We start from the raw sequence: 121,896 nt of genomic DNA, 5'->3' as shown, positions 1-121,896 counted from the left end.
AAGTGAAGTAAGTTAGAAAGAGAAAGACAAATGTTATATGATATCACTTTTTTGTGGAATCTAAAATATGACACCAAATGTGTTTATTTATAAAACAGAAACAGACTACCAGACATAGACAAAAAAATTTATGGTTACCAAAGGGGAAAGGGAATGGGAGAGGGATAAACTGGGAGTTTGGGACTAGCAGATACAAGCTAATATACATAAAATAGGTAAGCAATAAAGTCTTACTGTATAGCACAGGTAACTATACTCAATATCCTGTAATAAGCCATAGTGGAAAAGGATATAAAAAAGAATATATATATATGTGTGTATGTGTGTGTGTGTGTTTGTGTAACTGAATCACTTTGCTGTACACCAGAAAATAACATGACACTGTGAATAAACTACATTTCACAATATATAAATAAGGGAGTTCCTAAGATGGGTAAGTTCATTTTCTAAAACAAATTTAACAATAAAAATGATAATAGCTACCATATATTGAGACTTACTACCCATCATGTAGTGCTTCCCTGGTGGCAGTAAAGAATCCATCTGCCAGTGCAGGAGCCACAGGAGACACGAGTTCAATCTCTGAGTAGGGAAGATGCTCTGGAGAAGGAAATGGCAGCCCAGTCCAGCATTCTTGCCTGGGAAATCCCATGGACAGGGAGCCTGGTGGGCTACAACCCATGAGGTAGCAAAAGAGTTGGACATGACTTGGTGACTAAACAACAACCCATCCTATACCATGACTTGCATGCATTATCTTATTTATTTCTCATAATAACAAAATGAGTTGTTTAACAATAATAGTTGTTTCTATTAGTATCTCCATTTTACAGAGGAAGAAAAGAGCTAGTCTTTTGAACTAGGCACTGATCAGAAGACATTCTTTTTCCATGCAAAGACAGAATTTGGGGAAAAAGTAAGCCCTCACATGGTCTACAACTGTGCTGTCCAAAATGGCAGCCCAAGCCACCTGCGGTTATCAAACATTTGAAATGTGACCAGTCTTAATAAAGATGTGCTGTAAGTATAATATACACACCACATTTTGAAGATTTAGAACTGAAAAAAAGGATGTAACATATCTCATTAAATGGTTTCTGGTTTTGATGTGGATCATTTTTAAAGTCTTTTCTGAATTTGTCACAATATTGTTTCTGTATTATGTTTTGGTGTTTTGGTCCAGAGTCGTGTGGGGAGTCATGTGTGATCTTAGCTTCCTAACCAAGAAGCTAAAGAAACCCCCAGCCCCTGCGTTGAAAGGCAAAATCCTAACCACTGAACTACTAGGGAAGTCCCTCAGTAAGTGTTTTATACTGATTAGATATTGAATTTGCAAAAATTTTGATAGATTTGATTAAATAATGTATATTATAAAATAATTTCATCTTGTTTTACTTTTTTGTTTCTTAAGTTTTTAATGTAGCTACTAGAAAATGTTAAATTACATATATGTCATGCATAATATTTCTACTGAACAGCACTGGTTGAGAGTACTGGTAAAGGAAGGAATTACCAATCAAAAATAAATAAATAACCTCAACAACAATCTTTTATGGCAGTGAGCAGGAATTGAATGCCAGATACAAGGAAGTAAAAGGTGTTACTTTATACTTAAAATATATATATATATATTCTCTTGGGAAGATTATAAAAGGAAACAAAAACAAAAGTGCCTCCTCTGGGCCTGGAATCAGTGACAACAGAGTAGCAAGAAGTACACCCAGCACCCACCCTGGTTGCTAACATCACTGCCCTTGGAGAAATGGCAGGAGCGGAGACTATTCAGGATGAGCTGCGATAGCTTGTAATACCAGAAACTAAGATAGTGCTCAAAAAATACATGGCAGGGACATATAAAAGGGGTACAGGAGCCAACTGAGAGGAGCACTCAAGTTACCAAAACTGGAACAATCTGAGCAATGAAATGAATAACAAAGTGCTGGATTATAACCCAAAGGATAAAAAGCCATGAGTCCACATTAACATAAATAAATGATTGAATAAACAAATATATGGGGGTGGGGGAGAGATAGATTAGGAGTCTGGGATTGACATGTACACGCTGTTATATTTAAAACAGATAACCATGGGAGTTACCTGGCGGTCCAGTGGTTAGTTAGGATTCCTCGCTTTCACTGCCTTGGCCCAAGTTCAATCCCTGGTTGGAAAACTCAGATTCCACCAGCAGTGCAGCGCAGCTTAGAAAAAAAAAAAATGAACAAGGTCCTACTGTCTAGCACAGGGAACTCTCAGTACACTAGAATAACCTAAATGGGGAAAGAATTTGAAAAAGAATGATGCATGTACAACTGAATCACTCTGCTGCACACATGAAACTAACCCAACATTGTCAATCAACAATACTCCCATGTAAAGTAAAAAATTTTAATAAATATGAGTCTCAAATTTTAGATATATATATATACATATAATAAACAAATCAGGGAGAACAGACACATTTCCAAACAAAAGAATTCTGTCCTTCAAAGAGAGGAAGCATAAAGTACCTACCCCTCAAGTACAGGCTGCACATACTGAGAGAAAGGATGGAATGGGAGGGGGAAAAAGAGGAATTTGACACAAGGAAAAACCTGACAAACACCACCTCAAGCATGTGATGAAGTGTAATACCACCAGTGATAACCATTAATGATGAGCTATGCTGACAGCACATTCTCTTGAAATTATGTGATGACGACGGCAATTTACCTCTGCAGTCTTTCTTCAAAACCCATAACTCCAGTTTGATTACAATAAAAGCATCCAACAAACCCAAATTGAGAGCCTTTCTACAAATTCTACCAGTACTCAACAAAACTTTCAAGGTCAGCAAAAACAAGTAAAGTCTGAGAAACTGTCAAGTCTAGAGGACTCCCATGAGATACAGTGATTAAATATAATGTGGCATTCTGGATGGAATCCTAGGACAGAATAAGAATATTAGGTAAAAGCTAAATAAATCTGAATATAAAGTATGAACTCCCATTAACAACAACCTATCAATGGCTAATTAGATGTTATCAATGTATCATACCAACCTAAGATATCAGCTATATGTCAAACAAGACAAATGGTATGCAAAACTCTCTGGACTATCTCCACAACTTTTCTTTAAACTTAAAACTTCTAAAATAAAAAGGGTAGGGTTTTGCATTTTTTTTAAAGGACCTCTTGTGGTTTGAAAACTTTCAAGTTTTTGTTGGAATCTTTCTGGTTCAAGTCCTTTATAACCTTGCTATTCAAAGTGTAGCCACCTGCGAACTTCCTAACACTACAGAATTCTGACAGGCCAGAATCCGCCTCAGAGAGTTTAAAATCTACGTAATTTCAGAAAGTAGGTCTGATTTGTCCTAGTTTTAACGTGATAACCTTCCTAGCCATTACCCATGCAGAGGTTAAGAATTCCTTCAGTAACTTCCACCCTCCCCTCTGGAAAAAGGTGACCCCTCTCATTTGTTCCCACGTGGACCTCACCAAGCGCCTGACCTGGCTGACTCAACTGTTGGCTTGTGAGTTTCTTCCCCGCTTTTATATCTCATTAATCTCCAGTTCCCAGGATTACTGCCGGTGGTCACACCAAGGCAAGATAGTGGATTTTCCTAGCGCTTCTCCCTGAGTCAGCAAATGCCCTGTGGAGACGTAAGTCAGATGACTGCATAGGGTGAACCACAGGAAACTGCTGATAACTGGGTATTTTGACTGCAAAGTAGGCAATTACATAGGAATCAATGTATCTATTGCCTGTTTTCCACCTTCAAAGCTATCCTAGGGACAATATGCTGTCACGGGCAGAAAGAACTGGGGTTGCTAATATCCATGGCAATTTTCCCTTTTGGCTCAGCTGGTAAAGAATCCGCCTGCAATGAGGGAGACCTGGGCTCGATCCCTGGGTTGGGAAGAACCCCTGGAGAAGGAAAAGGCTACCTACTCCAGTATTCTGGCCTGGAGAATTTCATGGACTGGATAGTCCAAGGGGTCGCAAAGAGTCGACTGAGCGGTTTTCACTTTCATGGCAAATTACCACCATAACGGAACGTCATATACATGCCATCCACTCCAAGTTCTCCCCTTAATGATGCACGATTTAAGCCCTTGTCTTCCGCCTTAAGGTTCCCAGTCCCCGCTGCTCTCTGAGCTTTACCAGGGAGCGCAAGGAAGAGTAACACTAGTCTTTAGAACACCAGCGACCCAGCGGGCCTACAGCTGGCGGGCCCGACAACTCGGCGTCCGCAGCGCCTCAGCAAGCCAGGCCTCCGGAACCCGACCGTCCCCGCCCCACCGCCAGCCAAGTGGCCCGACCTCAACATGGCGGCGGGGGCGGAGCCTGCGCGGCCGCCCCGGGGCGGGATCTATGACCGACGTGGCCGGGGGGCGGGGTCAGACTGGGGGTGGTGCCAGCGGCCCAGCTCACCCTGGCCACCTCGGCCCTGGGGCGGGGGGCTTCAGCGGTCAGGCTGGAGCTCTCTTTTCCGCGGGGCAGGTTTGCGCCGTAGCTCCCTGGAGACGTCATGAAGTCCCCGGTTTCGGACTTGGCCCCGAGCGATGGCGAGGAGGGCTCGGACCGCACACCGCTCCTGCAGCGCGCCCCGCGGGCGGAAACCGGTGAGTGGCGGCGCGATCCAGGGGGGTTTCGGGCAGGTGGCCGTCCCAAGGTGGAGGGTGTCCAGAGCCGCTCAAGCCCTCGGGGGCTGATATCAGGGAGCCCGGTGAGGGCCCCCCTCAAGCCTCCGATTTCTCGGATGCCCAGAAGCCCAGTGCCGGGCCCCGGAGTCAAGCGGCGCCGGGAGGCCGGGGCCGGGCGGAAGCTCGGGCGGGACCTCGGCAGGTGCAGCCCCGGGGGTCTCCGCAGGTGCAGCCCTGGAGGCCTCGGCAGGTGCAGCCGGCGGGCTCGGGCGAGGACCTGCTGGGCGCCGCGGACTCAGGGCGCCGGCCGATCTTCCGTAGTATTGAGCTGGGGACCCTGTGGAAGAACGAACTGGGGGAGAGAACCTTGAAATGAATGGGCAGAGGGCGAAGCGGAGGATCCCGAGGGAAAAAGCACCCTGGGGAAACCTGCAATTGAAGGCTGGAGGGCGGGACGGAGACGCGGACTCTTCCTCCTTGTCACTGCCAGCTTGCCACAGCTGCTGGTCCTCCAGCATGTGATCTGGTAGCTAGCTCCTTGGGCGTGGAGACAAAAAAAAAAAAAAAACAACAAAAACAAAAAAAAACACCGGACTGGGATTAACTTTGTTGCGTATGCGGAGGGAAATTATTGGATAACTCAGCGAATATTTTGAAATTGTGTGGTAAAAGTTACTGCATACATTTTTTCCCCGTATAGTTAGTTGTCTACAATGAAGTCGTAGCAGTCTAATAAGTTAGGGAACGGGTAGGCTATCCATAGATAGGCTCAAGATAGGCTATCCACAGAGCACGCTAAGGTAATTTGTCCAAAGCATTGCAGCAAATAGAAAAGGATGTATAATACTTCACAACTTATCTTCCCTGAATTTGGGAAAATTAAAATATTTTGTTATCATGCTTCTTTAAAAGAAATCAAAACTAAAGAATAAATCACTTTGCATGCATTCATTCTGTAGTTTCAAAGATGTGTGCTTGAGAAACAGAGCTGAATTAGAAATTTAACTTTTCTTGACCAAGAGCAGTATAACCTTTTAACTTTGTTTTCAACATTACCAGATGGTGGCAGTAGAGGTAGCAATATTATAGCTCCATCTGGCAACTAGGTGCTTATTTTTGTGGACGCTCAGGGTAAGCACTGTACCATACTGGCGTTTTATCTGGAAGTCGGACTTAGTTCCATAAACTGATCTTTTTTCATGGCATATGAATTAGATTTCTGTAATCCTCTTCTCTGAAATAATCTAGTGTGGAAATACAGAAATAAATGCCGTCATAAAGATATTCCCTAGAAACTACTATATTCTATTGCAATTGGGAAATATATATATATATATAATCAAATTTTAACTCAGATGTTAAACAGAGTAGTTGTCAGGAAATGCAGATTAAAACTGCAATGAGCCATCTTACTAAAATAGCTAATGTTAAAATAGCCAAAGATACCAAATACTGGCAAACGTATGGAATAACTAGGACTCATATTTTGCTGGTAAGAGTGTAAAATGGTACAAGTACTTTGGAAAACTGGCAGTCTATTAATATTTTAAAGTTAAACATGCAGGACCATAGTACCACACAATGTTTATAGAAGCTTTAATTCATAATATCCATAGTTAAACCTGGAAACAACCTATCCATCAATCCATCAACAAATGACTGGATAAACAAATTGGGGTATATTCACATATACTCAGTGATAAAAACTAACTACTGACACACGTGATATGGCTAAATCCCAGGCACAAAGGAAACCACCATGTTAATGTATCTTTCCATCAGTATGAAGTTCTAAACAAGTGAAACTAATCTGTAATAACAGGAAGCAGATCATTGATTGCATGGAAACTACAGGCAGGAAGGAATTGCCTGCAGAGACACTAGGGTACTTTTTGGGGTGATGGAAAAATTCTACATCTTGACTAGGGATCACAGATGTATACATCTGTCATAATTCACCAAATAGTACACTTGAAATGGGAGCATTTTATTGTGTGTAAAATATACCTCAATAAAGTAGATTAAAAAAGAAAATTTTCATTCCTTTTGGAAAATGGAATGAGATGGAAATGAAATTTGAAAACAATCCCTCCTTGATTCATGGGTTGAGTGTTCTTGTATAGATCTTAGCCCTGTTCCTCATGTCTTGAGGTGGCTGTCTTTATTATAACCACTTCCCCTCTTATTTTTACTCTATACATTACCTACAGGAGAGGAAAAGAAGATAAAAATAGCACAACACATTGTTATTTTTTGCTATTTAAAATTTAAGGGTTTTATAGAAAAGTTACAGGGTGTTGCATTAGTCAACAATATTTTAAATTAAGCTCTGTGCCTGGCATGCTATGACAAGGACAAGAGAGGAGCAATGAGAAAGACAAAGATGGGTATAACAGCTTTATAAGAGGCACCAGGGGTTACCTCGTCTTCTCGCTCAGTAGTGCCCCGGTCCTAGCTTCTGTACATCTAATAGGAGAAACAAGATGACTATTAGTTGTATTTTTATTTAAATTATGTTCTGTATGTTTACTTTGCACATTTCAGACATTGTAGGTGTTTAAAAAAAAACAAACAAACTTTTCATCCAGAATTAGCTTTTTTAGTGGTGCCTGAAGGAATAAATCTTCAGCTGACCTTAAAATCTCTCTTTCTGTATGTTTATATATGTCTTGGGCTTCCCTGGTAGCTCAGTGGGTAAAGAATCTGCCTGCAATGCAGGAGACCGCAGTTCGATTCCTGGGTCAGGAAGATCCCTTGGAGAAGGGATAGGCTACCCACTCCAGTGTTCTTGGGTTTCTCTGGTAGCTCAGCTGGTAAAGACTCTGCCTGCAATGCAGGAGACCCTGGTTCGATTCCTGGGTCGGGAAGATCCCTTAGAAAAGGGATAGGCTACCCATTCCAGTATTCTTGGGCTTCCCTGGTGGCTCAGATGGTAAAGAATTCACCCACAATGCGGGATCCCTGGGTTGAGAAGATTCCCTGGAGGAGGGCATGGCAACTCACTCCAGTATTCTTGCCTGGAAAAGCCCTGTGGACAGAGGAGTTTGGCGGGCTACAGTCCATGGGGTCACAAAGAGTCCGACGCGACTGAGTGCAGTATATATGTTTTACTTATCATTTATGTTTGTTTTGGAACAAGCCTATATGAAATTAGCAGTATCTTCTCTACGCTTATGTGTATAGTTTGTTTATCAGAAGAGATAACAAAAGCTGATAAAATGTTAGTTATAACGTTATACATCAGTTAAAACACCTTAGAGACTAAACTACCATCTGGTGGGCATCATTTTATATATAAACAACCAAGAGCCAAAGAGATTAAGTTCCCAAAGATTGCTGTAGCCGTGTTAAAGTCTAACCAGAGTTCTTCTAGATTTTAGTCCCATCCTCCTTCCTTGTCACAACACTGCCACCTTTGCGTTACATTTGAGAAATTCCTACTTGCAAAATGCTTAATCATTTTTGTTGTCTTCACAAATTTGAAAGTTCACCAATCACTCCATCATGGATAAGAGGACATGGTTTTGTTTTATAGGTAGTGCTTCTTTATTAAGAGAGCTCAAATTAAGGTATATTTCTATAGTATTGTAAATCAGATCAACTGTTAATATATCCCCCAAAATGTTTTTAAGTGATGGGGGGAAGGAAGGCTCGATGCTGATAAACCACAGGAATGTATAGATTTTTCTGCTTAATTTAGATAGGAGGGAGGAAGGGAATTAGGCACACACATAAAATTTCCATTCCTCACACTTCTCACCAGTTGAAGGTTTATTTTTGTATGAATGAAATGTGTCTTGTATTTGATTAAATGGACTTTCAGAATACTGTTTGCACCAAAAATATATTCATTCATGTTAGGAAAAGTCAGTTTTAGATCTCCTTAGACATTTCTTTGTGTTTAAAAGCAGAACATGGATCTGGAGGCAGGGTGCCTAATTGCCAATGCTAGTTTCACTACCTAACCTAACCTCTCTGTGCCTGTAAATCAGAGAAAAATAATATACCTAACCCATAGGGCTATTGTGAGGATTAAATAAGCTAATAGAAAGTGCTTGGAATAGAGTTTAGCATACAGTAAATGTTAATTACTATTATTATCATCAATTAAAATTGTTTGGATTTTGCACTCCTCAGAGCAGCTGGCACCAAAAAAAAAAAAGAGCCCCATTCTTCATGTCACACTCTATTGGAACTTGATTTTCTAGCTTATAATGGCACATCCTCTGCTTTATTTCATTTTTTTGTTGTTTTGTTTTGTTTTTTGCCTCTACTATTCTTTTGGGACAAGAGGCAGATGGTTACATTCAAGGTTCAGTTATATAAGCTTTGTATGCTAAACTACTGCTAAGTCGCTTCAGTCGTGTCCGACTCTGTGTGACCCCATAGACGGCAGCCCACCAGGCTCCCCCGTCCCTGGGATTCTCTAGGCAAGAACACTGGAGTGGGTTGCCATTTCCTTCTCCAATGCATGAAAGTGAAAAGTGAAAAGTGAAAGTGAAGTCGCTCAGTCATATCTGACTCTTAGCGACCCCATGGACTGCAGCCCACCAGGCCCCTCTGTCCATGGGATTTTCCAGGCAAGAGTACTGGAGTGGGGTACCATTGCCTTCTCTGAAGCTTTGTATAGTACACATAAATAGAACTTGTATGTAATTACAGTCTTAAATATAAGGTATGGAGTGCTCATAGTTACCAACCATATTACAGGATGAAGGGAAGTGGTCTTGGGTCATGTTATGATAATCAGTGTTAACATATTAAAGTAACTGAGTCCATTTTAGCAGTTTTTTATTTTTCTCTTTCAGAATATAGATTTAAACAAGGCCTACATTTAATGTTGTGTGTTGGTCACTCAGTCATGTCCAACTCTTTGTGACCCTATGGGCTGCAGCCCGCCAGGCTCCTCTGTCCATGAAATTCTCCATGCAAATACATTTAATATTGTTGCATATATTTTAAAAATTAATATAGTCAATGCCTAACAGGAAAAAAATTAACTGAGTCCATTTTAATAGAATTTGTTTTCATGTAAATGGATATTAATTTGGGAACTAGAAATGAATAAGGATTTATCAGGAGTGGGTTACCCATAAGACAGGCGTGGTGTGTGTGTGTGTGTGTGTGTGTGTGTGTGTTAGTTGCTCAGTCATGTCCAACTGTCTTGGCAAGTCCAACCCATGGACTTGCCAGGCTTCTCTGTCCATGGCATTCTCCAGGCAAGAATACTGGAGTGGGTTGCCATTCCCTTTTCCAGGGGATCTTCCTGACACAGAGATTGAACCTGGTTCTTCTGCATCACAGGCAGATTCTTTACCATCTGAACCACCAGGGAAGCCCAAGACAGGCTAAGATTAGTTAAATATTTACCTTTTTTAAAAGCAAAACTTATTTTAGCCATTTAGATAAGAACTCTTTTTTAATGCAGTTTCCTGGCCAAGGGGCTCACCCATCCAAGCCCCCTCCTCTAGAAAAAGTCATCATCTTTGCATAGGTCAGTGCCCTTGACCATGAATTTTCCACCTCAGTCTCAGCCCCTCACCACCACTCAGTATGTCCCTGCTCCTCAGCCAGGCCTGCTCATCCCCAGTGTCAAACCCTCCCACTGTGAATGGAGGCCGGGTATTCTCAGGTTTTCACCAGCCTGCACTCACCTCAGGCACCTCCTTACTCCAACAGAAGCCTGGCCTTCTGGGCGCTCCACTCCCACTCCTTACTGCTGTTATCTTACAGCAATTGGTGGGGTCACTTCCTTCATACTCCGCACTGATGCTCCCAGACAATCACCCCTCCACTCTCAGGGCCATTCGGCTAGACCACTTTCCCCTACATGGTCTCCTCCTCTGCCCACTGCCCAGCCCTTTGCTTCATTGATCACAGGCTTTACCACCCGACACACGTCCATCTTCTCCGTTCTAATTCCCCACTGTTATCTCAAGTGACTTCTCACACACGTCGCCTCAAGTTCTCAGACTCAAACGTGTCTGATGACTTCCTTCCCCCCTCAGTCACCCCTTGGACTTCGTCAGCTCCCATAACTGCCTTAACCACAACTAGAATTCCTCCCTTCCTGCCTGTGTAACTGCTCCACTTTGACCTCTCTCTCATTCCATCTGAACTTTCCACCCACTGACTCCTCATTTATTTTTATGGAAGATTTCACAAGGATCCAGAAGTAGAGAGAAGGTGTGTCTGTTTTATCTGTTGTCAAGATAGATACCAACTTCATAGGTAGAACTGTGAACTTCCATCCAGAAACACCCCTTGGGACTTCCCTTGTAGACCACTAAGACTCTGCCCCCCAAGGCAGGGGACATGGGTTAGATTCCTGCCCCAGGAAGATTCCTGCCCCAGGAAGATTCCACATGCCTCGGGGCAACTAAGCCAGTGCAGCACAACTCCTGAGCCTGTTCTCTAGAGCCCGTGCTCCCCAACAAAAGGAGCTACCTCAGTGAGAAGCCGATGCACCACATGAAGGGTAGCCCCCACTCCCCACAGCTAGAGAAAGCCTACGTGCGGCAGTAAAAGACCCAGCACAGCCAAAAATAAGTAAATCAATAATTTTTTAAAAGATACACCTCTCGACTTTTTCATGTTCGCTCAGTCATGCCCGACTCTTTGTGACCCCATGGACTGTAGCCCGCCAGGCTCTTCTGTTCATGGAATTTTCCAGGCAAGAATACTGGAGTGAGTTACCATTTCCTCCTCCAGGGGATCTTCCCAACCCAGGGATCAAACCTGCGTCTCCTGCGTCTCCTGAATTGGCAGGTGAGTTCTTTACCAGCCGAGCCACTGGGGAAGCCACACTCTCTACTTTTAAGCCCCCTAAATATTTGTATGCCAACTCTTGCAGACACTGCTCTAGGCATTGAAGGTGGGCAGCAGTGAACAACACAGCTGAAAAGCTCCTGCTTTCACTGAGCATTAGCCCTCTCCATTTTACTTGCTTCTTGAGTCAGACTCGCACTCCAGCACTTTATTTTCTTGCTCGTACTCAAAACTCCTTTGCCCTCTTGCTTTGTCACTGCATCCATCTCAGTGTGAGCTATCTGCTTACAGGCAAGTTGTGCTTCAAGGTGAAACACAAGGGCAGATTGCTTGCCCCAGTTTTGGGTGGATGTTCACTCACTCAGCAATTCTATCTGTTTCACTGGGAACTTCACACCCCCACTCTCTTCAATAGCTTCTTTTTTCAACTCTTAATTTCTCAGAAATGAGAAATAACCTGGATCCCTAACATACATGCATGCTCAGTTGCTTCAGTCATGTCCAATTCTTTGCCACCCTATGGACTGTAGCTCTCCAGGCTCCTCTGTCCATGGGATTCTCTAGTCAAGAATACTGGAGTGGGTTGCTATGCCCTCTTCCAGGGAATCTTCCTGACCCAGGGATTGAACCCACATCTCCTATGTCTCCTGCACTTCAGGCTGATTCTTTACCCACTGAGCCACCTGGGAAGCCCAAATTTCCTCAATTCCTAATATCCAGAGAAAGCATTATAATAACAACAGTTCACAGTAATTGAAGCATATTATGTGTATGCTAAATATTTTATATGTGCCACCCCAGTTAACCCTTAAAACCATTATCTAAAACACTTAGACTGATACTGAGCACATTGAGCTCAATAATTATTGCCTATTGTTTTTGTTATTAAATTAAGAAACCAGTGTTCCACTCAGTTACTGCAGCATCATAGTCCAGCCCCATCAGGTCATCTGCTGTTTCCTGCTCCTTTTTTTAAAATTAATTTATTTTTAATTTTATTTTTTTAATTGGAGGATGATTGTTTTACAATGTTGTATTGGTTTCTGCCTTTACGACAACGCTGAATCAGTCATATATATATATATATATATATATATATATATATATATACACCCCTCTCCCTCTTTAGCCTCCCTCCCCCTTCCCATCCCACTTCTCGGGGTCATTACAGGATGCCATGCTGGGCTTCCTCTATTATATAGCAGTTTCCCACTAGCCATCTGTTTTCCACATGGTAGTGTATATCTGTCAATGCTATTTTCTCAAGTCATCCTATTCATCCTGCCCTTTCCTTTCCTATTGTGTCCACAAGTTCATTCTCTACATCAGTATCTCCATTTCTTCCCTGTTAATAGGGTCATCAGTACTATTTTTCTGGATTCCATATATATGAGTTAAAATATGATATAGTTTTTTCCTCTCTCTGACCTTGTTGTTGTTCAGTCGCTAAGTCATGTGTGACTCTTCGTGACTCCATGACTACAGCACACCAGGCTCCTCCATCCTTCACTATCTCCCAGTTTGTTCAAATTCATGTCTGCTGAGTCAGTGATGCTCTCTAACCCTTCCTAACCTTTGCGATCCAACCCTTGCTATCTAACTGATGCTTCAGCCCTTCCAATGAATATTCAGGGTTGATTTCCTGTAGGGTTGACTGGTTTTATATCCGTGTAGTCCATGGAACTCTCAGCAATCTAGAGGGGTGGTATAGGGTGGGAGGTGGAAGGGAGGTTCAAGAGGAAGGGGACATATGGATGCCTATGGTAGATTCATGTTGATATATAGCAGAAACCAACACAATATTGTAAAGCAATTGTTCTCCAATTAAAAATAAGTAAGTTTCTTTTAAAAGAGTCTTCTCTAGCACCACAATTCAAAAGAATCCGTTCTTTGGCGCTCAGCCTTTTTTATGGTCCAGCTCTCCTATCTGTACATGACTACTGGAAAAAACCATAGCTTTGACTGTACGGACCTTTGTTGGCAAAGTGACACCTTTGCTTTTTAATATGCTGTCTAGGATTGTCATAGCTTTCCTTCCAAGGATCAAGCGTCTTCTAATTGCATGGCTGCAGTCACCATCTGCGGTGATTTTGGAGCCCAAGACTTACTTCACTCTGTATAACGGGTTCTAGGTTCAGCCACCTCCCTACAACTGACTCAAATTCATTCCCTTTTATGACTAATATTCCATTGTATATATGGACCACATCTTCTATATTCATTCATCTATCAGTGGACATCTAACTGTGATCAGAAACCTTTCAACAAACAAAAGCCCAGGGCCAGATGGCTTCCTGCCCCTTTTGTGCTCACTCTTCTTGTTTCCACACTGTGCTTGCCCTGCCTTTGTTTGTATTACTCTCCCTCCTCTAGCCTGCCCATGGCTTCCTGCTTATGGATGAAGATTCAGTGTTGGGTGTTCTTTCTCCCAGAGGCCTTCCTTGACCATCCCCTACCCCACACACAGCATGTTTACATCCCTCTTTTGTCCCGTGTTACACACTTATGTGTATTGTAGCACTGTATCTCATCGGTATGACTTTCTCCAGGGTAAATGGGAGAGGATTCTCTTTTACTGCCTGCCCTTCGGTACTTCATCTAATCTACACACAACCCAGTGAGGTGGATGGAGGTCACCTCATTTGGCAGCTGAGAAACCTCTTATTGGAAACTCTTAGCGGCCTTCCCCCAAGACACACTGCCAGTGAAAATCAGAGCTGAGATTCCATCAGCAGGTCTGCTGTTGCTAAGTCACTTCAGTCATGTCCGACTCTGTGCGACCCCATAGACAGCAGCCCACCAGGCTCCCCCATCCCTGGGATTCTCCAGGCAAAAACATGAGTGGGATGCCATTTCCTTCTCCAATGCATGAAAGTGAAAAGTGGAAGTAAAGTCGCTCAGTCGTGTCCGACCCTCAGCGACCCCATGGACTGCAGCTTACCAGGCTCCTCCATCCATGGGATTTTCCAGGCAAGAGTACTGGAGTGGGGTGCCATTGCCTTCTCCAATCAGCAGGTCTGCTTTGATCTAAATCAGCCTGTGTTCTTTCAACTACACCTACTTCACATTCCTAAGTTGAAACCATGTTTTAGAAGCTGCTGTTTGTTTTGGTGGGTGCTCTGCTCGTTATGCAAGCATGGTTTTACTTTGAATTTGATTTCTGTGTGGCGGGTGCCCAGTGAATGTACTCTCTCATTGTCATGCAAGCGCACTTTTCTTGGGCCAGTTTCAACCACTGGCCACATTCACAGGTACATTTTGCTCTGCCACCATACATTCCTTTATTCTTGTCATACTTTCTTGAAATAAAATCTTTCCAACTGATTTCTAGTCAACAGCCATTTTTTAAAACTAAGAACGATTTTTTGTAATATTTCTTAAAACCTCATAGTCAAATACTTTGTGGCTTCTGTGTTGGCGTTTTCTTTTCTGATTATTGAATGTGCCTCCCGAAGTTAAAATTGCCTGATCCGTAACTACTAGATCAGATTTTCAAGTAATTGCACGGGTAATTTGAAATCGTTTTACTCGCTTTTTCTCCACTTCCCAAACTTTTGGCACCAAGGATGGGGGAAGGGATAGTCAGGGAGTTTGGGATGGACATGTACACACTGCTATATTTAAAATGGATAACCAACAAGGACCTAATATATAGCACAGGGAACTCTGCTCAATGTCATGTGGCAGCTTGGATGGCAGGGGAGTTTGGGGGAGAATGGATACATGTATATGTATGGTAGAATCCCTTTGCTGTCCACCTGAAACTTTTAACAACATTGTTAATCGGGCTATACCCTAATACAAAATAAAAGGCTTAATTTAAAAAAAAAAAAAAAAACATGCCTTGTAGTTTGCAAACTGTCCTTAACTAAACAGCTACCAATTTGCTTGGGGTGGAGAGCAAGAGTATCTAGATTCAGGTGACAGAGGCAGTGTGAATAAAACTTTATAAATATAGTTTCCACAGGTCTGGATTGAACTGTGGCAGGTGGTGCCACAGTTCGAACACCAGCTCTACTCTTGAGAAAGAAATCAAGAATGCCAAATGAAAAATTTTCTGTTAAAAGATGTCAGTCTTTCACAAAGCTAAAATTAGTAGCAGGTGTTAAGTGTATGAGTGCTTACAGAGGAGTGAGTTGGATTACAGTATGTTAACATACACCTAAATGCAGTTGTGCTGTCTTCATTAAGGCTTTAATCTGAATCTGTACGAAGACAATTGTACTCTGACAAATATATCCTTGTGCAAAGCTAGGTCAATGAAAATACCAGGATTCCTGAGTAGGGAACAACAGGCATATGTGTGTGTGTACTGTATTTGTATGTGTGCATACAATGCTAATATATCACTGCCAAATAAAAGCACACATATATGCTTTTATGTATATATAAATGTATGTATGTATTTAACTTGTCGTTAGCAATTGAAATAGATTTTCATATCTTTAAAAACACTCAGTGTTGGCCGAACTTATGGTGTAAAACCCTGGATTCACCACTATGTCATTGTCACTTGGGGTCAGTCACCCTTAATTCAGCTTCCTGAATTCTTATCTCCCCTCCAGTTCTGCCACTCAATAAAAGAAGAAAACCAGAGACAGTAGGTGCATACACCTATAATTAGAGGGAAAAAAATAGGTCAAACTCCTCCTGTCATATGATCTTCCTTTAACAGGTTTCTGCCACCCACTCCCTTTCCTTTTGTGTGTGCATGTGTGTGTGTGTGGTACATTCTCTTACTGTGCTTTTCACCGCGGGCCCTTTAAGCAAGACCAACTGAGCAACTGTCACAGGGGCTGCAACTGTCATAGATTCTGCAAGTTTGCTTCTGGATTCTTAAATACATATATTTCAGGAAAGGCTTAAGTATTAATCATGGCTTCTGATTCAAACCCAGCCTCTGAGGATGGTTTTCAAGGTAAGAAATTGATTGTGGTGTGTGGGGGGCAGAGAGAAGGGAAGGGGGTTCATGCCCTGGCCTTAGCAGAAAGTTTTTATGCTGAGATGTGTTTATGATGAGAGATGACTACTAACCCATAGTTAGTAATGTACACGGTATGCTGAATACTCAAGGACTTATTGGCCATGTTTGAGATCGATTTTCAGCAACAGCAATGCCATTAAACCCCTTTACCTGTGTTTCTCGTATCTTGTCAGCTGACAGGGATTGGGGCTTCAGTTTTGACTCCAGAATGCAGATTTTTCTGAGCAAAGTTAATAAAACTGTTGCCTCCATATTTTAAGAAACCATCTTATAGTTCAGGCTCTCATATGTTAAATGTTTATCAAAGGTACAGATACCAGAACAAATTCTCCTTGATACATGCTTTTAGGTATACTTCATCTGATAATATTCTCAGAAAAATATTCATAATTTACTAACTTGTGTACATCTAAGAAGTGACCTTTTTAATGATTTAGACAATATGATCTAAGTTATTCTTTTCATGGAAGTTTTACCCCAAGTCTTTATTTCAGCTCCAGTGTGCTGCTCTGCTCGTTACAACCTAGCATTTTTGTCCTTTTTTGGTTTCTTCGTTCTCTACTCATTACGGGTGAATCTGAGTGTTGCCCTAGTGGACATGGTGGACTCAAACACAACTGCCAAAGATAACAGAACGTCCTACGAGTGTGCAGAGCATTCGGCTCCCATAAAAGTTCTTCGCAACCAAACGGTGAGTGCTGTTTTTTCAAGCAGACGATCTTAATCGTAAAACACTTCCAGGTAAACATATTGAAAAACATTGAATTTGTTCGTCCTACAGAAACACAAACTCTTTCTTCATGTAAACCCTGAACCATTTTCTTTTGTGTTTTCCCAGTGACTGGTTAGCTGCTGCTGCTGCACCCTGATCTGTTTGAAAAGTAACTTTTGAGTTCCCTCCATAAACATGCCATCCTTGAAGAGAATTTAGAAAAACCTGTCTGGCATACTGGGAAATTAGATTGTTTTAGATGTTGCTAAATAGTTTTTATGGGAACAATATTTAATAGCTGTACTCTTTAAAAGGTTCCTGTTGCAGGAGAACTTTTTAAATCTTATTTATTTATTTTTGGCTACACTGGGTCTTTGTTGCCGCGTGGGCTTTTCTCTCCTTGCAGCAAGTGGGGGCTCCTCTCTAGTTGCGGTGAGCAGGCTTCTCATTGCGGTGGCTTCTCTTGTTGCGGAGCACGGGCTTCAGTAGCTGTGGCACGTGGGCTCAGTAGTTGCAGTTCCCCAGACTCTGGAGTACAGGCTCAATAGTTGTGGTGCTTGGGCTTGGTTGGTTCCACGTTATGGGGGAATCTTCTTCATAGGTCAGGGATCGAGCATGTGTCTCCTGCATTGTCTGGCTGTTTCTTTACCACTGGTCCACCAGGGAAGCCCTCTGTTAGGAGAATTTAAACAATCTCAACTACAAGGGTGAAAAATAAGAATTCATCCATTTATTTTCAAATATCTATAATTTGTCTCACCTAAGCTACTTACATCATTTTGCCCCCCTCGTATTCTAGTGGTATTGATGAGTGCTTGTTCATCATTTGTTCAGAATTGAGTTTTACACATATTAAACGTTTTATTTTGCATGGAGACAATACAGGGGGGACAGGCTGGTGTCCTTTTATAAGCATATTTTTATCCATCTTCAGTGCTCATCAAGGAGCCAGATCCCATGTTAGGTGAGTCTTCTCTGCCATTTACAGATGAGAAGACTTCCCTCTTCTCAAACAGGGAAGAGGGTTTCTGCCCCCAAACAAGCACATGTACAAAAATAATGACATCAAAAATCTTTACGTTGGACTTTGATAATGCTACTGAATACATGTTAAGGGTACATATCACCCACTTTCCCTGACTCAACCTGTAACTGCTAGATACTTCATGAAGCCCTAGAATTTCAGAGAAGCTACAGAATAGTACTGTAAACAAAGATAATTGTGGGTTTGCTTTGTATTTCTTCCTTCCACAAATTCTTCTGATAATTCAACTACTTGAAAAGTTTTAGTCACTAATCGTGTCCGACTCTTTGCAATCCCATGGACTCTAGCCCACCAGGCTCCTCTGTCTATGGAATTCTCCAGGCCAGAATACGATGGTGGGTAGCCATTCCTTTCTCCAGGGGATCTTCCCGACCCAGAGATCAAACCAAGGTCTCCTGCATTGCAGGCAGATTCTTTAGCATCTAAGCCACCTATCTGCCTTATATGCACAATAAAAAGAAATCCTGAATGGTTCTTAACACATGGGTTAGGTTACATGGCTACGTGTACTAAAGATTCAGATACCCAGCTGTCAAATCTTCATATTCAGACTTCCCTGGTGGTGCAGTGGATAGGAATCTGCCTGCCAATTCAGGACACAGGTTCGGTCCTTTGTCCTGGAAGAGTCTACATGCCATGGAGCAAATAAGCCTGTGGGCCACAACTCCTGAGCCTGTGCTCTGCAATAAGAGAAGTCACTGTAATGAGAAGCCCATGCACCTCAGCTAGAGAGTAGCCCCTACTCGATGCAACTAGAGAAAGCCCATGCATAGCAACAAAGACCCAGCACAACCAAAAATATAAGTTAATAAAATTTTAAAATCTTCATATTCACCTTACTGTGTGTTGCTACTAGTTAAAAGGCATTTCCTACTCACATGAAGCTTCTGGCTTGGTTTAAATTCTTGCTCTATTGTACTGCTCTATATCCTTATTTAAGTGCTTGCTCTGAAATGAGGAGACATTATATTTTTGCATACTAGTAGCTAACATTAAGTGATTACTTAGTATGTGTCAGGCCTTATTTTATGTGCCTTTTCCATTTAATCTTCCCAGGTTACAAATCCAGTAAGTAATAGAGCTGGCCTTGAACCCAGTCCTAGCTCAAAAGCCTGGCTTAGCCTCTGAAGTATCCTGATCAGTAACTTTCTGGATCAACCCTCTGCCTTTTTTGAGCCTTCTTTGTCACAAAACATCTACAATTCATCCCATAGTCTAGTTTTATAAAATAGCAAGCATGCCTGCACATTATGACTTTGAATGATTTTCCATTCACTCCTAGAAACTGCATGTCTGTATCACATTGACTCACCCACCCAAGAGGAAGTCTGCATGTTCTTCAGCCTCCATCAGTGGTTCTGGGGAGTTTCCTGGTAGTCCAATGGTTAAGACTTGGTGCTTTCACTAGTATGGCCTGGGTTCAGTCCCTGGTCGGGGAACTAAGATCTCACAGGCCTCACTGCCAAAAAACAAATAAACAGGGAAAAAAAGAACAGTGGTTCAAAATTGCATTTATATGTACCCACATGCCAGTAAAAGGAGCCATTTTATCAAGATGTTAAAAGGCTGAGTTTTTTTTAATTTTTTATTTGGTGGAAATTTTCTTTACAATGTTCTGTTGGTTTCTGCTGTACAACAATGGAAATCAGTCATAATTATATATATATATCCATAGCCTCCCTCACCTGCCCCCATCCCACCCGCTCTAGGTCATCACAGAGCGCCAGGGTGGGCTCCCTGTGTTCTGTAGTGACTTCCCACTAACTGTTTATTTTACACGAGTGTGTATATATGTCAGTGCTACCTTCTCCATTCATTCCCACCCTCACTTTCCCCTGCTGTGTCCAGAAATCCATCCACTAATTTCATCAGTACCATTTTTCTAGATTCCAAATATATATGTTAATATAAAATACTTGTTTATCTCTTTCTGACTTACTTCACACTCTATAACAGGCTCTAGGTAGAAACCTCAGGCAATGTTAGTGGGAATGTAAACTGATGCAGCCATTATGGAGAAGAGTGAGGAGTATTCCTTAAAAGAAAAAAAGAGGACTAAAACTACCATATGACCCAGTAATCCCACTACTGGGCATATACCCTGAGAAAACCACAATTCTAAAAGACATATGCACCCAGTGTCCATCGTAGCACTGTTTACAACAGCCAGACGTGGAGGAAACATCCAGGTGCATTGACAGATGAATGGATAAAGCTGTCGTATGTAAACACAATGGAATGTTACTTAGCCATAAAAGACTTTTTTTTTTTTTCCTATTCTTTATAGGGTAAAAAGTACCAGTGGGATGCAGAAACTCAAGGGTGGATTCTCGGGTCTTTTTTTTATGGCTACATCATCACACAAATTCCTGGAGGCTATGTTGCCAGCAGAAGTGGGGGGAAGCTGCTGCTAGGATTCGGAATCCTTGGTACTGCTGTCTTCACCCTGTTCACTCCCCTCGCTGCAGATTTCGGATTCGGAGCCCTCGTTGCACTCAGGGCACTAGAAGGGCTAGGAGAGGTATGCTTTTTTCTCTTTTATTTTTCTTCTTACCCCTTCTCACTTTCTTATCTTCTTAAAGATATCATTCTTTGGTATGAACATGAGCCCCAAAAAATGACACTGGAAGATAATAGGGATTTATTTTTTAACTAAAAACTGATTAAACCATAAAATAACATGAGTAGATTTTTGTTTGTGGCCGATGAGCTCTCCAGTGGAAGCACTCCAAAATTAAAAGCTTTACTCAAAGATCAGAGAAAACATTTTCTAGGGGACACTTCATAGCTCCCCCTGTTCCCTCCTACTGAGGAGATAAGGAAGTGCAAAAGTGTTAGTCTCATTCAGGCCTTAAATAAAGTAGATGAGTAAAGTTAACATTGAGAGGAATCCCTTTGTATCTGTGTAGGAAAAACACTGACTGGAGTAGTAAAATCCAGTCATATAATAATGGCTAGACAACTTTGGAAATTGCCAAGTGCTATTTAAATTTAAGCTTTGGTCACTCATCTGAACGATCCTTATCAAATAGAGGTGTACCAAATAAGCTCTTCTTGATTATAAAATAAAACTAGCCCCCTAATACCAGGTTCTTCTTCTTACCTGAGTAAAATACATGTTTTACAGATAAAGACATGGAAGTTCTAAAAGGTTAACTGATCTTTCTGAGGCTACAACAGCTAGTGAATGGCCAAGGACAGCAGTGAATCCACCACTTTGAATCTACCAGAATGTATTCCTTCCTGTTCCCGGTAGCATCTCCTCCTCTCCCAAGTCTCCATGGACCTCCCTGCTTTCACTGTTCTGTTACTTCTCCATTATCTGTAACTGGTATTTTTTTAAGTCAAAGTGTAACAGATGTACAATATTATGTAAATCTCAGATGTACAACATAGTGATTCAAAATTTTTATGGATGATACTCCATTTGTAATGTTTATAAAATATTATATTCCCTATGATACGTAATTTCCTGACAGCTTATTTATGTTATACCCAGTGGTTTGTATTAATACCTCTTAATCCCCTCCTCCTATCTTGCCCCTCCACTAATTAGCATTTACTAGGCTGATTATGACCAGAAAACTTAAAAAAAAATACCATAAACACTCTAATTGTTTTTTGGTAGGACCATTTTTCCTGTTGATAAGGGTGAATTTGAATTTTCTTCTAGTATCCCACCGTATTAGATCAGTATGTTTAAGTTATGTATTGGTTACATTTCCATTTCATTCAGGCCTTAAATAAAGTAGATGAGTAAAGTTAACATTGAGAGGAATCCCTTTATATCATCACTCAATACATTCTTTTATATTTTTTATAACCCTTACCTTGCAGTCCTCAAACCAGTTGACAGAATCCACAAATCTTTGTTCAGATTTTTAAAGTACTTCACTATGAGGTATTTTCACTCAACACTGTAAAGGCATGTCACTCCATGAAACCTAATTCTGGTTGGAGTCTTATCCAGAAATTTTTCTTGCAACAAGATACTCAACTGAATTTAAGACATTAACAAAATGACTTTGTATTTCATCAGAAATGCCTTTTTCCCTTCTCAGGGTGTCACATTTCCAGCCATGCATGCCATGTGGTCTTCATGGGCTCCCCCTCTTGAAAGAAGCAAGCTTCTGAGTATTTCATATGCAGGTGAGATAACCATCTTTATAAAGATCGTTGCTACAGTTTGTTATCTACACATCAACCTTGGGGGAAAGGTATACACCAGAGTCATGCAATGTCAAGTGTTTCCTTTGGGGAAAAATAAAGTTTTGAGGATACAACTTTGTTATTAATGGTTTTCCTTGGCTCACTAGCATATAGCAATGTGGCATAATTGACTGTTGTCCTTTTCTCCATCTGCCATCCTTTATTTCAAACCATGTTGCCTTTTCAGATGTTGGTATAGAGAATGCTTTAACAGAACAAAATCCCCCAAAAGCTGGAAAATTGAATACTTGTGTCCTTAAATTGTGATTTCTGGTTTGATCATTTCATAAACATGTCATGACTTTCAATCCCTCCTTTCAGACACCTTTTTTTCCCCCTATGCATTATTTTCTATCATTTTGATCTATAGGTAAGATAGCATGAGCTTTATATGTGAATTATAACTCCTCCAGCTCACATACTGAATGAAAACTTTTTGACCTGACCGCTTTTAAATACAATGGTTGAGAAAGACCTCTCTTGCAGTGGCTTTTAAGCTAAAATCCGAAGAATGAGATGAACCAGTCATGCAAAGAGCAAAAAAGGAAAGCATTCCAGCCAATCAGAACAACATGTACAAGGACTGACAGGCAGGAAGTAACATAGTTTCAAAGCAATGAGAAGCACTGCTGCTGCTAAATAGCTTCAGTCAGTCCAGTCAGTCTGTGTGACCCCATAGATGGCAGCCCACCAGGCTCCCCCGCCCCTGGGATTCTCCAGGCAAGAACACTGGAGTGGGTTGCCATTTCCTTCTCCAATGCATGAAAGTGAAAAGTGAAAGGGAAGTCGCTCAGTCGTGTCCGACTCCTAGCGACCCCATGGACTGCAGCCTACCAGGCTCCTCAGTCCATCGGATTTTCTAGCAAGAGTACTGGAGTGGGTTGGGCTTAGAGAAATAGACAAGAGCCAGATTACATCAAGGCCTACAGGTCACAGGGTTTTTCTTCTCCAAAATGGGGAAATATTTTACATGAGAGATACGATCTCATGTACATCTTAAGAAGGTTCCTTTTTTTTTCTTTTCTTTTAAGAAGATTCTTATAGCTGTGTGGAGATCGATGTAAGAAATCTGATAAGAAGTTCAAGAAGAGGCACTATCTGTGGTTCTCCTTTGCCTATTAAATAAAATCTGGGCTCAGATGAGGGGTCAAGAGTCTTTGTGGTCATTATCCCTTCATTTTAGCCAGCCTAGCCCCTGGCACATAGTGCCTGGCAGGGAGCAGATATTCAACAACTGTTCAGCCCGTTTCTCTAGCCTTCCTTTTCCTTTCCTTCACCCAGATGAAGTTCCCAATCCCACTTGCCGCTTTTCTTCTTTCATTCCTTACTCACCCTGTTCACCTCTGCCTCTATACCTTCTTTCTTACAGGACCAGATCTTGCTCATCTTTTCAAAGTCCCACCACTGCCTTTTAACATCTTTTCCTGACCTCTAGTGGTCAGAGGTTATCTGTCCTACCTTTGAACTTCCATGTTGCTCTGTGACACTCAGCACTTTCTAACATATAATAATTGTTTATATTTACTCACTCTATAAGACTAAAACTTGAGACCAGAAACAATGTCTGATTATTTTAGCTTACACTGTACCTACTAAGATGGCTTCTGTTTGGTGGTTAAAATAAGTTTTCGTACTTATTTATCTGATACAAATGTGTGTAATGTGTTTAGAGCAAATTAGATTACTGAAAGCTTTGTTCATTTTCCATCAGATGTGCTGCAGTACGTTATGTTTAGAGATCATCTTTAGCCTTTCCCCCAAACACGTGGCTTTCTAACACATTTACTAGTAATGTGGCATTTACTAGCTCATATTATAATAGGTCTTCCGTTGATTGATGCCTTCTAATTCAGCAATAGCTATATAATCGTAACTAATGTAACTATATATTAATGTATCCATTTTACATATTATGAGTTTTCTGGTAAATGATCCCTTAAGAGAATGGATTATTTATATTTACATGTGACTAACTCAACTCCTCTGGCTTCCCTGGTGGCTCAGTGGTAGGGAACCTGCCTGCCAGTGTAGGAATGGCGTTCTATCCCTGGGTCAGTAAGATCCTCTGGAGAAGGAAATGGTAACCCACTTTATTCTTGCCTGGGAAATCCAACGGACAGAGAAGCCTACATGGCGGGCTACAGTCCATGGGGTCACAAAAGAGTCGATATAACTTAGTGACTAAACAACGACAAACTCAACTCCTATGAGATTTTTTTAAATTCATGTATTTATTGCTGCACTGGGTCTTCACTGCTGCACGTGGGCTTTCTCTGGTTACCATGAGTGGGGGCTGCTTTGGAGTTGCAGTGCACAGGCCTCTCCCTGCGCTGGCTTCTCTTGTTGCAGAGCACAGAGGCCCACGGTCCTCAGTACTTGCCGCTTGTGTACTCAGTAGTTGTGCCTGGGCTTAGTTGCTCTGCATCATGTGGAATCTTCTAGGGCCAAAGATCAAACCAGTGACCCCTTCATCTGCAGGCGAATTCTTAACCACTAGACCACCAGGGAAGCCCCACCTTTGGCAGCTGATTGCTCTTTTCCTCATAATCTATTATCCATCTTCTTAAGCAGTAAACCTGTCCCCTGTTCGTTCATTTTTCTCCAAAGTTTACAAAGTTTTGTTGTTGTTCCAGGAGCACAACTTGGGACAGTAGTTTCTCTGCCTCTTTCTGGAGTAATTTGCTACTATATGAATTGGACTTATGTCTTCTATTTCTTCGGTAAGTTTATTTAAAATGTAACCTAAATTATGATGTGAGAGGTCTGAAATGTAATAGAGGTTTAATAACTGGTTAAAATATGTATATGCCAACTCACTGAAGTAACCATTTCCTAAACCGCAAAGCCCTGAAACACTTACTGATAACCTGTTTTTCAAGTTCATGTGGTTAAAATGATCTGGCTAAGCTGTGACTTGCTGTTAATGTTGGAATATTTGTTCAATAGAAAGTGCTGTTGAATCCAGGACTTAAATGCTACACTTACTACAAAAATTGCTATGTCATTTATTATAAAAGTGTGAATTTTGAAAATATTTCTTCTCAAGCAAAGTAGGATACTTTCACTTGGTAGTTTTCATCTTTTTTGTTTGTTTGTTTAGCCCCAGGGCCTTTCATTCCTCAATCTCAATAGGAGGATGATACACGTTTTTAATAAAGTAGATTCCACCTAAACATTTACTCAGGAAATATGTCTGCAATCAAAACAAATAAACAAAAGCAGATACCTGTGGAAATAATAAGATTGTAGACATTTAGTTTTTTAAAGGTTTTGTCTGGTAGATCCTGTTAGGCAGTCATGTGGTCAAAAGTTGTTCGCTTTAGGTGCAAAATTACCATTATAAAATAAATAAGACTAGGTTTGTAAAGTATTGCACAGTGATATTGTAGTGCATATTTGAAAGTTGCCAAAAGAATAGATCTTAAAAGTTCTCATAACAAAAAAAAAGATTTGTGTGGTGACAATGCTAGACATACTGTGGTGAAGTTTATAATTACATAATTTTTTTCAAGACATAAGTAAATTGCTGCATTGGTACATTCTGACTTCATTTAACTATTTTCTATTTTAAGGCCTTGTTGGAATCATCTGGTTTATTTTATGGATCTGCTTAGTTAGTGATACACCAGAAACTCACAAGACAATCACCCCCTATGAAAAGGAGTATATTCTTTCATCATTAAAAAATCAGGTATGAACTTTGGCATATTTCAAAAATAATTTCAGAAACTTTTTTTTCAGGTTTAAGATACCAACTTTTTATTGAATATTTCTGTTGTGCACACTCTAGGCAAATTAATATACAAAGTACTGTTTTGCCCAAGATATTTTAGTTCTTTCTAGTTCAAATCTATGAAAAATTACTTTTCATTTTACATCTTCTAGAGTAATGATTTTCAAGTGACTCTCTTTGTCTTTCTTCTTAGAAGAAAATAAGATGTGTTATCTACAAAAGGAATCTTACAGCTACATTCTAAATGTTTGTTGTTAGAAAACGAATGTGTTTTTATCTGTATTTTAAATGAGTGTGATTTAACAAGGACAGCACATTTGCTATACTATATAATTTGCTCCTCTAGAATAGACCTTTAGAAAAAATTTATATGCACTAAAGTAAGATTTGCTTCACTTAATTGAGCACAATAGCAAATCAGAAATCCAATCTGTCATAATTTAATACAGTAAATTCTCAAGCCCTGGGGATAAAATATGTGTCTTTTAGTGAGAATAAAAGAAGAACCTGAAAACATTAGGAAAAATTAAAATACACAGTCTTTTCTTTAGCATTATTAATGGCTTCATAGTCACTTTATTGGTTTAAAGAACATGAAATATTTCATATAAAACTTTTATTCCCCAACAAGTTATTATTATTGATATTTTCAATTCCCCACCCCCCGCCAAGCTGGTACAATTGTTCTTTTATTCTGTTCTATTTATAGTCATAAGAGTGAGTGATTTGTTGTTGTTGTTGTTATTACAGTTGATTTACAGTGTTATGTTTCAGGTGTAGAGCAGAATGATTCAGTTTTATATATATTCTTTTAGATTTTATTGTAGGTTACTACAAGATATTGAATACAGTTGCATGTGCTATACAGCAGGTCCTTGTTGGTCATCTATTTTCTTCTTTAATTTTTTTAATTGAAGGATAATGGCTTTACAGTATTTTGTGGTTTTCTGTCATACATCAACAAGAATCAGCCATAGGTACACCCATGTCCCTTCCCACCCAAACCTCCCTCCCATCTCCCACCCCATCCCACCTTTCTAGGTTGTCACAGGGGCTGTTTGAGTTCCCTGAGTCATACAGCAAATTCCCATTGGCTATCTATTTTACATGCTGCTGCTGCTAAGTCGTTTTAGTCGTGTCCGACTCTGTGCGACCCCATAGACGGCAGCCCATCAGGCTCCCCCGTCCCTGGGATTCTCCAGGCAAGAGTACTGGAGTGGAGTGCCATTGCCTTCTCCAATGTATGAAAGTGAAAAGTGAAAGTGAAGTTGCTCAGTCATATCCAACTCTTAGCGACCCCATGGACTGTAGCCTACCAGGCTCCTCTGTCCATGGGATTTTCCAGGCAAGAGTACTGGAGTGGGGTGCCATTGTCTTCTCCGATCTGGTGTTGTAAATTTCTCGTTTCTCTCCATACATCTCACCTTCTCCCGCCTCGCCTCCCCTTGTGTCCATGGGTCTGTTCTCTATGTGTGTTTCTCCATTGCTGTCCTGAAAATAAATTCATCAGTACCATCTTTTTAGATTCCATATATATGCATCAGTATATGGTATTTATATTTCTTTTTCTTCCTTACTTCACTCTGTATAATAGGCTCTAGGTTCATCCACATTAGAACTGACTCTAATGTGTTCCTTTTTATGGCTGAGTAGTATTCCATTGTATGTATGTACCACAGCTTCTTTATCCATTCATCTATCAATGGACATCTAGGTTACTTCCATGTACTAGCTATTGTAAATAGTGCTGCAGTGAACATTGGGGTACACGTGTCTGTTTCAATTTTGGTTTGCCCAGGGTATATGCCTAGTAGTGGAACTGCTAGGTCATATGGTGGTATTATTCCTAGTTTTTTAAGGAATCTCCGTACCATCTTCCACAATGGCTGTAATCAATTTACATTATTACAGACTTTTTGATGATGGCCATTCTGACTGGTGTGAGGTGGTATCTCATTGTAGTTTTGATTTGCATTTCTCTAATAATGAGCGATGTTGATCATCTTTTCATGTGTTTGTTAGCCGCCTGTATGTCTTCTTTGGAGAAATGTCTGTTTAGGTCTTTTTCCAAGTTTTTGATTGGATTGTTTGTTTTTCTGGTATTGAGTTGTATGAGCTACTTACATATTTTGGAAATTAATTCTTTGTCAGTTGTTTCCTTTGCTATTCTTTTCTCCAATTCTGAGGGTTGCCTTTTAACTTTGTTTGTAGTTTCCTTTGCTGTGCAAAAGCTTTTAAGTTTAATCAGGTCCCACTTGTTTATTTTTATTTTTATTTCCATTACTCTAAGAGGTGGGTCATAGAAGATCTTGCTTTGATTTATGTCATCTAGTGTTCTGCCTATGTTTTCCTCTAAGAGTTTTATAGTTTTTGGTCTTACATTTAGGTCTTTAATCCATTTTGAGTTTATCTTTGTGTATGGTGTTAGGAAGTGTTCTAATTCCTGTTTTTGCACATAGCTCTCCAGTTTTCCCAGAACTACTTCTTAAAGAGGCTATCTTTGCCCCATTGTATATTCTGCCTCCTTTGTCAAAAATAAGGTACCCATAGGTGCGTGGGTTTATCTCTGGGTTCTCTACTTTGTTCCATGGGTCTATATTTCTGCTTTTGTTCAAGTACCATACTGTCTTGATGACTGTAGCTTTGTAGTATAGTCTGAAGTCACAAAGCTTGATTCCTCCAGCTCCATTCTTCTTTCTCAAGACTGCTTTGGCTATTCAGAGTCTTTTGTGTTTCCATGTGAATTGTGAAATTTTTTGTTCTAGTTCTATGAAAAATGCCATTGGTAATTTGAAAGGGGTCGCATTGAATCTGTAGATTGCATTTGGTAGTATAGTAATTTTCACAATGTTGATTCTTCCTACCCAGAAACATGGAATATATCTCCATCTGTTTATGTCACCTTTGATTTCTTTCATCAGTGTCCTGTAATTTTCCATATACACATCTTTTGTCTCCTTAGGTAGTTTTATTCCTAGATATTTTATTCTTCTTGTTGCAGTGGTGAATGGGATTGATTCCTTAATTGCTCTTTCTGATTTTTCATTGGTGGTATATTGGAATGCAAGTGATTTCTGTGTATTGACCTTGTATCCTGCAACTTTGCTGAGTTTGCTGATTAGCTCTAGTGATTTTCTGATAGTTTCTTTTGGATTTTGTATGTGTAGTATCATGTCATCTGCAAACAGTGAGAGTTTTACTTATTTTCCAATCTGGATTCCTTTTATTTCTTTTTCTTCTCTAATTGCCATAGCTAAGACTTCCAAAACTATGTTGAATAATAGTGGTGAGAGTGGACACTCTTGTCTTATTCCTGAATTTAGAGGGAATGCTTTTAGTTTTTCACCATTGAGAACAGTGTTTGCTGTGGGCTTAATCATATTTGGCCTTTACTATGTTGAGGTAGGTTCCTTCTATTCCCACTTTGTGAAGTGCTCTTATCATAAATGGGTGCTCAATTTTGTCAAAGGCTTTTCCTGCATCTATTTAGATGATCATACAGTTTTTATCTTTCAACTTCTTAATATGGTGTATCACACTGATTGATTTGTGTATATTGAAGAATCTTTGCATTCCTGGGATAAACCCAACTTGATCATGGTGTATGAGCTTTTTAATGTGTTGTTGAATTCTATTTGCTAGAGTTTTGTTGAGGATTTTTGCATCCATGTTCATCAGTGATACTGGCCTGTAATTTTCCTTTTTTGTGTTGTCTTTACCTGGTTTTGGTATCAGGGTGATTGTGGCCTCATAGAATGAGTTTGGAAGTGTTCCTTCCTCTGCAATTTTTTGGAAGAATTTCAGAAAAGTAAGCATTAGCTCTTCTCTAAATGTTTGATAGAATTCTGTGATACCATCTGGCCCTGGGCTTTTGTTTTGGGGGAGATTTTTGATCCCAGTTTCGATTTCAATGTTTGTACTTTGCTTGTTCATAATTTCTGTTTCTTCCTGTTGAACTTTCCTAAGAATCTATTTCTTCTAGGTTTTCCATTTTATTAGCCTATAGTTGCTTATAATATTCTCTTATGGTCCTTTGTATTTCTGTGTTGTCTGTTGTAACCTTTCCTTTTTCATTTCTAATTTTGCTGATTTGATTTTTCTCCCTTTATTTCTTGATGAGTCTGGCTAGTGGTTGTCAATTTTGTTTATCTTCTCAAAGAACCAGCTTTTAGTTTTATTCACCTTTGCTATTGTTTCCTTCATTTCTTTTTCATTTATTTCTGCTCTGATCTTTATGATTTATTTCCTTCTGCTGACTTTTTTTGTTCTTTTTCCAGCTGCATTAGATGTAGAGTTAGGCTGTCTATTCGATGCTTTTCTTGTTTCTTCAGGTAGGATTATATTGCTATAAACCTCCTGCTTAGACCTGCTTTTGCTGAATCCGATAGGTTTTGGGTCATTGTGTTTTTGTTGTCATGTATTATTTAATCTCCATGAGTTTGTGTTTTTTGCAATTTTCCCCTGTAGTTGATATCTAGTCTTATAGAGTTGAGACTAGATATCAACTACAGAGAAAATTCTTCATACGATTTCAACTTTCTTAAATTTACTGAGGTTTGATTTGTGACCCAAGATGTGGTCTATTGGAGAATGTTCCATGTGCACTTGAGAAGAAAGTATCTTCTTCTGCATTTGGATGGAAAGTCCTGAAGATATCAATTAGGTCCACTTGGTCTAATGTTTCATTTAAGGTTTGTGTTTCCGTATTGATTCTCTGTTTTGATGATCTGTCCATTGGTGTAACTGGGGTGTTAAAGTCCCCTGCTATTATTGTGTTACTGTCTACTTCCCCTCTTATGCCTGTTAGTGTTTGCCTTATGTATTGTGGTGCTCCTGTGTTGAGTACATAAATATTTACAATTGTTATGTCTTCTTCTTGGATTGATCCCTTGATCATTATATAGTGTCCTTCTTTGTCTCTTATAATATTCTTTATTTGAAAATCTATTTTGCCTGAAATAAGGATTGCCACTCCAGATTTCTTTTGGTTTCCATTCACATGGAATATCTTTTTCCATCCTTTTACTTTCAGTCTGTATGTGCCTCTAGGTCTGAAGTCGGTCTCTTGTAGGTAGCATATATGTGTGTCTTGTTTTTGTATCCATTCAGTCAGTCTGTATCTTTTGGTAGGTGCATTTAATCCACAATACATATATTCCTATTGGCATTTTCTTGATTGTTTTGGGTTTGTTTTTGTAGGTCTTTCCTTTCTCTTGTGTTTACTGGCTGTATAAGTCCTTTTAGTATTTATTGCAAAGCTGGTTTGGTGATGCTAAATTCTCTTAACTTCTGCTTGTCTGTAAAGCTTTTGATTTCTCCATCAATTTAGAATGAGATCTTTGCCAGTTATGGTAATCTTGGTTGTAGATTTTTCTTTCAATACTTTAAATATATCCTGCCATTCCCTTCTGGCCTGCAGAGTTTCCACTGAAAGATCCACTGTTAATCATATGGGTTTTCCCTTGTGTGTTACTTGTTCCTTTTCCCTTGCTGCTTTTAATATTCTTTCATTGTGTTTAATCTCTGTTAGCTTGATTAATATGTGTCTTGACGTGTTTCTCCTTGGGTTTATCCTCTGAGGGACTCTGTGCACTTCTTGGACTTGATTGACTATTTCCTTTCCCATGTTGGGGAAGTTTTCAATTATAATTTCTTCAAACATTTTCTCGGTGCCTTTTTTTTTTCTTCTTTTGAAACCCCTATAACTCAAATGTTGGTGCATTTAATATGTCCCAAAGATCTCTGAGGCTATCCTCAATTCTCTTTGTTCTTTTCCCTTTATTCTGCTCTTCAGCAGTTATTTCCACCATTCTATATTCCAGCTCACTTATCTGTTCCTCTGCCTCAGTTTTTCTGCTATTGGTTCCTTCTAGAGTATTTTTAATTTCTGTAATTGTGTTGCTCATCTCTGTTTACTTATTCTTTACTTCTTCTGTGTCCTTGGTGATTGTATTAACTGTGTTAAATGTTTCTTGCATTTTCTCCATTCTATTTTCAAGTCTTTGGAGCATCTTTACTATCATTATTCTGAATTCTATTTCAGGTAGATTGCTATTTCCTCTTTATTTGGTCTTGTGAGTTTCTACTTTGTTCTTTCATTTGTGCTGTATTTCTCTGTCTTATCATCATTTTTTTTTCCTAACTTGCCCCACTTGATGTCTCCTTTTCTCAGGCCTTAGGGTTATAATCCTTATTCCTTTTGGTTTTTGCCCTTGGAGGGAAAGATTGGATGGGTGGTTTGTGTTGACTTCTTGTTAGGGGTGACTTGTGCCTGTGTTCTAGTGGGAGGAGATCAAGCAGGTAATTACAGAAATAATGGGACATAAACACACACTTGCACACATACAGTATTCTAAAGAAAAGAGCACAGGAGATTGACTTGAACAAGGAAAACCAAAAGTGATATCAACTAATTAAAAAACAGAGCTAGTGAACACTCAATCTGGAAAACTGAGCACAATCAGAGTGCCAACTGGGGAATATAGCAAAGAGAGCTCAACAATTTAACTTACTTGGTGAGAAAAGAAAGAGTGAAAGAAAAAAAGGAGAATAGAAAAAGGGGGAAAAAAGAGGAGAAGGGAAGGAAAAGAGAAAAAGAGGGGATGGAAAAGAGGGTAAAAAAAAAGAGAGAAAAGAAAAAATAGAAAAGCAAAGATAAATAGATGTATTTGGGAAAGATCTCTATATGGTCAGGAATAGCTGTAGTCAGTATAGAACGATAGGCAAAGAAGTTAAATATGTAAAAAACAAAATTTAAAAACTCATTCAAAAAAAAAGGTGAAAAAGAAAAAAAAATCTTAAAAATGAATTATTTTTTTTAACAAGAAAAACAAAGAGGAAAACTCCACAGCACTGCAAAAGGATAATGTGAAGGTGAGACTATGTAGGGGGAGTAAGCAGGGTGATTTATAAGAAAAAATGGAAAAAAAAAAAGGTTCTCAAGGTCGTACTTCTTCTTGGTTGTGGAGTCTGCCCCGTGGATGGGGTCGGGTAGTGTCCTGTGATGTTTTCCTGGTTGGGGGAGCTTGTGCCTCTGTTCTGGTTGATGGAGCTGGATCTCATCTCTCTGAAGGGCGGTGCAGTGTCCAGTAGTCTCTATGGGTCCAGTATGTGTTTGGGCAGTCCTTCTGGCCCTGGCAGTGTTAGACACATCTATTTCCACAGTGCTTCAAAGTGGCCCTCTCAGCATATCTCCACTGTCGCCAACCCCCGACTTGTCTCCGGGATCATTGCTATGCTTCTGTTCTCCTGTCCCGCCCTACACTGCTGGCCGAAGCTAGCTGGGCAGGGGTTTGTGTGGATTTTTTCTTGGCTCCCCAACTGTGCCCTCTGTGTCGTGGAGACTTCTGTGGGCTTCCCTCAGCCCCCGGAACTCACCCCCCTGTGTTGTGGGCTTGTGTACACTTGTGTCAGCTTCATGGTCCCAACCTCTGCATCACAGGGCTTGAGTGCGCTTGTCTCAGCTCCCCATGTCCAGCCTCTGCATCGCGGGGCTTCTGTGCACTTGTCTCGGCTCCCGGTGCCCGGCCTTTGCGTCACGGGCTTATGTGCGCTTGACTCAGCTCCCCAGGCCCGGCCTCTGTGTCAGCAGGGCTTGTGTGCGCTTGTCTGAGTCCCCTGGGCCCATCCTCTGCATCGCGGGGCTTGTGGGCACTTGTCTCAGCTCCGGGTGCCCGGCCTCTGTCTCATGGGGCTTGTGTGCACTTGTCTGGGCTCCCCAGGCTCACCCTCGGCATTGCGGGGCTTGTGTGTGCTTGTCTGTGCTCCCCGGGCTCACCCTCAGCATTGCGGGGCTTGTGTGTGCTTGTCTGTGCTCCCCAGGCTCACCCTCAGCATCGCGGGGCTTGTGTGTGCTTGTCTGGGCTCCCTGGGGTCACTCTCGGCATTGCGGGGCTTGTATGTGCTTGTCTCAGCTCACTGGGCCCACCCTTTATATCACAGGGTTCAATTTTTATATGTAGCAAACCAGGTAATAATTAAACATTTACTCATTCACTTTTCTTTTTAACTTTTTATAATTTGCTACAAAGGTCTCTGTAAGCTGCTGAATTTTAAGAAATATGGCATCCCTTGGTCTTTGCCAAAAGTTAACAGAAATTTAGAAGGTACCACCAATGTAATAAAGTTACTTAGAGATCTCCGTGTTCTCTGAGATATTAATTAAATGAATACCCATTTTCCCTCCACTGAGGAACAGATTAAAAGAGTTAATGCATTGTAAATGGATCTTGCCACATAAAACATAATGTGTCTTATATATACAGTAGAATATTACTTGGACATAAGAATGAAATGTTGCCATTTGCAACAACATGGATGGATCTGGACGGTATTTTGCTTTAGTGAAATAAGTCAGATTGAAAAAGACAAATACTGTGTCTTTTCATTTATATGTGGAATCTGAAAAATAAAACAAGTGAACAAATATTAAACAGAAACAGGCTCATGGATACAGAGAACCAACTAGTGGATAGAGAGGGAGAAGGGGGAGGGGGGGTCAGGCAAGGTAGTTGAAGGGCATTAAGACGTACAAACTAATAGGTATAAAATAAGTAACAAGGATGTACTTACTGTGCAGCACGGGGAACATAAGTCAACATTGTTAATAGCTTTGTATTGAATTTTGAATTATTCTTTTTTTTTTTTTTTCGTACACAAGGAACTAATATAATATTGTAAGTCAATTATGCTTCCATTTTTTAAAAACACTTGGTATGTTTTCTCAGCATTGATTATTAATAACTTGCTACTTCTAAAATTTCATTTTTACCATTATCCTCACTGACTTATGAAACTTTTTAGTTTATTTAGATTTTTTTTTTAAAGAGAGTTTCAAAGGTGCCTAAATCTGTCCATTATCCAAACCTAAGGTTAATCTGTTTTTCCATATGCTTCCGAAATTGAAATATTCAGAAGCAAGAGGAATTAAGAGAATTAGGTTTCCTAGAACTTCAAACCGGAGAAGGCAATGGCACCCCACTCCAGTACTTTTGCCTGGAAAATCCCATGGACGGAGGAGCCTGGTAGGCTGCAATCCATGGGGTCTCGAAGAGTCGGACACGACTGACCGACTTCCCTTTCACTTTTCACTTTCCTGCATTGGAGAAGGAAATGGCAACCCACTCCAGTGTTCTTGCCTGGAGAATCCCAAGGACGGTGGAGCCTGGTGGGCTGCCGTCTGTGGGGTCCCACAGAGTCGGACACGACTGAAGTGACTTAGCAGCAGTAGCAGCAGCAGAACTTCAAATGGCATTCTTAAACCAGATGACATTGTAGTTGAAAATGTCATAAAATACTTTGTTACATGAAGCTCCACTTTTAATCCTGGATCCAATAAATGTTTGGGGTCTGCTGTACTTCATTCATTCCTTAAACATTTTTTGAGCGCTTACTATGTCCTAGGTTCTTTGTCAGGTGTGTGTGTGCTTAGCTGCTCAGTCGACCCCTGGACTGTAGCCTGCCAGACTCCTCTGTCAATATGATTCTCCAGGCAAAAATACTGGAGTGGGCAGCCATCCCCTTCTCTAGGGGATCTTCCTGACCCAGGGTTCAAACCCAGGTCTCCTGCTTTGCAGGCAGATTCTTTACCATCTTAGCCAATAAGGAAGCCCCTCTTTGTAAGGTACTGAGGACCAAAAAATTGATAATCAGAGAGAAGAAATGAACAAGACATGGTTCCTGTGGGACCTATGATATCCAGAGGGAGACAGGCGTGAATGGACAGAACTTCAGGCCGACACTGCTGTCTACAGGTTACTTAGTACATCTTTGATACAGAGAAGGCAGGAGTCCTCAGCCAGCCTGGAGATGATACTCTCCTGCCAAGGACTGTCAGCAGTATACCTGTTGTTGAACAAAGGGATTTCTTTCTTTCTTTTTTTTTTTTTTAATATGGAGCATTACATGAATTTGCATATCATCCTTGCATAGGGCCCATGCTAATCTTCTCTGTATTGTTCCACTTTTAGTGTATGTCCTGCCAAAGTAAGCATGGGATTTCTTACTTTGTGGCAATGAAGAAGAAACCACACCATGAGGAACTAAAGGGCATCTCAGTGAGAGAGCTGAAGGCAGCTTGCTACAGTTTAGACTTGTGTTACTTGACTGTGAGGAAGGTTTAAAGAATCACTGTTTTGCTCCAGAATTGGTGCTGTGAGAAGGCAGTAGCGGTTCTGTGGCTGAGGATCTTAATTTTTATCTAGGTGGGGCTGAGGCTATAATTGGCAGGGAAGCAGCAGTCACATTAGCCAGGAGAGAGTTTTGCTCTTCTGTGTGGTTCATACATTCTTGTTTTCATCTGTGCTCAGAGGTGATCAAGGTGTTGTCCATCTGTCTCATTCCATCGTGTTTTTTTGAGATTTTATTTGACTGTGTTGGGCCTTCATGGCTGCGGGCTTTCTCTAGTTGTGGCGAGCAGGGACTGCTCTTCATTGCAGTGCATGAGCTTCTCATTGCGGTGGCTTCTCTTGTTGCAGAGCATGGGCTCTAGAGTGCTGGCTCAGTAGTTGTGCACATGTGCTTAGTTCCCCACAGCATGTGGAATCTTCCCAGACCAGGCGTCACAGTCAGTGGGAGCGTGCTGTGGCCCAACTGTTAGAAGCAGACCATCTCAGGTGAGAGCAGTCAGAGGCTGCGTGTTTCTTTCTTACTGGTAAAAGCTTCATCTGAGCAATCTTGAAAGAGAAGTTGGCGTGAACTAGGCACATTGGGAAAGGGAGAGATGTGTGGGTATCCCCGGGCAAGGATGTGGTATAAGCAGATTCTGAGGAGAGAGAGTGATACTCGCCAGGAATCAGGTCTTGCTGCAGGTAAAAGGCAAAGGCAGAGAGTGGCAGAAGAAGCCTGATCATGGAGAATCCTGTGTGTCCCACTGAGGAGCTTAGACTTTACTCTTTAGGCACTGGGATGCCGTGAACTGTTTGTAAGCTTGATGCTGTTAAAGTGCTGCACTCAGTATGCCAGCACATTTGGAAAACTCAGCAGTGGCCACAGGACTGGAAAAGGTCAGTTTTCATTCCAGTCCCAAAGAAGAGCAATGCCAAAGAACGTCCAAACTACCGCTCAGTTGCACTCATTTCACATGCCTTTTGACTGTGTGGATCACAACAAACATGAAAGATTCCTCAAGAAATGGGAATACCAGACCACCTGCCTGCCTCCTGAGAAATCTGTATGCAGGTCAAGAAGGAACAGTTAGAACCGGACATGGAAGAGCAGACTGATTCCAAATTGAGAAAGGAGTACGTCAAGACTGTATATTGTCACCCTGCTTATTTAACTTATATGCAGAGTACATCATGCAAAATGCCGGGCTGGATGAAGCACAAGCTGGAATCAAGATTGCCAGGAGAAATATCAATAATCTCAGTTATGCAGATGTCACCACCATTATGGCAGAAAGCAAAGAAGATGAAAGTGAAAGAGGAGAGTGAAAAAGCTGGCTTAAAGCTCAACATTCAAAAAACGAAGATCACGGCATCCGGTCCCATCCCTTCGTGGCAAATACATGGGGAAACAGTGGTTTGATCCCTGGTCTGGGAAGATCCCACATTCCAGGGAGCAACTAAGCCCATGCGCCACAACTACAGCGCAGCAACTGCTGGAGCCCGTGTGCCCGGAGCCTGTACTCCTCAAGAGAAGCCGCCTCAATGAGAGGCCCACACATTGCAACCAGAGAGCAGCCCAGCTCAGCGCAGCTGGAGAAAGCCCATGTGCAGCAACGAAGACCCACCATGGCCAGAAAATAATGTAAATAAATAAATCTTTAAAAAAATATTGGAGCGATTGCCATTCCCTTCTCCAGGGGATCTTCCTGACGCAGGGATCAAACACAAGTCTGCTGCATAGCAGGCAGATTCTTTACCATCTGAGCCCCCAAGGAAGCCCTATTACAAAATAGTGATTCACGATTTTTAAAGGTTATGCTGCATTTATACTTGTTATAAAATATTGGCTGCATCCCCCATGTTGTATAATACATCCTCGTAGCTTATTTTATACCTAACTGTTTGTACCTCTTTACCCACTCCCCTGTATTGCCCCTCCCACCGTCCCTCTCCCTACTGGTAGCCATTAGTTTTTCCTCTGTATCTGTAAGTCAGCTTCTTTTTTGTTATCTTCACTAATTTGTTGTATTTTTTAGATTCCATAAATAAGTAATACCTTGTGTTTCTCTGTCTGACTTATTTCACTTAGCATAATGCCCCCCAAGTCCGTCCATGTTGCTGCAAATGGCAACATTTTGTTCTTTTTTTATAACTTAGTACTATTCCATTGTGTATATACCGTATCTTCTTTATCCATTCATCTGTTGATTGCCACTTAGGTTGCTTCAATTTCTTGGCAATTGTAAATAATGCTGCTATAAACATTAGGATGCCTGTATCTTTTCCAATTAGAGGTTTTTGTTTTTTGTCTTTGTTTTTTTCAGGTAGGTACCCAGGAGTGGGATTGCTAGGTCATTTGGTACTTCCCAGTTCAGTTCAGTTCAGTTCAGTCAACTCTGCGACCCTACGGACTGCATCATGCCAGGCTTCCCTGTCCATCACCAACTCCTGGAGCTTGCTAAAACTCATGTCCATCTAATTAGTGATGCCATTCAACCATCTCATCCTCTGTCGCCCCCTTCTCCTCATCTTTCACCTTCATCAAAAGTTCTTTAGTTCTTCTTCACTTTCTGCCATAAGGGTGGTGTCATCTGCGTATCTGAGGTTATTGATGTTTCTCCTGGCAATCTTGATTCCAGCTTGTGCTTCATCCGCCTGGCATTTTGCATGATGTACTCTGCATATAAGTTAAATAAGCAGAATGACAATATACAGCTTTTCCCAATTTGGAACCAGTCTCTTGTTCCATGTCCAGTTCTAACTGTTGCTTCTTGACCTGCATACAGATTTCTCAGGAGGCAGGTAAGGTGGTCTGGTACTCCCATCTCTTTAAGAATTTTCCACAGTTTGTTGTGATCCATCCAAAGGCTTCAGCATAGTCAATAAAGCAGAAGTAGATGTTTTTCTGGAACTCTCTTGCTTTTTTGATGACCCAATGGATGATGGCAATTTGATTTCTGGTTCCTCTGCCTTTTCTAAATCCAATTTGAACATCTGGAAGTTCACAGTTCACATACTGTTGAAGCCTGGCTTGGAGAATTTTGAGCATTACTTTGCCAGCATGTGAGATGAGTGCAATTGTGTGGTAGTTTGAACATTGTTTGGCATTGCCTTTCTTTGAGGTTGGAGTGAAAACTGACCTTTTCCATTTCTATGGCCACTGCTGAGTTTTCCAAATTTGTTGGCATATTGAGTGCAGCACTTTAACAGTATCATCTTTTAGGATTTGAAATAGCTCACCTGGAATTCAATCAGCCCCACTATCTTTGTTCATAGTGATGCTTCATAAGGCCCACTTTGACTTCACATTCCAGGATGTCTGGCTCTAGGTGAGTGATCACACCATCACGGTTATCTGGGTAATGAAGATCTTTTTTGTGTAGTTCTTCTGTGTATTCTTGCCACCTCTTCGTAATATCTTCTGCTTCTGTTAGGTCCATAGTGTTTCCGTTCTTTATCGTGCCCATCTTTGCATGAAATATTCCCTTGGTGTCTATAATTTTCTTGAAGAGATCTGTAGTCTTTCCCATTCTATTGTTTCCCTCTATTTCTTTGCATTGATCACTGAGGAAGGCTTTCTTATCTCTCCTTGCTATTCTTTGGAACTCTGCATTCAAATGAGTATATCTTTCCTTTTCTCCTTTGCCTTTAGCTTCTCTTCTCTTCCCAGCTATTTGTAAGACTTCCCCAGACAACCATTTTTGCATTTCTTTTTCTTGGGGATGGTCTTGATCACTGCCTCCCATACAGTGTCATGAACCTCCATCCATAGTTCTTTAGGCACTCTGTCTATCAGACCTCATCCCTTGAATCTATTTGTCGCTTCTACCATATAATTGAAAGGTATTTGATTTAGGTCATACCTGAATGGTCTAGTCGTTTTCCCTACTTTCTTCAGTTTAAATCTGAATTTAGCAATAAAGAGTTCTTGATCTGAACCACAGTCAGCTCCCAGTCTTGTTTTTGCTGACTGTATAGAGCTTCTCCATCTTTGGCTGCAAAGAATATAATCAATCTGATTTTGGTATTGACCATCTGGTGATGTCCATGTGTAGAGTCTTCTCTTGTGTTGTTGGAAGAGGGTGTTTGCTATGACCAGTGCGTTCTCTTGGCAAAACTCTATTAGCCTTTGCCCTGCTTCATTTTGTACTCTAAGCCCAAATTTGCCTGTTACTCCAGGTATCTGTTGACTTCCTACTTTTGCATTCCAGTCCCCTGTGAAGAAAAGGACATTTTTGGGGGTGTTAATTCTAGAAGGTCTTGTAGGTTTTCATAGAACCATTTAACTTCAGCTTCTTCAGCATTACTGGTCACAGCATAGAGTTAGATTACTGTGATATTGAATGGTTTGCCCTGGAAACAAACAGAGATCATTCTGTCATTTTTGAGATTGCACCCAAGTACTGCATTTTGGACTCTTTTGTTGACTCTGAGGGCTACTCCATTTCTTCTAAGGGATTCTTGCCCACAGTAGTAGATACAATGGTCATCTAAAGTTCTATTTTTAATTATTTTTAGTTTTTTAAACAACTTCCATACCGTTTTCCACAGCAGCTGCATCAGTTTACATTCCCACCAACAGTGTACAAGGGTTTCCTTTTCTCTACATCGTCTCCAACATTTGTTATTTGTGTTCTTTTTGATGGTAGTGATTCTGACAGATGTGAGGTGACATCCCACTGTGGATCTGATTTGCATTTCCCTGATGCTTAGTGACGTTAAACTTCTTTTAATGTGCTTGTTAGCCATCTGCATTTGCTCTTTGGAAAAATATCTGTTCAGTTCTTCTGCCTATTTTTTAATCAGATTCTTTATTTTTTTATGGTGACTTGTATGCGGTATGTATATATGTTGGCTATTAACCCCTTGTCAGTCATATTATTTGCAAATATATTCTCCCATTCAGTAGGTACTGTTTTTTTTATTTGATGGTTTCCTTTGCTGTGAAAGAGCTTTTGTGTTTAATTAGATCCTGTTTATTTATTTTTGCTTTTATTTACTTTAGGAGATAGATTCAAAAAACATTGCTACAATTTTTGTCAAAGAGCATTCTCCCTATGCTTTCCTCTAGGAATTTTATTCTATTCAGTCTTACATTTATAAATATTTAATCTATTTTTAGTTTATTTTTGTGTATGGAGTAGAGAATGTTCTAATTTTTTCTTTTACATGTAGCTGTCTTTCTCCATTGTGCAGACTATCTTTTCTCTCTTGTCATAGAGTAAGAACAACTTCACTTTCACTTTCACCCTCATGCATTGGAGAAGGCAATGGCAACCCACTCCAGTGTTCTTGCCTGGAGAATCCCAGGGACGGCGGAGCCTGGTGGGCTGCCATATATGGGGTCACACAGAGTCAGACACGACTGAAGCGACTTAGAAGCAGCAGCAGCAGCAATTGACCATGCGTGTGTGGGTTTATTTCTGGGCTTTCTATTCTGTCCCACCGATCTATGAGTCTGCTTTTGTGCCAGAACCATACTGAGTTTTTATTACTATAGCTTTATAGTATAGTTGGAAGTCAGGAAGCATATTCCTCCAGCTGTTTCTCTTTCTCGATTGTTTTGGCTGTTCGAGGTCTTTTATGTTTCCATACAAGCTATTAAATTATTTGTCGAGTTCTGTGTAGAATGGCGTTGTTATTCTGATAGAGATAGCATTGAATTGGTACATTGGTTTGGGTAGTATGGTCATTTTAACGATATTAATTCTTCCAGTCCAAGAACACGGTATATAGAGGTCTCCTTTTTAATAAATTGTTAAGACATTACCACTTTACCCACTGACGTTTTCTTTCCTCAAGAGATCTGGTATTGTTTTTTGCTTTTTAATTTTTTTTCTTTACTAAGTCTTTAGGACAGGATATTTTATAACTGTTTTGCTTCTCTTCTACCTTTTTGAAAGAGTATACAATTTTGCAGTCTTATGAAGCAAATAAGGGCTTTGGCTTGAGTATTTAGTTGCGCTAACTTAGAACATGCGTTTCATGCAGCTTTTTCTAAACCAATTTGTTGTTTCTTACATTTGACAGGAAAACATTTTTTTGTGAAGTTGTACATAGAAGATACTCAAATGTTATTGATTGACCTTACCCTTCCTATAGTCTAGAAGATTTTGCACATTTGACAACAAATACATTTTTGTTCTGTACCTTCGTGCTTCAACTGTTATTTTTAAAAGCTGTTTGAGCTATTATTACTTATTTAATGATACATTCTCTATACAAGATTCAAGATCTCATTGATTATTCCTTCAGAAATTCCCTTACTCAAATATCTTAAAGAATTTGCTCTCAAAATATTGGCTAGGCAGATGATCTGAACAACTAAAAAATTTCCTTTCCAGTATTTTTTCATTCATCAGCAGTGGCATTTTAGAAGAATGTGGAGCTCTGGCAAGAACTTTTGTAATGCGCTTTGCCAACATTTAAGTATAATGAAGCCAAGAGAGTGTGTGACATTGCGTGATTGACAAGTCATCTCTGATAATAGCAAAAGAATAATTTCTTATCTAGAACATCAGAAAAAGCTGTTTTGTACTTTATTAAGATCTTGCCTTCAACTTTTGTTGTCCATTATGGTAGCCACCAACACTTGTGGTTATTAAATTTTAATTTAGATTAATTTAATTAAAAATTCATTTCCTCAGTCACACTAGCCATATTGCAAAGGCTTGATAGGGCTACTGTTTACCAAATTGGGCAGTGTAGACATAGACCATTTCGGTCACCATAATAAGTTCTATTAGACAGGGTTATCTTAAAATCCTGAAGGATTTTTTTAATGTCTGCCACAGCTAATTGGATAGTTTCTCCTAGAAACATTTAAAAATTCATCACTAATTTGAATGTTTTATAAATGAAGGGTTTCCCCCCTTAAAATATAACTTGTAATGTGGAAATACTATAAATTGATGTCATAATTGTCATTCGGAGAAAAGAAAGCTGTTGTTTTATACTCAGTTTACAAATGAACACTAACATTTACATATCATATTCTTCTTTCCAAATTTCTGACTCTGTGGGCTTCATATTCATGTGATAAATAGCTATTGAGATCCTGCTACATGTCAAGCTTATATGTTTGGCCTACAACTGGTCTTTCCCCCCACCCAGCTTTATTAAGATATAATTGACATTATGTATGTTTGTTTAAGATGTACACCATGATGATTTGATATACTTAATTACAAAATTGGAGAAAGGAACAGCAACCCACTCCAGTATTCTTGCCTGGAGAATTCCAGAGGAACCTGGCGGGCTACCATCTGTGGCGTCGCAAAGAGTCAGACACGACTGAGCGACTAACACACACAAGCACGTGTTACATAAATGATGCCCACAGTGGGGTTAGTTAACACCTCCATCATCTCAGTGGATTACCATTTCTTTTTTGTGGTGAGAACATTTAAGATCTACTCCCTTAGCAGCTTTCAAGTACATGATAGAGTAATGCTGGCTATCGTCGCCATGCTGACATTAGATTGTAGCAGCTGCTCATCTTGTGACTGGAAGATGAGTTTCCCCCTCTCTCCAGTCCCTGCCCACCACCATTTTATTCTCTGTTTCCATGAGTTTTGACTTTTTGAATTTATGTATTTATTTAATTTTTGACTGCACCGGGTCTTTGTTGTGGCATGCGGGCTTTCTCTAGTTGTGGCGAATAGGGGCTACTCTTTGTTGCAGCGTACAGGCTTCTCACTGTGGTGGCTTCCCTCGTTGCAGAGCTTGGTCTCTATTCCACATGTTATACGGTATTTGTCTTTCTCTGTATAACTTATTTCACTTAGCATAATGCCCTCAGGGTCCATATGTGTTGTCACAAATGCCAGGATGTCCTTGTCTAAAGCTAACTAAGTCAATTATTTTCCAAGGGTTCCCAGACCACAGCCAAGAAAGGCTGAAGCTGGTTGACAAGTTACTTCAGGATTCACAGCTGGGACCAAGATCCTTATGTCTTTTACCCAATGCACAGGCATGCAAAACTCTTACCAGGTCCCTTGGCATATGTTTGTAGATCCCACTGCCCCCAGAAAAACACTTTTGTCTGTGGATGGATGCCAGATTGTTGTTGGGGGTGGGGTACAGTGGATACCAATAAGGGGCATATTATTTGGCCATCTTGCTGAAATCACTCTCCACGTATAGCTGCTCATGGTTGAGTGATTCTCCAAAACACTCAGATTATAGAAAATTCAATTGTTAGACTGTGAAAATATTCTGGTATGGCTCAGTTTGTTTCAATTTTCCTTCATTTATATTAATATAAGCAAGATTATGCCTAAATACTGGTGAAAAGCTACAGAAGCTATTATCAGAGCCCTATCCTCTTCTAAAACATCACCATCAGTAAGTGTAAATACATAGTTATAAACATGTCTTAAAATTATTACGTATTTTATATCAGATATATTTCAGTTATTTAGATCAGATACATTTAGGCTCATATTTTTCAACAAAGAAGTATGATTTCACTTCTTTTGTGAGTTTCAAAGCCATGTAAAAAGAGCTATATTCCAAATTCCTTTAAATGCTAAATTCTCTAGACTGGTTTTTTCCTTCCTCTTTGTCCTAAGATTTTCAAGCAAGGGGTGATTAGGGCTCAGTGCAGCAGTGGGGAGGTTGCAGAATTCTTTAATTACTACAACTGCTGCTGTGTTATGCTTAGTCGTGTCCAACTCTTTGCAACCCCATGGACTGCAGCCCGCCTGGCTCCTCTGTCCATGAGATTCTCCAGGCAAGAATGCTGAGTAGGTTGCCATTTCCTTCTTCAGGGAATCTTCTTAAGCCAGGAATAGAACCAGAGTCTCTTGCATCTCCTACATTGGCAGGTGGATTCTTTACCTCTAGTGCCGCCCGGGGAAGCCCCAGTTACTACAACAGTGGATCCCAAAGTTTGCTACACTCTGAAATCATCCATGGATCTTTCAAAAATATGGCCACCTACATCCTACCCATCTCCCACCCGCCTCCCAACCTGATTTAATTCGTCTCAGGTGTGATTTTGGCTCTGGGGTTTTTTAGCTCGCCTGGTGATTCTAACGTGCAGCAAAGTTTGAGAACCACTGCTGTGTAGAATCACCAGGGAAGCCTTTTAAAATATATACATTGGCCCTTCACTCAGAAGTTTGACTTTGGCTTTGAATCAGCAAGTCTGGGGTAGAACACAGCCAACTGTAATTTTGAAGTGCCAAAGGAGATTCTGAAGTGTAGCTGGAATCAAGAACCCTGCTATATAAGAATAATCGTCCCCTCTCTTTCTCTTCCCCCATATCCCCTACATCTTTGATACATGGGGGGAATCACAAGAGTATATCTACCAAATCAGATCAAAAGTCCCTAGGAAAAAAGGCCCCAAGTAATACTGGTTCTTCCCCTTTTTGAAATAATAGTGCACCCTAGAGGTGAAAACATAGATTGCTCCAGCTTTTGAAGAAGACAGAGCAGAGTCTCAGTATACAGGAAATGTAAGGAACTGATTTCTCAGACCAGTGGTCTCCAGGCTTTACTTAATCATGTGTCTATAAAGTGGGAGTACTTACCTGGTGGTCCAGTGGCTAAGACTCTGTACTCCCAATGCAGGAGGCCCAGGTTCGATCCCTGCTCAGGGAACTGGATGCCACATTGCCACAACTGAAGATCCCAAGTGCTGCAACTAAGACCTGGTACAGCCAAGTAAATAAATATATTTTTAAAAAATACAGTGTGGGGGATAACAATCTGAGCATATGCATATTTTTATGGTTATCTGTATGCACTTCTGTACTTTCATACATTATAAAATTTACATAAAGACAGACTCTTTAAAGGATGGGTAAGATGAAATAAACAATATATACATAAATTTTGAATTTTAATAGGAAAAGCTTTTTGTCACTTAAAAATTAATAATAATACATTGTTTAATGGGAATAGTGTGTTTGAATACGGAGTATTGATGAGCCTGCCATCATTTTGTTTGGTATGGTAGCTGACAAAGGGCTCATGAAGAAAAGTGTCAACTCTACTATTTTCTTAGCATTCACTTGTACTTATGTTATTAGACTTCTGTTTACCTTCTCCAGATGAATCTTTTGAAGATTTTTTTTGTCTTTGCTGGGTCTTCCTTGGCGCATGTGGACTTTCTCCAGTTGCAGCCAGCAGGCGCTGCTCTCTAGGTGTGGTGCACAGGCTTCTCACTGCGGTGGCTTCTCTCATTGCAGAGCCCGAGCTCTAGGTGTGTGGGCTCAGTAGTTGTGGCAAGTGGGCTTAGCTGCCCTGCAGCCTGCAGAATCTTCCCTGGCCAGGGATCGAACCTGGGTCACTGGATTGGCAGGCAGATGCTTAACCACTAAACCACCAGGGAAAGGGAAAGTGAAGTCGCTCAGTCATGTCCGACTCTTTGCGACCCCATGGGCTGTAGCCTATCAGGCTCCTCTGTCCATGGGATTTTCCAGGCAACAGTCCTGGAGTGGATTGCCATTTCCTTCTCCAGGGGATCTTCCTAACCCAGGGATTGAACCTGGGTCTCCCGCATTGCAGACAAACGCTTTACTGTCTGCGCCACCAGGGAAGTCAGTCCTTGTTAATTCTGTAGATTTGTTTTCGTTAAAACTGGCTAATGAAACCCATAAATCCATTCTGAAAGGCAGGTATAAACTAAAGTGTGCTGTAATACTACACCAAGGGCAGACCAACAAGTAAGGACGCCATTAAACCCCTTTTGATTGGGGAAATCAGACAATATGTGATTATCTGACATATTCCAGGGCCAACCTTTTTGTTAAATATGAATACAGCTTAATTTCTTGTTTTAAAATGAGTATAGTGAGTATAGATAGATCTAGTATGCCTTTCCATGCAGTGGAGGATCATCTTGCGACCCCTGGGATGTTTATACCCTGCTTTGAAGACCATTACTCCAGATGGCTACATAAAAAACCTTTTATTGCACAGTTCTTATAAATCACTGTAATTGAATAAAGATTGGAGAATGAAATATGAATTCTAATAGGACTTCCAGTCTCTTACCTTTGCCCTTATGTCAGCCTCTGAATTTGATTATTAAACTGTCCTTTCTTTTTAAGGTGGAGAAATTAATACTTCAGGGGACTTCTGACACTTATAAGGCATTTTTAGTTTGACCTTTGAGCTCTAAGATTACATTTCTGTTTTTTTCTTCTAATCTGAATCATGGAGTTTCTATTGCTATTTAATATTTTTAGAGTTGTTTCAGAAATCTAAGATTTACTAGCCAAGATTGATAATGTGTTCTAGATGAAATTTTAGCTGATAAGATACAGATTTAAACATAGCTGTCCTGTGCTGTACTTAGTTATGTCCGACCCTTTGAGACCCCATGGACTGTAGCCCTCCAGGCTCCTCTGCCTGCGGGGATTCTCCAGGCAAGAATACTGGAGTGGGTCGCCATGCCCTTCTCCAAGGGATCTTCCTGACCCAGGTATCAAACCCAGATCTCCCACATTACAAGCAGATTCTTTACCATCTGAGCCACCAGGGAAGCCCAAGAATACTGGAGTGGATAGCCTATCCCTTCTCTGGGGGATCTTCCCAACCCAGGGATCGAACTGGGGTCTCTTGCATTGCAGGCAGATTCTTTACCAGCTGAGCTACCAGGGAAGCCCAAGCATAGCTGTAGCTTATCCCAATTACACCTGGTGTTTGTTTGCTTGTTTTCTAGCTCTCTTCACAGAAGTCAGTGCCATGGATACCCATGCTGAAATCACTGCCACTTTGGGCTATTGTAGTTGCACATTTTTCTTACAACTGGACTTTTTATACTTTATTGACCTTATTGCCTACTTACATGAAGGAAGTCCTAAGGTTCAATATTCAAGAGGTAAGAAAAAATAAGCATCTACTTCTTATAGAGAATATACAGAATTTGTTCCTATCTATGTGAAACTCAGTTATTTTGCATCTTCCATTTTACTTTTATACTAGATTCTAAAGACTTCTCTTTTTAGCCTTGCTTGTTCCTTTGCTCTGTCTGTGTTAACTCTTGATTCAGGGTATCTTGGCTAGTATCCCCTTTAACTGTGAAGATCTCACTAGCGCCCAGTAACATGCCAGGATCTCAGATGACAAATACAGGTAGTACTGTGTGTGTGTGTATGTGTGTGTGTGTGTGTGTGTGTGTGTGTGTGTATTAGTCGCTCAGTCGTGTCTGACTCTTTATGACCCCGTGGACTGTAGCCCACCAGGCTACTCTGTCCATGGAATTCTCCAGGTAAGAATACTGGAGTGGGTAGCCATTCCCTTCTCCAGGGGATCTTCCTGACCCAGGGATCAAACCCTGGTCTCCTGTGTTGCAGGCAAATTCTTTACCGTCTGAGCCACCAGGGTAGCCCTGCAGGTGATACTGTATTCCCTTGTAAAAGGGATGGTGGCAGGACTCTGCTGGCAGCCGAGTGGGGTATTGGAAGACACAAGATTATTGTGCAGAGGTTGCTCTGTATTGGCAGAGCTATAGTTGTAAAGCTGTATAAGACATATTTCCCTAAAACTGTCAATTCCTTCTGATCTCATCAAATGGAGACAATTCCTATTATCTCTGTGTTGATGGATTTTGTCTCTAAAGAAATTGAAGAAAAACATAAAGAGAAAGAGGCATAGTTTGTAAGAAAACTTGGTAGTGTTTTTTGTCTTCAAATGAAGGATGAATCAAAGACATAAATGTTAGGAGCTAAAATGATAAAACTCTTAGAAGTGTACATCTTTGTGACCTGGCATTGAACAACAACTTCTCACATATGACCCCAAAAGCACACATGACCAAAAGAAAAAACTGATAAGTTGGGCTTCATCAGAATTAAAAGCTTTTGTGCCTCAAAGGATATTATCAAGAATGAAAACCCACTGAATGGGAGAAAATATTTGCAAATCATATACTTGATAAGGGTTAAGTATTCCAAATATGTAAAGAATTTATACAACTCAATAATAAAAAGATAAATAACCCAATTTTTTAATGGGCAAAGGATTTAAATAGACTTTTCTCCAAAGAAAATATGAAAATGACCAATAAGCCCATGTAAAGATTCTCAACACTATTACTCAATACATAAATGGAACTCAGAACCATAATGAGACGCCACTTCACACCTATCAGAATAAAAAAATAAATAAAACAGAAAATAACAAGTGTTGGTAAGAATGCAGAGAAAACGGATCCCTCATACATTGCTGGTAGGATGTGAAGTGTAGCTGCCATGGAAAACAGTTTGGCAGTTCATCTAAAAGTTAAACATAAAGTTATTATGACCTAATAATTCCATTTCTGAGTCTATACCCAAGAGAACTGAAAACATATGTGCACGCAAAAACATGTACACGTACATGATGTACGTAATGATGTTATAACATCATTATTCATAATAACCAAGAGGTGGAAACAACCCAAATGGTATCAGCTGATGAACAGATAAATAAAATATGGTATATTCCCCCAAGAACTATTACTGAGCCAGAGTGGAAACCCTGGAAGAAAAAGTAGCAGCCTGGGTGGTGAATGTAAGGACAGTAAGGCTGACGGCACAACTGCAGTGGTTACATGGACCTAAAGCTATCAACACTGTTAAAGTGAACATTTCAGTCACTCAATTCCAAAGCATACTGAAAACGTTGGCCACGTAGACCAAACCTTAAACTTGACCTAGACAGCTAAGCTGTAAAGAACTCCTCCGGCTACTTTTGAAAAACAAAATCCATTATACTGAAATATATCCACCAATTGCATTAACAGAAGTTAAACTGAACTGAGGCTTTACCCATAGCTTGGGATGGATTTGTTGCAAGCAACCTCATTTTTCCTAAGCTCTCTGTTAACAGAGCTTGACTGTAGTCCCCTACCGTAGTGACAAATTGCATGCAAATTTAAGGATCATTCCACTTGATGCTTCTTTTTGAAAATGTCCCAGGAGAACTATAAAAAGAATGCGGTATCAATAGCTGACTGGTAATTAGTTCAGTTCAGTCGCTCAGTCATGTCCGACTCTGCGACCCCATGAATCGCAGCACACCAGGCCTCCCTGTTCATCACCAACTCCCAGAGTTCACTCAGACTCACGTCCATCGAGTCAGTGATGCCATCCAGCCATCTCATCCTCTGTCTTCCCCTTCTCCTCCTGCCCCCAATCCCTCCCAGCATCAGAGTCTTTTCCAATGAGTCAACTCTTCGCATGAGGTGGCCTAAGTACTGGAGTTTCAGCTTTAGCATCATTCCTTCCAAAGAAGTCCCAGGGCTGATCTCCTTCAGAATGGACTGGTTGGATCTCCTTGCAGTCCAAGGGACTCTCAAGAGTCTTCTCCAACACCACAGTTCAAAAGCATCAATTCTTTGGCGCTCAGCTTTCTTTACAGTCCAACTCTCACATCAATTCTTCGGCGCTCAGCTTTCTTCACAGTCCAACTCTCACATCCATACATGACCACTGGAAAAACCATAGCCTTGACTAGACAAACCTTTGTTGGCAAAGTAATGTCTCTGCTTTTTAATATGCTATCTAGATTGGTCATAACTTTCCTTCCAAGGAGTAAGCGTCTTTTAATTTCATGGCTGCAATCACCATCTGCAGTGATTTTGGAGCCCCCAAAATAAAGTCTGACACTGTTTCCACTGTTTCCCCATCTACTTCCCATGAAGTGATGGAACTAGATGCCATGATCTTAGTTTTCTGAATGTTGATTAGTATATGTACTTAATTGCCTTCATTTATTTTTCATTAATATTTTTTTAGTTCTGTAATGAAAGACTTTAAAACTAGAATCTTAAAAAAAAACTAGAATCTTTTTACTTGGAATTTTCATACCAAAATAAAACAAACCAAAAAAAAAAAAAAAAAAAGGCATTTGCTTTTTGAATCAAAATTAAAAGAAATGTGAATAGAGTTTGAAAATGATTCTCTTATTATATAGAAGCCTCTTTTTTAATGGTTTTTTCCTTGAAAAATCAGCATACTACATTCATGAAACAGCCTTTGTTCAAAATAAAGCTTGATTTGAAATGCATTGTATTTAAAATTATAATCTCATTAATTAAAAAGTTTAAAGATCTGATCATTTGTTATAAGCTTGCTTTGTTATATGTTTAGTTTTATTAGTTATCATCACTTTTACTTTTTCCTCATTTTTTCCTAGTGTCCCTATTTCTTACAACTCAGTGAGAGTTGAAGCAGAATCTGTTGGCCTATTTTGAATATTAACATTTTGGAATCAATTTTTTAAATAAATGAATACAAGGGACTATATCCTTGAACAGAATGCTTAATAACTATGGAAGACACCCATGGACATATACATGTGGTATAAATGTTGAAGATGTTAGCAGTTTTAGGTTTTCAGGGGAGTTTTTACCACTGGAATTTTAAGTGGAAAAATTCAGTAACTAGTTATTGTTGGTCTTAGCCCAACAGAGGACAAGGCCAAGGTCAGAAAATTCTCTTCTCCATTTGCTACAGTTATTCATGTGTAAAGTTCTGCCACAAACAATAGATGTGGTCCCTCTCTGCAGAATTCCTTTTATTTTTAGCATCTCTTATTTATTTATTTATTTGGCTGAACTGGGTCTTAGTTGCGGCACGTGAGCTGTTAGTTGTGGCATGTGGGATCTAGTTCCCTGACCAATGATTAAACCCTGGGCCCCTTGCATTGGAGCTGGAGTCTTAGCCACTGAACCACCAGGGAAGTCCCCCACTATGCAGAATTCTAAATGGAATAAAGTTAAAGAAGAAATTACTCAATACCAGAAAAAAGAAAAACATTCAACCATAGAAGTGGAACTAGAAGCATACAACATCTGAAAATAGATCACAAATTGTGATAAAAAATTATATCTTTTCTTAAGCACTCTTAAATTTAAAATATTAGCAAATTTTGCTGATCTATTCCATTAATTATGCTTAGACAGAATTACTACCAGATTTATTAGGTGGAATGTATTTATTTGATAGATGGGATTTATTTATTAGACAAATAGAATTTATTTATTAGATAAAATTATTACCAGGATGGGGCGGCCACATGTATACCTATGGCCAATTCATGTTGAACTGTGCCAAAAACCATCACAATATTGTAAACTAATTATCCTCCAGTTAAAACAATTTTAATAAATAAAAAAGTAAATAAAAAATATTTCTCAAAAGCTTAATGGGGCTGGTGCACTGGGACGACCCAGAGGAATGGTACGGGGAAGGAAGAAGGAGGAGGGTTCAGGATGGGGAACACATGTATACCTGTGGCGGATTCATGTTGATATATGGCAAAACCAATACAATATTGTAAAGTTAAAAAGTAAAATTAAATTAAATTAAATTTTAAAAAGAAAAAGCAAAGAGAGTTCATAGTAATAATAAAATAATTAATAATAAATAAATTAATAATAGTAACAATAAAATAATAAAATCAACAACTATAGCAACAGAGAAAAAAGAAACAAAAATCTAGAACCAACTACAGAACAAATCAAAATATAAGAATAAATTGTTTTTCTTGGAAAAACAATTATTATTACCAGATTTTAATATCAGTGATAAAATCTTTCTACCTTTTTGTGTTTGTACATCTCTAACAGGTGTACCCATCTCTCTCAGACTAAAAAGTGTTCTCTTTTTAACTTTTTACTTTGTATTGGGGTATAACCAATCAACAGACAATCTTGTGATAGTTTCAGGTTGAACAGCAAAGGAACTCAGCCAAACATATACATGTATCTATTCTCCCCCAAACTTCCCTTCTATCCAGACTGCCACATAACATTGAGCAGAGTTCCCTGGGCTGTACAGTAGGTCCTTGTTGGTTATCCATTTTAACTACAGTAGCGTGTACATGTCCCTCCCAGACTCCCTAACTATCCCTTACACCCATCTTCCCCCCTCCCCAGAAACCATAAGTTCATTCTCTTAAGTCTGTGTCTGTTTCTGAAAAACCTTTGTTTTTATCAGAATTGGGCCATTTAGGCTTGGCACCTCAGGTTGTGCTTAAAGAAAAAATGAATAGAAAGAAAATTTTTTTTGAGTATGCTTTCTTCATTTTCCAGAATGGGTGATTTCCTGAAAAGCAGTCAAATCAAAATGAATAACACATTTCCATGAGACATTCTGTTTCATATCTCATGGTTTTTCATTTTGTTTAGGTAGTGTTGTAGAGGAAGAGAAGAGGGGGGAAAAATAGAGCTCTCTCTATCACCCACCACCTTTGTCCTCTGCTCGAAGCATGTGCGAGTGCTCCAGGCACTGTTTTTTTAAACTGCATCTTCTTTATGTTGCATACTTTAATTTCAGAACAAAATAAACCAAAAAGACAACACGTAACATTCAAACCCCATGTCAGACATGGAAAGGAATAGAGCCTGAGGCCCTTGTATCCTGCCTTAGACAGAAGGATGGAAATAAAACCACTGGACATCAGCAGAGGGAGCTGGGTGGGCCAGGGCCACTGGGGCAAATGCCAGGGGAATCACGGGGACACGATACAGAGGGCACAAAGTCTGATGAGAAACTCCTCATCTACTTCTTCCATGCATCCTCGTCACCCTGGAGCAAGGTGGGGGGCGGTTGGGGGGGGGCACCAGCAGCCCTGGGCTCCTCTGCTGTCACTTCACCTTCATCAGCACCCGGCACTGATGCAGCTGAAGTAGGTCTGGGCATCCTCAAGCAAGAAGCCGGAAGAGAGCAGTTTCTAACAGCATCTGGATGGTGCTCACTTTAAAATAATTCATTAAGCTGTGCATTTGACTAATGTGATTTTCTCTGAATTTTATTTTATAATTAAAAAATGTTTTCAAAATAAATAAATTAAGACTGTCCTATGGGAGAAAGCCCTAGGCTAATAGGAAGACATCCTCTCACTGAAGCTAGAGCCCAAATCCCAAAATAGCATTCAAGATCACCCTAAGCAGACTAGACTACGGGGAGCTCTGGTTCCCCGTGAGACAGGCTCTCCGGGACTGCATTGAGCTGAATCCCGGAATCCTTCTAAAAACCGAACTTGCTTACTGTATTATGTAAAAATTAGCACAATACTGCTATGTATTTCATGTGGTGGTAAGGGTATGTGTATGTGTGTGTGTGTGTGATTTTGGTTCTTTTTCCCTCCATCATTAATCCTGGATCTTCTTATTCCTTCCAGAATGGGTTTTTATCTGCAGTCCCTTATTTAGGCTGTTGGTTATGTATGATCCTGTCTGGTCAAGCTGCTGACAATTTAAGGGCAAGATGGAATTTTTCAACTCTATGGGTTCGAAGAGTTTTTAGCCTTATAGGTAGGTAAAAATGAATCATGTTGTTTTGGTTTACAATTATTTACTGTGTTTACGTTGAAAGGCAAAATAAAAGTGATAATATTAGTTATTTGTTCACATATCAAAACAATATATTTTAACACACGTAGTACATGTCTGTATAAGATGGTTCTTTTTGAATGATGCATTTTGAGGATTGCGATTTATAATATCCTGTTGTCTCTACCATACTCTTATAGCTATAAAAAAAAAAGGCTTGCTTTGCTAAATATCTTCCCCAGAATTTTTATAAATCATTTTGTTTTCAACTCTAAGTTTGCAATGAAAGTAAGAAAGTCTCCATCCCTTTTCTATTTTAAATTTCAATCAAAAATAAATACTAGCATCATTATAGCAAATGAGGACCCATAAATCAAAGAACTCAAAGGAACCTTAAATAATCATGTTTCAGACTCTGATTTCAGAAAAGTGAATTTTAAAACGATGTAAGACAACTACTAAGTTCCTTGGTTGCAGTAGCTACAAATACAGCATTTCCATCATCATAGAGAGTTACTGAATGGCCCTGCTATAGGCACAGAAAACACAGCAGCTGCTCGTTACATCCCTTCCTATATTACTTTTATGTTATGCTTGCTACTGCTACTGCTAAGTTGCTTCAGTCGTGTCCGACTCTGTGTGACCCCATAGACAGCAGCCCACCAGGCTGCCCCGTCCCTGGGATTCTCCAGGCAAGAACACTGGAGTGGGTTGCCATTTCCTTCTCCAATGCATGAAGGGGAAAAGTGAAAGTGAAGTCGCTCAGTCCTGTCCGACTCTGAGCAACCCCATGGACTGCAGCCTACCGGGCTTCTCCATCCATGGGATTTTCCAGGCAAGAGTACTGGAGTGGGTTGCCATCGCCTTCTCCGATGTTATGCATAATTGCCTGTAATAAACTCCGCATACCGGTTTCAGTTGTCAAAACCTAGATGGAGTATTTTCCTAACCTTATCTAACAAAGTTTATTATTTAGTTTACTTTCTTTGGTTATGTGAATTTTGAATCATATTCTGTATCAACTGTTGCCTCTCTCTGGAACCGTATGTTTTAGTCATTCTCTTGCTCTTTTCTCAAACATTGTAGAACATTAGCTGAGTCCTGGTCACATGTAAATTTAATAACATTGCATAAAGAGATTTTTTAACTTTTATAATAGTTGCATTAATCCTATATATTTTCCAGCACTTTTTATTTCAGTTCAGTTCAGTCGCTCAGTCAGTCGTGTCTGACTCTTTGCTACCCCATGGACTGCGGCATGCCAAGCTTCCCTGTCCATCACCAACTCCTGGAGCTTGCGCAAACTCATGTCCATTGAGTCAGTGATGACATCCAACTATCTCATCCTCTGTCGTCCCCTTCTCCTCCCACCTTCAGTCTTTCCCAGCATCAGGGTCTTTTCAAATGAGTCGGTTCTTCGCATCAGGTGGCCAAAGTATTGGAGTTTCAGCTTCAGCATCAGTCCTTCCAATGAATATTCAGGACTGATTTCCTTTATTTATGAAACTATAATTGAAGCTGAGTCTTCCAGGCAGTACAATGTTTCTACAGTAGGTGGCAGTAATATCAAATCTCAGATTTATGCTATATTAAACAGCAAGCAAATACTAATGCTGGGGCTTGTTTTTTTCTTTCTATAACGTTTTAACTCCAGGGATGATTGGACCTGCGATATTCCTGGTCGCTGCAGGATTTATAGGCTGCGATTATTCCTTGGCTGTTGCATTCCTAACCATATCAACAACACTGGGAGGCTTTTGCTCTTCTGGATTTAGCATTAACCATCTGGACATTGCTCCTTCGTGAGTACTGATTTAAGATTGGTTCAGATTAGCTTTAAGTTATTATTTAAATTATTAATCATTATTAATCATTAATTGTAGTGAATTATGCATAACATAAACTTTACTATTGATACCATTTTTAAAATATCTTAGAAGTTCTAATGTATTTTTATTTATTTATTTATTTATTTTTGAACTTTTAATTTTGTACTGGGATATAGCCAATTAAAAATGTCCTGAAAGTTTCAGGGGAACAGCAAAGGGACTCAGCCAAATACATACATGTATCCATTCTCCCCCAAAACCCCCTCCAACCCAGGCTTCTAAATAACATTAAACAGAGTTCCTTGGGCTACAGAGTAGGTCCTTGTTGGTTATCCATTTTAAATATAGCAGAGTGTACATGTCCATTCCAAATTTCCTAATTATCCCTTCATTAAGTGCATCCATTCACATTGTCGTGCAACCATCAACATGATCCATTCAAGAACTCTTTTTTTTTTTTTAATATTTATTTCTTTATTTAGTCACGCTGGTTCTTCATTGCTGCTCAGGCTTTGTTCTAGTTGAGGAGAGCAAGTTCTGCTCTCTGGTTGCAGTGTGCTGGCTTCTCGTTGCGTTGGCTTTTTTTGTGGAACAAGGGCTCTAGGGTGCGTGCTGGCTCAGCAGTTGTGACACACAGACTCAACTGCCCCGAGGCACAGGGGATCTTCCTGGACCAGGAATCGAACCCACGTGTCCTGCATTGGCAGGCAGATTCTTTACCACAGAACCACCAGGGAAGCATGTTCCAGAACTCTTTTTTATATTCCCAAGCTGAGAGCCTGGACCCATTAAACACTAACTCCCATTCTTCCTCCCTCACCCCGGCTCCCTGGCAACTGCCCTTCTACTATTTTCTTATGTCTATGAATTTGACTGCCCTAAGACTGACTTAAATCTTTAAACAAAGTTTCAGTTTACATAATAATTAAAGCATGAAGTTGTTTTTAAATTTAAACGTTTAACTATCATCACCTCTGTAAAAACATTACATACACCACCCAGCTAGAATAGGACCTCAGTGAAGGCAGAGTTCTTCAGAGTCTTAACGTTCTCAGGGCTCACCATGGAGCTTGGCCACGGTAAGCATTTAGTTGGTTGGATGAATGCCCAAGACCAGACCAAGTTGTTTGTCCAGTTATGATCTTCAGTTCAGTTCAGTTCACTCGCTCAGTCGTGTCCGACTCTGCGACCCCATGAATCGCAGCACGCCAGGCCTCCCTGTCCATCTTACCTATGTGCAAATATATTTGTTTAGTACTTGATAGCATATAAACCCTCTTCACAAACATTATCTTGTTTGATCCTTAAAGCATTCCTTTGAGAAGGGAATTCTTGACCTATTTTATGACTGAGAAAACTCAGATTCAGAGAAGTCAAGTGACTCATCTTGTATCGCCCAGCTAATACATGATAGAGGCAAAACTTCCCCTAGGATCCTACTTTTAAGCCCAGTATTCTTTCAATAGCTATTTCTCTGGAAGTATTCTTTGGGCCACATTCTTCTAGAATTCTTTTGTGACAGTTGACACAAGGTAGAGGGGGGGACTGTGTGAATATTTTAACCCAGAGGATTCGGTGCACTTAATGTTTTTAAAATAATGAATATGAATGTATTTTTAGAGAAAAGACAAGTAGTCTCCTACCCCTTAGCCCCATTTTTTCACACCTAGACTACCCCAGAATCTTCCTATTCCTATTAATCCTCAGTCTCCCATCCCTTCAATAAATACTTCTAAATAAGCACCAATAAACTGATGCTCATAGAACTTGCATGGACCTTTGAAATCATTCTAATCCAGTCTCTTGTTTTGTATAAGAAGTCCAAGAAGGCACCGCAGGATCAGAGTCTTTGTATGCCTGGCTCCAGGCAGAGTCCTGTCTGCTGTCCACAACGCCTTCCACTGGGATTCATTCTCAGCCTCTGGTCCATCTCCTTTCCTCCCCACCCATATGAATCCTTCCCAGCTCACATCCCAGTTCTTCATTAAGCCTTTCCAGACTCTTGTGCTTTTTTCTCTCTTCCTTTTCTCAGTTTATAATTTTATGCTGGATATCATAGCTTAATTTGTAATTATTTCTGAATGTAACTCTTCTCTTTCTTCTCGCCCCAGTCTGTTTAGGAGCTTTCTCAGACTGAGACATCTTATATATCCATATCACAACTTCTGCACAAGGAGAAGCACCCCCAATCCGTAGTTGTTGAGTGCTTGATGTACATGATCATGCTAAAAAAAAATAGGAGCTTCCATCTACATACCCTTAACAGTGGGGAACCGAGGAAAGAAAACAAGTGACATGTGGGTACTGGGCCAAGAAATGATTTGAAACAAAAGATAGCCAAGCAAAAGCTCTGATGCTGTCACCTCTGAGGGTCCATGGCCCAAGTCTGTCCTGTTGACCCCCAGCAGTGCTGTGCAGGGCCATCGGCAGTGCTGTCAGTCAATTACATGCATGGAAGACGGAAAATAGATTTTCTTTTTTTATCATTTTATTTTATCTATTTATTTTTGGCTGTGCTGGGTCTTTGCTGCTGTGTGGGCTTCCTCTCGAGTTGTGGCGAGTGGGGCCTACTCTGGTTGCAGTGTGCAGGCTTCTCGTTGTGATGGATTCTCTCACTGCAGAACAGAGCTCTTGGGCATGTGGCCTTCAGTAGTTGCAGCTCCTGGGCTTTACAGCGCAGGCATAATAGTTGGGGTGCACGGGCTTAGTTGCTCCCTGGTACTGGGATCTTCCAGGACTAGGGATCAAACTGGTGTCTCCTGCATTGGCAGGCAGACTCTTTACCACTGAGCCACCAGGGAAGCCTGGAAAACAGATTTTCGTATTCAGTATCATGTGAAAGTCCTTTCTAAAAACCTATTCGTGTATTGACCTTACTGTGTGTCAATCAACACTTTGCTTTAATGCTCTTTCTTCTGAGAAACAGGGGAAGAATTTTGTGAACTTTACAAGCTAGAAAATGTTAAGTATACATGTTGTTGAGTTTAGAACTAAAGGAGTTTTAGAATTCCCCAGTGGTCCAGTGGTTAAGGCTCCTCACTTCTAGTGCAGGGTGCACAAGTTCAATCCCTGTTAAGGGGGCTGTTAATAAGATCCAACATGCCGTGCAGGGCAACCAAAAAAAATTTTTTTAATTAAAAAAAAAAAAAAAAACTAAAGGAGCTTAACATAGTGAGGAAAGAGAAGAAGACTTGAAAAGTAAATTAACCTCAAGAAAACCTTGTTAAATATAGTGACAGTTTGAAAGATCGGATACAAACGTAACTGAAATAATTAAGAGCCCATTGACATGAAAGGAGTGAAGGTGTAAGAAGCCTTTTCAGCAGAAGGGCCTAAGCAGGAGCCCGCAGGCCTAAACACATCTCTGCTCGGGACTTGAGGTAGACGTGGTATTTACAAAGTAGACTAAGTCTCATTACAGAAAAGGATTCAAGGCATAGCAATAATTAAAGGACTGAAATATGTTCCCTTATGCGATTGATTAGAAAAGGAATCTGGAAAGGATTTCCCTGGAAGTAAGTTAAACGGGTGACATTGTTTTTGTAAACTACAGTGCACAGTTCCTACATCAGGGTATACAGTGCATAGTTCGTACATGCAGGGTATACGTGTATAGTTGATACAGTGTATAGTTTTATCATAGAAAGTTAGAACTAGGGAAGATTTAGAGTATTCTTATCTATGAGGACTGTGGTCCATGGACCACTGGCATCATTACATGAGAGCTTGTGCAAAATGCAGATTCTCAGGCATCTCTCCAGACTTAGTGAACCAGAATCTGCATCTTTAGATCCTCAGGGATCTAAAGGATCCTTTATATCCCTGTGCTTTCAAGCATGAGGCCCAGGGCTGGCCCAGTCCTCTAGTGCATACAACAAATGTCTGTATAGTACCAGTTGTACATTCAACCCTCCACATGGCACTATAGAGAATAAAACCCAGCTCCTGCTCACAAGGCAATCAGTCTAGTTTGGGAAAGAAACAATAAAAAATTGTAATAAGTTATGAATTCATTCTTTCAGCAAATACTTATCACGTGCCCACCTACTAAGTGTCAGCCAACACAGCCCAGCCCTGGCCTGTGGAACTCTTAGTCTAGGGTGGTAGACATGAAAGAAACAAATAAAAACTAACTTTTTGAAGAGAAAGTAAGAGAATATAATAGGGGGCATAAGGCAGATCAGGGAGCAAGGGAAGGTCTCTCTGAGGAACTGATACTTGTTTAAGCTAAAGCCTCAAAGATAAGCAAGAAGTTAGGCAAAAAGGAAGTAGTGTTCTTGACAGGAGAATTTACATGGCAGGAAGAGGAAATTGGTGTGTGTCTCAGTCTGCTTGGGCTGCCAGAATAAAACACACAGACTGAGTACCTTAAACGACAGAAATTTTCTTACAGTTCTAGAGGCTAGAATTCCCATCAAGGTGCCGACACCTTGGTTTCTGGTGAGCACTCTTCCTGGTTTGCAGAAGGGCCAACTCCTTGCTCTGTGCTCACATGGCCTTTCCCTGGGTACGTGTGCATGGGTGTGTGCAGAGAGCTCTGATGTCTCTCACTCTTCTTATAAGGGCATCAGCTTTGTCAAATGAGAGTCCCGCTCCTTATGATCTCATTTAACCTCTATCACCTCGTAAAGAGCCTGTCTCCAAATGCAATCACGTTGAGGGTCAAGACTTCAACATATGAACTTTGGAAGCACATAGACATTCAGTCCAAAACTCTATATTTCACTTAACTGAGAGGTCACCTGTGGCTGAGATGCAGGGAAGAAGGTCACTGGGGAGTAAGTAGGGGCCTATCAGTTCAGTTCAGTTCAGTCGCCCAGTCGTGTCCGACTCTTTGCAACCCCATCAATCACAGCACGCCAGGCCTCCCTGTCCATCACCAACTCCCAGAGTTCACCCAGACTCACATCCATCGAGTCAGTGATGCCATCTAGCCATCTCATCCTCTGTCATCCCCTTCTCCTCCTGCCCCCAATCCCTCCCAGCGTAAGAGTCTTTTCCAATGAGTCAACTCTTGGCATGAGGTGGCCAAAGTACTGGAGTTTCAGCTTTAGCATCATTCCCTCCAAAGAAATCCCAGGGCTGATCTCCTTCAGAATGCACTGGTTGGATCTCCTTGCAGTCCAAGGGACTCTCAAGAGTCTTCTCCAACACCACAGTTCAAAAGCATCAATTCTTCGTTGCTCAGCCTTCTTCACAGTCCAACTCTCACATCCATACATGACCACTGGAAAAACCATAGCCTTGACTAGACGGACCTTTGTTGACAATGTAATGTCTCTGCTTTTTAATATGTTGTCTAGGTTGGTCATAACTTTTCTTCCAAGGAGTAAGCGTCTTTTAATTTCATGGCTGCAGTCACCATCTGCAGTGATTTTGGAGCCCAAAAAAATAAAGTCTGACACTGTTTCCACTATTTCCCCATCTATTTCCCATGAAGTGATGGGACCGGATGCCATGATCTTCGTTTTCTGAATGTTGAGCTTTAAGCCAACTTTTTCACTCTCCACTTTCACTTTCATCAAGAGGCTTTTGAGTTCCTCTTCACTTTCTGCCATAAGGGTGGTGTTATCTGCATATCTGAGGTTATTGATATTTCTCCCGGCAATCTTGATTCCAGCTTGTGTTTCTTCCAGTCCAGCGTTTCTCATGATGTACTCTGCATAGAAGTTAAATAAGCAGGGTGACAATATACAGCCTTGATGTACTCCTTTCCCTATTTGGAAGCAGTCTGTTGTTCCATGTCCAGTTCTAACTGTTGCTTCCTGACCTGCATACAGATTTCTCAAGAGGCAGATCAGGTGGTCTGGTATTCCCATCTCTTTCAGAATTTCCCACAGTTTATTGTGATCCACGCAGTCAAAGGCTTTGGCATAGTCAATAAAGCAGAAATAGATGTTTTTCTGGAACTTTCTTGCTTTTTCCATGATCCAGCAGATGTTGGCAATTTGATCTCTGATTCCTCTGCCTTTTCTAAAACCAGCTTGAACATCAGGAAGTTCACAGTTCACATATTGCTGAAGCCTGGCTATAGTAAGTATTTTAAATTGTATCCAAAGCAAGTAGGAAGTGACCTTCTCTGGTCACTTTTAATGTCACTCTTGTGTGAACAAATACAAGCAGAGAAAAGCAATTAGGAGGCTATTGCAGTAACCCAGGTAGGAGGTGGTGATGGCCTGGAATGGAGATAGAAGATGTAAAGAGGTAGATAGAGTTGAGATCTTTGTAAATACAGTAGAAGTGACTTGACAATAGATTAGACCTGAAGAGTAAAGAAGATACCCATGATGATGCATGCATGCTCAGTCACTTCAGTCGTGTCCAACTCTTTGTGACCCTATGGACTGTAGCCTGCCAGGCTCCTCTGTCCATGGAATTCTCCAGGCAGGAGTACTACTGGAGTGGGTTGCCATGCCCGCCTCCAGGGGATATTCCCAATCCAGGGATAGAACCCACATCCCCTGCATCTGCTGCACTGGCAGGCAGATTCTTTACCCACTGAACCACCTGTTGTTGTTTTTCAGTCACTCAGTCGTGGCCAACTCTTTTAGACCCCATGCACTGCAGCACACCAGGCTTCCCTGTCCTCCACTATCTCTCGGAGCTTGCCGAAACTCATGTCCATTGAGTTGGTGATGCCATCCAACCATCTCATCCTGTGTCATCCCCTTCTCTTCCTACCTTCAATCTTTCCCAGCATCCGAGTCTTTTCTAGTGAGTCAGCTCTTCACATTAGGTGGCCAAAGTATTGGAGCTTCAGCTTCAGCATCAGTCCTTCCAATGAATATTCAGGACTGATTTCCTTTAGGATTGACTGGTTTGATCTCCTTGCAGTCCAAGGTACTCTCAAGAGTCTTCTCCAACACCACAGTTCAAAAACATCAATTCTTTGGCACTTTATGTCCAAGTCTTTATGGTCCAACTCTCACATCCAAACATGACTACTGGGAAAACCATAGCTTTGACTATACAGACTTTTGTTGGCAAAGTAATATCTCTGCTTTATAATATGCTGTCTACATTTGGCATAGCTTTTCTTCCAAGGAGCAAGTGTCTTTTAATTTCATGGCTGCAGTCACTATCTGCAGTGATTTTGGTGCCCAAGACAATAAAGTCTGTCACTGTTTCCATTGTTTCCCCATCTATTTGCCATGAAGTGATGGTACCAGATGCTGTGATTTGTTTTTTGAATATTGGGTTTAAGCCAACTTTTTCACTCTCCTCGTTCACTTTCATAAAGAGGCTTTTTAGTTCCTCTTCACTTTCTGCCATAAGGGTGGTGTCATATGCATATCTGAGGTTATTGATATTTCTTCTAGCAATCTTGATTCCAGCTTGTGCTTCTTCCAGCCCAGTGTTTCTCATGATGTACTCTGCATATAAGTTAAATAAGCAGGGTGACAATATACAGCCTTGATGTACTCCTGAGCCACTTGGGAAGCCCATTATTGTGGTGACTAGGTTGTATTACATTTTTGACCCATAGTTTTTCTCATTAAGTAAACTGTGAGCTCCTTGAGAACAAGAACTATGTTTAATTCATTACTGGACATGAGAGTCCTCTGTAGTGGTGGACACAAATGACATACTTAGGAATTTTTTGTTAAGTGAGCCACCACGGTGAGAAGCCCATGAACTGCAGTGAAGCATAGCACCTGTTCACCACAGCCAGAGAAATGCCACACAGCAGTGAAGACCCAGCTCGACCAAACATAAATAAATAAATAAAATTTAAGAATTATTTGTTAAATGAATAGATGGATGGGTGGATGACAGCAATAGTTGGTGTTTACTATTAAAATGGCTTGAACTGTTGGATCTCCTTCATCCATTATAGTTATAATTGGTTAGAAACTGTGATAAGAATCGACTATGTTCCAAGGAAGACATTAGGGTGAGTGATATATTTCTTACACATTTGAGGAGTATCTTCATAATCAGCAATTTTAGTTCATCCTGTTCCCTCTTACTCTGAGAATACTCAATAAATTGTGGGGAAATAAGACGTAATTTTTAAAAATGTATTCAACAGATTATTTATTGAGCATCTACTGTCCAAAGTGGTATGTGTCCTGGGCACACCCAGATTCTATCCTCAAGGAGGTTAAAATAATAAACTATAGTTGTTGTTTTTTATTTATGTTGGAGTCCAGTTGATTTACAATGTTGTATTAGTTGGACAGCAAAGTGAATCAATTTGCTGTATATGTATATGAATCTATTATATGTATCCATATATCCTCTCTTCTTTAGATTATTTTCCCATGTAGGTCATTATACAGTATTGAGTAGACTTCCCTGTGCTATGTAGTAGAGCCTTACTAGTTATCTTTTTTATATATAGTAGTATATGTATCAGAGAAGGCAATGGGACCCCACTCCAGTACTCTTGCCTGGAAAATCCCATGGACGGAGGAGCCTAGTGGGCTGCAGTCCATGGGGCCGCTAAGAGTCGGACATGACTGAGCGACTTCACTTTCACTTTTCACTTTCATGCATTGGAGAGGGAAATGGCAACCCACTCCAGTGTTCTTGCCTGGAGAATCCCAGGGACGGGGGAGCCTGGTGGGCTGCCGTCTATAGGGTCACACAGAGTCGGACACGACTGAAGCGACTTAGCAGCAGCAGCAGCAGCAGTATATGTATGTCAGTCCCAGTCTCACAGCTTATCCTTCTCCTTTCCCCTCCCAGTAAAAATAAGTCTCTTTTCTACATCTGTGACTCTATTTCTGTTTTGTATATAAGTTCATCTGTACCTTTTTTTTAGATTCCACATGCCCATCCATAATGCCCTGCAATGGCATTATTTCTTTCTTTTTTATGGTTGAGTAATATTCCATTAAACATATGTACCACATCTTCTTTTTTTTGTTTTTGTTTTTGTTTTTTTGTACCACATCTTCTTTATCCATTCCTCTGTTAATGGATATTTTATATATCTGTAACAATGCCTTATTGAAAACAGTCATCACTGAATTCAGAATGTAGGAAAGATCAGTTTTCTCATGCTTAATTTTTTGCTACGAGCCCCAGCATTTAGATTATAACATTCCAATATTAAGTACTGATTTGGAACCAGACAAATTGAGTAACATTTTATAGTCTTTATTTCTTTCTTATCTATAGAGTAAAGATAACCTTCCTCTTGGGGTTCATTTTACTGTTAAAGTGGGATAAGATATACAAACTACTTAGAACCCTGCCTGGCATAAGGTTTTTCAACAGGCAATCAGTCCAGTTAGCATGTAAATATATGTTGACATGGTATTTTTTAAGCCTTTTCTTCTGTGGACTAAAATATATATTTTCTATGGATAATTTTGTTACTCAGATTTCAAAGGATTTGAATAGATTTTTAACTATTAATCCCACAGAATTCTAAGACTCCAGTAGCACAGAATCCAGACTGAGTCCATACAACAATTTCTTTCCCCCAGGCTCTCATCAATCTTTCATGGCCTTTCTTGCCCAGTGTAATATAAGTACTTGAATGAGCTTCTTGGTGCTGACATTTAGAATTTCACAACATTCATCTGCACTTAATATCTGTCACTGAAAAGGCCTGGCAACACTGCAGTCAGTTCCTCCTACTGCCAAGGTGTTAATGCTTTAAAAAAAAAAAGGACAAGTTCTGCCAAGCTTGGTTAATTTAAGATCTGCTCCCTAAAGGGCATAAGCCAAAAAGCTCTGAGCTCTTTCGTTTGTTGTTGCACACTGTGTAATCAGTTTTCAATATAAAAATTTGTGATGTTTCCAGATAACTGAATTGGGTTCAGCAGGATATTTTATTTAGGCACGGTGTCGATCAACTCAGGGTGCCATAAAAACACCATGTAGCTGAGTAGCTTAAAAAACAGAAATTGAGCTTCTCACAATTCTGGAGGCTAGAAGTCTGAGGTCAGGGTGCCTGCTGGGTTGCGTTCTGGTGAGGGCTGCCCTCCTGGTTTGCAGACAGTCACCTTCTCACTATGTCCTCATACGGCCTCTCCTCGATAGGAGCTCACAGAAACAGAGAAAGCAATCTGCCTTTCATCCTTTCCTGGTAAGGCCACCAAGCCTATTAGGTTGGGAGCCTATCTTTATGACCTCATTTAACCTCAATTACTTCTTAAAAGCCCTGTCTCCAAATATAGTCACATTGAAAATGTGGGTTGGGGGAGGACACAGTTCTGTCCGTAGCAGGCACTTTTCCACGTCTAAAATGGGGCGAGGAATTTCAGATCAGCGGTCTGCAACCGAGGTACTGAGGATCCTAAACCTAACAGAAACAGTATCATCCCACAATAATACTTTATGGTCTAATTAATACCAAACTTCTTTAATTTTGACCACAATTTTATTTTATAATATCACTGGTTATCTCATTAAAGAGTTGAAAGTCTCTAATTTGCCTTTGTATATAACTTGGTGGCTTTTGGGCTTCTCTGGTAGCTCAGCTGCAGGAGACTCTATTTCGAGTCCTGGATGGGAAAGATCCCCTGGAGAAGGGATAGGCTATCCACTCCAGTATTCGTGGGCTTCCCTTATGGCTCAGATAGTAAAGAATCCATTTGCAATGTGGGAGACCTGGGTTAGATCCCTGGGTTGGGAAGATCCCCTGGAGAAGGGCCTATTAACCCACTCCAGTATTCTTACCTGGAGAATCCCCATGGACAGAGGAGGCTGGCGGGCTACAGTCCATGAGGTCGCAAAGAGTCGGACACGACTGAGTGACTAAGCACTGCACACAGCACAGGAGACTTTTATAAAAAACAACTTAATTTACTTGATTAACTAATTTTTAACTCTACCACCACCATTGAGTTTTCATGCTAAAAATATCAAACCTAAATATAATGAACCCTCTAGGATCTCAAGTCTATAGTCTTGCCACGACCCTATGGACTGTAGTCTGCCAGGCTCCTCTGTCCATGGAATTCTCCAGGCAAGAATACTGGAGTGGGTTGCCTGCCATTCCCTTCTCCAGGGAATCTTTCCGACCCAGGGATTGAACCTGGGTCTCCTGCACTGCAAGCAGATTCTTTACCATCTGAGCCACCAAAGAAGCCCATAGATACTACCAGTGTACAGGAAATACAGGGGAGATAAAGTGAAAGTGAACTCTCTCAGTCATGTCTGACCCTTTGCAACCCCATGGACTGTACCCTACCACGCTCCTCCGTCCATGGGATTTTCCAAGCAAGAGAACTAGAGTGGATTGCCATTTCCTTCTCCAGAGGATCTTCTCAACCCAGGGATCAAACCCAGGTCTCCCCCATTGCAGGCAGACGCTTTACCATCTGAACCACATAGGACTATATCAAATGATGCCTCAGTCTACAAAATTTAGAATTGTAGGGCCATCTGCAAGACAAAATCCCAAGTTTTTCTGTTAATACACACAACTTAGAATACTGTTCAGCAACCCTAGCATGTAATCCAAAATGTTACATACTGTATAATCCTTCAGAATCAAGTCCCAGGAGAAGGTACTTTGTCCCTTTGTCTCCAGGGGACAAAGCTCCAGCAGCCAGTGCAGCCAGAGCCCCATAGGACCAGGCGTGGGACCTGACCAACTGCGGGCCACACACCATTTCTCTGGTCAGCATATATTGAATTAGCACATATGTTGCACTGGAAATAATAAAGGAGAATAAAACATGAGTTTTCGGGGAGACTATGAGGTCAAAATTAGCAAACTTGAATTAGAGAATGATTACCTCTTAAAACATGAAGTATCAGCTTTGAGGACAATAAAGATTCTGAAAAGAATTTTTATCAATAGGCATCTTTGTCATATACACACAGTATTTATAACTCAGTTTATCAATTTCTGGGACAATATGCAGGGATTTAGCTACAGGAAGGTATGTAATAAGTTCAACAAGTAAGTTGTGAAACTGTGCTTGATATCTCATTTCTATAATAATATATTGTTATGTTATTAGATATATTAAAATATATACAGGAAAAAATTAGGATATTTACCAAAATGTTACTGTTGATTGTCTCTGCATAGAAGGATTATAAGTAATCTTACTTTCTTCATAGTATTTTTCTTATTTAAAATTTTTAACAATGACATAAATTTTGTAATCGGGAAATAAATTCTTTTTTTTAACTTAAAAAATTTTAAGATACATGAAGCTTCCTATCTAGACACCATCTTGTATGAAAATCATATCTCAGCACGTCTCCATTTCACTGTAAAAGAGATGATTTCAATGGCTGTGTTCCTCTATATGATGTTAGAACTATTGAAATACAAGGTTTTCAGCAGCTAACTATTTAGTCCTATTTCAGTAAGACATTGCTTTTAGACATAAAATTTCACAAGAGTACAGCATAGGAATGTAGTTATCTATGGACAGAAGCTACTTAAATGTGTAACACAGGGAATTGCCTGGTGGTTCAATGGTTAAGATTCTGCACTTCCATTGCAGGGAGTACAGACAAGTTCAATTCCCACCCTCCCCCCAAAAAAACTGTGTAACACATTAATAAACCTCTATGAAAATGTCTCTGCAGGTATGCTGGTATTCTCCTGGGCATCACAAATACCTTTGCCACTATTCCTGGAATGATTGGGCCCATCATTGCTAGAAGTCTTACTCCTGAGGTAAGTAGATAACTTACTCATAAACCAAAAAGGTCTAAACAGTTCATTTGAAACTGCACATCTATATTGAGTATATTTAATTAAGGGTGAAATGCTGAATCCCAAACAAAGGCAATGCCAAAGAATGCTCAAACTACCGCACAATTGCACTCATCTCACACGCTAGTAAAGTAATGCTCAAAATTCTCCAAGCAAGGCTTCAGCAATACATGAACCGTGAACTTCCAGATGTTCAAGCTGGTTTTAGAAAAGGCAGAGGAACCAGAGATCAAATTGCCAACATCTGCTGGATCATGGAAAAAGGAAGAGAGTTCCAGAAAAACATCTATTTCTGCTATGCCAAAGCCTTTGACCGTGTGGATCACAAGAAACTGTGGAAAATTCTGAAAGAGATGGGAATACCAGACCACCTGACCTGCCTCTTGAGAAACCTATATGCAGATCAGGAAGCAACAGCTAGAACTGGCCACGGAACAACAGACTGGTTCCAAATAGGAAAAGGAGTACATCAAGGCTGTATATTGTCACCCTGCTTATTTAACTTATATGCAGAGTACATCATGAGAAATGCTGGGCTGGAAGAAGCACAAGCTGGAATCAAGATTGCTGGGAGAAATATCAATAACCTCGGATATGCAGATGACACCACCCTTATGGCAGAAAGTGAAGAGGAATTTAAAAACCTCTTGATGAAAGTGAAAGAGGAGAGTGAAAAAGTTGGCTTAAAGCTCAACACTCAGAAAATGAAGATCATGGCATCTGGTCCCATCACTTCAAGGGAAATAGATGGGGAAACAGTGGAAACAGTGTCAGACTTTATTTGGGGGGGCTCCAAAATCACTGCGGATGGTGATTGCAGGCATAAAATTAAAAGACGCTTACTCCTTGGAAGGAAAGTTATGACCAACCTAGATAGCATATTCAAAAGCAGAGACATTACTTTGCCAACAAAGGTCCATCTAGTCAAGGCTATGGTTTTTCCAGTGGTCATGTATGGATGTGAAAGTTGGACTGTGAAGAAAGCTGAGCGCCGAAGAATTGCTGCTTTTGAGCTGTGGTGTTGGAGAAGATTCTTGAGAGTCCCTTGGACTGCAAGGAGATCCAACCAGTCCATTATTAAGGGATCAGTCCTGGGTGTTCTTTGGAAGGACTGATGCTAAAGCTGAAATTCCAGTACTTTGGCCACCTCATGTGAAGAGTTGACTCATTGGCAAAGACTCTGATGCTGGGAGGGATTGGGGGCAGGAGGAGAAGGGGACGACAGAGGATGAGATGGCTGGATGGCATCACCGACTCGATGGACGTGAGTCTGAGTGAACTCCGGGAGTTGGTGATGGACAGGGAGGCCTGGTGTGCTGCAATTCACGGAGTCGCAAAGAGTCAGACACGACTGAGCGAGTGAACTGAACTAAACTGAAAATGCTGAATGCCTATTCTTGTGCAGTTATTTACAGCAATGAAAAGCTAAATGCCTTAGTAGGTGGGAAAGTATATTTCAAAGAACACTCTGAATTTTAGACAGAACAATAGAACAATGAAGATCTTATAACTGAACCCGCACAACTCCTTAAGAGTTGTGATATTATAGCAGATACATGACTTGTATCTTTGGTTTGAACAAATAAATTTGGCAGTGTAGAATTATTCAAGAAGTGGAACCACAAAGATATCAGGAAATCATGTGCGAATGAACAAAAACAGTTGAAATTATCAAGAACGTTTAGAAAAACAGAAGATTTAGCAAATGTATAGATGTCTTTGGGCTTCCCTGGTGACTCAGTGGTACAGAATCCGCCTGTAGTGCAGGAGACACAGGTTCAATCCCCGAGTCGGGAAAATCCCCTGGAGGAGGGTGTGGCAACTCATTCCAGTATTCTTGACTGGAGAATCCCATGAAAGAGGAACCTGGCAGGCTACATACAGTCCATGGGGTCACAAAGAGTCAGACATAACTGAAGTGACTTAGCAGGCATGCATAGATGTCTTCACACATTCAAAAGATGGTGACTTCTCTCAACAGTTCCACAAAAGCAGATAGAAAGAAGTTGCTGCTGCTACTGCTAAGCTGCTTCAGTTGTGTCTGACTCTGTGCGACACCATAGACGGCAGCCCACCAGGCCCTGCCGTCCCTGGGATTCTCCAGGCAAGAACACTGGAGTGGGTTGCCATTTCCTCCTCCAATACATGAAAGTAAAAAGTGAAAGTGAAGTCACTCAGTCGTGTGTCTGACTCTTAGCGACCCCATGGACTGCAGCCTACCAGGCTCCTCCATCCTTGGGATTTTCCAGGCAAGAGTACTGGAGTGGGTTGCCATTGCCTTCTCTGAGAAAGAAGTTAGGAGGAGATAAATAGCAAATTTTCTGTTTAAAGCTTTTACTGTGTGGAATGGGCTGCCCTATGACTTAGTGGGCTTCCCTGGTGGCTCAGCAGTAAATAATCTACCTGCAATGCAGGAGACACAGGTTCAGTGTGGGTTCAATCCCTGGGTTGGGAAGATCTCCTAGAGAAGGAAAATGGCAACCCACTCCAGTATTCTTGCCTGGGAAGGCCTGTGGACAGAGGAGCCTGGTGTATTACAGTCCATCAGGTTGCAAGAGTCAGACACAGGGCTTCCCTGGTGGCCCAGTGGTAAAGAGTCCACCTGCCAGTGCAGGAGACATGGGTTCGATCCCTGGTCTGGGACAGTCCCACATGCTGCGGAGCAACTCAGCCAGTGCACCATAGCTACTCAAGTCCACGCACCTGGAACCTGTGCTCCACAACAAGAGAAGCCACCACAACGAGAAGCCTGCATCTAGAGTGTAGCCCCCGCTCGCCAACTGGAGAGAGCCCTGCAGCAACAAAGACCTAGCAAGGCCAAAATAAGTAAATTTCAAAAAAAGAGTCAGACATGACTTAGCAACTAAACCACCACCACCGTGAATTAGTGAGCCCTGAAACAGTCAAACGTATATTCAACTGGCACTTCTTGTTTTCTTCCTCTCTATTTTATTTTTTATTTTTTTAATTTATTTATTTTAAATGGAGGCTAATTACTTTACAATATTGTAGTGGTTTTGGCCATACATTGACATGAATCAGCCATGGGTTTACATGTGTCCCCCATCCTGAACCCCCCTCCCACCTCCTTCCCCATCCCATCCCTCTGGGTCATCCCAGTGTACCAGCCCTGAGCACCTTGTCTCATGCATCGAACCTGGACTGGCAATCTGTTTCACATATAATAATATACATGTTTCAACCCCATTCTCCCTAATCATCCCACCCTCATCTTCTCCCACAGAGTCCAGAAGACTGTTCTATACATCTGTGTCTCTTTTGCTGTCTCGCATATAAGGTTATCATTACCATCTTTCTAATTTCCATATATATGTGTTAGTATACTGTATTGGTGTTTTTCTTTCTGACTTACTTCACTCTATATAATAGGCTCCAGTTTCATCCACCTCATTAGAACTGATTCAAATGTACTCTTTTAATGGCTGAATAATATTCCATTGTGTATATGTATCACAGCTTTCTTATCCATTCGTCTGCCAATGGACATCTAGGTTGCTTCCATGTCCTGGATATTATAAACAGTGCTGTGATGAACATTGGGGTACACGTGTCTCTTTCAATTCTGGTTTCCTCGGTGTGTATGCCCAACAGTGGGATTGCTGGGTCATATGGCAAGTTCTATTTCCAGTTTTTTAAGGAATCTCCACACTGTTCTCCATAGTGGCTGTACTAGTTTTCATTCCCACCAACAGTGTAAGAGGGTTCCCTTTTCTCCACACTGTCTCCAGCATTTATTGTTTGTGGACTTTTGGATAGCAGCCATTCTGACCTGCGAGAGATGGTACCTCATTGTGGTTTTGATTTGCATTTCTCTGATAATGAGAGATGTTGAGCATCTTTTCATGTGTTTGTTAGCCATCTGTATGCCTTCTTTGGAGAAATGTCTGTTTAGTTCTTTGGCCCACTTTTTGATTGGGTCGTTTATTTTTCTGGAATTGAGCTGTAGGAGTTCCTTGTATATTTTTGAGATTAATTCTTTGTGAGTTGCTTCCTTTGCTATTATTTTCTCCCATCCCGAAGGCTGTCTTTTCACCTTGCTTATAGTTGCCTTCATTGTGCAAAAGCTTTTAAGTTTAATTAGGTCCCATTTGTTTATTTTTGCTTTTATTTCCATTACTCTGGGAGGTGGGTCATAGAGGATCCTGCTGTGATTTATGTCAGAGAGTGTTTTGCCTATGTTTTCCTCTGGGAGTTTTATAGTTTCTGGTCCTACGTTTAGATTTTTAATCCATTTTAAATTTTTTGTGTGTGTATGGTGTTAGAAAATGTTCTAGTTTCATTCTTTTACAACTGGTTGACCAGTTTTCCCAGCACCACTTGTTAAAGAGATTGTCTTTTCTCCATTGTATATTCTTGCCTCCTTTGTCAGAAATAAGGTGTCCATAGGTGCATGGATTTATCTCTGGGCTTTCTATTTTGTTCCATTGATCTATATTTCTGTCTTTGTGCCAGCACCATACTGTCTTGATGACTGTAGGTTTGTAGTATAGCCTGAAGTCAAGCAGGTTGATTCGTCCAGTTCCATTCTTCTTTCTCAAGATTGCTTTGGCTATTCGAGGTTTTTGTATTTCTATACAAATTGTGAAATTATTTGTTCTAGTTCTCTGAAAAATACCACTGGTAGCTTAATAGGGATTGAATTGAATCTATAGGTTGCTTTGGGTAGTATACTCATTTTCACTATTTTGATTCTTCCGATCCATGAGCATGGTATATTTCTCCATCTATTTGTGTCCTCTTTGATTTCTTTCATCAGTGTTTCATAGTTTTCTATATATAGGTCTTTTGTTTCTTTAGGTAGGTATATTCCTATGTATTTTATTCTTTTCGTTGCAATGGTGAATGGAATTGTTTCCTTAATTTCTCTGTTTTCTCATTGTTATTGTATAGGAATGCAAGGGATTTCTGTGTGTTAATTTTATATCCTGCAACTTTACTGTATTCATTGATTAGCTCTAGTAATTTTCTGGTGGAGTCTTTAGGGTTTTCTATATAGAGGATCATGTCATCTGCAAACAGTTAAAGTTTTACTTCTTATTTTCCAATCTGGATTCCTTTTATTTCTTTTTCTTCTCTGATTGCTGTGGCTAAAACTTCCAAAATTACGTTGAATAGTAGTGGTGAGAGTGGGCACACTTGTCTTGTTCCTGACTTTAGGGGAAATGCTTTCAATTTTTCACCATTGAGGGTAATGTTGGCTGTGGGTTTGTCATATATAGCTTTTATTATGTTGAGGTATGTTCCTTCTATTCCTGCTTTCTGGAGAGTTCTTATCATAAATGGATGTTGAATTTTGTCAAAGGCTTTCTCTGCATCTATTGAGATAATCATATGGTTTTTATCTTTCAATTTGTTAATGTGGTATATTACACTGATTGATTTACGGATATTAAAGAGTCCTTGTGGTCATGTGTGGATGTGAGAGTTGGACTGTGGAGAAAGCTGAGCACCGAAGAATTGATGCTTTTGAGCTGTGGTGTTGGAGAAGACTCTTGAGAGTCCCTTGGACTGCAAGGAGATCCAACCAGTCCATTCTAAAGGAGATCAGTCCTGGGTGTTCATTGGAAGGACTGATGCTAAAGCTGAAACTCCAGTGCTTTGGCCGCCTCATGCGAAGAGTTGACTCATTGGAAAAGACTCTGATGCTGGGAGGGATTGCAGGCAGGAGGAGGAGGAGACAACAGAGGATGAGATGGCTGGATGGCATCACCGACTCGATGAACATGAGTTTGAGTAAACTCTGGGAGTTGTTGATGGACAGGGAGGCCTGGCGTGCTGCGATTCATGGGGTCACAAAGAGTCGGACATGACTGAGCGACTGAACTGAACTTTACCTGCTGATTATTTCTCTGCCTTTTCATCTTGTTTAGATTGCTGTGTTTGGGGTGGCCTTTCTGTATTCTGGCAATTTGTGGTTCCTCTTTATTGTGGAGGTTACTCCCTGTGGGTGGGGCTGGACAAGTGGCTTGTCAAGGTTTCCTGGTTTGGGAAGCTTGCGTTGGTGTTCTGGTGGGTGAAGCTGGATTTCTTCTCTCTGGAGTGCAATGAAGTGTCCAGTAGTGAGTTTTGAGATGTCTATGGGTTTGGTGTGACTTTGAGCAGCCTGTGTATTGAAGCTCAGGGCTATGTTCCTGCATTGCTGGAGAATTTGCATGGTATGTCTTGCTCTGGAAGTTGTTGGCTCTTGGGTGGTGCTTGGTTTCAGTGTAGGTATGGAGGCTTTTGGATGAGCTCTTATCGATTAATATTCCCTGGAGTCAGGAGTTCTCTGGAGTTCTCAGGTTTTGGACTTAAGCCTCCTGCCTCTGGTTTTCAGTCTTATTCTTACAGTAGCCTCAAGACTTCTCCATCCATACAGCACCAATAATAAAACATCTAGGTTAATGGTGAAAAGATTCTCCACAGTGAGGGACACCCAGAGAGGTTCACAGAGTTACATGGAGAAGAGAATAGGTAGGAGGGAGATAGAGGCGGCCAGGAGGAGAAGAGGGGGAATCAAAAGGGGAAAGATCAATCTAGCCAGTAATCAATTCCCTATGTCAACTGGCACTTCTTGAGTGCTTATTTGTGTGACAGATACAAAGGATTCGAAGGCAAAATTGCAAATTCTCATTATTTGAAGGTTGTATGTACAGTGTGATGAAGGCAGAAAAAAATGTGTGTAGAGTGCTTTGGGTACAGAGAAGGGAACAGCCAGTTTGTGGGGACGGAGCCTGGAGGGGTGAGCCAGGGTGTGGGAGGGGCCCCTCCCACCCCCCAGGGCCCAGGCACTGCCCCGGAAATACCATGGACCCGGGGCTGGTCTGCCCTGAAGCCAGATGGCCGCCTGAGGCCAGATCACTAAGCAGGGACTCTGAGTTGTATAAAAAACCAAATTCAGCAACCTCAAAGGCCCTTTCAAACTCTAGTTTACTGTTTAAGAAAAACTAAAGGACTAGTGAAATTGGATTCTTCAAGAGGCTTATTTACTGACTGCAAAAAAAAAAAAAAAAAGGCTTATTTAAATCTCTATAAATAGACTTAATTTTTTGTCTCTGTGATGAAATTAACACTATCCAATCCTTAGGATTTTCAGGCTATGCCTACAAATTGTCTTATTACCAAATACTCTTGTGTTCACTGCAGGTGGCGCTCTCTACCATTTCTAATTCCTTACTCAAGTGAATCAGTGCCTCCTTGTTATGCTTTTCTCTCACCTAATGGAAAGGAATGTTGAAACGTCTCAGCATGATCAGGTCACAGATGTTTAGCCTTATCTTCCTGGAGCATTGTGGCAACACAAGAACCTAAGTCAGCTTAGGTTAGCTTACACACTACCATGAGTAATTCCATACATTCTCAATAGTCCTGGCACTTCTGCTGGGAAGATACGGACTCCTGAATTCAAGTCTTGAATGTTTGTAAAGTGGAAATGAACTGGATTTCAGATATGTTGTTTTAGCGTTTGTTTAATATTATTAGAAGGCCATTCTTGTAATTTACTATTTTTTTTATACTTTTATTTATTTTTGGTTGTACTGGGTCTTCATCGCTGTGCGTGGGTTTTTGCTAGTTGTGGCAGGCAGGAGCTACTCTTTATTGTGTTGTATGGGCTTCTCATTGCAGTGGCTTCTCTTCTTGCTGTAGGTACAGAGTTCAGTAGTTGCAGCACCTAGGCTCAGCAGTTGTGGTTCCAGGGCTCTAGAGCTCGGACCCAGTCCAGTAGTTGTGACCCAGAGGTTTAGTTGCTCCACAGTATGTGGAATCTTCCTGGACCAGGGATCGAACCTGTGTCCTCTGCATTGGCTGGCAGATTCTCACCCACTGTGCCACCAGGGAAGTTCAAAAGGCCATTATTTTTTTTTTTTAAAGGAAAAGCACATTTGCCTTTACAATTGTAATTACTTACAATTAAAGTTTACTGCACAACCACCAAAATTTTGTGGAATGAGTCAGAACATAAATAAATAATGAAACAGGAAGTTCCCTGGAAGTCCGTGCTTAGGATTTGGCACTCACTGCTGTGGCTCAGGTTCAGTCCGCAAGCTGAGATCCCACAAGCTGTGTGACATGGCCAAAAATTAAGAAGAAGAAGAATGAAATAAAAGGTCAGAGCGTGCCTGAGGTTCAATTTTGTTACAGACAAAACAGTATTCTTGAAAAACTGGTGGAATTTTTTTGTTAAGAGGCAAACTAGGAGCTTTGTGAATTTCTGATACTATTGATTGATTTTAAGTCACCCATTGCCTCCAGATAACACTGAAGTGTTATTTCATCCTGTAGATCACACACAGAGAAGCTTTGTCTTGGAATCCTAAGAAACTGTCTTAAACCTGTCTCTCTGATTTATAACTATAATTACTGACCGACTTCTACCCTAGGATGATAACACATTGTTAGCAACCATATCTAAATAGTCCCTAAAATTTAAGCAGCAGTTCTAAGATTTTTTTCACCAAAATACATTAATCTCAATTCAGTTCAGTTCAGTTACTCAGTCGTGTCCGACTCTTTGCGACCCCATGAATTGCAGCATGCCAGGCCTCCCTGTCCATCAACAACTCCTGGAGTTCACTGAGACTCACGTCCATCGAGTCAGTGATGCCATCCAGCCATCCCATCCTCTGTCGTCCCCTTCTCCTCCTGCCCCCAATCCCTCCCAGCATCAGAGTCTTTTCCAATGAGTCAACTCTTGGCATGAGGTGGCCAAAGTACTGGAGTTTCAGCTCTAGCATAATCCCTTCCAAAGAAATCCCAGGACTGATCTCCTTCAGAATGGACTGGTTGGATCTCCTTGCAGTCCAAGGGATTCTCAAGAGTCTTCTCCAACACCACAGTTCAAAAGCATCAATTCTTCGGTGCTCAGCTTTCTTCACAGTCCAACTCTCACATCCATACATGACCACAGGAAAAACCATAGCCTTGACTAGAAAGAACTTTGTAGGCAAAGTAATGTCTCTGCTTTTCAATATGCTATTTAGGTTGGTCGTAACTTTTCTTCCCAGGAGTAAGCGTCTTTTAATTTCATGGCTACAGTCACCACCTGCAGTGATTTTGGAGCCCCAAAAAATAAAGTCTGACACTATTTCCACTGTTTCCCCATCTATTTGCCATGAAGTGATGGGACCAGATGCCATGATCTTCATTTTCTGAATGTTGAGCTATCTCAAATAAGCATAATTAACCACAGAGTGCTCCTTTCTTTTTCCTTTTTTCCTAAATAAATCATTTCATGCCAGCTTCCAACTTCCTGGTTTTCTTTTTCTTCCTCATTGCTAGTTCTGCTGTTTGTTTTGTTTTTCTTTTCTAAGTGCTGCAAATGTAGCCCCCGGTTACACTGAAAATGTGAAAATCCAAAAAAAAAAGTTATTAAAGATAGTCACATGACCCAGAGATTTAGATAACTACTGGATATTTTTTACATAAATTATTTTTATTGTGCAAAAATGTCATAATTCATAATGATTAGACTTCTGGATATTTTTGTACTGGATTACACACTGTATCTTTTTGATCTCTCACTGACAAATCCCATCCACGTCATGTATTGTGTGCCATTCAAGAGCCCTGCAACTTCCCTGGTGGCTCAGACGGTAAAGCATCTGTCTACAATGCGGGAGACCTGGGTTCAACCCCTGGGTTGGGAAGATCCCCTGGAGAAGGAAATGGCAATCCACTCCAGTACTATTGCCTGGAAAATCCCATGGACAGAGGAGCCTGGTAGGCTACAGTCCATGGGGTCGCAAAGAGTCAGACACGAATGATCGACTTCACTTTCACTTTCAAGAGCCCTGCAGGATCTTTCAAGCCAGGTCTCAAACTTGAACTTCAAAGTCCGTCTTAACTCATCCTTACTTGATCTGCCCCTAACACATTCCACATGAGAACTTAGGAGGTGATGTGCTGGCATAATACTAATACTTTCCTAGTAACACATGATTCGAGGACATACCAATGTTTTATTTTTAGTAAATTTTTTCTTGAAGTATAACATGCATTTTTAAAATGCACAAATCCTAAGTACATAGTAGGACGAATTTTCACAAAGTTAAAACATCCACATAACCTGCACCCACCCAATCAAGAAACAGAACGTTATCTCCCTTGCACAGTGGCCAGGTAGCCCTTCCTATCTCTTTCATCCCCACCAAGAGGAACCACTATCCTGACTTCTTAACACCATAGATTAGCTTTGTCTGATTGGCTTTATATCAGTAGAATCACTCACTACTCTTTTGTGTCCGGCTTCTTTTGCTTAACATTTTGTGAGCTGTATCTATGTTGTTGTGGGTCATTCATTCTCATTGCTGTGTAGTATTCCATTGAATACATATGCCACAAGTTGACTGTTGATGGACATTTGTGTTGTCCAGGTTTTACCAATAATGCTACTGCTATGTCACAACAGTCTTGAGGCACCACCTTTTTCTAAAAGTGAACTACAAACAAGATATTTTTGCATTTGCATCTTTTTCTGTCTTTCTCTGCAGAACACTATTGGAGAATGGCAAACTGTTTTCTGCATCGCTGCTGCTATCAATGTATTTGGTGCCATTTTCTTCACACTATTCGCCAAAGGTGAAGTGCAAAACTGGGCTATCAGTGATCACCGAGGACACAGAAACTGAAGGAACCAATAAATAATCCTGTCTCTATTAATGTATCTTTGTTTATCATGTAACCTAAAAGTGCCTTTGATATTTTAATGTGTAAGCAATCTATATACAAGAAAAAATTATACTGTATTAGATTTGTAAGGCTTGTAATCATGAAATGTCACTAGTTGCCATATAAGCAAAATTAGCTATTTTTAATTATTATTAACCTGTTTGCTGGAACTTATAATTCAGGGTCACATACCTGACTGCAAGTCAGGCAACCCACAATAGGGGAGTTCTATTTACTTATAAGACCGTACCTAAAGAGATGAACTGAAATAGACCCTTCTATACCTTTGCTTAATTAAGGTGGATAATAATTCTCAGGTCTTGTTAAACATCTGTTTTTGTACACCTTCCTCAAAAAATTATTTGTCATCAGCAATCCCTGACACATAGGTCTCAAACTTTAGCCTCTTCACGTAGCTGGCAGCCACTGCATCATTCAGCCCGGCAACTTCACTGAGGGAAGCATGCCCAGGCAGCTGCCACACGTCCCCTCTCTGGCTTCAGGGACAGTGCCCAGCACTTAGGCAGCATCCAAGACCAGGGTCAGTGCCAAGGCTTTGGATGGTATTCTTCCCCTGGGGCTGTTAATGTGTAGATGAAGCCCTGAGCCAACAGGGACAACTCGATCCACAGTCATGATTTCCATGCACCCTCTCCCTTCCCTTCCCAGCGCATGTAATCTGCAAAAGAAAGTGTGATGCCTAATTAGCCACATATAACATCATCCTTGATGATCCTACCTTCACATGCATCAGAGTATAAATCTTCAAGTCCTGTGTTCTAGGAGCTACACCAGAATAATTAAAATATAAAATGAAGAAAAACATTTTTTTCTGTCTTACACCTAAGTATCTGGTTGCAGTTCAAGGTTAAAGTGACTTCTACTTCCACATAACCTGCAACCGGTGGTGTAATCATCTTTAGTGTTGATTTCTGAAATCTTATTTTTCCAGTTTTTCCTGGACCATCTTCCAGTGGTTTTGAGCATGCTTCGAGGGCATTTATGTGATTTAGAACTTGATTTATGTTTCATTGTGTATGTTCAACACTACCTGTAATGTTTTAACTAAAGCTATTTAATGTAATATGATGTGTATACATTCTGTAAATTAATTTTTAAATCTGTAAATAGCTTTAAGTTGCTATGGTGATATTTCTTTTATAAATCAAAATAAACCTTTTCAGAATGACTTTTTTGGGGGATCTGACAGTTCTATGATATCTTCTAGTATCCACAGTGGCTATTTTACATCTTTTCTGCCATCTTCCTCAAATCACTGGTCGACCTCTGCATGCATCTCTACCACCACCTGGGCAGGATACTTGGTCCTCTGAGTGATGCAGCATCACAAACCCCTACGGCCATCAGCCTGTCCTTCCTGCTCTCAAAAGGGTCCACTCTTCCCACTAAAACATATGCTTACATCAGTGGTTATATCTTCTCCACCTCCACTAGACCTTGCTTCAGTAATTCCTCTTTAATTTGCTTCCTCAGTCTCTACCTCTCTTCTTGTTCTTTCCCTTCTGTCTCAAAGACACACAAAAGCCTTCTCTAGCCTTTAAAAAGCAAAAATACCAAGGACTTCTCTGGTGTTCTAGTGACTAAGACTCTGCACTCACAATGCTAGGGGCCAGAGTTCCATCCCTACTCAGGGAACTAGATCCCACATGTCCCAGCAAAGATCAAAGATGCGGTGTGCCCCAACTAAGACCTGGCCAAATAAATAAATATTTTAAAAAATACGAAACTCTCCCAGGGACATAAAAATGGTCCAGTGGTTAGAACTCAGTGCTTTCACCGCCAGGGGCTGGGGTTCAGTCCTTGGTTAGGGAACTCAGATCCTGCAAGCAGTGCTGCTCGGCACAATAATGGATAGATGATAGATAGATAGGGCTTCCCTGGGGGCTCAGATAGTAAAGAATCTGCCTGCGATGCAAGAGACCTGGGTTCAATCCTTGGGTCAGAAAGATCCCCTGGAGAAGGAAATGGCAACCCAATCCAGTATTCTTGCCTGGAGAATCCCATGGCCAGAGGAGGCTGGCGGGCTACAGTCCATGGGGTCCCAAAGAGTCAAACACAACTGAGCAATTAACACTTTCACTTTTCACTTTCAGATAGATAGAGATATATACACACATATATATGGAATATTTCTAGACCGATACTCAAGAGACTGGAAACCGTAGTTCCTTCAGTAGAGAAAAAATGGTCTACGGGGTGGGGGAGGTGGAAAGGAGATTCATTTTCACCTTTTGAAACATGACAGTATAACCTAGTCACATAAAAATATCACTTAAAAAACAAGACACCTGTTACTCAAGCTACTGTGTAATCCCCACCAGGCTTTCCACTACCTAATGGACATCCCCAGTGAACTGTCTTCACTTCACCTGAGAAGTTTTAATCCAGCCTCACTCCCTCACCCCGTTCCCCCAATAAACAACTGTTCCCATCATGATCTTCACTCCTGTTAAGAGTTTCATGTCCCTGTCACTGAGGCTCGGGCTTGAAGTCATTTGTTGTTGTCTTCCTCCTCCCTCATCTCCCACCTCACCCTCAACCGTGTTTATAATTAACCACCTGTATTTTCCATTCTAGTCTTTTTAAGACTCTGGAATTTTTTAAATCTCTTTGGCTAGCTCTCAAATGGATCTTTGCAGCTTTTGTTTCCACCTGGAATAGATAAGAAATCTCACTGCCTTTAGTCTGAACCTCTTCTGCCTGACTTCCCACCTGTGCTGGGTTATTAGTCCAAGTACATCCCACCTCCCAGACCAGGATGCTCCCACAGGGTGAAACACTCCCACCCCACTTCCCTCTGCCCACCCAACAATTCCTTTACCCAGTATGCTGCAGACCAACGGGGTCACAAAGAGCTGGGGAGATTGAACAGCAACATTTTAGTTGCTTAACGAATACTTAGTAAATAAGCCTTTATTACAGGTATTGATTTTTTAAAACTCATATATTACTTTTTCAATAGACTGTTTTCTTCTCAAAAAAGAAACTGAATAAATGCAGAAAGGATATGCTAACCTCAAAGTAAGTTATAAGTGGCAGTCATTGGTGAATGGTTTTGAAAGTATTTGAGAATAGCTCAGTCCGATATAGGCAAAGTAATTCTCCTCCCAGCTATACAGCAAGTATTTTCCACACATTCATCAGGTGCTGAGCAATACAGTGTGAAAAAAGCAAACGCCTTCTCCCATGAAGTTCACATCCTGATATATCAAACCTTTTCCTTCATGGGGTCCGGCCTTGGAAACCTTCTATGGAGATTGTCACTATCCACCTAACAATCAAATCCAGGGCAAACAAGCATGCCAGCTGACCTCGGGAAGCCGAGTTACGAAAGAAACAGAGGCAACGCTGGAGTCAGCAGTTTGTGTTAACCATTGTAATGTCCTTCCTACTTCAGCCTTTGTTTCATTTTCAAGAAATCAGAGATGTTTGAATTTAGATCCTATTGCAAAGTAAATGATTTCTCTGAGGGAAGTTTATCACTGTTAAATAAAATTGCCCCAACAGAAAAATAGTGGTCAAGTATTTAAAGTTAAAGGCAGGAAGAGCCCTATAGGAAACGACCTACTTCCTCTTCCTCTCAGGAAAAGCATGTTACTGCCTCAGATGACTAGATATGAGGTGAACGTCTAATTTCCGTTTTAAAAATAATCTTTTTCATAGAAATGTAAAGTGGATCACAACGCCTTTTCAGATGCCTCTGTCTTTTAGAGCAACCATAAGGAAAGCCAGTTATAAAAGTTTGTGCTTTAAGAGGGTAACAAAGAAAGTAATTTCTTGGAGCTCTGCTATGGCAAGCTTTGAGTACAGGAAGTACTGAAACCAAATGAAATGTAACCCCTTTTCCTGCCACCCTTTTCCGTGTGCCTTGATGAGGAAGAACACTAGTAGTTTTCCGAGTGCCAGCTTACTTTCACTTTACCTTGGCGTAGGGGGAGGAGGAAGCTGACGTCCTGCCCTGCCAGTCCTGTGCTTTTCGGTGAGGAGCCACGATTGCACAGCTGAGCTAGAAAAGTAGTCAAGTGACCGCTTTCCTCTCACACAGTCTCCCTGCAGGGATAGGCTGCGCTTGGGACAGGGAATCCTCCTTCTGTCCTAAATATTGTGTTAAGTCTCTTCCTGTCACGCTCTCTTCAGCAGAAACCACTGAAATATGCTAGCCCTTCGAGGGTCGCTGCCTCTGGGGGATCAAGTGCATACTGGCCTCATGTTGCATTAGAGCCATTGATAGCCCTTCACTTTGAGTATTTCACAGTTTCACCTTCACTCCACAGCCTGAAACTTGAGCTTCCCACAGAAGCTTGGTTGAGATTGACAGTGATCGAGATAGGATATACAGCCTTTTAATGCTCAAGAACTGTTTGTGAAAAGTGTTGGGATGCTGTCAGAGGAAATTTCAATCGGTATATTGTATAAATTACCTATACAATATTTATGATGTGTGTGCATGCTAAGTCACTTCCATCGTATCTGACTCTGCGACCCTAAGGACTGTAGCCCGCCAGGCTTCTCTGTCCATGGAGATTCTCCAGACAAGAATACTGGAATGGGTTGCCGTACCCACTTCAAGGGGATCTTCCTGACCCTGAGATCGAACTGGTGTCTCTTGTATCTCCTGCATTGACAGGCAGATTCTTTACCACTAGCACCACCTGTGAAGCCCAATATGTATGATAATACACTTTTTTTTCACCCCCGCAACAAAGCTGCTGTGCTTTGAGTTGTTCTGTCATTAGCGGCAGGGCATTCACAGAGGTCTCTTTTTGATTGTCATCAGCTACATCAGCATACGATAGGTGACAGTATGTGTATTTCACTGTCACATAGATTACCTCGCTTAGTATCCACAGATATACACCCAAATATGCAGGCAACAAGACTTAAAGCTGGGATCCAAGATACATGCTCTGTTAATGGAGAGATCTTTGCAGCTTACAGGAACCCCACCAGCAATCTTGGCTCCCCGTGCCAACTTCAACCAAATAAGCCCACTGACTCAAACTATTACACTGAGTTGGGAATTTTGTATCACTATCTCAGCTCCATGTATGATATTAGGGAATGTGTAGTTATTCTATGTTTATTCTATAGCACTATGAATCTTTTTAATGTTTTCTACAAACCTAAGTATGTTGATATGATTCAGTTGCTTCTATGGAAAAAAAAAATAATTCATTATTTCTATTCCTGAAATAGAAAACATTTAAAAAGGGGAAGGAACAGAGGAGCCAAGGACATCAACAGTGACTCTGCAACTACTATTCCTGCTATCAGCAATGATGGGTGGTGGTTAGAGCCCGCTGTCCATGTCTGAGGAGCTCAAAGCAATCCTGAGAAAGAAAAACGGAAACTTGAGAAATCAGGCTCCCTGACTTCAGACTATACTATTAAGCTAAAGCAGTACGGTATTGGCACAAAGACGGACTTATAGATCAATGGAACAGAATAGGAAGCCCCAAAATAAACCCATACACATATTCTCAATTAATCTACAACATAGGAGACAAGAATAATATTGAAGAATATTGAAGTTTCTTCAATAAGTGGTGCTGGGAAAACTAGACAGTTACATATAAAGAATGGAATTAGAACATTCTCTAAGACCGTATACAAAAATAAACTCAAAATGTATTAAAGACCTAAATGTAAGACCAAAGACTATAATACTCTTAGAGGAAAACATACGCAGAAGAGTCTCTGACATAAATCACAGCAATATCTTTCTGAACCCACCTCCTTTGTTGTTCAGTCGCCCAGTGGTGTCCGACTCTTTGCGACCCCGTGGAATACACCTCACCAGGCATCCCAGTCCCTCACCATCTCCCAGAGTTTGCCCAAGTTCACCTCCTAGAATAATGAAAATAAAAACAAAAATAAGCAAATGGGACCTAATTAAACTTAAAAGCTTTTGCACAGCAAAGGAAACCATGAACAAAATGAAAACACAATCCTCAGTATGGGAGAATGTATTTGCAAATGAAGAAATCAATAGGGGATTTATCTCCAAAATGTATATTTTGTATAAACAACTCATGCAGCTCACTATCAGAAAAACAAACAAGCCAGTCAAAAAATGGGCTGAAGATCTAAATAGATATTTCTCCAAAGAGGACACATAGGTGGTTAAAAAGCACATGGAAAAGTGCTCAACATCACTAATTATGAGAGAAATGCAAATCAAAACTACAATGAGGTGTCACCTCACACCAGTCAGAATGGCCATCATCAAAAAGTTTAAAAGCATTAAGTGTGGAGAGGGTGTGGAGAAAACAGAACTCTCTTAAACTGTTGGTGGGAATGCAAATTGGTACAGCCACTATGAAAAACAATATGGAGACTCCTTAAAAAAACTGAAAATAGAGCTACCAAATGATTCAGCAATCCTATTCCTGGTCATATATCTGGAATAAACCATAATTTGAAAAGATACGTGCCCCCCAATGTTCTTTGCAGCACTGTATACAATAACCAAGACATGGAAGCAATCTAAATGTCCATCAACAGAAGAATGGATAAAAAAGATATTGTACATATATACAGTGGAATATTGTTTTTGTTGTCATTCAGTTGCTAAGTCATGACTGACTCTTTTGTGACCCCACAGACTATAGGACTCCTCTGTCCATGGGATTTCTCAGGCAAGAATACTGGAGTGGGTTGCCATTTCCTTCTCCAGGGGATCTTGCCAACCCAGAGATCAAACCCGTATTTCCTTCGCTGCAGGTGGATTCTTTACCACTGAGCCACCAGGGAAGTCAACAATGGAATATTACTCAGCCATAAAAAGAATGAAATAATACCATTTTCAGCAATCTATATGGACCTAGAAATTATCATACTAAGTGAAGTAAGTCAGACAAAGACAAACATCATATAATACTGCTTATATTTGGTACTTAAAAAATGATAGAGATAAGCTTATTTACAAAACAGAAACAGACTCCCAGACTTTGAAAATAAACTTATGGTTACCAAAGGGCTTCAAAAGGTGGTGGGGAGGGATAAATTAGGAATTTGAGATTAACAAATGCACACTACTATAAAATAGATAACAAGAACCTACAATATAGCACAAGAAACTCTATTCACTATTCTTTAATAACTTATATGGGAAAAGAAGCTGAGAAAGAATGGATATATGCATACGTACAACTGAATCACTTTTCTATACACCTGAAAGTAACACAACATTGTAAATCAACCATACTCCAATATAAAATAAAAATTAAGTTAATTTTTAAAAATCATGTTTGGTTCCCCTCTGGGCTTGGACCTGGTTTGAGGTGATATGGCTAACTGTACCAGGAAGGTCAGGACCACTGTCGGTTCAGGATAATGTTGACCTAGTGCCTCCTGCAGGAAGATAGTGAAGAGAATCAGCCTGCACACCAAGGAAACCTGCTCCTTCTGTGGCAAAACCAAGATAAAGAGGGAAGCCGCAGCTCACGCATGAAAACGGAGGCTGGTGGGACCTGGACCACAGCACCACTGGTGCCCTCACAGTGGAGTCGCCTTAGAGACTAAAGGAGCTGAAAGAACAGCAGAAGCAACACCACTGGAGACATCACCAGCCTATAATAAAGAGTTAATTAATATAACAACTACTCCAACAGCAAACTGTGTTTGAACACTGCCAATGGAAATACAAATCATTACAACATTTTTGGAGAGTAATTTAGTAATAAGTCAAAATTAAACATATTCATTAAACCAGAAAGTCTGCCTATGGTAATCTAGCTTAAAGAGTACTTGAACAAGCACCAAGCATTTTTTAGAGTATTGTCAGTTTTTCATCAGTAAGGACATTGTTAAAGAAGTTATGGTACATTCATATAAGAGAATATTATGCAGCCATTAAAAAGTAAGCATGCTGAAACAGAGACATAGGAAAATGTCCATACAATTTGTGTGAATATGAAAAAGAGCTTATGAATATGAAATGAAAAAGAGCTTTGAATATGAAAAAGAGCTATCATATTATAATGCAATAATACATTATCGTATTATATTTTTGTTCAATAAATTATGGATGTGTTGATATATACATGGGAAAAGATCTGTTAATAGCAGTAATATAAAATTAGACAGTGAGAAGAAAAAAATACTGGAAAATATCTTTAGCATTTAGGAACAGGGGAAATTATCTTTTTTTTAATCTTTTTTTTTTTTTTTTTTGCTGTGCTGGGTTTTAGTTGAGGCACATGGATCTTTTCAACTGTGGCATGCAGAATCTTTAGTTGCGGCATGTGAGATCTAGTTTCCTGACCAAGGATTGAACCTGGGCCCCCCGAACTGGAAGCATAGAGCCTTAGCTTCTATGCACCGGGGAAGTCCCTAGGAGTAAAATTAAGTGGTCTTCACTACATTAAGTACTTCTCCCAGCAAAACATACCAATCAAAGTTAACAGATACTGGAGTAGAGGAGATTGCAACATCTTGTCCGTAGAAGAGATTACTATCTAGAATATTCAAAGAGCTCCTACAGATCAACAAGAAAAAGTGAGAAAACCCAACAGAAAAATGAGCAGTGAATAGGCAATTTACTTAACAGAAGACAAGATGTCGAACAAGTATATGAAGAGCTGATTAAATTCCCTTGTAGAGACTGGTCCAGTGGTCCAGCCAGGTGGTCCAATGGCTAAGACTTTGTGCCCCCAGTGCCAGGGGCCTGGGTTCCATCCCTGGTCGGAACTAGATCCCACATGCCGCAACTAAGCGTTCAGCTAAAAATCTTGAGTGCAGCAGCTAACCCAGCACAGCCAAACAAATAAATATTTTTTTAAATAAACAAGTAAAAGACTTCACTGGTGGTAGAGTGGATAAGAATCCTCCTGCCAATGCAGGGGACACAGGTTCCATCCCTGGTCGGGAAAGATTCCACATGCTGCAGAGAAGTCAGCCAAGCCCCAGTGTGACACAACTACTAAGCCTGGGTGCTGCAACTACTGAAGCCTCGGAGCCCTAGAGTCCATGTTCCACAAGAGGAGCCACCGCATGAGAAGCCCATGCACCGCAACCAAGAGTAGCCCCCGATCGCCGCAGCTAGAGAAAGCCCTTGAACAGCAACGAAGGCCCAGTGCAGCCAAAAATGGAATAAATAACTCTAAAAAGAAATAAATACAAAGGTTATTTTTTAAAAAATAAACGAATCCCTTGGAATTATAGAAACAAAAAGAAATGCAAATTAAGATATTCCTTTCAAACCATCAAATTAATAAAAATTAGAAAGTTTGATGCCATCAAGTGTTGGCAAAGGATGTGAGGAGGTGGAAATTACTGTCCACAGGGAGAAGGGACTATAAACTGGTGTATCCATTCCAGAAAGCAAAATGATTGCATTTAAATTAAATAAGAATATATCCTTTGCCCCAGCACATTGCCCCACATCAGGTTATTTGTACCAGAGTAATTCTTGCTCAAGTTCTGAAGGGAACGGATACACCACGCTGTTCCTTGTGACAGAGCTGGAGGTGAGCCAGGTGTGCCTCATTAGGGAAATAGATGAGTAAAATGTGGTGAATTTTACTGAGGAATGATATCACGGAAGAACATGCAGAGACCTCAGAAAGTGTTGCATAAGAAGACTTAATAGCACAATAACCACTTCCAAACATTAAAAACCCATACCAAAATGTGATATTTTCCAGAGATACTTGCATAATGTAGGACATACAAGGATCACAGAGTGAATGGTGACACAGGGGAGGAAAATGAAAAGAGAATTAGAGAGAAGAAAATTAAAAATAAAAACAATGGGCTTGCCCCGAACCTAAGGTTCTATAAACAGAAGAGTATTAGATAAAAATAATTTTTAAGCAGTAACTCTGAAGGTGTTGAAGATGGGGGGGAAATAGTTCACTTTTTTCTGTTCACTCTTCTTCTGCATTCTTCAATTTTTTTTTAGAATAACTGTGCATTACTTTGATAATTAAAAATAGAGATATTACAGAAGAGTAGTCTTTCGGAATATTAGGGAAATGTTCATAATATGAGGTAGAGTGTGATTCCATTTACTTTTGTTTAACAGCAGCTTTTTGAGATACAATTCACACAACATAAAATTCATCTTTTTTAAAGTGTACAGTTCAATAGTTGTTACTACATTACAGAGCTGTGTGCCCATCACATATTTAATTCCAAAACATTTCATCAGCCCAAAAGGAAATTCCATCTCCCCAAGCTCCAGTCCCTGCCAGCCACTAATCTAGTTTCTGTCTCTAATGTGCTGTCTGTGTGTCTGGCTTCTTTTTAGCATAATGTTTTCAAAGTTCACCCACTTTGCAGCATGCATACACATTTCATTCTTTTCAGTCCCAAATAATATTCCATTAAATGGATAGATCATTTTTTTTGGTTATCCAGTCCTCAGCTGAATTCCTTCCACTTTTTAGCAGTTAGGAATAATGTTACTATGAACATTCATACACGGTGGTTTGGGGGAGCATTTATTTTCATTTCTGTTGAATATAGCAATTCCATTTTTGTTTAAATAAAATAGGAATAGAAAGACAACAACAACACACACACACCAAAATGTTAACAGAGGTTATTTCTGGACAGGTAATTTTTTTTTCCTCCTTTGAGCATTTTTATTTAAATTTTTCAAAAATAAAAATTGATTGTTTAATCAGGAAAAAACATTTTTTAAAAGAAAAACAAAAGCAAAACCTCATGTCAGCCCCAGAACTGATCCCCTGTCTTTCCAACACCAAACTCAGAGCCGCTGGCACTGGAGCTCTTGGCTGGAAAGTTCCACGTCCCCCAACCCCCACCCCCCGCCGCCACCAGCGTCACCACTTTTAAACATTACACCTCACCCTGGGCGTAAAGTGGCTTCTGTGGCCTACAAAGTGGCCCTTGTTGATATTCCTGTCAGCCACAGGCCATGCCAAACGACCCATATTTACTTGCCAAAAAAAACAAAACAGGATACCGTGGAGGCTGCCATTCAGCTCAGGTATCTTTGCTCCCTATCCCGGGACAATGTCCATCAGTTTCACTGTAACAGTTTTATATTTTTAAAGAACCGATTATTGAAGCGTGCGCGCGCAAACAAACACACACACACACACACACACACACACACACACACACATCTCTCTTCAGAAGCTTGGATCCACTGCAGTTTCACTGCCCTGAAAACCACTTAACGGCGCGCAGATCGGTTTGCCCTGGACACCAAAGAAGTGCTCCAGATTTGAGCCACTGGGTGGCGAAACTAGAACTGTGGGCGCTCCCCGTTAGGGTGGGGCGGAGCAGATATTTCCAGCTCTCAGGAAACTGGAGTTTGACTCATATTTTAGCTGACTCGTGAATCAGAACCATCAAAGGCTAGATTTCTTTTGTCTGAGCAAAAAAGATGACTCTTAACAGCAGCCATCCCCGCGCTTGCGGAGGGAAAACACAAAAGAGAAGAATTTGGAATGACTCAGCCCCGGCCGCCCGCGGGCGCGGGCCGCGCCAACAATGGAAAGTCACAGCGGGGCCTCAGAACTGGGCTCCGGGCACCCCGGACGCTTAAAAAAAAAAAAAAAAAGTGACTGTTACTCTTTTCTTTTATAGCCTAAAATGCAGAACTAACTTTTCAGATTACTGTTCACTGATGATACTTCGTAAAACGCACAGTAGTCGTGGGACCGTATTCCCCAAAGCCAGGGTCATCGTGGCGGGAGAAAGACGCCTGGAGACCCCCGCCAGATCTACTCCCGTTCCCCCCGGGGGGTGGGCAGGACCCTCATGCTCTCTTCACCCACCAAAAACTATCCTGAAACAGGCACAAGAATCCACATCACAGCCTCAGCGTCCAGGCTCAGGGTGTAGGCTCGGATCTCGAAGGGAAGAACTTGCCCCCGGCGGGAACACGGTGTCGGTGAGGGCGCTGGCCCGAAGCCTGGTGGTGAGGAGCTCTTTTCGGGGCGGGGGGCGGTGGCAGGGAGGGGAGCCGTCGTCTATTACAGAAGTGTTGAGCTTGGAGTATGCAGTATCTTGTCTGGGACTCAGTGACTCTCGAGGAATATGGCAGCTGCCGCCAAGAGTCGAAAATCAATTGATGTTTCATATCCCGATTTCTGCCCTCGGCCAGCTTGCCGATGCGCAGGAAGAAAAGCGTTGCTGGCCTGGGCAGGCGCTCTGAGGGTCCCGGGGCAGCTCCAGCCGGGCCCCGGGGCGGCCAGGCTCATATCTTCCCATCCCCCAGCCGTCGGTGCACCCCAAGCGGCTGCGGCCCGCAGCGCCCCGGCTCCGCTAGCCCGGGAGCAGCCGGAGGCCCCAGAGGCGGTGCTGCGCTTTGGGGCGAAGGGCCGTGGTGGGGGCGGCGGGGTTGGGGGCGGGGTGGGGAGTAGGGGTTGGATCTCTTCCGTGTTCCACCCCCGCTGGCCAGCACCCGGTGCCCTGCCCAGGACGGCTTCCTGCCGCCCAAAAGCCCAGGTTGCCATATCAATCCATACCTTGCTCCCCTAAAATCTCCCTCCCAGCTTCCAAGAACACCTCTCTGATACCCTAGTATGTAAGAGTCCCTCTCTGAGATTTCTCTATAGTTTAGTATCCGAAACCAAGAATTCTCAGATGCAACTAGAGATTATCATACTAAGTAGAGGAAGTCAGAAAGGGAAAGATAAGTACCATATGCTATCACTTATATGTGGAATCTTAAATATGACACGTGAGATAGTCCCTGGAAGTCCAGTGGTTAGGACTCCTTCCACTGCAAGGGACGCAGGTTAGATCCTTGGTTGGGGAACTTGGATCCTACAAGCCATGCCACCGGGTCAAAAAGTAAAATAAATTTTAAAATATGATACAAATGAACCTATCTAGGAAACAGAATAAGACACGTGAAGAACAGACGGGTGGTTGCCAAAGGGGTGAGGGGAGGGAGAGGGGTGGATTGGGAGTTTGGGATTAGCAGATACAAGCTGGTGTATATAGAATGGATAAGCAACAAGGTCCTCCTACCTTATAGCACAGGAAACTATATTCATTACCCTGTGATAAACCATAATGGAAAACAATTAGGAAGAATGTATCGGGCTTCCCTGGTGGATCAATGGTGAAGAATCCACCTGCCAAGGCAGGAGGTGTGGGTTTGATCCATCGTTCGGTAAGATACCACGTGTTGTGGAGCAACTAAGCCCATGCTGCACAATTACTGAGTCCTTGCTCTAGAATCCAAGAGCTGCAACTACGGACCCCATGTGTCCCAACTACCGAAGCCTGTGGCCCCAGAGCCCACGCTCCTGGCAACAAGAAATCACTGCAATGAGAAGCCTTGCACCGAAATTAGAGGGTAGTCCCTGCTCCCCAAAACTAGATAGAAGGCCATGCAACAACAAAGACCCAGCATAGTCAAATAAATAAATAGTAAAATAAGAAGAATGTGTATACATATATAACTGAGTGACTTTACTGTACAGCAGTAATTAATACAACATTGTAAGTCAACTATACTTCAATAAAAATAAATTAAAAAAATTTTTTTAATATAGCGAATGATCAAATGGCATTCAATATTCCCACACAGAAAGTTTCCACTGGTGTCAATATCTCATTTATGCCACACTCCATCAGACAAGAGTCATAGAGAGCTAAAATGCCAAATTTTATAAATCGGTTCAAAGTTGAACTTTAGCAGTTTCCACAAAGCTTGAAAAAAAAAATGGTCATCTCAGAATCTCACAAGGATAGGAAATTGTTAACAACAAAATTAAAAACTATTAAAATGGGAATTACCCATATTATACTTGACATGAGCCATACATTTTTTTCTTTTTATAGAATGAATGTAAATCCCCAATTGTTTTATATATAAGAGGAGCCTGGTGGGCTACAGTCCATGGGGTTGCAAAGAGTCAGACGCAACTGAGTGACTAACACACACACACACACATATATATATATGAGCGTGGTGCTAGTGATAAAGAACCTGTCAGTGCAGGAGACATAAGAAACTCGGGTTCCATCCTTGGGTCGAGAAGATCCCCTGGAGGAGGGCATGGCGATCAACTCCAGTATTCTTGCCTGGAGAATCCAATGGACAGAGGAGCCTGTTGGGCTACAGTCTATAGGGTCACAAGGAGTTGGACAGGACTGAAATGTGCACAAACAACCTATATTTATAACAAACATTCTAAGGATATCCAGATTGCTTGATGGATTACAGTGATATAAATACATACAATTTTGGGTTGACCAATTTGAATAACATATTTCTACTTCTTGAGTTCTCTTTAAACTGTCTTAAGAAACAGACTTTCTCTTTAAGCAAAAGTCGCTCAGTCGTGTCCGACTCTTTTCGACCCCATGGACTATACAGTTCATGGAATTCTCCAGGCCAGAATACTGGAGTGGGTAGCCTTTCCCTTCACCAGGGGATCTTCCCAACCCAGGGATCAAACCCAGGTCTCCCACATTGCAGGCAGATTCTTTGCCAGCTGATTCTTTATCAGCTGAGCCACAAGGGAAGCTGGAGTTTCTCTTTAAATAACAAATAAAAATTCAAGATAGAAGCAAACAAAACAGACTTCTCAGAGGGCAAAGCATACTATTAATTAGTCACCCAAACAGTGGCAGAAAACCCATCTGGGGCAAACCAGGTTCACCTTGGGAGATCTGAGCAATTTATCTGAATTCAGAAACTACTCCTTACCCCTCACACTCCCAGTGAAAAGGAAAGAGGGCGGTAGAGAAGCAGGTGAAGGTACAGTTTTAAAAGAAAAGAAAGCCCAATTCAGCACTGTATTTTGAAAAGACACCTATCTTTATTAAGAGCTCTTATAGCTAATTAGTGTGTTTTGTACTGCTTTTGTTGGATACTTGGAGATTTATTTGTAAACTCTGCAATAATTTCTGTGGACATCAGCAAAGCTGGGTTAGCAAGTGTGGCAGGAAATGTGGAACTAGCCTGACTGTGTCAGACTGACCTGACAATGTTATTTCTTCCTGGGGATGCTCTTTGTGCATTATTTTTATATACGCAGAACTATTGTGCATGCCTACTAAGTCTCTTCAGTCGTGTCCAACTCTGTGCAACCCTTTGGACAGTAGCCCACCAGGCTTCTGTCTCCGTGGAATTCTCCAGGCAAGAATACTGGAGTGGATTGCCGTGCCCTTCTGCAGGGAACCTTCCCTGGGATGGAACCCACGTCTCTTATACCTCCTGTGTTGGCAGGCAGGTTCTTTACCACTAGCACCACCTGGGGAGCCCACACAGAGCTGTTACTTACCTATAAACAAATTTGGAAAAAAGTAGTTATTTTAGCAATAGCTTCCTAGTTGCAGAGTTTCAAAGTATAGCAAGGAGAGATAAGAAAGCTTTCCTCAGTTATCAATGCAGAGAAATAGAGGAAACAATAGAATGGGAAAGAGTAGAGATCTCTTTAAGAAGATTAGAGATACCAAGGGAACATTTCATGCAAAGATGGGCTCAATAAAGGACAGAAATGGTATGGACCTAACAGAAGACGATATTAAGAAGAGGTGGCAAGAATACACAGAAGAACCGTACAAAAAAGATCTTCACGACCCAGATAATCACAAAGGTGTGATCACTCACACTCACCTAGAGCCGGACATCCTGGAATGTGAAGTCAGGTGGGCCTTAGGAAGCATCACTACAAACAAAGCTAGTGGAGGCGATGGAATCCCAGTTGAGCTATTCCAAATCCTGAAAGATGATGCTGTGAAAGTGCTGCACTCAATATGCCAGCAAATTTCAAAAACTCAGCAGTGGCCACAGGACTGGAAAAGGTCAGTTTTCATTCTAATCCCAAAGAAAGGTAATGCCAAAGAATGCTCAAACTACTGCACAATTCCACTCATCTCACATGCTAGTAAAGTAATGCTCAAAATTCTCCAAGACAGGCTTCAGCAATACGTGAACTTCCAGATGTTCAAGCTGGTTTTAGAAAAAGAGGCACCAGAGATCAAACTGCCAACATCTGCTGGATCATTGAAAAAGCAAGAAAGTTCCAGAAAAACATCTCTTTCTGCTTTATTGACTATGCAAAAGCCTTTGACTATGTGGATCACAATAAACTGTGGAAAATTCTGAAAGATATGGGAATACCAGACCACCTGACCTGCCTCTTGAGAAACCTATATGCAGATCAGGAAGCAACAGTTAGAACTGGCCACGGAACAACAGACTGGTTCCAAATAGGAAAAGGAGTACGTCAAGGCTGTATATTGTCACCCTGCTTATTTAACTTATATGCAGAGTACATCATGAGAAACGCTGGACTGGAAGAAGCACAAGCTGGAATCAAGATTGCTGGGAGAAATATCAATAACCTCAGATATGCAGATGACACCACCCTTATGGCAGAAAGTGAAGAGGAATTAAAAAACCTCTTGATGAAAGTGAAAGAGGAGAGTGAAAAAGTTGGCTTAAAGCTCAACATTCAGAAAATGAAGATCATGGCATCTGGTCCCATCCCTTCATGGGAAATAGATGGGGAAACAGTGGAAACAGTAGCAACTTTATTTTTCTGGACTCCAAAATCACTGTGGATGGCGATTGCAGCCATGAATTAAAATATGCTTGCTCCTTGGAAGAAAAGTTATGACCAACCTAGATATCATATTAAAAAGCAGAGACATTACATTGCCAACAAAGGTCCGTCTAGTCAAAGCTATGGTTTTTCCAGTAGTCATGTATGGATGTGAGAGTTGGACTATAAAGAAAGCTGAGTACAGAAGAATTGATGGTTTTGAACTGTGGTGTTGGAGAAGACTCTTGAGAGCCCCTTGGACTGCAAGGAGATCCAACCAGTCCATCCTAAAGGAGATCAGTCTCGGGTGTTCATTGGAAGGACTGATGTTGAAGCTGAAAACCCAATACTTTGGCCACCTGATGCAGAGAGCTGACTCATTTGAAAAGATCCTGATGCTGGGAAAGATTGAGGGGAGGAGGAGAAGGGGACAACAGAGGATAAGATGGTTGGATGGCATCACCGACACAATAGACATGGGTTTAGGTGGACTCTGGGAGTTGGTGATAGACACAGAGGCCTGGTGTGCTGTGGTGCATGAGGTTGCAAAGAGGACTGACCGACTGAACTGAACTGAACTCCTAGTTGCCTAGTTCTGTGTAGTCAACAATACTCAACCGATTGCCTTTTTAATGAACTCACAGCTCATACTATGTGCATGCTGAGTGCTCAGAGGAACTCATTTAATCTAAGTCATTTAATCCTCAGGAAGTAAGTATAATATTATCTTTCACATTTTACAAATAGGGAAAATGAAGCAAAGAGAGGTGAAGTAAATTGTCCAAAATCTCACCTCTAATACATTGTACAGGTGGGATTAGAACCCAGGCGGTCTGGGCCAGAGTCCACACATCCAAGCACTAAGCTGTGCAGACCTGACCTGCAAATGCTTCCTAAGGGGAATAGACATGTGAAGTGGCTTAATTAAGCTCATTTGCTGAAGATGTGTTAGCAAAAATGTGTTCTAGCGCTGTCCATACCTCTCTAACAGATGTTTTCACCAGCCATCCTAAAATAAATCTGTTGCTAGTATTTACCCAGCAGTGTAAGTTTTGAAGCAGTGTGACCCAGTCTTTCTCTTTAACTCTCAGTTTCAGCTAAACTAAAATTCCAGTTCATATTCTCCTGCCTCAGCATTCTCTCTGTGCTTTTCCCTCCACCTAGAATGCCCCCAAGGTAACTCTCCCCAACTGCCTTCTTTTTTTGAAACTCCGTCTACTCGAGGCCCAGCTCACACCGGCATTCCATTGTCACCCTAGACAGAAATTCTCCAAAGTCTGAAATCATACAGCTGCTATTATCTGCACCACTCACATGCCTACATATCTTATCTCCCCTGCTCAGTCAGCAATTTCTTTCCCCCACAATACTTAGCACAGCACATTTTCCCATAAATAGTTCCCTGAATGTATAGCCCTACATTGTTTGTGCTCCATTCATCCTCTCTGCTAAATATCTACATACATAGATAGATACATTACATACATGTTTATGTAAAATTTCAAAAAGAAAAGACATCCTACTAAAAGAACCATGATTTTATTCAGGTATCTTTCCATCTCCAGTTCTGGAAGTTCAGTTCAGTTCAGTCGCTCAGTCATTTCCACGTCTTTGCCACCCCATGGACTGCAGCACACCAGGCCTCCCTGTCCATCACTAACTCCCGGAGTTTACCCAAACTCATGTCCATTATGTCGGTGATGCCATCCAACCATCTCATCCTCTGTTGTCCCCTTCTCCTGACTTCAGTCTTTCCCAGCATCAGGGTCTTTTCCAATGAGTCAGTTCTTTGAATCAGGTGACCGAAGTATTAGAGCTTCAGCTTCAGCATCAGTCCTTCTGATGAATATTCAGGACTGATTTCCTTAACCATTGACAGGTTTGATCTCCTTGCAGTCCAAGGGACTCTCAAGAGTCTCCTCCAACACCACAGTTCAAAACCATCATCAATTCTTCAGTGCTCAGCTTTCTTTATGGTCCAACACTCACATCCATATATGACTACTGGGAAAACCATAGCTTTGACTAGATGGGCCTTTGTCAACAAAGTAATATCTCTGCTTTTTAACATGCTGTTTAGGTTGGTCATAACTTCTCTTCCAAGGAGCAAGCGTCTTTTAATTTCATGGCTGCAGTCTCCATCTACAGTGATTTTGGAGCCCAAGAAAAAAAGTCTCTCCCTGTTTCCATTGTTTTCCCATCTATTTGCCATAAAGTGATGGGACTGGATGCCATGATCTTTGTCTTTTAAATGTTGAGTTTTAAGTCACTTTTAACTCTCCTCTTTCGCTTTCATCAAGAGGCACTTCAGGTCCTCTTCGCTTGCTGCCATAAGGATGGTGTCAGCTGCATATCTGAGGTTATTGTTCTTTATCCCTGCAATCTTGATTCCAGTTTGTGCTTCATCCAGTGTGGCATTTCTCATGAGGTACTCTGCATATAAGTTAAATAAGCAGGGTGACAATATGCAACCTTGACATACTCCTTTTCCAATTTGGAACCGTTTTGTTTTTCTATCTCTGGTTCTAATTGTTGCTTCTTGACCCACACATAGGTTTCTCAGTTGGTCTGGTATTCCCATCTCTATAAGAATTTTTATTCGTTTGTTGTGATCCACACAGTCTAAGGTTATAACGTAGTCAGAGAAGCAGATGTTTTTCTGGAATTCTCTTGCTTTTTCTATGATCCAGCGGATGTTGGCAATTTGATTTCTGGTGCCTCTGCCTTTTCTAAAACCAGCTTGAACATCTGGAAGTTTTTGGTTCATTTACTGTTAAAGCCTAGCTTGGAGAATTTTGAGCATTACTTTGTTAGCGTGTGAAATGAGTGCAATTGTGAGGTAGTCTGAACATTCTTTGGCATTGCCTTTGGGATTGGAATGAAAACTGACCTTTCCCAGTCCTGTAGTCACTGCTGAATTTTCCAAATTTGCTGGCATATTGAGTGCAGCACTTTCACAGCATCATCTTTCAGGATTTGAAATAGCTCAACTGGAGTTCCATCACCTCCACTAGCTTTGTTCATAGTGATGCTTCCTAAGGCCTACTTGACTTCGCATTCCAGGATATCTGGCTCTAGGTGAGTGATCACACCTTCGTGGTTATCTGGGTCATGAAGACCTCTTCTGTATAGTTCTTCTGTGTATTCTTGCCACCTCTTCTTAATATCTTCTGCTTCTGTTAGGTCCATACTGTTTCTGTCCTTTATTGAGCCCATCTTTGCATGAAATGTTTCCTTGGTATAGCTACTTTTCTTGAAAAGATCTCTACTCTTTCATATTCTATTGTTTTCCTCTATTTCTTTGCACTGATGGGTAAGGAAGGCTTTCTTATCTCTCCTTGCTATTCTTTGGAACTCTGCATTCAGATGGGTATATCTTTCCTTTTCTCCTTTGCCTTTAGCTTCTCTTCTCTTCTCAGACAACCATTTTGCCTTTTTGCATTTCTTCTTCTTAAGGATGATTTTGGTCACTGCTTCCTGTACAATGTCACAAACCTCCATCCATAGTTCTTCAGGCACTCTGTTTATCAGATCTAATCCCTTGAATCTCTTTGTCATTTCCACTGTATTATTGTAAGGGATTTGATTTAGGTCCTACCTTAATGGTCTCTTGGACATTCTGGAAGTAGACCCTTGTTTTTTCTAAGCAAACAGAAATATAAAATGAGTTGCTTGGGTAATTTAAAGTTTTCTAGTAGCCACATTAATAAAGCAAAACTAAAAAGGAGAAATTAGTTTTAATAATAAATTTTATTTAACCCAGTCACCCCAAAGCATGTTAACATTTTCAACATGTAATAAATGTTTAAAAAAAAACATTAAATCAATATTTTACTTGTGTATGTGAGAGAGACACACAGAGAGGAAGAGAGAAAGAAGTTTTGGGAATCTGATGAGTATTTTATGCTTAGATCTTCCCGTAATTCAGACTGGGCACATTTCAAGTGCTCAGTAGCCACATGTACCTAGTATCTTCCATTTTGGATTAGGCAGGTCTAAGGTCCATCTAGTCAAGGTTATGGTTTTTCCAGTAGTCCTGTATGGATGTGAGAGTTGGACTATAGAGAAAGCTGAGTGCAGTAGAATTGATGCTTTTGAACTGTGGTATTGGAGAAGACTCTTGAGAGTCCCTTGGACTGCAAGGAGATCCAACCAGTCCATCCTAAAGGAGATCAGTCCTAAGTGTTCATTAGAAGGACTGATGTTGAAGCTGAAACTCCAATACTTTGGCCACCTGATGTGAAGAGCTGACTCATTGGAAAAGACCCTGATGCTGGGAAAGATTGAGGGCAAGAGAAGAAGGGGACAACGAAGGATGAGGTGGTTGGATGGCATCACCGACTTGATGGACATGGGTTTGGGTGCACTCCAGGAGGTGGTGATGGACAGGGAGGCCTGGCATGCTGTGGTTCATGGGGTCTCAGAGTCAGACCCGACTGAGCGACTGAACTGAACTGAGCCCATCAACATGGCCTTCTCGTGGCAACCCATGTTAAGTCTAGACTGGAGACCTAAGTTGGGTTGATGAGACTGAAGCAGAAGATTTATGATCCACACCTGGGAGAGATTTCCGCCTGGTGGTGATGATGAAGGAAGCCTCTAGCTCTGATCACCTGGCAGCCTTAGTGAGAAGCATCTCAGAGACATGAGGAGCAACCAGCAGGATTGGTGGTAGGATGTCACCAACCCTGAAGATGATGGAAGTGGGGAGATGGAAAGAACTTGGGCTCCTTAGTGACATCACACAGCACCTGGAGCTCATCCTACTGCTGGTCTTGAAAAATAATACATTTCCCTTTTATTTAAATCAGACTGCGTCAGAGTTTTCTGTAACATCCCAATATCAGAGCCAACCCTTGGATCCAGTGTTGTAGCCTTCTCTGGGGCCAGTCTACTCCATCAGGATGCTTTTCAAGAATTATTTTTAGCTGATTCTTCTGGATTCCACTTAGAGTCTTTCAGTAGTTTCAAATTGGCAACTGCCAATGGGTTGGGGGGTAAAGGTCCTCAAAGATGCCGGTACTTGTGAAGGCCTCACCCAGCAGGTGAGGCAGTGAGTGTACAGCAGCAGCATCTCAGGACAGACACTGCTAGCACACTGCCTTCTCAAGCAGCCAGCATGTGCTCCATTTGTCAAGGCAGGTATTTGTCATTGCCTTTCATCACCTCTCCTGGAACGCACAGGCCCTGGGACTGGCCCAAAGCTGGACAAGCAAGAGCCTTTTGCCAAGAAGCAGCTCAAGAAGCCACACTTTCCTCTGGGATATGGCAACTTTTTAGGGCAGCTTTTCCCTGTTGAAGACAGGACAGGGTGCCCTAGGACAACTGCTGGTGCAAGGAATTTCGAAGAAAGATCAGAAAGATGGACAGAGGACGTTCCTGGTGGTCCAGCGGTTAAGAATCCACCTGTCGGACTTTCCCGGTGGTTCAGTGGATGAGAATCTACATGTCAATGCAGGGGATATGGGTTTGACCCCTGGTCTGGGAAGATCCCACATGCCGTGGAGCAACTAAGCCCGTGGGCCACAACTACTGAGCCCACATGCTGCAACTACTGAAGCCCATCTGCCTAGAGCCCATGCTCTGCAACAGAAGCCACCACAATGAGAGGCCCCAGACAGCGAAACTAGAGGGTAGCACCTGCTCGCTGCAGCTAGAGAAAGCCCACGCCAGCAATGAAGACCCAGTGCAATCATAAATAAAGAAGTAAAAGAAAGACAGAGAGAGTCCTCATAGCTTCGGGGCCGTAAACTGAAGAGAAGTGGAAATAAGAAAAATGGGCAGAAAAAATGCCAGCAAGGGAGTGAGATAAAATTGCTCACAAGCCCATCGCTAACAAGCAGCAGCAGTGTGTGAATGCACCTGCTGCAAGGCAAGCAGACCTTAGGATTCACGATGATGCACAAGTCTTACAGCCCCAAACTAGGGATGGCAAAGCCACAGATTGCTGCCCCTTCAGCCCATCTGGCTTGGAAAACACACCTTGGGCACCAGTTGGTGAAAAAGGAGCAACATAGTAGAGTGAGAAGAATGTGGCTCCAGGACCGGAGAACGCCACTGAGGGAGGTGACTGGTGGACAAGGCCTCCACGAGCCTCAATTTTCTAGTCTCATGAAATGAGCGCTATTATCTCAATCTCACAGCTCTAAGAAGCTTATATTCCAAAATGCACCTTACTTATAGCACATCAGCTATAAATGCCATAAATGTCACTGTTACGATTCCTTTAATAAGGAAAAAAATACCTCTGATGGATTTTTCATGCCCAGAAGCCACTACCGTTAATGTTGCTTCTGAAGGATAATTGACAAATATAAGTGTTTTTAATAAAATCATATGTTCTTACAGCATTTATTCCTATCAACTTACTCTCTCTGTGCCTCTCTTTCCTAATTTACAAAATGAGCCTTCAAATACTTGTCCTGCTGGGGCCTGGAGTGGTGGTCAGATGAGATTACAGATCCAAATGATTTATTTAGATTTAGAGCTTATACATCAAGTGTTACCTCCCTCCAAAACATTTATAGCATCTCATTGCAAAAAAAACAGCTTGCCAGGGCACAGAATCCAACTTTTGTTTTATGAAATATTATAGACAGTGGAAAGTGTAGAAAAGTAATAACATCCTTATCACTATTTGTTAAATATGGGTGACAGCCAATGTTTAAACATTTCATAAAAAAACATTTTAAATTACAGTTTGTTTGTTTTTTTAAATCTGTCAAGGAAATTCCTTGGTGGTTCAGTGGTTAGGACTCTGTGCTTCCACTGCCAAAGACCTGGGTTCAACCCTGATTGGAGAACCAAGATCCCACAAGCTTTGCAGTGTGGCCAAAAATAGATAATATAAAATAATTTTTAAAAAAGATCTAGTCAAATATCAGGGGCTTTCCAGGTGGCTCAATGGTAAAGAATTTGCCTGCAGTGCAGGAGACAAAGGTTCAATCCCTGTGTCCCGAAGATCCTCTGGAGAAGGAAATGGCAACCCACTCCAATATTCTTGCTTAGGAAATCCCATGGACAGAGGAGCCTCGTGGGCTACAGTCCATGGGGTCACAAAGTGTCAGACACCACTTAGCGACTGAACAACAACAGCAGTCAAGTATCAACATCTTCTCTTGGATGCCTTTTAAGCCTCCCAACCCTCCATACCCTTCATTCTCAGTGCTGAGTTAGATGTGTTTTCTCTGTGACACTTTGAGATAGCTTCTGTTTAAATCACTTATCACACTTTTGTATTAACTTCTCATTACCCCAGGTTTTGCCCTCTTTGCAAGCAGGATCAAGCTTTCCTCTGTCTCCTCATCAACTCATGCTTGGTACATTGTGGGGCTTAGTAAATATCTTGTTAACTAAGTAAATTAACATGAATGAAAGACTCTGGTTTCTCTCTGTCTTTACCAACAACCAGAACCTTCTTTCTTCTCCAGGACTGTTTCTCCTGTCCCTTTCTCTTTTGTACTAGACATGAGTTCCTCTGAATGTTGCAACTATATGTCTTAAGAAAAATCCGATAGCCACACACCAGAGAAGAACTATGCTTTGATTAAAATTGATTTAGATATTGCTCTAGACTGAATGTTTGTGTCCCTTCCCATGAATATGCATATGTTGAAACTTAATCCCCAGTGTGATGGCATTTGGAGGTGGGCCTTTGGGAACTGATTAGATCATGAAGGAGGAGCCCATAAATGGTATTATTGCCTTAAGAAAAAAGACCCCAGAGAGCTCCCTCTCCCCTTCAGCTATGTGAGGATTCAGGGGAATGACAGCTGTCTCTGAACCAGGAAGGCTTTCACCAGACACAAAATCAGCCAGTCTTGATCTTGAACTTCCCAGCCTCCAGAATTGTGAGAAATAATTGTTGCTTATAAACCATCCAGTCTATGGTAGTCTATTATAGCAGCTCAAATAGACTAAGACACACATACCAAAAATACAAAAGGAAGGGCAATTAAAACAGCACTCTTTCTGTAGCTGTTAAACACTACAAGTCTGAAACACAAGACAACTCCTTTTTTTTTTTTTGCTTACTATTTTATTTATTTATTATTTATTTTATTTACTTATTTATTTTTGGCTGCGCTGGGTCTTTGTTGCTGCTTTCCAGCTTTATCAGTTGTGGTGTGTAGGCTTCTCACTGCGGTGTCTTCTCTTGTTTCTGAACACAGGCTCTAAGGCCCCCTGGCTTCAGTAGTTGGGGCTCAGCAGTTGTGGTGCACAGGCCTATCTGCCCCAAGCCATGTGGGATCCTCCTGGACCAGGAATCCATGCCCCCTTCATCGACAGGCAGATTTTTAACCATAGTGAAGAAGGAATTCATAGGGCCTGGACTCCATCTTAGGCCTATTCATGCTGATCATGCTCGGCCACCTTTGCAATGGACTCTGAACTCTGTGTTTAGTGCCTATGAAAACAACAACAGAAGGATAAGACCCCCTCCAGACAGGGGAACCTTGAAGATCGTATCTAGGTTACTCATCGCCTCAGAGAAACATACACTAATCACCCCTTCCTCCAGACAGCCCATAAATTTTTCTGTATCTATCGGAGTGTAACCTCGGGTTTATTGATTATTGGCTAACTGTTTGACTGTTTAACATAAGCACACATAGCACGTAAATGATGGGGTTATTGGGATTGTATTTTCCTTGGTTTATGTAAGTCTCAAGGAATTTGGAGTGGTGGGTTCAGACAAGTGCACATGGGGTATAAAAGGTTTTCACAAATGCTGGTCGGGGTCTTTGGCTAAGAGGAGACTCTGCCTTGGGCCCGCCGGTGTAATAAACTGCACTCCACTATCTGCATTGTCCTTCTGAGTGAGTTTGTTTCCTGGAACGCGTGGCTACAAAATTTGGTGCATTGGCCGGGAAACTCCTCACTTTGAGGAGACAGGTCTCATTTGAGGCCACCCCGAGGCTTTGTGGCTTGAATCTCCTAGAGGGGGGAAGGCGCCTCGCCCCTCTGGAAGAATTCAGCCTTTCAATGCCCCATTTCTTCGCTTTGGCAGGTAGTGAATGGCAGCAAGGGAACTGAGTGCTCAGGTGAGGAGGAATCCACCCGGCAGGGTGGAAGAGGGGGCCTGATCACCCCCCTGGGAGGGACCAGAAGGAGCGGGGACCCACAGGAGCCTGGAATAGGCAGGTGGCAATTGCTTGGTACACAGGTCGATGAGCGTGTTAGGGCTTAGGAAGGAAATTTGTGAAGGTCATTTAGGAGGTGGTGTCCACGCTGTCTTGGGGAAAATTATTACCAAGCAATCGCCAGGGGATTTTTAGGAGAAAAACTTGGTCCTTGTGTGCTCATATTCTTCCCTCCCCCAGGAGGTGTCCCATCTGCTGTGAAATTCTTGACCCCCTCGGAATTGTCAGGCTAGAACAAGGGGAATACATAAGTGAGTATGAATTGGCCTTTCCGGAGATGGCCTAGGACATGGGATATTTAACCCATCTGTGTTTTCATCCACACCTGATCAAGTCCACCAAAGCAGAATGGACTTTGAAAGTTAAGGGAGAAACAGTCTTGGACCACGTGGTGTTCTGATTCAGCCGTGCTGACCGCCAGGTGAAGACACACTGATCCCCCTTCTCCCTCTGGGATCTGGCAGGTAAGGCTCTTCTCACCCCAGTTAGGAAGGAGGCGGAATGGCACTTTAAGTGTTTCATTGAGTGGAAATACCAGAAATACAAAGGGTACCGAGAACTTCATAGACAGAACGAAAAGGAAAAGTAGAAGAAGGTAAGCAAGATGGGGGGAAGTGAATCTAAGGCAACTGTATTGGAGTGCATGATTAAAAATTTTAAGACAGGATTAGGAGGAGACTATGGGGTGAAGATGAAGTCTAACTGCCCTCACATACTCTGTGAGGTTGAATGGCCCCCTATGGGAGTAGGATGGCCACCAGAGAACACCATAAACTTAAAAATAATAGAAGCAGTCTGTACAGTAGTCACAAGAGAGCCAGGACACCCGGATCAATATCCATATATTGACTCATGGCTGGGGTTAGCTCAAGACCCTCCTACTTGGACAAGGTTCTGTATCCAGAAGGGAAAGGGAAAAATATTAATGGCACAAAAAAATGACTAATGATAAAAAAGGAAATTCTACAGGATTTGAACGGGGATGACCTGACCCCTTCCCAATACTAGATGATGTTCCTGCCTCCCAGTGCTCCACCAGGACCGGAGGCTGCCTTAATGCCCGATCCAGGGCCAAGTGAAGTCCTGCAGCAGCTGCTGCTCCTCCGCCAGCTCTCCCTGGGGTCGTAGAGCCGCCACCTCAGCAGGCTCTGATCCCCGGTGACAGAAGTCTCTGGCCAGCACTTCCCAGAATCCGGCTCCAGCCGAACCGCCCAAGCTATACCCGTATCTACCGGTGAGTACTGACAAGAAGGGGAAGGAGACGTTGGAATTAAGCAGAAACTGCGCTCTGCCAGAGAGTCGGAGGGAACGAAAGAGAACAGACAAGAGATTTGCAATGCTAGCTGCTGCTCTGGGAAAGTCCATCTCGGGCCCTCCTGAAAACCTCCTCTGCCCCAGGGACAGGACAGTCCTTCAACTGGTCCCAACGGAGGCCCCAGGCCCCATTACAGCCAAACCAGTGTGCCCGGTGCCAAGCTTTTGGCCACTGGAAGAATGAATGCACTAAAGCAAGGAAGGAAGAGGAAGCTCCCACAGTTGTGGGGCTTGCTGGCTTGGAAATTAAATAGGGCTGCCGGGGTTCAGAGATAGCAGGTCCCCGAGAGCCCACGATAACCTTAAAAGTGGGGGACCAAAACCTTGACTTCATGGTGGATACAGGAACAGAACTGTCGGTAGTAAAACCTGTGGCACCACTGTCCAAAAAGACTACCGCTATAACTGGGGTATTGGGAGAAGACATGATTAAATCATTTGGCCAGCCCAGAAAATGTCAGATGGGGGGGCACCAAGTGATCCATGAATTCCTCTACATTCCTGAGTGCCCAGTACCCCTGTTGGGAAGAGACTTGCTCTCCAAACTAGGAGCACAGGTGACTTTCTCCCCTGAGGAGAGGCCCACCTTCCAGATGGAAACTATGACTTATTTGCTCTCTCTCTCAAGACCCCCCCCAAAATGAGTGGGTTGCATGAGCCTCCAAAGGCAGAACCGGGTGGGCTGGAAGAGCATGAGAGAGAGCTAACTCAATTATTCCCTGAGGTCTGGGCGGAAGACAACCCCCCTCCCCCCAGGCTGGCTAAACATCAAACCCCAGTGATAATAGAACTCAAACCAGGTACCATTCCAGTTAGAAAGCTCCAGTACCCGCTACCGATAGAGGCCTGGGCTGGCATACTGCCCCACATCAATAGATTGAAACAAGCGGGCATTCTAGTAGAGTGCCAGTCGGCTTGGAATATGCCAATCCCATCAGTCAAAAAGGAAGAAGGACAGGACTATAGGCCTGTATAGGATCTCAGGCTAGTAAACCAGGCTACTGTGACTTTACACCCCACTGTTCCAAACCCCTATACCTTACTTAGCCTCCTCCCGCCGAGGACTAAAGTTTATACTCGCCTAGATCTCAAGGATGCCTTCTTCTGCGTATGCCTCGCCCCAGCGTCACAGCCCATCTTTGCCTTTGAATGGGAAGATCAAGTCGGGGGCACCAAGCAACAGCTCATCTGGACTCCCCCACAAGGGTTTAAGAACTCCCCAGCCATCTTTGGGGAAGCCTTGGCTTCTGACCTGAACTCATTCCATCCAGAAGAGTATGGATGTTGGCTCCTACAATACGTGGATGACCTGCTGCTGGCCGCCGAGACCAAGGAAAAATGCTGGAAAGGGACAAAAGCACTGCTCCAGCTGCTGATGGAAGCAGGTTCCCGGGTGTCGAAGAAGGCACAGATCTGCAAGGAGGAGGTAAGGTATCTGGGGTTTGTTTTAAAGAAGGACACAAGGTTCCAGACCCTAATTGGGTCCTATATACTGATGGCACTAGCCTCATAAAACAAGGACAACGGCTGTCAGGTTAGCCAAAGCAGAAGGGGCCATCAACACTGAAAAGGGATTGTGGGAATTGCCAAGTGGCAAATTATTGGTACCGGAGGAGCTGGCACACAATCTGGTAAGCCAAACACACCAAGTGACCCACCTAGGCCATGCTGCCTGCTCACAGGTTAATGCTGCCTCTCGGGTATTCAGACAAAAACCTCCGGGTATTCAGCTGAAAGGCACGCTGCCCTTTGAACACCTGGGAGTGGACTTCACTGAAATGAAACCTCATCGACACTACTGTTACCTGCTGGTCATGGTATGTACGTTCTTGGGATGGGTAGAAGCTTTTCCTACCTGGACTTTTCAGAGCATCAGAAGTAGCCTGGTGCCTGCTTAGGGAAATAGTTCCCAGATTTGGACTTCCTACCAGCATTGGTTCAGACAATGGCCCGGCTTTTGTAGCTGATTTAGTACAACAAGTAAGCAAAACTTAAAACATCAAATGGAAACTGCACACTGCATATAGGCCCAGAGTTCTGAGATGGTGAAATGAACCAAGCGGACATTAAAGAGACTCTCCAAGTGGATCATAGAGACTGTTCCTGGGTGGACTTGCTTCCGACGGCTCTGCTCAGACTCAGGATGACCCCACAGTCCCAAGGCTATTCTCCATACGAAATTGTGTATGGGAGGCCCCCTCCCATAATAAAACAGGTATCAACAAATTTGCCTCAGGTAAGGGGAAATAGGATTTCACAGCAGATGGAACTGCTGCTGCTGCTGCTAAGTCACTTCAGTCGTGTCCGACTCTGTGTGACCCCATGATGGCAGCCTACCAGGCTCCCTGGTCCCTGGGATTCTCCAGTCAAGAACACTGCAGTGGGTTGCCATTTCCTTCTCCAAAGCATGAAAGTGAAAAGTGAAAGTGAAGTCGCTCAGTCGTGTCCAACTCTTCTCGACCCCATGGACTGCAGCCTACCAGGCTCCTCGGTCCATGGGATTTTCCAGTCAAGAGTACTGGAGTGGGGTGCCATTGCCTTCTCCTAACTACTGCAGTTAAAGTTTCAGGTATTGTCCCTTGGATCCATCATGCAAGGGTGAAGAGAACATACCACGCAGACCCCAAATACACTGGGTGGACTGCACAGAGGGACCCCGATGACCCTTGAGAGACTGCTACTGCTAAGTCGCTTCAGTCGTGTCCGACTCTGTACGACCCCATAGATGGCAGCCCACCAGGCTGCCCTGTCCCCAGGATTCTCCAGGCAAGAACACTGGAGTGGGTTGCCATTGCCTTCTCCAATGCATGAAAATGAAAAGTGAAAGTGAAGTCGCTCAGTCGTGTTCAACTCTTAGCGACCCCATGGACTGCAGCCTACCAGGCTCCTCTGCCCATGGGATTTTCCAGGCAAGAATACTGGAGTGGGGTGCCATTGCCTTCTCCCTTGAGAGACTAAGACCATCCTTAAGAAGAAGGAAAAGAAGATCCTGGACGAGCCCCTTCAGTATGAAACCGCACAATCAACTCCTGCTGCTTGGCCTCATCAACGTGATTTTGAATTTAACTTCCATTTTAACTCAGGACAATGTTTTCATCTCATGGGCACATTCCTACGCGGACTTCCACAACACTTCCAACTGCTGGGTATGTAGGGCTATGCCTCTGTCAGTGATGGATGGACTTCCTTGGTGGGTGTCACCGCTCTGCCAAGGAGATTTTAAACCACTCTGCTCTTTTCTGGGACAACAAAAAGAGACTTTCCTCTCTCTTGTCAATAATAACCTCTCCTTGCTGTCTTGGTGTAAGACCTACAGTCAATAAACTTGGGTCATGGGGTTACATTTGATATAAATGCCAGTGTAACAAAGCCTAAACTACTTGTTGTAAATCTACCCCGGTAGCCCCAGAAAATCTACCTTATTTACATGCTAGGTGGACAAGATCCATGTGTTTCAGTGGTATGAGTATATTGCTGCCTTATTCGTATCCTCTATAGGGACAACAGATATCATGATTAAAGTAGAGACCTTGACTAATTTCACAAAACAGGCCCTCCTAGATAAAACAAAAGCCATCCAAGCCTTAAATGAAGAGCAAATCCAAATTTGCTCTTGAGAAAAGCGGTAATTCATAATAGAATGGCTTTGGACATACTCACAGCTGCTCAAGGAGGGACCTGTGCTATAATTAAGGTTGAATGTTGTGTATACATTCCTGACTTATCTGGCAATGTATCGACTGCTTTAGATGACGTGAAAAACCAGGTAAAAGCAATGTCAAATGAAAACATTCCTTTCTGGACTTTCGGTCCTATCTTGGGTGAAGGGCGATTGGTGGAAAACTTATTTACCACTATTATAGATGCCTTGATAGTTCTGCTTTGTGGACCCTGAATTTTACAATGTATTATGAACTTTGTAACCTGAAGGTTGATGTCATTCTCCCAAATTGATGGTCGGAGAGCCAGGGTGCAATATATCCCTATGAATGATGCTCATAATATGAGTTAAGAGCATCAAGAGGCGGGGAATGAAGAAGGAATTCATAGGGCCTGGACTCCATCTTAGGCCTATTCATGCTGATCATGCTTGGCCACTTTTCCAATGGACTCTGAACTCTGTGTTTAGTGTCTATGAAAACAACAACTGAAGGATAAGACCCCCTCCAGACAGGGGAACCTTGAAGATCATATCTAGGTTACTCATCACCTCAGAGAAACATACACTAATCACCCCTTCCTCCAGACAGGCCATAAATTTTTCTGTATCTATCGGAGTGTAACCTCGGGTTTATTGATTATTGGCTAACTGTTTGACTGTTTAACATGAGCACACAGCATGTGAATGATGGGGTTATTGGGATTGTATTTTCCTTGGTTTATGTAAGTCTCAAGGAATTTGGAGTGGTGGGTTCAGACAAGTGCACATGGGGTATAAAAGGTTTTCACAAATGCTGGTCGGGGTCCTTGGCTAAGAGGAGACTCTGCCTTGGGCCCGCCGGTGTAATAAACTGCACTCCACTATCTGCATTGTCCTTCTGAGTGAGTTTGTTTCCCAGAATGCGTGGCTGCAACAATAAGACCACCAGGGAAACCCCATGAAAACTTCTTGACATTGATAATCAAAAAAATCAGTTTCAAGGCATGGGTCTTCTCCTCAGTGGACAAAAGACATATGGACTTGGAGAAGACTTACACTGTTTGGTCCGCAGGAATGAACTCCTTTTGAGAAAATTATGTTCTTTTTCCTATTACACTCATAATATTCAGAGAACATGACTGAAATAAGTTAGTCAAGTCTGTCCACAACCAGCCTACAGACTACTGGGTGGTTCTGAGCACCTAAACTGCTCTTTCTAATAGTCATTTAACTGAATACTTGTTCTTGGTTTCATTATAAAGAAATGCAATTGTCTTTAGGTTAAAATTACTATGCTATAAACCCCATAATTAGTTATCACACATTTCCTGAAATTTTCCTACTTCAAATTTAACCAATCTGTTCCGAATGATACTATCCAGAACAAAAGCTGGTATATCTGGTTCCAGGTGCGATTGCTTCTTTTGATGTCCTTGCTTATCTTTCCGGTCCCATCTGCTGCGGCTCCCTTGCCACACCCTGGAGGCAACCATACTAAGTCACTCTCTTTCTGATCTCCCTGCCTTTACAGGTATTGTTTCTTTGACTTAGATTAGAATGTCTCCACTCATCCCCCAAGATCCACTGTCACCTCCTCTGGATCTGCTCTGAGCACTCTACTCCACCAGGCATCGTACATACGTCTGTTTCAATGCACACATCCTTGGTTCCTTGTCTTGTCTTTTCTCTACCCCGAATGCCCCTAGTGATCTAAAATGATCACCTGCTCATCTTTGTAATTCTATTGCCCAACATGGCGCCTGACCCTGAATCAATGTTTAGTGAATGAATGGCTGAGACTGAACAAATGAATGAATGAATGCATATGACTCGACAAAGCTGCATTTACTCAGCACCTCCAGGATAAAGACCCTTAGCCATATCATGGTCATCCTAGATCGCATGGAATTTGGAACCAGGCATGCCCAGCTGGTCTATTGCATGCCCAGGGGCTGCAAGAACCCACTTTCTTCTTTTGTGCATAATCCTTAATCTAAACACTGTCAGTTCTACCCACTTTCCCACTTTTCCTCTGCTTTGCTTCACTCCTTCACTCATCTTCCAATTTCCCATCATGCCATCAACCTCTAAGCCATGTCCAGGTAACATGTGTAACAGATAAATGAATGCAAACTGAAGCATTACCTGTGCACTTTGTACTCTATTCTCTTATGTAACTTCAAATTGCCACCAAGTAGCAATGGCACACCACTCCAGTACTCTTGCCTGGAAAATCCCATGGACGGAGGAGCCTGGTGGGCTACAGTCCATGGGGTCCCTAAAAGTCGGACACGACTGAGCGACTTCACTTTCACTTTTCACTTTCATACACTGGAGAAGGAAATGGCAACCCACTCCAGTGTTCTTTCCTGGAGAATCCCAGGGATAGGGGAGCCTGGTAGGCTTCTGTCTATGGGGTCACAGAGTTGGACACGACTGAAGCGACTTAGCAGCAGCAGCAGCAGGGTGACCATGGGAAACCTTACTCCTTCTGTGAGCTCAGAACAAACCAGAGACACCTCGGGAAGGTCCCTCTCCCAGGAATCCATAGTTCCCTTGAGGTAATAAGAAATCAAATTATACAAAGCAAAAGTAGCTTCTGTCTTTAAATATTTTATGAGAATATTGCTATTTGCAACAATTATATAACCCTCTAAAAATATTTTTCATGCTTTATTTTGCTACCTTACCCTGAGGTTGATGCTGTGAAACAGATTTTTAAAAATCAGGAATTATCATTATTTTAAAAGTTAGAAAATAAAAGTTCAGTGAGACTCATGATTTCCAAAGACTTGGCAGAGAGGGAGCTGCGTTAGATCAGATGGTTGTTGCTGAGGACCTGTGGCAACAATCCCCAGAGAGAACTTGGCATACTTTCAATATATTTGTTTCTGTTTGAGTTAATCCTCCACAAACACATTTAATCATGCAACATCTCACCTCCCCAATCATTAAACTAATTCAGTGCTCCCAAAATAAAGTAAAGACTCAAGGATTTTAAGGCTGCCAAGGTCTGACTCCACCTTCACTGATGTAATATTTGCACAGCCTTTAAGCACTATTCTCTGTAAGGTACTAAGAGGATTCAAGCTTACCCGGATGCAGAAGATAAACACCGCTCTTCCCCTTCAGGGAGTTTACATTCTAATTTAACTTTCAACCTTATTCCCCATGTGTGTGCTGTGCTTGGTCCCTCAGTCGTGTCCAATTCTTTGCAGCCCCATGGACTGTTGCCCACCAGGCTCCTCTGTCCTCTGTCCAGGCAAGAATACTGGAGTGGGTTGCCATGCCCTCCTCCAAGGGATCTTCCCAACCCAGGGATCAAACCCAGGTGTCCCAAACTGCAAGAAGATTGTCTATCATCTGAGCCAACAGGGAAGTATCTAAAATATTCTTCCCTCAGGCCAGGCTGGTCTGTATGGTGATTTACAGTCTTGACCAGGTGGCTCAGGGGTAAAGAACCCGCTTCCCAGTGCAGGGGCCAAAGGAGATGCATGGTCAGTCGTTGGGTCAGGAAGACCCCCTGGAGAAGGAAACATCAGCCCACTCCAATATTCTTGACTGGGAAGTCCCACAGAGAGAGGAGCCTGGCAGGCTACAGTCCATGGGGTCGCAGAGTCGGACACAACTGAGCACACACGCATGAATGGATGGCCCAGACCTCCTACTCGTGTTTGACTCGTCCCTCCTCTCGAAGTCTCTCTAAGTGAAAGTCGCTCAGTCGTGTCCGACTCTTTGCGGTCCCAAGGACTATACAGTCCATGGAATTCTCCAGGCCAGAATACTGGAGTGGATAATCTATCCCTTCTCCAGGGATCTTCCCAACCCAGGGATCGAACTCCGCATTGCAGGCGAATTCTTTACCAGCTGAGCCTAGGTGTCCTTCAAAACCTAACTCAAAGAAACATCACTGTCCCACCAACAACATGTCCCACGTGCCTGGCATGTCCTTCAAAATACTTCAGTAGGAACTTCCCTGGTGGTCCAGTGGTTAAGAATCTGCCTGCCAACACAGGGAACACAGGTTCGATACCTGGTCAGAGAACTAAGATCCCACATACCTTGGGGCAACTAAGCCTGAGTGTTGCAACTATGGAAGCCTGAGTGCTCTAGAGCCTGGGCTCCACAAGAGAAGGTCCCACAGGGAGAAGCCTGAGCACCACAACTAGCGAAAGACCTTGGGCAGCAAGGAAGACCCAGCACAGCCATAAATAAATAAATAAAATAGTTTAGTAGGAGAGGGATGGGTAGGAGGGAGTATGAGAAAAGAATACTGGCCATGTGTTATTATAGCTGCATCTGATGAATGAGACATGGCAAATGGGTGTGGGGGAAGAATTCCATTGTTCTCCCATTCCTTCTACTTTTGCCTGGTTGAACTTTTCCATAATAAAAAGTTTAAAGCATATGTATACAAGTAAACACTTTAAAACCAAAGTGCTTTAAAAATAAATCATATATTTCTGCCAGCCTTTCTAGTCAGAGTCACTTTCTCCATTCTCTGTGCTCATTCAAGATGTTTTTGTTTTTGTTTTTTGCTATCTTGCGTGTCTATCTTCCCTTTAGACTGACAGTTTCTTGAATACACACCCTTTTCCTCTGTCTTATCTACCTGCATATCTTGGGGCATAGCACAGGCTCCACTGGTTGAGCAACTGCAAAATAGTTCTTAAATATGTAGCTTAACTTGCTAGTAGAAAATCGGGACTAGAGACTCAGAGAATGAAAATATTGTGATTTTTTTTTTTTTTTACTTTTTGGCTGTGCTGGGTCTTCGTCACTGCTCGTGGGCTTTTCTCTAGTGGCAGCGAGTGGAATACTCTCTAGTTGCAGTGTTGCTTAACGTGGTAGCTTCTTTTATTGTGGAGCATGGGCTTTAGGCTCAGAGGCTTCAGAAGTTGTGGTGCAAGGGGTTAGTTGCCCCAAATCATGTGGGATCTTCCTGTTCCAGGAATTGAACCAGTGTCCCCGGCATTGCAAGGTGGATTCTTAACCCCTGGACCACCAGGGAAGCCCAATATTGTGATCTTTAATGGCAAGTAATAAGAGTGTATAGTTGTAGTGGTGATCATTTTGTAATATATAAAAATATCAAACCACTATGTTGTACTTGTACACCTAAAACTGATGTAATATATTTCAATTTATAAAAAAAGAGTTGCTATTCAGTTGCTAAGTGTCCAACTCTGGCAACCCCATAGACTGCAGCATGACAGGCTGTCTCCTGGAGTTTGCTCAGATTCATGTTCATTGACTCAGTGACTCTAACCATCGCATCCTCTGCCGCCCTCTTCTTCTTTTGCCTTCAGTGTTTTCCAACACCAGATCTTTTCCAAAGAGTCAGCTCTTCCCATCAGGTAGCCAGAGTCCAGTGAATATTAAGGGTTGATTTCCTTTAAGATTGACTGGTTTTATCTCCTTGCAGTCCAAGGAACTCTCAAGAGTCTCCTGCAGCACCACAATTCGAAAGTATCCATTCTTTGGTGTTTAGCCTTCTTTATGGTCCAACTCTCACATCCATACATGACTACTGTAAAAACCACAGCTTTGACTACATAGACCTTTGTCAGCAAAGTGATGTCTCTGCATTTTCATATGCTGTCTAGGTTTGTCATAGCTTTCCTTCCAAGGAACAAGAATCTTTTAACTTCATGACTGCACTGTTCACAGTGATTTTGGAGCCCAAGGAGGGACAAAAAAAATCTGTCACTGCTTCCACTTTTGCCCCATCTATTTGCCATGAAATGATGGGACCCAATGCCCAATGTCGTGATCTTGGTTTTTTCAACGTTGAGTTTCAAGTTTTTTCATTCTTCTCTTTCACCCTCATCGAGGGCTCTTGGTTCCTCTTCACTTCTGCCACTAACACTGTAGTGGTATCATCTGCATATCTGAGGTTCTTGATATTTCTCCTGGCAATCTTGATTCCAGCTTGTGATTCATCCAGCCTGGCATTTTGCATGATGTATTCTGCATTTAAGTTAAATCAGTAGCGTGACAATATACAGCCTTGCTATACTCCTTTCCCACTTTGGAAGCAGTCTGTTGATCCATGTTCAGTTCTAACTGTTGCCTCTTGACCCACATACAGGTTTCTCAGGAGGCAGGTAAGATGGTCTGGTATTCCCATCTCTTTAAGAATTCTCCACAGTTTGTTGTGATCCACACAGTCTAAGGCATTAGTGTAGTCAGTGAAGCAGAAATAGATGTTTTTCTGGAACTCCCTTGCTTTCTCCATGATCCAACGGAGGTTGGCAATTTGATCTCTGGTTCCTCTGCCTTTTCTAAAGCCAGCTTGTACCTCTAGAAGTTCTCAGTTTAGGTACTGCTGAAGCCTATCTTGAAGGATTTTGAGCATAAACTTGCTAGCATGTGAAATGAATGCAGTTGTATGGTAGTTTAATATTCTTTGGGATTGCCCTTCTTTGAGACTGGAATGAAAACTGTGTTTTCCAAATTTGCTGACATGTGGATTGCAACACTTTAACAGCATCATCTTTTAGGATTTTAAATAGCTCAGCTGGAATTCCATCACTTCCACTAGTTTTGTTCATAGTAATGCTCCCTAAGGCCCACTTGATTTCACACTCCAAGATGTCTGGCTCTAGGTGGGTGACCATAACCAGCATGGTTATCCAGGTCATCAAGACTTTTTTCCATATAGTTCTTCTGTGTCTTCTTGCCACCTCTTCTTAATATCTTCTGCTTCTGTTAGGTCCTTACATTTTCTCTCCTTTATCATGCCCATCCTTGCATTAAATGCTCCTTTGCTATCTCCAATTTTCTTGAAGAGATCTCTAGTCTTTCCCATTCTATTGTTTCCCTCTATTTCTTTGCATTGTTCATTTACAAAGGCCTTCTTGTCTCTCCTTGCTGTTCTCTGGAACTCTGCATTCAGTTAGGTATATCTCTCTATTTCTTCCTTGCCTTTCACTTCTCTTCTTTCCTCAGCTATTTGTAAAGCCTTCTTAGACAACCACTTTGCCTTCTTGGGAGAAGGCAATGGCACCCCACTCCAGTACTCTTGCCTGGAAAATCCCATGGACAGAGGAGCCTGGAAGGCTGCAGTCCATGGGGTCCCTGAGGGTCGGACACAACTGAGCGACTTCACTTTCACTTTTCACTTTCATGCATTGGAGAAGGAAACGGCAACCCACTCCAGTGTTCTTGCCTGGAGAATCCCATGGACAGAGGAGCCTGGTGGGCTGCCGTCTATGGGGTCGCACAGAGTCGGACACGACTGAAGTGACTTAGCAGCAGCAGCAGTTGCCTTCTTGAGTTTCTTTTTCTTTTGGATGATTTTGGTTACTGCCTCCTGTAAAATGAACCTCCACCCATAGTTCTTCAGGCACTCTGTGTACCAGATCTAATCCCTTGAATCTACTTGTCACCTCCACTGTAAAATCATAAGGGGTTTGATGTAGGTCATACCTGAATATTCTAGTGGTTTTCCCTGTCTTCTTCAATTTAATGCTGAATTTTGCAACAAGGGGCTCATTGTCTGAGCCACAGTTAGCTCCAGGTCTTGTTTTTGCTGACCGCATAGAGCTTCTCCATCTTTGGCTGCAAAGAACATATCAATCTGATTTTGATATTGACCATCTTGTGATATACATGTGTAAGAATCACCTCTTGGGTTGTTGGAAAAGTGCATTTGCTATGACAAGCATGTTCTTTTAACAAAACTCAAAAAAGAATATATAGTTGCAAACTCTAGTGCCTTCAAATTAAACTACATTAAAGTCTTCCTTGAATTTGCCTAAAGATTTAAAAACAAATTAGTAAGTGGTCAAATGGCACATTTCCTTGCAGTGTATCTTTGAGGAGACCTGCTGTTTTATCCGGAGAAGGCACTGGCACCCCACTCCAGTACTCTTGCCTGGAAAATCCCATGGGCAGAGGACCCTGGTGGGCTGCAGTCCATGGGGTTGCTAAGAGTCAGACTCGACTGAGCGACTTCACTTTCACTTTTCACTTTCATGCTTTGGAGAAGGAAATGGCAACCCACTCCAGTGTTCTTGCCTGGAGAATCCCAGGGGCGGGGGAGCCTGGTGGGCTGCCGTCTATGGGGTCGCACAGAGTTGGACGCGACTGAAGCGACTTAGCAGCAGCTGCTTTATCATCTTATTTACAAGTATTCTAGGATTTGCAAAAGTACATTAGCAATACATTTGAGTTACTATTTCTCAAAACTTCCCAGCAGCAGTGCTTCAGGCCAATTTCTGGTAGCATGGGCATTCCTGCTTGTCAAGAAACCTTTTTTTTTTTTTTTTTGTCTGCAAATCTTAAAATGGAGAGTGGAGATGGGAAGTTGGTACTAGCTAATTCAATTATCCTCCTGTTCATCAGCTCTATTAAAAATGCCACGGCAAAACACTTTAAAATAAGCAGTGCAGAGTTATATGTTAACTTGTGTATGGTGTCCTATTCACTGAATATTTATATGCAGGAATCCCAGAGGCCTGGGGCAGGAATGTGTGGCTGCCTGTGCAGTTAAATGGCAAACATTCTTTACATGTCTGCAGACCCTGTCCCTCCCCACTCTGTCTCCTAATTTTAAACCACCCAACTTCCTAGTCCCCATACTTGCCATCCACCAAAATTTCACCCATAACAGCACACTCCTATAACAACACCTCTTAAACTTGAATGTGCAAACAAATCATTTGAAATCTTGCTAAAATGCTGATTTGGATTCAGCAAGCCTGGGGTGGGGCTGGAGAGTGTGCCTTTCAAACAGATTTCCAGATAATACTCCTTGCTTCTGGCCTACAGCCCACACTTGGAGCTGTAAAGCTCTAGAGCAGGAGTCAGAAGACATTCTGTAAAGGGACAGATAATAAAATGCCAGGCTTTGTGGGCAACAGGGCTGCTGTTCAACTACTTGATTCTGCCACTGCAACAAGAAATCAGACAGACAGCATGTAACTGAAGGGGTGTGGCTATGTTCCAATGAAACATAATTTATGGGCCTTGAAATGTGAATTGCATAGAATTTTCACAAGTTAGGAAATTTTAGTCTTCTTTTGATTTTTTTTGCCTACACTTTAAAAATCGTAAATACCATTGTTACCTCAGTTCAGTTTAGTTCAGTCACTCAGTCGTGTCTGACTCTTTGCGACCCCATGAATCGCAGCACGCCAGGCCTCCCTGTCCATCACCAACTCCCAGAGTTCACTCAGACTCACGTCCATCGAGTCAGTGATGCCATCCAGCCATATCATCCTCTGTTGTCCCCCTTCTCCTCCTGCCCCAATCCCTCCCAGCATCAGAGTACTGCTACTGCTGCTGCTAAGTCGCTTCAGTCGTGTCTGACTCTGTGCGACCCCATAGACAGCAGCCCACCAGGCTCCCCCGTCCCTGAGATTCTCCAGGCAAGAACACTGGAGTGGGTTGCCATTTCCTTCTCCACAGCATCAGAGTAGGACTGTACAAAAACAGGTTGGATTTGATGGCTGCGCCAGAGTTTGTCAATCCCTGCTCTAAAGTGCAAACTTTGGAAGTACAGACCCAAACGTGGGCCCTTGCTCAGCCTTATGCGAACTCTGCTGCTCACTCAGTTATCTGATCCCTCAGAGTCTCCTTTTACAAAGCTTTAAGTGGAAGCAAGGGCTTCCCTGGCGGTCTAGTGGTTAAGAATCTGCTCTGCAACGCAGAGGACACAGGTTCGATCCCTGGTCTGGGAAGATCCCACATGTCACCGAGCAACTAAACCCTCGAGCCACAGCTACTAAAACCCACGCATCCTCGAGCCCGTGCTCAGCAACAAGAGGAGCCACTGCAATGAGAAGCCCATGCACTGCAAATAGAGAAAGCCCAAGCACAGCAACGAAGACCCAGCACAGCCAAAATAAATAAACTCTAAATGAAAGAGAAAGTTCTTGTCCTCTTAGGGCTGTTGGGTCAAGTACCTGGCACACATCAGGGCTTTAGTAGAAGGAAATCAGGATTGTTATTGGCATGTCCAGGCTTACTTCCTTAGACATTATTTTCTTCAGATTATTCACCCTATAAAATCTTTTGTGGCTCCTGATCCCCCACTACGCCAAGTTTAAAGGTTTCTTTGTGACCTTCCAGGCTCTCCGTGATCTTAATTCACTCCCTTTCCCATTGTATTTCCTGAGACTGCCCTCTGTCAGCTGAATCAAGCCAATTTCCCATTGTTTCTGCCCTCATGTGACCTCCCCTCTCTCAAACAGTCTTCCTCCTCATTTACTTACTACAGGCTAAGCAGCTAGGGCCCAGTTCAGTTCTGTATCCTTTATAAAAACTGACCTTCGGGTTATGGTTGTTTTCTGCAGTCTATTTTCTACATGCGGTATCCCATGCCAGATGTTATGAATTTCTTGGCTAAGAATTATTTGAATAGCATTTGCCTGGCCAAGGCAGCAAAATATGTCCATATTGGTACTTTTTATAAGAATTATGAGATGGCTTTTGGCCATATTTATCCATTGTAATTTGGGCTCTAGGCTTTCTAGATATAAAGATTTTTTTAAAACCTGCTGCTGCTGCTGCTAAGTCGCTTCAGTCGTGTCCGACTCTGTGCGACCCCATAGACGGCAGCCCACTAGGCTCCTCTGTCCCTCGGATTCTCCAGGCAAGAATACTGGAGTGGGTTGCCATTTCCTTCTCCAATGCATGAAAGTGAAAAGTGAAAATGAAGTCGCTCAGTCGTGCCCGACTCTTAGCGACCCCATGGACTGGAGCCTACCAGGCTCTTCCGTCCATGGGATTTTCCAGTCAAGAGTACTGGACTGGGGTGCCATTGCCTTCTCCGTTTAAAACCTAGTATTTGACAGATCTTCAAAGCAATTTCTTTGTTAAAAATGACTAGATAATTTAAAACTGACAGTTTTCAATGAAGCATAACTGGTATGAATTAAAACTTAGTAACTGTAGATATGGTTTTTGCAAATCTTGGTCTCAGAATATCCTCCTAGGATATTTGATTGAAATGCATACTTGAGTCCCCACCCCCGAGACTGGCCCAGTTCATTAGTTCTTAGAGCACACAGAAACCTAAAACAGGAGATGAGTGGCACGAATAATGAGAAACACTGAAGACTATTTGCCCCTTTGATAGAAAGATAGAATTTAAAGATGGTTTCACCTGTATTTTTTTTTTTAACACAAATCAGATAACCTCAATTCTTTTTAAAATCGATTAATTAATTTTTTTGGCTGCGACGGGTCTTAGCTGCAGCACGCAGGATCTTTTGTTTTGGAGCCCCAGCTTAGCTGCCTCCTGGCATGTGGGATCTTAGTTTGCCAGTCAGGGATCCAACTCTCGTGCCCTGTACTGCAAGGCAGATTCTTAACCATTGACCACCAGGGAAGTCCCTCACCTTTAATAACTGATTCAAACCAGGATCTGAGTCACAAATTTGAAGTGCCTAGTGGCACCCTTCTGTAGGTCTAATTTTGATATGACTCATTTTCTAACTTAGGGAAAGCACCTGCCTCTTCCTCCCACCAAGCTCAAAGTCATTGACACCAATGACTTTGACCATAATTCTTAGAAGATTCATAATGAATCATTAAAAGAGATGAGAAAAAAAAAAACAGTAATCACTTGGCCCTCATGAGTTCATGAAATATACTGCATTTCTTTCTGTGACTGATTTGTCAATCAGAAGAAATGCAACAACATTGTGTATGTGAAATTCAGCAATATATTTGAGGAGTAGAAAGGAGGAT

The 121,896-nt window shown here is 41.7% G+C and overlaps 1 protein-coding gene, 2 long non-coding RNA genes and 1 other non-coding gene across 14 annotated transcripts; 2 read left to right on the top strand and 2 right to left on the bottom strand.

The window, feature by feature from the left end:
• The first annotated feature begins 4,171 nt into the window (after positions 1–4,171).
• Positions 4,172–80,780, top strand: SLC17A5 (solute carrier family 17 member 5). 10 transcript variants are annotated; one of them, XM_070376200.1, is made up of 13 exons: positions 4,172–4,602; positions 11,228–11,391; positions 16,870–17,066; positions 20,420–20,653; positions 22,194–22,281; positions 24,975–25,061; positions 25,914–26,032; positions 45,760–45,852; positions 47,858–48,016; positions 54,307–54,439; positions 56,112–56,259; positions 68,794–68,884; positions 79,414–80,780. In XM_070376200.1, exons 1-13 carry the CDS (start codon positions 4,352–4,354, stop codon positions 79,549–79,551), a joined length of 1,902 nt encoding a protein of 633 aa, XP_070232301.1. In that variant the 5' UTR covers positions 4,172–4,351; the 3' UTR covers positions 79,552–80,780. The 10 variants fall into 10 exon arrangements, with proteins under 10 accessions (XP_070232301.1, XP_070232295.1, XP_070232297.1 ...); XM_070376197.1 differs by having other exon boundaries at positions 4,376–4,602; positions 11,335–11,391; XM_070376195.1 differs by having other exon boundaries at positions 4,376–4,602; positions 11,263–11,391.
• Positions 35,960–36,064, bottom strand: LOC138989287 (U6 spliceosomal RNA). Its single transcript, XR_011465526.1, has one exon. It is a non-coding gene; the product is annotated as a U6 spliceosomal RNA (small nuclear RNA).
• Positions 56,430–91,903, bottom strand: LOC138989132 (uncharacterized). The gene is made up of 3 exons (XR_011465313.1): positions 91,366–91,903; positions 85,346–85,459; positions 56,430–59,090 (listed from the first exon to the last, which is right to left on the bottom strand). It is a non-coding gene; the product is annotated as an uncharacterized lncRNA (long non-coding RNA).
• Positions 90,452–111,049, top strand: LOC138989133 (uncharacterized). Of its 2 annotated transcripts, none has more exons than XR_011465314.1 (3): positions 90,452–91,508; positions 105,423–105,706; positions 106,271–111,049. It is a non-coding gene; the product is annotated as an uncharacterized lncRNA (long non-coding RNA). The 2 variants fall into 2 exon arrangements; XR_011465315.1 differs by having other exon boundaries at positions 105,423–106,476; positions 107,642–111,049.
• Positions 111,050–121,896: the final 10,847 nt, after the last annotated feature.

The sequence above is a fragment of the Bos mutus genome, chromosome 9 (assembly GCF_027580195.1).
Source record: "Bos mutus isolate GX-2022 chromosome 9, NWIPB_WYAK_1.1, whole genome shotgun sequence".
Taxonomy (NCBI): Eukaryota; Metazoa; Chordata; class Mammalia; order Artiodactyla; family Bovidae; genus Bos; species Bos mutus.
Note: the sequence above shows the minus strand (reverse complement) of the source record. Positions and strands in the feature narration are given on the sequence as shown.

What these genes read in the sequence shown, in the direction of transcription:
- SLC17A5 (XM_070376200.1), top strand. Translation starts at nt 4,352, where the DNA reads ATGACCGACGTGGCCGGGGGGCGGGGTCAGACTGGGGGTGGTGCCAGC. An exon ending in CGCCCCGCGGGCGGAAACCG is followed by an intron (nt 4,603 to 11,227) that starts GTGAGTGGCGGC and finishes ATGTTCGCTCAG; the next exon opens with TCATGCCCGACTCTTTGTGA. An exon ending in TTTCATCATTAAAAAATCAG is followed by an intron (nt 26,033 to 45,759) that starts GTATGAACTTTG and finishes CTCCCAATGCAG; the next exon opens with GAGGCCCAGGTTCGATCCCT.